General features: G+C 40.5%; 2 protein-coding genes across 4 annotated transcripts; one reads left to right on the forward strand and one right to left on the reverse strand.

Annotated features, from left to right (window-relative positions):
- Nucleotides 1-6,755: 6,755 nt before the first annotated feature.
- Nucleotides 6,756-62,033, reverse strand: KLHDC10 (kelch domain containing 10). 2 transcript variants are annotated; one of them, XM_082661862.1, is made up of 10 exons: nt 61,773-62,033; nt 33,784-33,870; nt 18,360-18,581; nt 16,825-16,979; nt 15,477-15,625; nt 13,814-13,898; nt 12,885-12,951; nt 11,786-11,833; nt 9,850-9,989; nt 6,756-9,218 (listed from the first exon to the last, which is right to left on the reverse strand). In XM_082661862.1, the coding sequence occupies exons 1-10, from the start codon at nt 61,948-61,950 to the stop codon at nt 9,009-9,011; spliced, it is 1,341 nt and encodes a 446-aa protein (XP_082517988.1). In that variant the 5' UTR covers nt 61,951-62,033; the 3' UTR covers nt 6,756-9,008. The 2 variants fall into 2 exon arrangements, with proteins under 2 accessions (XP_082517988.1, XP_082517989.1); XM_082661863.1 differs by lacking the exon at nt 33,784-33,870.
- Nucleotides 62,034-74,370: 12,337 nt separating this feature from the next.
- On the forward strand, nt 74,371-93,053 carry ZC3HC1 (zinc finger C3HC-type containing 1). Of its 2 annotated transcripts, none has more exons than XM_082662184.1 (10): nt 74,371-74,626; nt 76,111-76,222; nt 78,323-78,473; nt 79,315-79,398; nt 85,907-86,034; nt 87,038-87,195; nt 87,957-88,200; nt 88,998-89,240; nt 89,704-89,910; nt 92,155-93,053. In XM_082662184.1, exons 1-10 carry the CDS (start codon nt 74,481-74,483, stop codon nt 92,221-92,223), a joined length of 1,542 nt encoding a protein of 513 aa, XP_082518310.1. In that variant the 5' UTR covers nt 74,371-74,480; the 3' UTR covers nt 92,224-93,053. The 2 variants fall into 2 exon arrangements, with proteins under 2 accessions (XP_082518310.1, XP_082518311.1); XM_082662185.1 differs by having other exon boundaries at nt 89,028-89,240; nt 92,155-93,052.
- Nucleotides 93,054-124,989: the final 31,936 nt, after the last annotated feature.

A 124,989-nucleotide genomic window follows, 5' to 3' on the forward strand; every position in this document is an offset into this window, starting at 1 on the left:
AAACAAACAAACAAAAACCAAGAACACACTTGAAAAAACAGCAGCCCCTGCTGCAGCTCTTCTTACCTTCCAACCTGTCTTACAACTGTTAGCTCTTTTGTCTTTCTCTGGATACCTTTACATCTCTAATTAACGTGTTTCCTGGTTATTTGAGACATTCTGTATTTTTCCTTCCTCGTATGGAAGATGAGGATTTATCTCACTTCCATCACTCCACCTCTCCTGTCTCATCCTCTCATATTTAGTTTCTTTATTGGTTATTTTTTATAATTTTAGTAAGTAAAAGTACTTCACCTTTACTTCTTATTCCTTCAACTCCAGAGAGCAACCTAATAATGCTTACTATGTGCCAAACATCGTTCTGAGTACTTTACATGTATCTGCTCATTTAAGGCACACAATAATGTCAAGAGACAGGTTATTGTTATTAGCCCCATTTTAGGGAAAAGAAAACTAAGGCCATTTTACTATCATTACTAGTGGTTTTCCAAGGGGGAGAGGAGGAGAATGTGGGTGGCCAGTCTGCCATCTTCACACTGAGTTCTAACAGAGCAAGTTTTGGGAAGCACTTATTCTGACCTTTGCTCTAGTTCCCTGTTGGGCAATGAAGTGTGACAGTGACAAGTAAGGTAGGGAGGTCTCCTGGTCATCTCAGCCAGTACCAGACAGTTAGCTCAGCTGTGGGACAAGGATTCCCAAATGTTGTAAACCAGCTAAATTGTAATCAACTGAGGAGTATGTTAAAATAACCCACCTACAAGAACAGAATCCTTGGGATTTGGGCCCGGGAATCTGTTTTTAACAAGCAGGCCTCGTGCTTGGAAACCAGTGGGTCATAGGTGAGTCTGGCAGCTGGCCTTGTTCTATTCCATACTCCATTTTCAGCACTCTTCCTCGGAGCCTGCAATGAGCAAGTGGGTACCCTTTACTGTGTCACTCACTAAGGAACTACCTGGCTTTTGCAGTAGACCTCCTATCAAAGTAGGATCAACGATTTTAATATGAAGATCAAGGTGAAGAGCTAATGCAAGTCCAGTCCTAGTGTGGATTCTCACGTATGATGTTCACCATTATGCTCCAGGCCTTTGGTCATAATCACAGAATGTTAGATCTGAAAGGGACCTTGGAGATTATCTAGCCAAACTCCTCACTTGACAGATGAGTAAACCAAGGCCCAAAGGAAAGCAAATTGCATACAGAACTATTATGGACTGAGCCAAGAGCCAAGCCCTGGTCTCCCAATTCTCCAGGATGTCTTTTTCTAGAACTGTACTGTCTAGGTAGCCACTAGCCACGTGTGACTATTTACATTTAAATAAATTTAAATCAAAAATTTTTAAAAAAAGTTTTTTTTAGATTTGTTTTATTTTTTTATTTTATTTCTGGCTGCATTGCGTCTTTGTTGCTGCGCGCGGGCTTTCTCTAGTTGTGGCGAGCAGGGGCTACTCTTTGTTGTGGTGCGTGGGCTTCTTATTGCAGTGGCTTCTCTTGTTGCGGAGCACGGGCTCTAGGCAGACAGCCTTCAGTAGTTGCAGCACGTGGGCTCAGTAGTTGTGGCTCGCGGGCTCTAGAGTGCAGGCTCAGTAGTTGTGGTGCACGGGCTTAGTTGCTCCGCGGCATGTGGGATCTTCCCGGACCAGGGCTCGAACCCGTGTCCCCTGCATTGGCAGGCAGATTCTCAACCACTGCGCCACCAGGGATGCCCTAAATCAAATTTAAAATTTAGTTTCTCAGTCACAAAAACCACATTTGAAGTGCTCAAGAGCCAGCAGCTAGTGGCTACTACATATTGGACAGTGCAAACACAGAACATTTCCATCATCATGGAAAATTCTATAGTCTAGGGCTGGTCTGGAACCTGGGCCTTTCATCTGAAGGTAGTATGGGAACTGGATAGTTTTATCAATGTCTTCTCCCCTCAAACAATTACTGCAGAAGAGTAACTCAAGAGAATGTGGTTGTACTATTCAGTTAACAGTAGTTTAGTGATAGCATTTTGACAAACTAGAATTTTATGCATGAAACTGGCAGAACAAACCCACCCGAACCAACTAAGCCACTGAAAACTCCTCCTAAGCTACAATGGGTCTCATCTAAGAACCAAATCAGATACTAACATGAGTTCATTTTGAAGCTCTGGCTGGTTTAAAAGGTGTAAGGTCCATTTCTTATTCCTGGGAGGTCTGAGGGGAGTATACTTTTGAAGAGACAGGAAAAATAAACCAAAGGAAATAAAATTGCTCTGCATAATAACTGTAAAATGTTAACTGTAAGGTGGGCTGGGAAGGTTTATGAATTAATTAAGGGGCAGAAATTATATCTTTTCCTCCTTGTGGATTTATAATATCTAAGATTATTCATCCCGGGAAGGCGTATTTGATCCAAAAGTTTGTCAATGGAAACACTGGAAAACGAAAGGTGCATGTGCAATTCTGGATGGGAGGCCTTAAAAGTGACCAGACTTGCGAGTGTCCACCCTACTTCACACTTAAAGAGACATGAAGAAAAGTACTACTGGGAGAGGGGATCTCATTAGAAGTGAAACTACACAAAGCAGAGGTCTTGGAGAAGGAAGCATCTGGAAGACCAGTTCCAGAACTAGGAACTGTGGTTTCATTCCCAAAGGACCTTGGCGAAGGGCTCAGATCCTCCTGGGGCTTTTCCCTTGAATCATACAGATAGTCGTGACTCTGTATGTAAAGGTTCACATTCTTCCTCTGAATTCCCTGTAGCTCCTCCAACCCTTCAGAAGTCTTGATACATCCATATAAACTTGTGTGGAGGTGGTCTGGGGAATATATGGGAGGGGGCAGTAAAAGGGAGTATGCCTTGCCCCACAGTTACTCCCTTGCTGATGTCCTGGAGGGAGCCACGTTGCGTTGAGTGGATTACGTGTGTCCAGGAGTTGCAGAGGGGGAGCAGAGAGAAGGCGCCCACAGTGGGTGGGTGTGAAAGGTAGACGACACAGAGAGAAAACTGGACCCTGTGGGGTGGTAAAGGGAGTGGCGGAGGTAGGTTGGACTGACGCTTGGGTCATAGAGGTGAGCTCACATACACAAGTTACTGTCAGACAATCAAGGTGGCCTTGAACCAAATAGATCTGGATAAGATTTATTGATCAGATTGTTTTAGAAAACCAACAGCAAAACACTGACAAGATACATAAATACAGACTGGACATTTTAGGGTAAATTCACTATATTTCCTACCTGCTTGTAGGAAACCAGGTAAGGTGGGAAAAGCTGTCCTGATCATATGGCATGCACACCAGACTGCAAAAGGACTTCCACACTATTTAACAGGACTGTGGCAAACAGCTTTAAAGTAAGGCAAGCATCGTGTGTGGCCTAAGCATACCCTGTACCAAGAGCCAAGCCCAGGCTCGCCTCAGAGACTGCATGTGAGTGAGGTTTCTCTTTCTTGCCTAGTTCTTCCAGAAATATCCTCATTGGCAGGTGCCTTTACAGGGAGATGCCTGGCGCTGTCCCTGCTCAGACTCTGTGTACAAGGAAGTGGCTTTAGAGAAAATCAGTGTGTTTCTGATGCCTCCTTTGTATTCTAAATGTGCAACTAGTAAAACAGCAATTACTACAGCTTGGTGAAACTGCCTCTGACTCACCCTGTACAGTGACTAAGCAGGGCCTTTTAAAAACTTCTAAAAAGTGAAAAAAATAAAAGATAAAAACATGAAAGTTATGTTAAAAAGATGGTACCACTTTTGAAGCACAACTCAAAACTTCTTTCCATAACACCAGATGAGGGAAGAGGTCACTTTCCACCAAATCTAACAACCTTAGAAGGGAAACGCCACTGCTGGGCATGATCTGGTGGCGATGCACACAGAGGTTACAGAACTCTACCAAGCCTACCTCAGGCCCTGCCAACGCTCCTAGAGCCCCGAGGCATTTGGGGAACCTAAGCAATTTAAGCGAATGGTGACCAGTTTTGGAAGCTTATGATCATAGGACCATAAACCCTCATCCATCCTGGAGCTCAATGCTAGAACAATGAAGAATGAGGAAATTGACTTTTTGTGCTATATCAGAGTGCTGGCAGGTGGACAATTCAGTAACCTATGCCACCTTCTAAACATCTTTAAGACCACATAAAAACAAACTGGTTTTACAGAATTAAGACCAACATAGTCTTAGAGGATAATTCAACCTTTCCTATAAGCCAAGCTATGGGTTGTAGGAAAGGTTGAGGCTCCTTCAAGAATAGTGGAAAAGCAAGTATTTGCAAAGATCCAAAGAAATGTATTCAAATGATGGGATTTCCTCTGCATCATACACAGCTTTTTTCTTCCAATATGTGCTAAGAGTTCTTTGGTGGTTATAGGAGAGACAGCCTAGAACTCAGGGCAGGAGACTATGCCAAAGCAGAAGAGTGAAGAGTGACATCTAAACTCACCATTAACCACTGTCATCAGGTTGACCACCTACAGCTAACTGGGCTGCCTATATGTTTGCTGGTTTCTAGCCCCTCCGTGATTCCTGCTTTTCAATTTCTGACTACACATTAGCCCCACTCCACTGAAAAGGAGATGCTTGTGGGAAAGGGTAGGGAGAAGGAAGAACTATAAATCAATCAATTGTTTGATAGAAAAGTTGAAACACTGATTATCTATGGATTTCAATTATCTGTGCTTTACTCTGGGTAATGAAAGGTCACTGTTAATATACCTTTTGCTTAGAAATGTTAATGTTTATTATTATATTTTTAAATCTAGCTATGTAATGGACACGAATAGCTTAGAGCAAATTTTTACATCATGTCACCAGGGCCCTGAAAAAAGAAGATTTGCCAGTAGAAAGGGTTTCAGTTTGGCCCCTGAACAGTTAAAATTTCAATCTATTCTATATTGGTTTATAGATTTTCCAGAATATGGAAAATACCTTATTAAATGAAGAAAGCATCATTTTCTTCATTTAATAAAGTATTACTTTCACAGATAAATTAGTATATACATGGGAGAACTCATAGTATTAAATATTAGGTTTTAATTCTCCATTTAGAAAACTCCTTACAGGTAGACTTCCTTGTTCCTAGGCAAAGAAATGTAAGAAGATATGCAAACATGAGATAGTACAAATATGACTGGGGAAAAGTCTCAATTCTAACAAACCCGAGAAACAACAAGTCTCTAAAGAGTTGGAGTAAGGAGGTACTGGACTTGAAAGTCCAGCTTTACCAAGAGTTGGCCTAAGCCAGCCAATCACATCTCAAATTTTTGGTATAATTTGACTCTGAAGTAATGAGCTGGCTTCCCCAAGACAGATACAAAATAGTAGTCTACCTGCTTTATAGTCACACCTTATATATAATCTGTATATATCCATATGTGTTTCTATATATTGCACTTAAACTTACAGGACTGCAGTAAGATAGCTGGGAGTACCTCAAAGAGGCAGAGAAGCAGCAGGCATAAACTTTCCTAAGTCAAGTAACAGTGTCAGGAATTCAGAGTGCTGGTTTTGGATATACTAAAATGCCTGGTGACTCCCTATATAAAATTCTAGTCATCTACATTTAAGTCATCATACACACAGTCTCATTTGGCATTCAGAACACGTGCACATGTGTGGTTCTATAGCACTCAGAGCTGATCATACTACATCATTTTCACTAGTGTTATATTAAAAGAAGACACTTTAGACCAAAGATATGTACTTTTATGAAAACGTCACACACAAGGTCTTGGATGTCAGGCCTCCAAAGTCTACCTCAAAGAATACCGCCTTCAAAAGGTTTTAAAAAGGATGCTAGGGGCTTCCCTGGTGGCGCAGTGGTTGAGAGTCCGCCTGCCGATGCAGGGGACAGGGGTTTGTGCCCCGGTCCAGGAAGATCCCACATGCCACGGAGCGGTTGGGCCCTGAGCTATGGCCGCTGAGCCTGCGCATCCGGAGCCTGTGCTCCGCAGCGGGAGGGGCCACAGCGGTGAGAGGCCCCCGCACCGCAAAAAAAAAAAAAAAAAAAAAAAAAAGATGCTAGCAAGTGTGGATTGAACCAGTCTCTCTTTCAGCTCTCTGTGTCACAGAATTAGAGACCTGCTTATATCCCAAGGACTATGGAAGGATAAGCACAGAGGCTGAACATTCAGTCTTTGATCCCTATAAATCCAGGGCATTGTAAATAGAGCTGCAATGAACATTTTGGTACATAACTCTTTTTGCATTATGGTTTTCTCAGGGTATATGCCCAGTAGTAGGATTGCTGGGACATGGAAGCAACCTAAGTGTCCATCAACAGACGAATGGATAAAGAAGATGTGGCACATATATACAATGGAATATTACTCAGCCATAAAAAGAAACGAAATTGAGTTATTTGTAGTGAGGTGGATGGACCTAGAGTCTGTCATACAGAGTGAAGTTAAGTCAGAAAAAGAAAAACAAATACCATATGCTAACACATATATATGGAATCTAAGAAAAAAAAAAGTCATGGAGAACCTAGGGGTAAGACGGGAATAAAGACATAGACCTACTAGAGAATGGACTTGAGGATATGGGGAGGGGGAAGGGTAAGCTGTGACAAAGTGAGAGAGTGGCATGGACATATATACACTACCAAACGTAAAATAGATAGCTAGTAGGAAGCAGCCGCATAGCACAGGGAGATCAGCTCGGTGCTTTGTGACCACCTAGAGGCGTGGGATAGGGAGGGTGGGAGGGAGGGAGACACAAGAGGGAAGAGATATGGGAACATATGTATATGTATAACTGATTCACTTTGTTATAAAGCAGAAACTAACACACCATTGTAAAGCAATTATACTCCAATAAAGATGTTAAAAAAAAAAAAATCCAGGACAAAGATCCTTTTGCCACCCTGGGTAGTGTGACTTGTTTAATTATGGATAGTTTCTGCCCAAACATCCAGAGACTAGATTGGAGTCATGCAGCAAAGCTTTGTTTTGAACTAATGGAGCTGCTCAGACTGACCTGCTCTGGAGAGAGCTCCTCATTGGAACAAGCCTAGCAGTGGGTGGCAAGAAGTTAAAGGCCAGACTGGTCATGGCAAGAGGGGGATGGGGCCTCTGGAGGAGTTGCTGCTTTCCCTGCTTCCCCCCTACCCCCTCATTCCCCCAAAAGGACCCAAACTCACAGATGAAACGTTGTTACAAGACCTTGCAGAACACAGGCTCTATGAACTCAACCCCACATGGATGGGAGGTTATAATAAGGCCTGGAGGTTAGGAGTCCAAGTCTAGAGGCCACATTCTTCTCTTCCCCAGAATTGAACACTAGATGGTAACTTTTTAGCCATAACTCAAAGGTGATTTTCAATCCACACATGAGCCTAAGAGATTCCCTTCTGGGACGAAGGGAGAAGAATAATTTTAAAAGCTAAGCGAAAAAGAGGCACTTAAAGCAAAAACATGTCCCTAGTCTCCCATCTGAGTCTCCTGTTATGACGTAACCAACGGAATGATCAGCACTGTGCCCTCCTGCACACCCTTAGCACCTTTCATACACCGAAGGACTTCCAACTGCTCATGTCTCAGTGACCACTCTAGCAGCCTGATGGCAAAGCAAGTAAAAACTTAGGTCATTTCTTTTTTAGAATTAAAATACAACACAAAACAAACCAGAACTAAAATTTCACACCAAAAAGTGAATGATCCTCAGTTTCATTCCTTCCTCATGCTAGTTTTAAAAATGATACTTAGTTCTTCAGGAAGAATGACCTGTGGCTTTTCCCCAAGACCTTTTATCCAGTTACTAGGTAATTACTCACAGCACCATGCACATTAAAGCAGACAGAAAATGAGGCAAAAAGCTAAGAGAAAAATCAAGGGCCAACTGGTTTTCTAGAGATAAAACCCATTGCCTGAGAATACGGCAGGTGCACGGCCCAGAGTGAGAAAAGAAAACAGTTCTGGAAGAGATATGGGAACATATGTATATGTATAACTGATTCATTTTGTTATAAAGCAGAAACTAACACACCATTGTAAAGCAATTATACTCCAATAAAGAAAGAAAAAAAAGAAACAGTTCTGAAAGGAAATGGCCGATATGACAGTCAAAGTTCACAGCCCAGAGCAGAAGCCCTCCCTGCCCTGCTCTATTCAGGCCTCTCACGAACTTACATTTATGTCCCACAGCATTTATGCCACACACTTAGGGTCTGCAATTCCCCACAGTGAAGTCAAAAAGATACTTGAAACCATTAATAAGCATAGGAGAATTTCAAAACTGCCCAGAACGAAGAACTGTGACCACCATAAATTTCTTGATTTGACATGTTCTTGGTGCCATAATTTCTAAGAGCAACGACAAACAGCACAATTACAACACACAGTAAAGTCTTTAGACAAGTCAACTCTAATCACTGCTGGCACCATAAGGATGAGAAAAGAAATCACTAATCAAGAGCTGCTGAGCTGCTTAACTTTTCTCCAAAGTCAAAGGATCGGTTTGGGTACCTAGGCAGCAAGACATCAACCACCGCTGCCATTAGATCCAGCTACTCAGTTAGATGTACCTTTGAAAACAGGAAGTTAAACATCTAGCTTTCCCTATAATATGCAAGAGTCTCAAGGTTAGCCTTCTTGTTCTATCCCCAAAACTTCTTGTTGTTGTTGCTGGATTTAATTTTTTAAATTTTATTTTTGTTTTTATCGATGACGTTGCTTTAATTTATAGAGCACTGCCTGACAGGGTCATATCCTTAGAGTTCCTCTAAAATTTTCTTTATCTTATCTTAATTCATAACATTATTAAGGTACTTTCAGACTTTCCCTCAACTCCATCAAGGAAGAGGGAGTATGTGAGTATGTGTGTGTGTACTGGGGCAGAAGGGAGAGAAGCAAAGAAAAAAGCACGAGGGAAAGTGAGATTCCATAAACTTAAAACAATTTACAGAAAGGCATCTGATGTATTTTCTGAATAAGGCCTTGATCAGGGTAACCAATCCTCTCTGTAGCACATTCTACACTGCCCATAAATAAAGGAGTCTCTTTAAATTAACATTTCCAGTATCAATGAACAGTCCAGAAATCCTCATTTCAAGCGCTCGATGAGTCCCTGTGTGAGTCCAAGGTGCAGAAGCTGTGTCCGGGAGAGGTTTGCTAGGTTGGGGAAGGCCGCAAGCAGCTTCTCCCACGCCAGTTCCAGCAGGCTAGGAACCACCAGCCAGATCTTAAACAACGACCCAGTCCGTTTATTTTCGTGGATGTTCACCACTCCTCCATGAATGTACATGCAACCAGCCTATGAACAAATGGCAGTCAAAAGAGGATAAATTCACATGGGAGAGAAACAGGTACTTACGCTGAAGATTCAGCCAAAAAGTTCATAGTAGGCTGAATTAGACAACAGGAAACAGAAAAGTTTCTCACTGATCCCAACACAGTGCAGAGATCAAGAAAGGCTTAGATACTGAAGGAGTTACTAAGGGAAAAGCAAGAGGCTGGTTTTACTTCAACAACAACTCCAACAACGGTAAACTAAGACTATATTAGGCATCCCCTGTGCCCAGTACTAGGGTACAAGGTGAAAATAAAGGTCTTTGCATTCAAGAAACTAGTAGAATCTTCAATAACATGGCATCTTGGGGGTAAAACTGTTCTGCCTTCCCAGGAAACACCTTTGATGTCACTGTCAGGGCCTGAATGCCACATGTAGCATTGCTTTTACATTTATGTTGCTCTTTTAAGCTTGTATTATGATGGTTTTTCTCCCCTTTTCTCAGAGGAAGAGCTAGCTTTGGAAGAAAGGTTTTAAAAACACATTCTTAATCCAAGCTTTGCTAATATCAGAATCTTCTTTTCTTGCTATATCTCTAAAAATATCTCCTTATCATCTGCAACTACATAAAAAAGATACGAAAATGAAAGCTTACTGGTGTAACAGCTGCACAGTGAAAATAAACTGGCTCTGGCATGGTAGCTGGGAGCTTTACCCATTGAAAAGTCTGCAGATTCAGCTTCCAGATATCTCCCAGGATCACTTCTCCATTATAGCCCCCGCAAATGAACACATCTATCAGGAAAAGAGAAAGCCAAAATCACACAAAGGAAAAGGGCCACGGTGACAGCATGTCCTGTAGTAGCTCTCACGGCTAGGGGACCAGTTCAGTCCCCATACCATACAGGACTCCAGCTGGCGGGCCGCTCATGCTGCTGTCCTGTCCCTCACTAAAGTTCGGACACTATGTTGGGATCTTTGCTAGGGCTAAGAATGCAAGCCTCTGAGGAAGCTTCATGTCTAGGTTCTCAACTACAGGTGCCAGGCATAGGAAGTGAATGAGCAAGAAGGTTCAGGGAAAATAAACAAATAGGTCCAGGGAACAAACAGGAGTGCACATGCTCTAACGAGGAAGATGGCGATGCAGCTCCAGCTCATCGATGCCATGCAGGACTTAGGGTCAGCAACTGCCAGATCTTCCAATTTTTTAAAAGACGCTGGAAATCCAGATTTTTTGAAAAGTGAAACATTTTGATTTTTAAATATTGGCCACTAATTCAAAAACTGTAATACACACATGAGCCAAAGAGAACACATCTGCAGGCCACCAGGCTGCAAACTCTCCTTTTAAATAACATCCTGAAAAGGATAGACATTTTTCTGCCCATAGAGACAAACATTCTCTACTTAGACAATTAACCTGCAATGTTCAGTTTGGGGGCACAAAAGAGGTTTTTCCAAGCTTTCTTCAGCCCAAAGAGGACAGTTTGAAGTCCCATTTGACCTGTACCAGTTATTTATGTCAGGAACAAAACCTTCCCAAAATCAAAGGTTTTTTTTTAATTATTGTTCTTGTTGTTCTTTTTGTTTTTATAAAGTCAGTTAGTTATAACTAAGTAGACAACATGTAACAAAGGCTATGTGAACCTTCAAGCTAAATGCCCACAACTATAGCTGAATTCCATTTGTATGGTGCCTGGACTCAAAGAACCAAATGAATACACGTGTTAACTCAAATCTAGATCAAGTTTAAGTCAATACAATTAAACTATAAAATACACTGGAAACTTTTCTGGCTAGGATTTAAAAAAAGTATGGATCCGTTCTTAGAGAGGCAAAGCTGAACAACGCCACTATCTATAAATCTTGTACAAAGAGCAGAAGCATAATAAAAAGCGCCTCTGTACTAGAGACGGCAGCATAATCCTAGTAAAATCTGAACTAAGCTGCTGAAAGGATACAGGCTATCAAACTCATTTACACACACCTTCCTCCCCTCCAAAAATTTAAGGTGGTATATCCAACTATAAAATAAGCTGTAAATTAAAAGACAGGACGGTTGTCCAAAGAGGAGTCATTTATCACACTCAGATAAAGTAGCTGCAGCTGCTTTCTGAAGCCATACAATGCTTGTGTTGTAATATGGCCAAAGAATGCGCTAAGAGTTCTATCTGGTATCAGATAGAGAAGAGAATAAACTTAATGAAATAACACTCTGAAGGAGCCATTACAATTTTAATACAATGTCTACCAAGGTTTCTACTGTATGTCAGGATTATTAGTGTTACCCACCAAAACCAGAGACATCTGTTGAGGTGGGGTGCTGAACGATTAGGTGGTAGAGTAAAAGCTTATTTATCACTTATTTTTGAGTTCTGTGATAACTGAGGGAACCCAAACAATACATTCGTTTACTTTATGAAAATTGCTGAGAGACGCAGAACTTTATGGATTTCCCTTTAAGTCTAAACTAAAAGAAATAGACTCTCCCCAAAGTTATGCCTCTTTTAAAGAGTTATCATTAAGAAATAAAATAATCTCAGTATGTACAATTACAAAAACGGAACCAGCCTGTTATTTAAAATCCTTACCATTTTTTATCTGAACACAACTGTGACACCTTCGGGCTGCAGGAAAACCTGCCAAACACATAAATACAGAAATTCCATTATTCACAGAAAGACTGGGAGTAATGGTGATCCGACACAGCAAAAGACATACTATGAACAACTTGCTTAAAACAATCCCTTTGTTGCATTAAAGCAAACATTGACTAGTCCTTCCAATCCTGCCTTATTTCACACTAAAATAAAGCCATCATAAGTTTCATCATAATGATATAATGTTAAGGTGTCAGGAAAACAAAGTGAGGTGGCAGTGGGCAGGGGTTACTAGTGGCTTTCCCAAGCCCTTTTACCCACAAAGAGACAGGTAGATCTTGATTTAAGGGCCTACTTTTATCCTACCCAGATTTCCCCTCTTCCACAGAATTCACCAATCCCCATTAAAAGTCTGTGCTCATGGGCTTCACTGGCGGTACAGTGGTTAAGAATCCGCCTGCCAATGCAGGGGACACGGGTTCAAGCCCTGGTCCGGGAAGATCCCACATGCCGAGGAGCAACTAAGCCTGTGCGCCACAACTACTGAGCCTGCGCTCTAGAACCCGTGAGCCACAACTACTGAGCCCACGTGCCTAGAGCCTGTGCTCCGCAACAAAAGAAGCCACTGCAATGAGAAGCCCGCACACCGCAACGAAGAGTAGCCCCCGCTCACTGCAACTAGAGAAAGCCTGTGCCCAGCAATGAAGACCCAATGCAGCCAAAAATAAATAAATAAATAAAATTTAAAAAAATGAAATAAAAAAAATAAAAGTCTCTGCTCAGTTGCTGAGGAAGAATAGTAATTGGGCTAAGGAATACAAGTAATTTCTTTTCTTTTTTTCTTGGCCACGCCGCACAGCATGCGGGGTCCTAGTTCCCAGACCAGGGATCGAACCTGTGTGCCCTGCAGTGGAAGCTTGGAGTCTTAACCACTGGATCGCCAGAGAAGTCCCACAAGTAATTTCTAATACCAATTTAACAGATATTTTTCTTCTCATATAATGCAATAAAATTCCTTTTTCTCTTTCAGAACAAGTAAAACTATAAAATACATTTATTAAAGATAAATGAATCAATATTTTAAATTTACCTATTTTTTCATGGGGTTTTGTTGCAATTTCCTCCCATGCATTCGTTTCAAGGTTATATGCATGAATCTTGGAGAGAAAAGAAAAAAACAGGATACACAAAAAATTTTAGCTAGCCTGAAAACTGGATTTTTCATAACAGCCTGTACAAACATATTCTTGGTTGAAAAGCCTTCTTTTCCTTTGCTATTCTCTGATCTTTCCTAATTCTAATATAAGGCAAAACATTAAATGAAGCAATTGAAAATTAAGCACATACATAATTTTATTATTTTTAAATCATAGAAAAGAATGAAGAAAAAAGTTGGAATTCTGCAACTTGCACATTTTCTACAATGAACATGTATCATTTTTATAACAGAAGAAAGCAAGTGTTGGTAAGAAAACACGGAACTGCAGTTTTGACAAAACTTGAAAAAGACCATTAAGGTTCCCAATCAGGAGCTCTGAGGCCTACAGATTTCCCCTGGGACATATGGATTTAGAAATGCCACAGAGACAGATGAATCAAAGCCCTTCAGAACGCAGCTTTCTAAAGGTAGTGATGTGCAGTCCTAAACATGCCTGTTCTTTTTAGATACACAGCACTGACAATGAGAGGGATGTGACATTCTGAGAATCCTGGTTCCAAATCTAATTAGTTGCTCCATTTAACCTACTATTATCTTTCTTTTAATGTCTTTTCTCATCTAGCATAAAGAGATAATTCTAATAAAGTATTTTCAGTGCGTAATTATGCAACTGTCAACTGGAAAGCATATCAGGGGCACAGAGTTCAACCTTATAAAGAGCGTCTAACACAAAATAGGTGTTGATGAAGAAACTGCTTGAAAATTACAATATCTACAGTAACAGAATTGTTACTTATTATGCTTAGTATAACACATGCCTCTCTCTAGCCTTCTTCCTCTCTCTCTCTTTTTTAATATACCTTGTTTAAGGAATAAGCTGTCCAAGAAGTACCACCTCCCAAGATGTAAATCCTCTGCCCATCATGTGCAATCTCATGTCTGTATCTGAAAATATACAATAAAATACATTTATAATTATGGGAAAAATGATCTACCTAAGATTTGGCTGCAAGACTTTTTATTGCATCATTATTTATAATAATAAATTATTGGAAATAACCCAAATGTTTAATAATAGTGAATTGATTAAATAAATTATACAATATATAAAAAATGGATTAGCATGCAACCAATAAGAATGTAGGAACAGAGGATGGTTAATATACTGAGAACTTCTTTTCATGTCATTAACTGAAAAAAAAAATCAGTTATATAAGAGCAGATAGGCTATAATCCTACTAAGAATTTATAGATATACAAATATGCACAGAAAATGACTATAAGGATACATGCAAAATGTTAACCCTGGTTATCCCTGAGTTTAGATTTTGCTTTTTATTTTCTTCATTTTGCTTATTGGTATTTTCTAGATTTTCTATAATCTTTTTGTGATAACTTTGTATAAGGGGGGAAATTATTACAGTTTTAAAAAGTGATTTGCCTACATTTAATTAGAAAGCTTAGACTATGGGCTTTCAAATTAAGACACTTATTTAACAGATATAAAAATATCAGAAAAATTATGCTACATAAAACTGTGAATATAATATGAAACACCTACCAGAACTTTTATCCAAGCAGTCTAGCTAAAAGCTGAAACAAGTTATAATATGTCCATAAGATGATTCAAAGAAGGCAACCATGTGAAAATGCTTTGAAAACAATCTATTTCCTCCTTTCCCTGGAGGCCCTGGTGCTGATAAAATAAATTACATCAAAATTGCTCCCCATACGAAGCCAGCTCCCAAGTCCTCTCATGGTAGTTCTGCAATAATCAGCCCACTAAGATACTACAATAGAAATAAGTCTTCCTTGGCACCCATATGTCGTTTTTTTAAAGGCAACAAAGACATAATAGTCTAAACAGTGAATAAAAAATTATTTACTGTCTTTGCTTTTAAACTAGAGGGCAAAAAAACCTCTTTAAGTTTTCCAGTGAGTTTAATTCTAAGAAGAGGCAACTGCTATTAGGAAAAAAAAAAAGTGAAAGATCTACGACTGCTACTAGAAGGCAACTAAAGAGAATCATGTGATGTTTGAGTGTTTAACAGAGCACTTAAAATAAATGACCTTCCCTTCCTTTCTTCCATCCATCCAACCAACACTCACTGAGTACCACTATGGGCAAGGCACTGTGTTCTTACTGGGGATACGGTTGTAAGCAAATAAGCCAAAGAATCCTAATATGCAAGTTAAGAAGGGAAATCAGAAAGTAACTAGCATGTAATTATTTTGCCTGTAATATGAAATTTAGTTACAATTGTTACCATTGGTTTCACTATTTTCCTAATGCAGGAAAACTGAAGTACAAGAGGAAATAACAGGAAAAAAATTCTTTAATTCAGAGGGAGATATCATTCCCTCACCAGAAGATCCTTCTTTAATGCTGAACTGGGATCTAACAGCCAGTTAGCTATTTTAACCAGGCCAAAGGGTCTTCTTCAAACCATACTGCCAATATTCTGAAAAAAAAGTAAAATCTTAGCAAGAAAGAATAAATATGCTTTAATCCTAGAATCTCACCTCTCTTCTGGTAGATCACAGGATAGGTTGTTTGGTTTCAGTTGTGTCCACTCTCTGGTATTGAGATCTAATTTGTGCAGGTCTGTGCTGTAAATATAGCCAGTTGTCCCTCCAAAGACATAAAGGGAGCCATTGATGATAGCCATGGCCTGGATAATGAGGAAAGGTGAACGAGACTTCCTCGTTAACACTTGATTGAAGAAGAATGTAACCTTATTAGATATCCCCAAATCAGCTTTTATGAAATTTTCTTGTATTTTTTAACTTTCTAAAAATCAGACCCTTAAAAAGGACTAAAGATCTTAGAGAAACAGAGATTATTTTTAGAAAAGTTACCTTTGCTCAACTGGAAAGAAAGTTCTATCTAGATAGGCAAAGGGCGTCAGATGATCCTTAGGGGTCCTAGCCAACCAAAGAATTTATAGGTCATGGACATGAGCATTTCCACTGAAAGCTGCTTCACTTTCTAAGCAGTCTGAAGAAAAATGCCCTTAAGGAGAAGGAGCAAATATGAAAATAAGGCACCAGAATCCCTTAAGTAAGAAGTCTAGAGGTGGCAGTCCCCCAAACTTGACATTTTCCACCAGACTCTTCTCAGTGTAAGTTTTGCTATTGTTATGGTAATTTCTTAGAGTTTAAATGCCTCCTGTGGTGGGATATGGTCATCCAGTATGTGCCTCACACATAGTTCAGAAGCTATGTATCAGCACCAGTGCCAGCCAGTGCTAGTTGAGAAAGAAGCCACAGCTTTGGTTGTTTTAAGCTTAGCCCATTACTCTCAAAGGGTCCCTGAAGTATGGTGAGTTGTTTTCCTACCTTTTTAGATACAACTTTTCAAACCTAAGGTTTGAAGCACTAGAACCTAACTGGAAACTAATTTCTACATAATCTGTGTTTTAGCTCAGATCTGTATAAAAGTCTCTTAACATCACTGCCTTAGCAAAGACCCAGTGGGACTCAGTAGATAGGGATCATCTACCCTATTACTTAGGTTAGAAAGCTCTTCAAAGCATCATAACACTCTAAAGAGGATAGGACCTGGGCCATAAATAGCCAAATCTCTCATTGGGGGTGGGTGAGGTCCTGACATTTACAGAAACCTCCATACAGGTCTAGATCATTGATCTTAATCAGAAACAAAGAGTAAGGGGAAAAAAAGGAAAGAAGAAGGCAAGCAACCAGATTTACAAACTACAATTTCACATCAGAACTGAAATATCAAATAGTAACCACAATGAATTTATTCTCCGTTAACAAAAATTGGTGGCAATATAAATATTCTGACATTGTTCCTGGAACTAGAAAATCTGAACAAATACATCCACAATGACTGGCTATAGATTGGTACCTGTCCATATATACGACTGGGTTTCTTCCCCCGACAGCTGAGTAAAGCCCATCTCTTATACTTCACGTTACAGACATGGACGTCATTGCCGTTGCTCTCACCAAATGGGATGCCTGTTCCTCCAAACACCAACAGGTTGTTTCCATGCAGCACAACTGGGAAAGGAGAAGCACAAATTTCATTTTTGTACTGGCTACCTGCAATGTGTTCCCAAATTAACTCAGAAAATCTGAGAAACTCAAAAATGTCCGCTTTAATACTTTCAGAAGATAGCTCAAACCACTGACATACAACTACTACAAAGTTTTACAGAAAAAGATCTAATTCACACTATTTCACATAGCTCACTGTCTGATATGTGACATGTATTGTGAAATGCATGAAACACTGTATATAACAATACAGAATGATATGAACTACAATCCACCACTGCTGCTTAACACAGTTCAAGTACACAGTAAAGCAAAAGAAAATGAAGGATCATCGCTGCCTTAGCAAAGACCCAGTGGGACTCAGGATGAAGGGATAAAAGGACCATTCGGTTTTTGCCAGGGGAATGATCTCTACATTTTAAATTATAGTTTCTGTCATCTTAATCCTCCACCAGATAAAAAGAACACGAATATCCTGCTAGTAACTTTCTGCTCCTGTCATCACACACACTTGTATATACTTTTTCTCTCTCTGATGGCAAACATTCTGAAAATACTGCTACTGTATTATTTCAGTGACTTTTTTTTTTTAAACCAATTATTCAATTGATGTAGTGTAAGAGTCAACAGCATGAGCTCTGGTGCCCGTGAGAGCTGGGTTTAAAGTCTCGTGTGACCTCAGGAAAGTTATTTAATCTCTCTAAATTAATCTTCCCAACAACCCTATGAGGTAGGAACTATTATTATCTTTTCCATTTTTATAGATGATAAAATAGAAGTGGTGAGAGGTTTAAATAATTTGTTGAAGGTTTCCTAAAAAGAACCTTGCCAAGCTAGGGTTCAATCCCAGGCAGTCTGGCTCCAGAGCTTGCACTCACAGCCACTGCCCCTCGGGCCTCTCTAAAGCCTCAGTTTCCTCATCTGTACAATGACGATAATTCCAGTGTTGGCATCATAGAGATGTTGTGAGGATTAAACAGATACCACATGTGAAGTACTTTGCTCAAGAGCTGCAAACCCCATTTGTTGATCTTCTACTACATTTTGCCTAGCATATATATGATACTTTATGTTGAACCCTCTGAGATATTATTAATTCCATTTTATAGGTAAGGAACTAGAAGCTAAAAATCATCTGTCAAGTAAATGACATACAGCTAAGTTCAAACTCAGGACTATCCAGCTCACAATTGATTCTGAATCACCATGCTATAGTACTGACACAGTATTATCACAGGAAGAGTCTATCCATTAACAGGGTTTAATTATATTACTATTATGATTTAGTATTATTAAACATTATTAACAAGGAAAACATGTGACACTGAGCCAGACCTCTCAGACATTTCATAAAGTCAAAAGTTCAGAACTGCTGGCACTCACGTGACATAGATGCCAACTCTCGGGGCATGTAGCCATCTGTGCCCATCTGGTGCCATACTCCTGTAGCAAAATGATACCTCCAAAGCTCCCTGAAGAGAGGATAGTCTTCATTATCTGGCCCTCCTGATTCATCATAATCTGGGTTATAACCTCCAAACACATACAGGTTGGTATTATCTGCCACACAACGATGTCCGCTTCGTGCTGGTGGAGGTCTGTGGCCTAGGAGAGAAGAGGACAGCTTTCCGCAGATGACCCAGCACATTAAAAGCACAAACAAAATTTGGCAACAAACATTTCATCTTTAAAAGGAAATCAGGGAAAATTTATAATGTGGATGTACTTTTTATTTACTTAGGTTATTTTATACATTCACACATACTACTTAGGATTTTAAGGAGCTAGTCTCCATTTCTATTTCATAGGACTATTTTCAGATTTTGATAACTGTAAAAAGATTTTTCCCAAGGGAGGCAAAATAGCATCATAAACTTGAGAAAATGGCTGGTAACTTGGAGTTTTCAAGAAAAGAAGGCGGAGGGGTTTAATAATCCAAAAGCTAAAAGGACAGATTTTCTATTTTCTTAGAGGAGAAGAAAACACAGGCCAACGAAATTAAACTGAAAATATTAGAGAACTACATAAATATAATCACAAATGTGAATGAGTCATGTATAAATAAAAATACACATACATAAAACCTGTGATTTTTCCACAATATATAATTACACACTTAAAAAGAAAACTGGCTTTCAAAGAGTTATAGCAATGTCTGGAATTTAAATACCACTCCAGACATTATGGTAGTTAACAAAGAATATCCCTGTATTTATCTCAAAGAGCATCTTTCATCCTATTAAGAACTTTACTGAGAAAAGCTATTTCAGGGAATTTCCTGGTGGTCCAGTGGTTAGGACTCGGTGCTTCCAATGCTGGGGCCCCGGGTTCAATCCCTGGTCGGGGAACTAAACATCCCACAAGCTGCACAGCCAAAAGAAAGGAAAAAAAAAAAGCTATTTCTACAATTTGTATTTGTAAGCTTTCTGAAGTTTAAATTATGTCAACTAGTTTACTAAAAGTTACTTCAAGATTATTTTAGAGTAAAAAACCCCGGAATTTATATTACTTCTATTATCCTTACAATTTTTACACCAGTCTACACAAACCCTTATATAGCTACAAACCAAAGATGCTTAAATACACACTAGATGGAATAAGCTACTATGGTCATCTGTTATCCTACAGATTTATCTACTTTCATATATTAGGAATAGATACTAGTATAATATTAATATTTATGACAATGCTGGACACCTAATAAACATTTGTTATATAAACATTTATTACCAGCCTAATATAGGCCTCACATATTTATACTTTAAATCAAAATCCCACTTCCTACGGTATGCTTTTAAACAAGAACTGAAAAGAAATTGCACAGAGCTAGAAAAACTAAAAACCAAACGAACAAACCACGAATCACCCAATCACTTAATTCCAACCTGTTGGTCCTGAGAATCTTTGATGGCTCCTTACTGCTCAAGCTTGAAGTCTTCAAACAACAATTCAGAGCCTTTCCTGATCCTGATCCCTGCCTGTTTACGTCTGTCTCTCTGCTTAGAAAGTCGAGTCCTTCCCTTAGCTCTTGGCCTGGTCTACCTAGCCTTCAATGCCTGGAAGTTCCCTGGTGGCCTAGTGGTTAGGACTCTAGGCTTTAACTGCCATGGCCTGGGTTCAATCCCTGGTCGGGAAACTGAGATCCTGTAAGCCGCGCAGTGCGGCCAAAAAAAGAAAAAACCTACAGCCCTTACAATTCAGTACCATACCACTCAAATAATAAGACAGACATGGACAATTAATAAGACGATTACACCATAACTATGTAAATACATAATAAATATAATTTTAGGCAAACTATAATCACTGAGGAAATTTACTCACAAGCTGTGATTTACCTCAAGTGAACTCAATTTCTCTTTCTAAAAATCTTGAAACACAGAAAACGTTGTGTGGAAGAAAGAGCAATAACTTCTACAAATATCTAGATTTGAATCCAGGTTCTTTCTAACTGCTTCCTTGAGCAAGTCACTGACCCTCACTGAGTCTCAGCTTCTTCATTTGTATGAATGGATTATTATTCCTGTACTTTACAGATTTATTATACTTGCTATTATGTTAAAATGTTTATTGGTTAATAATATATGTATCTTCCCAGGAGGCTATAAGCTATTTGAGGGAAGAGGAAGTATTTGCATTCACCTTTCTATTACCAAACCTAAGGCACACAGAAAACACTGAACAAATTTACAAATTTAATTTTTCTCTACTCATTTAGTTAATATTTATTTTTCTTCTCCAAATAATTCTAAGTTTCTAAAGGGCAAAAATCATGTATAGCAATTAGCCTGTATCACCCACAACACCTAAAACAGGGATATATAACAGACACCAGAAGTTTCACTGATACTAACTTCAGGTCAAAGTTAACAGTAACAGGGATGATCAAAACAGTGTAGAGCTCTCAGTGGACTTTGATATTGTGCTTAAGAGAGATACAATTTTGGGGATAGGGGTTGGATTATGCAATGGTCTTCTCAAAACACAAATGTTTCTAAGAATTAGCAAGACAAATTTTAAGAAAAAAAACAGAGTTGCTATGGTCAACAGACAGGAACTCTAAGAATCTCTATAATGTCATTTGCTTTATTACCTGGAGACAAAAGATACTTTTTGAAACTGCTTTTGGGCAAATATGAAAAGACATACAGTATATTCCAGGATTTTCTCTAATCGACTGTACAACGGAGAAGACATTCCATTCTAAGTTTACTGCCAACTATTTTTGAGACAAATGTAACTCACATGGATTAAAGGTTGAGGAGTCAATGAAAGATGATTTTATATTTACCCACTCATTCATTCATTCATTAAGCCAAAAATATTACTGGACGCCTCTACATACCAGGTACTGTACTAGTTGCTGAGGATACAATGGTGAGACCATTACTCTTTCTGTCCTCTGCAGCTTACAGTCTAGTCCTGCACTGTCCAACACAGTGGCCACTAGCCACATATGACTCCTAAGCATCTGAACTAAGGCTGGTTCAAACTGAGCTATGCTTTAAATGTAAAATATCCCCTGGATTTCAAACACTTAGTATCCAAAAATAAATGTAAAGTTACTGATTTTTATATCTGAATATAGGTTGAAATGACATTTTTGATCTCTTGAGTCAAATAAAAATTAAGATTAATGTCACCTATTTTTTACTTTTTTCATGTGGCTACTAGAAAATTTAAAGTTTTGTGGCTCACATAATATGTCTATCAAAAGTGCCTGTCTAGGGCTTCCCTGGTGGCGCAGTGGTTGAGAGTCTGCCTGCCGATGCAGGGGACATGGGTTCGTGCCCCGGTCCGGGAAGATCCCATATGCCGCGGAGCGGCTGGGCCCGTGAGCCATGGCTGCTGAGCCTGCACGTCCGGAGCCTCTGCTCCGCAATGGGAGAGGCCACAACAGTGAGAGGCCCGCGTACCGCAAAAAAAAAAAAAAAAAAAAAAAAAAAAAAGTGCCTGTCTAGCTCAATTGCTGGCTTCTGTAAATAATGCCATTATCTATGCAAATTAAACTGCTGGGTAAAGAGCATCTGATCAACGTATGATAAATATTATACATCCTGTCAAGAAGTCTTATAGCTAGGAGTAAAGAGGTAACTATTCTTTCTCTTTAGTCAGTAACTAAAGATTTCTTTGTACATATTTATAGTCCAAGAGTGACTAACATATTAGAAAGCCATATTTTATTTTGAATAAATCATGGGGATTTATCAGGGTCAATGTCACGGAGACTACACATTAATTTTCATTATAAAGAATATAGCATAGGCTCCTCAACCTTGACCAAAACTTAACTGGGTTTTAGATTCTTAAAGTAGTTCTCTGAATCTTGTCCCAAATTCTCCATGTGCAAACCCCACTTTCCTAAAAAGTACTTGCTACTAATAAAATCAGCCACAGAATTAGGTTACCTGATTGAGGAACTCCAATTAGAAAATCCAGAAGTCAAAAATTAAAACTGAACCTGTGGGCTTGCCTGGTGGCGCAGTGGTTGAGAGTCCACCTGCCGATGCAGGGGACACGGGTTCGTGCCCCAGTCCGGGAAGATCCCACATGCCGTGGAGCGGCTAGGCCCATGAGCCAGGGCCGCTGAGCCTGTGCGTCCGGAGCCTGTGCTCCGCAATGGGAGAGGCCACAACAGTGAGAGGCCCGTGTACCGCAAACAAAACAAAACAAAACAAAAACTGAACCTGTATGCAGAGGTGAACTCAATACCCAGAAGGGAACATGCAGCTGAGGGAGTATGTACCTGTGGTAACTGAGCCATCTTTTTGCTTCAGTGTGCTCATCATGTGACAATGATGAGCACACTTGCTCTTTACCCCAGGGAGTAAGCCAGAGTTTACTGTAACCAGGGACATGGGCTTTAGTTTGCAGCCCAAAGGAAGAAGCTGTCCGAGATAAGGCAATGATGAGGTCGCGCCGATGTTAATACTGTTACAAATAATTTTGTAACAAAGCTTTCTTTATGTAGATTTATATGCAAATGTCTAAAAATTTCTGGAAACATAATTTCTGGGGTCAAAGGAATATACACTTAAAATTGACACAGATAGGGGACTTCCCCGGTGGCGCAGTGGTTAAGAATCTGCCTGCCAATGCCGGGGACACGGGTTCGATCCCTGGTCCAGGAAGATCCCACATGCCGTGGAGCAACTAAGCCCGTGCGCCACAACGACTAAGCCTGCGCTCTAGGGCCCACGTGCTGCAACTACTGAGCCCGCGCACCTAGAGCTCGTGCTCCACAACAAGAGAAGCCACCGCAATGAGAAACCTGTGTACCACAAGGAAGAGTAGCCCCCGCTCACCGCAACTAGAGAAAGCTCACGCACAGCAATGAAGACCCAACGCAGCCCCCTCCAAAAATTGTTACAGATATAATATTGTTATAGAGCCATATTGCTTTCCAAAAAGACTTCAACAATTTATACCCCCAGCAATAGTGTATGGTAGTGCCTATTCCTTTATGCCCTCTTCAACCTTTTTAGTTTGTGCCAATCTGATGGGTGTCAGGTTACTTTGTATTTCCCTGATTTTTACTAGTTCACATGTTTATTGGCCCATTTGTATTTCTTCTTTGGGGAATTGCCTGATCATATCCCCTGTTCACTTTCCTATCTATTGTGTTGCCTTCTCACAGATTTGTAGAAATTATTTATTTATTCTATTTCTTTCTTCCAGCCTGCTATTGGGCTTTTAATTTTGTTTATGGTACCCTTTACTACATGGAAGTTTTTGTGTAATTGAATCTCTCAATCTTTTCTTTTAAGGCTCCTTTGCAACAACAACAAAAGGCTCATTTGCTTTACATCTCATTTAGCTCTGCATCATTATAAAATTACTATTCTTATTTATTTCTAACAATTTTTTAGTTTTGATTTTTAATATTCAGAACCTGAATACATTCAGAACATATTTTTGTGTATTTTATGAGGTAGTAGGGCTCTAATATTTCCTGCAAAATGGATAGGCTATTGTCCCTAAACCCCTTATGGAAAGTCATCCCTTCTACACCGAAATGAAATGCCATCTTTATTGTGTACTAAATTGACATGTTTTAGAGTAGAATTAATAAAATCCCAATATCCAGGTCTAATCACCTTGGACACAAAATCTATTGCTCTTTAAGAAGACACACAATTAAGACACATCACACAATCTTAAATGCGAAAGCTTGCAAATAAAGTAGCATATAACATTTTTGCTTAATAAGCCTATCACAAGATGTAGCCACCTCTAGATGTGCTATCAAACATTTGTGATAAAGCCATTGTAAAAAAAAAAATTAAAACCTTTATTGCTAAAAGTATTAACTAGTTATATATATCATACAGCCTAAATGATAAATTCAGTTTAACTTAACTGGTCCCTTCTTTCCAAATATAAAGCCCAGCATTACCTCTACCTGAGAAGACAGGTCTTCTATTGTACACCTGGAAGCCTGGACAGGAAAGCCGGGGAAGACTGGGCCAGCTGGTTCCTATCCCTGACTGGTACGTAGACCGTTTTACCACTCCCAGAGTCCAAGCTGCTCAGGCAAAGGCCATCCATCCACAGCAGCACACAATATTCTTGGTTATGTAAGCATCTCCTGCCACAGAGACTCCATACACTGTATGAGATTCATATATAAAGATCTGGCTTCTTAGGGCAGAGTCATCTTAAGTCTAAGTTGGCAGCAGTAAAAGAAACTTGCTTTGACAGACTTTGGTGTTACCATGAGTTAGTTTCAAGTGCTGAGCAAAGCATACTGGAGACAGCTGTCACTACATATCAGCCTGGGCTTCTGGGCTCTGTTCAGTCCCACTGTTTATTTATTGATTCCTGTACCATTACCACACCGTTTTAATTACGAAAGCTCTGAAGTATCTATCAACATCTAGTAGGACAAATTCCCCTTTGTTACTCTTTTACAAAAACTTCTTAGCTATTTTCCCCTATTTACTCTTGCATTAGGTTTTAGAATCAGTTTGTTAAAATCTGTAAGAGGCCCCTTGGGCAGACACCATCTTATCCAGGTGATCAAAGTTAACATCACCAGTAAAGGGACAAATCAACATCATGTGCAGTGAAATGAACACAGCATTACTTCCGTAGTATTCCAGCCAAAAATGTATAAGTTGAACGTAAACATGAAAAAACACAAGACAAGCCCAAACTAAAAGAAATTCTACAATATGACTAAGTCCCTACTGTTCAAAAATATTAAGGCTAAAGATACATGAGAACTGAATGCAACACATGATTCTGGGACTTTATTTTACTATAAAGGACATTATTGGAATAATTGGCAAAATCTGAAATGAGGTCTGTAAATCTGATAATAATGTTAATTTAATCCATTATTTATAGTGTTAATAGTGTTAATTTCCCAATTTTGGTACTTGCTCTGCAGTTACATAAGAGAATATCTGTTTTCCAGGAACAAACACCAAAATATTTAGGGGTAAAGGAGCATAGTGTCTGCAGCTTAATCTCAAGTGGTTCAAACAGAAAAACAATATGTATATGCATATGTATTACAGATAGCGAGGGGAGAAAGGGAAGAGGACAGGAGAGAGAGAGGGAGCAGGATAAAGCAAATGTGATCAAATGTTAACATCTGGGGGACCTGGGTGAATACAGGACAATTTTTTTACCATTCTTGTAACTTCTCTGTAAGTCTGAAATTATGTCAGACTAAAATTTAAAACTAAATTTTAAGCACGTCCCTTGAGGATTTTACTTGAGATGACCCATGAAGAAATATAGTCTCTAGCCATTTATCCTCATCTTTTTGATATCATCAGTATAGTTTCATTGTTTTCTTCTTGTTTTTTATTCCTAAGTACCTCATAATTTTCTATATAATTGTGAATAGATATCTCTTTTATTTTTTAATTTCTTGTTGTTAATATACAGGAAAGTAATTTATCTTTGCAAGTTTAAATTTTATCCAGCCAATTTTCTAAACTCTAATATTAGTTATCATTAGTTAATTATCTTGAATTTTACATCAGACAATCATATCATCCTGTTATTAAAGACAACTTTCAGTTATTTCTTTCCAATATATGTACCTTTTAATTTTTTCTTCATTGTATTGGCTGAAACCTCCAGAACAAGGTTGAATAGTGGAGATGATAATGGGCATTTTTGTCTTGTTTTTTACATTTTTAATGACGATACTGGTAATGTTTCACTATTATACATGATATTTGCTATTGGTTTCTTGTAGATAGTCTATCAGTAAAATAAAATTTCTTTCATTTCTGGATGCAAATTTTTTTCTTAACCAGGAATGGTTTAAAATAAAGTCTTTATTAAAATATATGTATAGAAAAGTACATATATCATAAGAGTATAGCTTGATGCATTTTAATAAAATGAACACACTGAGTATCAAATTTTATTAAATGCTTTTGATAACGGAAAAATCAAACTGTTTCTTTTAACCTTTTAAAGTACTAAATACATTCCACAGATAAACCCAATTTGATCTTTATTTTTATTTAGATTTATCCCTGCCATCATATATATATATATATTTTTAACCATTCTTTCTTATGATTTCATTTTCCCACTTTTCTAATTTTACTGAAATAATCAAGCTTTCTTTTTTCCTTTCCTTTTTCCCTAGAGAGATCTACATAGTATTACCCCTAATATTTTTTAAAAACCCATAAATTGGTATTTCTCTAACAACAGAGTAAACCACGTCTGGAAAGAACTTTGGCTATTAACAGTGGTTACTTCTGGATAAGGGAATAAGGTGAGGAGTAAAGATGTGAAATGGGACCTTGCTTTTTTAATTTAACCTCTTTCATTGTGAAATACAACACATGTATAGGAACATAATTATAAATGTATAGTTTAACAAATTATCAGAAAAGTAACATGTTGTCATCATCCAGGTCAAAACATAGAATACTGCCAGCACACAGATGCCCTCTTACCTGCCCCTTTTGATCACAACCCTCTCCAACCCACCTCCTTCACTTCCAGAGGAAACCTATTTCCTCATTTTTATGGCAATCATAAAACCTGCTTTCTTTTAATAGCTTTATTATACCTAAGTATGCATCCCTAAACAATATTGTTTATTTGGGCCTAGTTTTGAAGTGTATTTGTATAGAATGGTATAGTATGTTTCCTTTATGGGATCTTTCATTCAAAATCATGTTTCTGAGATTCATCCACATTGCTGGGGTTAGAGGTAGTCTGTTCATTTCCATTGCCAAATAGTATTTCTTTGTATGAATATATACCACAATTTATCCAGTCTATGTTGCGTGAATGGACATTTGGGTTGTTTAGATCGGTGGCTCTTAATGCTGCTATAAACATTTTTGTACATGTTTTCAGGTGTACAGGGGCCCATATTTGTTGGCTATAAATGTAGAAATGGAATTTCTGAGTCATAATGTATGGAAATCTTTACCAGATAAAGGCCAAACTGGTTACAAAATATTTAGTATTAGTATCATCATTCTTTTTAGTTTAGCAATTCCTGTGAGTTTGTAGACCTAGCTCACTGTGGTTTTAACATGCATCTAGTGAGGTTGAGCACATTCTCACGCTTGTTGGCCAACTGGATTGATCCTTTTGGGAAGTGGCTGCTCAAGCCTTTTATACATTCTTGTACTGAGATGTCTTTTTCTTATTGATTTATACAAATTTGTTATATATGCTTGAGATAAGGACATTCATTTTTCACCCTATATATTTCCATATTATTTGAATTTTAATAAGCATATATTACACCTAGAAATTCTAAAATGAAAAATTATAAGATCCTTAGCAGAGTTTTACTTTCTTCCTATCCCCAGTTTGTTTAAATCATCTAAAATGTTAGTTACAGAATGTTATATATATATATACATACACATACATACACATATACTAGATTTACATTATTCTTCTATATATTTAGAAAACTTTTCTTATCAATTATACCAGGCTTCACAGTCCCTGTATTTAGACACAACTCTTAAGTTTTTCTGCTTTTTTTATACACTACTGCTTCTTATGCCCAAACCTTCCTCTTTCTTGGATTTGTTTTTCATTTTACTGGGAACACCTCTTCAAGTAATTTTCTCAAAAAGGGTGTGTTCATAAACTTTCAGAGTTCTTATTTATTTTGACCTCCATTTAGACATTTAAATATTAGTGAGGCTGGGTACAGTTCTGTGTTCAAAATAATTTTCCCTCAGAACACTGAAGGCACTTATCTTCTAGCAAACTATGTTGCAGGTGAGAAATCTCAGTCTTGAGTCTTTCTATGTAGCCTGTTTTCTATCTCTGGAATCATAAGTAGTTCAGTAATGTACAGATAGATGCTTTTTGCTTTTATATTTTTCTAGCTTGTTCCTTGGTGGGCCCTTTATACTTGAAAACTCGAGAGTCTTTCTTCAGCATAGGGAAATATTCTTTATTTCTTTATTTTCTCTTTTCCACTGTCTTTCCTTATGTAACATTATAAAATGGATACTGGATCACTTAGATCTATCCTCAAAGTATAATTTTCCTCATGTACTTTCTCTTTTTGTCCTCTTGCTTTACGGTCTGTAAATTTCCTCTACTTTATTTTTGTAAAAATTGGTCTTAAGCCTGTGTATTATTTAATCCTCCAACTGCATCTTTATTTCAGCAAGTTTCAATATGGAACTAATTCCTTAACCATTCCTTTTTTTTGCATGGCAGTTGTCTTTTTATTTGTGGACCCAATTCTCTCTTGACTCTGAGGAAACCTGCTGTGATCAGAACAAGTTTTAGTTTCCCTAAAATGTCTGGTAAGCCTTGATCACTGATTCATATTAATAAGTGAAGGACTACATTGATTAGTATTCTAAGAGATAATGAATTTCCTCCACAGTTGTATTACTCTGTCTCCAAACCTCCAAATGGGAGATGTGTTTGATTATGGGTGTCTTCAGGTAAGTGGTACATTCACAGACAGGTTTCTCTTTAGAAGTGGAGAAAAAGCAGTTTTTCTAAAATAAGGAAGGCTGCATTTTGCTAGCATGGTCGTTTAATGTACATCAGTCCTTGGTGGAGTTTGCTTTCTTCTCCTCCCCCTATTCCACCCTCCTCATCCAATCTATTGTGGAGGTCCATTACCTAAAGCTCTGCTTTGTGCGCACACTCTTTCCAATCCCAGTCCATGAAAGCACTGCCTGTTCAACCCTCCCCTAAACAAATCCCCTACTTTGCTTGAAGAACTGTTCTTAGAGCTTTATCTTAGAACTAATGCCATTGCCAGGGAGGGAGGGAGAGAAGTAGGAGAAATAACAGTTCTGAAGGCAGTCCCTTAATTACTTGCCCTGCTGTTCCATCTTACCCCTACCTGCTCCCTCCTCCTACACTTGCTGATTCTAGGCTTGAGTTTCAGGAAAGGAGCTCTTTAGGAAATTATCTGATTTCCAGCGTGCAGCAGGAGTACCTATTTGGGGTTGCATTTTATTCTGTTCTGGTTTCTCAATCACTAGAATTCCAACTGCTTTCTGTTACCCTGAAATTCCTCAAATTTGCTGGTATTATAACAATAGCAAGAATGACAGCAGCTAACATTAAGTCAACGTTGGCTAAACAGACTGTCAGTATAAATATTTGTTATCCTGGTCTTTAGCTAGTTGACAAGCTAGAGTTAAGGCAATTAATTTGGCTTGTTACGCTGACTTTGTTTCTGATAAATAAATGTTTTCAATTATGGAAAAAAAAAATTGGCTAAATGTAAAAACTCTTCTTAGTGCTTTGCACATATTACCTCTCTTGATACAACAAACTTAGGAGGTTGATACTATTATCATCATCCTAATTTTACAGATGAGGAAACTGAGGCAAAAAAAAAAAAGAATAAGCAACTTGTCTAAAGTCACACAGTTGGTAAATGGCAGAGCCTGGATTCAGACATAGGTAATCTGGCGTCAAAGCCTCCCTTTTCTGTTTTTCAATATAGTTATGATTCATTCTTTTTTGTAGGTCTGCTTTGTCATTTTCAGTAATAAGTGAGAAGTATGGGAGGGTAAATGGGTGTAATCGGTCTATCATTTTGTAATGAAAACACACTGTTTTCACTACACTGATACTGTTTTCACACCACTTATAATGGGTAGCAACATCTTTTAGAGAATATGCAGGATCTAGTGAAGGAATCTAGCGACAGAAAATGAGCCCTATGAAACTGTTTAATCAGAATCAAAAGAAATAATGTGTAGTAGGAGTCCCAAAACGAAAGGCTTGAAAAAGTGGCAATATCAAAAGTATAGATAAGTTGTTTTAAAAATCTAAGGAAACACTAAGTAGCATTTTCGTATTCTCAGCAACTTATTAGTTTACTGTCACCACCACCAGAGAGAAGTTGAGAATGTACTAAAATTTTAGTCCCATCCTATTCCCTGACAGCAGCCTTACAAATAATTCAGTTCAACTCAAATACATATGATATACCTACTACATGCACTGAGCTACAAACTGGAGATAAAGAAATGAAAGGCACTGTCCCACTGTCCCTGCCCTTACAGAGCTTACAGTCTATGGCAGGCAGGAACAAGTAAACAAATGACTATAATTCAGTGTGGTAAGTGTTATGATACAGGCAGATACACAGAGGGTGCAATCAAAACAAAGAGACAAGCCTTCCAAGGAGGTTTCTCTAGAAATAACTCATAGACTGAGTGTTCAAGGATATGATATTATTGGCTTGGGGAGATTAAACTGAATTTATCATCTTTTCTCTCAATCTGCTCTTCCATCCATCTATATAATACCTGGTAAAGAGAAAATGGTCCACACAGAAAGCTGGAAGCTTTCTTGACTTTTCCCTCCTCCTCTTGAATTGGTCATCAAGTCTCATCTAATTCCACTTCCTTATATTTCAAATCAATTAGCTACTCTCTATTCCTACTAAATATAACTACCTTAGTTGCAGCCTCTTATCATTTCTCACCTTGATAACTCTAATAACCCTAACTGGTCTTCCAATTAAATCTCTTCATTAATTAAATAAACTGATCCTGAAAACTCCCCTTGGGTGGTGCTCCACTTGATATGGGCCCTCTCCAGCTTCTTCTTTCGACACTCTTTCCCACTCTGCCAAACTTCCTACAGTTCTCTGAAAGACCGTGCTCTGTTTTGCCTAACTGCCTTTATTTAAGCTGTTTGGTCCTTGTTTTGGTCCTTGTTTGAGATGTTCCAACCTTCCCCTGTTAACACATACTCAGACTACTCAATACATCTCTTCTGAGAAGTCATCCTGATGGCTACTTATCTTCCCCTGTCCTTCCCACATGCTGAGTCAGGTACCTCTTCTGTGTGCTCCCATATCACACTAACTCGTCAGGACACTTATCACAAAGAATTACACTCAAATTATTCTGTAATTGTTTCTTTACTTGATTCTCTATAATCTAGATGATTGAACTAGCACAAAGCCTGTTACACAGGAGGCAATCAAAAAATACTGAAAGAATGAAAGCATGAACAAACGAACGAACGAGGTTAGTTAAGTCTGTGAAATCTGATGAGATAACCAAAGGAGATAATGGAGAGGACAGAACGTTGGAGCAATACCCATCTCTAGTGAGTAGGAAGAAAGAAGCCAGTAAAGGAAACAGAATGAACAATCAAAGAGGCAGGAAGAAAACATCTCAGATTGTACAGCAAAGTATAACCCAAAAGAAGAGAAAACGTTAAGAAGGTACAGGTGGTCAACAGATCAAACACTACAAACAGGTCAAAGAAGGTGAGGACTAAGACAAGGCCACTGATTTAGAAGCGGTCACTGGTGATCTTGCTGTTGCTAATGCTGAGTTTACTCCCGCCTCACTCTTCTCAGCACTGTCAGAGACCATCTTCCTCAGAAATTTTTTGAGGCAATTTAGGGCTTACGAAAATAACCAAAGATATGAAACTTACCTGTGCTAATCTCTTTTTTCCATGATTAAAATATTGAAAAACAGAGAATATAAAGAAAATAAAATCCCACCATCCAAATATAATGTTATTTCACTATTTCCTTTGTTTTTTATGTTTATATTTGTATAAAACTGATATTATATTGAATTTTACATCCTAATTAAACAATTTCTTAATTATACTTAAATTTAGTCAGCCCCCAAGTTAGCCTTCTCATTGTAAATCAAAAAATTAGTATTCTAATTTTTAAATAGAAAAAAGAAAAATTTTATCAAATTAGATGTACTGCTTGGCTACGTGTGCACAATGGTTTTTTTGGTCACATAACACTAAAATTACCTATTAGTTTCTATCAATAAAATTATTTATGCTAAAAGGTAGCATAGCAGGAATTCCATGGCGGTCCAGTGGTTAGTACTTGGTCTCTTCACTTCCATGGCCCGGGTTCAATCCCTGGTCAGGGAACTAAGATCCCACAAGCCACACGGCGCGGCCAAATGATAAAATAAAACAAAATAAAAGGTAGCATAGCACCCTAAGTATGTTATCTTGACCCATTTAGGCTAGATTTTTTTTTTTTCATGATCTGGACCTTGGCCACTAAAAATAGGTTAGGCACTAGATATAGAAACATCTTTAGCTGCTGCAGGTCTTTTTTCTAGTCTTTTTGTTTTTTTTTTAAATAATCTCTTCAGTCAAAATTAGATACACTGGGGGCCTTCCCTGGTGGCGCAGTGGTTGAGAGTCCGCCTGCCGATGCAGGGGACATGGGTTCGTGCCCCGGTCCGGGAGGATCCTACATGCCGTGGAGCGGCTGGGCCCGTGAGCCATGGCCCCTGAGCCTGCGCATCCGGAGCCTGTGCTCCGCAACGGGAGAGGCCACAACAGTGAGAGGCCCGCGTACCACAAAAAAAAAAAAAAAAAAAAAAATTAGATACACTGGCTTATAAATAATAAGGTCTAAACTATAACAATAAAAACGCTTGTCTGACAATTTATTATATCTAGAAAAACAGTATGAACCAGAGTTTTCAACCCTCTTCTGAGATTTTCTTTTTTCAGTAGGGAGTATGTTTTACTAGAAGAAGTAAAAATAGAAAGAATGAAACATTTCTAAAAGTAAGAATTACTAGGTCAAAGGATGTGAACATTTTCAAGGCTTTTGATACATATTGCCAAATTAAATCCAGAAAGGCTGTGTCAAATTTACACTTCCTTCAATATATGAGCTTCATTTCCCCATACCCTTGCAACACTGAGTATTCTTATTTTTAGTCTTGCCAATCTAATAGGTAAAAATGATAACCTTATTATTTTAATTATGTTTATAACAATAGTGAAAATAAACATTTGTTCATATTTATTGAGCTTTCTTTTTTACAAATTGATTATTCATGTTCTTTTACCTATTTTTCTAGTGGGTATTTGCTTTTAAACTATTGATTTATAAGAGCTCTTTATATATTCATGATATTAACCATTTGTTACAAATATTTCCCCCTTTTATCTTTTTATTTATGGTTTCTGACATAAGAGGTTTTTAGTTTTATAGTCACATAAATTTTATTTCTTTCTTAAAATCATATTTAGAAAATTATTTCCCATACCCCATATTTTATAAATTATTCAAAGTTCTTTTTAATATGTTTACAGTGGAATAATACTGACATCAATGAGATGATTTATTTCTACGACCTAATACACATTAAGTGATTCTAACTTCCTAAAACTTATAATTACAATTCCAACAGTGGTCACTATGAAACACAGGTTTAAAATTAAATTCTAGATTTTCTTTCATCCAATTTTAGCTGTTTAGACAATTTTTTAAAACCAGAGTTTTGAGTTTAGAAAATTCATTCAAAGTTCCCTTTAACCCATACGAAGCACAGTTCTCTTGCTAGTTATCACCCACCTCTCAAAAACCTGTTAGGGATCCTTATGATGGGACAGGACTGAATGAAGCGCCTCCTAACTGGGTCCCATCGTATTTTCTTCTTACCTGTTACCACAATTATCAGCAATAAGTCAGACACATACAACACATGGCAAATAATACATAGTAACTGTAGTTATAAAGACAGAAAAACAGGAAACAAAACAATACTTGAATACAGAAAGAAGTGATGTAAAGTAGCATTTAACCCTGTTTCGGAAGTCAAAACAAAATTTAATTAATACATAAGCAGTGATGAAGGTTTTCAACTCATCCCCAAAAGAATAAGAACAATTGTGTGCACCATTTTTCAGAATTCTGGTTCAACAGACATGCATTCAATAATCACCAATGCCATCTTGTGGCAAAAATTCACCAGGAGCTTTATAAACAGATTAGAAACGATGACATTTTTACAAGTCAGTGAATGTTAAAAAGAGAGCTCTGACTAAAATTATTTTGGCATAACGTAGGCTCCTGTTCTCTTCCAGGGTTGGTATTCTTTTATCAGTTATATGGTTAAGAGGATAAAGCAATGGGCACCATTCTTTAAATATGAAATAAGCTGATCTTGCTATAATTAAAATTGTGTGGTAGCAACCAAATAAAACAAACATTTAATATCGTGACACTTCCACTGTGGGGGGAGAAAAAAAAGGAAATTCCTCTGCCTTCACAGGAAGCAAATTAACTGCACATTAACCCCAATTAAAACTTGTTTTCTTATAACATAGAAGAAAAGTGCAAAGCATGGTAGAAGTGTTAAATGGAATAATTTTGTCTCTTCCCAAAGGTTTGATAGCTCCCAAAGACAGCTCTTACAAGCAATAAAAACAATTAACACTGGTATAGAATTTAAAGTTTAAAACAGCTTCTACAAGTGTTATCTCATTTGATCCTCACAACAACCCTGTATGGATTCAATAGTCATTTCATTAAGCACCTGCTATGCCTTGAGCCCTGCTAGGCTCCACGGTAGCCAAAGGAGGCTATGACTCCTAGCCTCAAGAACTCATGTGAGGAAGGCAGATGCCTAAACTAATAATTACATTACAGTGAAGTAATTGCTATAACAGGGGCTATAAAAACACTTTGAGGAAGATATTATCATCTTAATTTTACAAGTAAGGAAGCTAAAAAAAATTAAGTGACTTAATGCCAAAGCCAGGAGTCAAGCCTGGGCAGTTTGACTCTAACACCTGCCTTCTTTCTACTATACCACACTTAACCTGTCTCAAATTCCTTGGAAAGCATATAGTTTTTGGTTTTGGCAATTGGAAATATCTGAGATGTTCATCAGCAAGGTCTGGTCTGTTTACTAGAGCACTTGTACATAGAGATACATAAATTCAGTGTAATGAAATAGCATTACCTGCACATGTATACTTAATATTGTGGTGGAGACAGACTCGTGAGCAAGGGAAAGAATTATTTTGCAAAAGAGTTGCAAACAGGTTTATCTATTAATCCTCCAAGTCTTTTAAATCAGTAGTTCCCAAATGCTGGTCTACAGACCACTGGTGGGCTAAGGTGAAGATTCACCAGTCCAACACAAAATGAGAAAAATATGGACAAGGCAATGAGTTTTTAAAAATGCTAAAATGTTCCATTTAAAAGTCTGTCCTTTTTTCAGAAATTAGAAACTTTTTATTAAATATTCTTTTATTTTAAGAGATGAAGAAGATAGAAAATGGTACTTGATTTTGTTTTTTAATATTCTTTCTCGGAAAAATAAAAAACTTGCAAGCCTATATGTATCCCCAAAATATACATATATTTAAATTTATAGGTTTATGACATCCAAAGACTGGAGAAGCACAGCTTTAAATCAATACAATATTTGTTGATCACTCATAAGTCCAACATTGTCAATCACACTATCAAAGGATACATAAGATGTATAAGAAACTTCCCTTGCCCTCAAGAAGTTTATATTCTAATTAGGGAGACAAGACAAACACATAAAACAATTAGATAGCAATACAAGACAGAATATAACAAGTGATTAGCTTAAAATTTGACATTTTTATGTATCAAAAGCATTAAAATGTACATACCCTTTGACCCAGCTATTCCACTTCTAGGAATTTATTCCTAAAGAAATAATCATAGATGCATGGAAAGATGTATGGACAAAGATACACACTACGATATTATTTATAATAGTAAAAAATTAGAAACACTTTCAGTGTCCAATGATAGGGAGATGGTTAAGTATGCTAAATAAACATATTTAAATATATTCATATTCTATGTACCACTAAAAAAAGTACATACAAGAATATTTACTAACATGAGAAAACATTCACAATATATTGCAAATGAAAGGTGCAAGGTACAAAATAGTAGCAGTGCATGATACCATATCAACAAAGAAAAAAGTATATATTCATGAAAAATACAGGCAGGATATACATCAAATTTTAATTGTGGTTATCTTTGGGCAGTTATTATGAGTGATTTTGGTTTTTTCTCCTTAGTGCTGGTGTTTATTTTCCAAGCTTTCTCATTGAGTAGGCATTACTTTTGGACTGGAAAAAAAAAACAATACCATATTACTTTAATTTTTTTTTGAAGCTATGATAAGAAAATACTATAAAGAAACATACCAAAGTATTAACAGTGGTTATGATTCAGGTTGAGGATTATCACCCCTTTTATATTATCCAAAAATTCTAAGACATATTGTTTTATAATGGAAAAATATAAAACAAATTTAGATAACAGTGAGGGAGTAATACTGAAAATTATTGAACCAAAGTTGTAATCAAAAATCCTTTTTGATGTTTTCTCAGAGCTCTGTCAGACATCTTTGGCCTGCTTTTCTCTCAGCAACCAACATAAGTCTGTCACAGGCACAGGCTAATGTTGACTCTACAGAGGTTATTCACCCAAAGTAGGCACTAAGTTCAGAATCCATATTTTCTTCCTTCAGCCAAAGAGCAGAAAACAAGAGAAACCAGCAACATAGCATACATATGCCTCTCCAATTTCATGTAAATATATTCCTGAAAACTATATTTGTTCTTGAAGCTTTAATTTTTATATATTTGAATGCCAATGTTCATTTGTGATTGCTTATACTCTTCAAAACAAAAACCATAATTTTTTCAATCATTTCATCAATATTTTATTTTTTGCTAGCTTTTCAATTTTTCCTTTTTATTTCACTATAAATATGACATAGTCATTGACAGTCAAGATGGTAGGCTGAGCACACTGCAAGCAAGCTCCCCTCTCCCCAAAGCCCCACAAGTAACACAAAAGCCATTTTAAAAAAAAAAACACCTAGGGCTTCCCTGGTGGCGCAGTGGTTGAGAGTCCGCCTGCCGATGCAGGGGACGCGGGTTCGTGCCCCGGTTCAGGAAGATCCTACATGCCGCGGAGCGGCTGGTCCCGTGAGCCATGGCCGCTGAGCCTGCACGTCCAGAGCCTGTGCTCCGCAACGGGACAGGCCACAACAGTGAGAGGCCCGTGTACCGCAAAAAAAAAAAAAACAAAAAAAAACCCCAAAAAAACTATAATCAAAAGAAAGCAAAAAATTGGTCTTAGTCAATCACTGAAAGATGTAAGGCTGACAGAATCAGCTTAAAGAAGGAAACCACAGTGCTATACACCCAGAGTAGAGGGCTACTGCAAGTGATCTGAACAGCCCTCAGAGTAAACTAAGCCCAGAGGTGGAAGACAGCAGAAAGAACTGAAATAATTTATAGAATTTACAGCATAACTGGTTAGGGAGTGGCATGGAAGTTACAAAGCAGGTCAACCTCTCCCACCATTTACCATTTTGGTTCAAGCATTATAGAATAGAGGTACATAATTTGCTCCTAGATGGGAACAGTGGCATCAAACAAGAAAGGTGTCACTCCCCAGGTAGGAACAATGAGTATAAACCCTTGGATCAGAAAGACAGGACAGAGCCCTGGGTGGATATTAAATCCCAGGAAAAAGAGGGGACAGACACTAAAGAAGTCTGGCAATTGGTACGCTCTATCTCATTGCACATTCCATCTCTACCCACAGTCAGTGGAGACCTGCTGCAATAAACATATGTAACATTCACAGGAAGGCTAACAAGGGCTCTCAAATAAAGGTGAATGAGCACAAAACCAAGACCCAAACATGAAAAAGTTATTAATGTGACAAGCAGAACTCGTACCCAAAGAAAGAGAGTTGACAAATTAAATAGAATAAAACCTTAGACTAGGTACAATTACCGCCCTGAGATATGCAAGATGATAATACATTTATTTTAAAAGAAATAAATTGGAACTCTTAGAAGTTAAATTTTGATCATTTAAATTAAAAAACTAATTAAGGACTGAAAAAAATAAAGAACAAATTAAATTAGTAATCTAAAAAATGGAGCCAAGAAATGCACCAGAATATGGTATAGAAGGAAAAAGAGGTGGGAAGCATTTTAAGAAGTTAAGATATAAAAGGGGATTGAGCAACTACTATGAAAATGCCACCTGCCTTTTTTGTAGAAACGGACAAGCTAATCTGAAACTTCATACAGAAACACAAGGAAACCAGAAAACCAAAACAATCTTGAAAAAGAACTAAATTGGAAGACTCACATTTCCTGGTGTCAAAACTTACTAAAAAGATATAGTATTCAAAACTGTAGTCCTGACATAAGGATAGACATGTATATTAATGGGACAGAAATTGAAGGGTCTACAAGTAAACCCACGTATCTATGGTCAATTGATTTTTTTTAACATCTTTATTGGAGTATAATTGCTTTACAATGGTGTGTTAGCTTCTGCTTTAAAACAAAGTGAATCAGCTATACATATACATATACCCCATAGAATAGACTTATGGTCAATTGATTTTTGACAAGGGTGACAAGATTACTCAACGGGGAAAGCACAGTCTTCAACAGATGGCCCTGGGACAACTAGATATACTTTAAAACCTAGAATTCTGTATCTACTCAAACTCTCAGTCAATTGTGGGAGTGAAATTAAGAATTTTTTTTTTTGGCTGTGCTACATGGCTTGCAGGATCTTAGTTCCCCGACCAGGGATCAAATCTGTGCCCCCTGCAGTGGACGTGCACAGTCCTAATCAGTGGACGGCCAGGGAATTCCCAAGACATTTTTGAATGTACAAGGACACAAAATTTTTGCTTCCCTCAGAGTTCTAGTGAACGAATTACTCAAAGATATACACCTGGAATTTAAAAAAATAATCCAAGAATAATAATCAAGGTATAAGAAAAGAGTAAGCAGAGAAATCAGTAAAGTAAGTTTAAATAAGTGCTGACTGCAAAACAAAACAAAACACAAAAGCTTACTAACATTCAAAACCGTAATCTCAGTGATACCGACAGGAGTAATTATGAGGGTAAGAACAAGGGCTGGAGAAGGGAAACCAGGTGAATGGTAAAGTCCTTGTCTTGTTCAGAAGAAAGATCCAGAAAGTGATTAATACAGATACTGATAGAAAATATAAATTTAAGTATTATGTAAAAAATTTAAGATGGCTTCACTCCAAACATTTAAAGAAGACACAAATTCTTTCAGAGAATAGAGAAACTCATTTATGAAACTAGTAGAACCCTGATAGCAAAGTCTGATAAAGACATTAAAGATCATTACAGGTCAACATCCTTTATAAACACAGGCACAGAAATTCTAAACAAAATATTATCAAATCAAAGTTACATAAAAAGAATAATACATCATGGCCAAGTGAAATTTGTTCCAAAATTGTGAGGCTGTTATAACGTTCAAAAATCAGTATAATTCACCACAAAAACAGAATAAAGAGAAAAACTATTCAATCATCTCAATAAATGCAGAAAAAGCATTTGATAAAATTCAACACCAAGCCAACTGGGGGAAAAAAGAAATTTATGCTTACACAAAACCTTGTACGTAAATGTTCATAGAGGGACTTCCCTGGTGGCGCAGTGGTTAAGAATCCGCCTGCCAATGCAGGGGACACAGGTTCGAGCCCTGGTCCAGGAAGATCCCACATGCCGCAGAGCACCTAAGCCCGTGCGCCACAACTACTGAGCCCACATGCATACAGCCCATGCTCCACAACAAGAGAAGCCACAGCAATGAGAAGCCTACGCACCGCAACAAAGAGTAGCCCCCGCTCACTGCAACTAGAGAAAGACCACGTGCAGCAACGAAGACACAACACACCCAAAAATAAATTAATTTTTTTAAAAAGATAAATAAATAAATAAATGTTCATAGAAAGTTCATTCATAATAGCCAAAACCTGGCAACAACCTTCCAATGAATCAGAATGGGTAAATGAACTGTGGTTCATCCATACCATGGCAGACTACTCAGTTACCAATGAACTAACAATTGATGGGGGCAATAACTTGAATGGCTCTCAAGGGAATTATGCTGAATAAAGAAAGCCAATGTCAAAAGGTTACATGATTCCACTTATATAACATTATTGAAATCACAAAATTATAGAGACGGAGAACAGATTAGTGGTTCCCAGGGGCTTGCCAGGGGGAGGTGGCTATGCCTAAACAAGGGCACATGAGGGGCCCTTGTAAATGGGTCTGTTCCATATCTTGTCTAGGTGGCCATGCAAATCTATACATGTGATAAAATTACACAGAACTCAATACAAACACATGCACAGACACACACACAAATTAATGCACGTAAAACTAATGAAATCTGAGTAAAGTAAGTTGATGGTATCAATGTCAATTTCCTGATTGTGTTACTGTGCAGTAGTAACAAGATATCATCTGGGAAACTGGATGAAGGGTGTATGAATCTCTCTGTATTATTTCTTACAATTGCATTATAAATCTACAATACCTCAAAGTAAAAAGTATGAAAAATTAAATAAATAAAAACCAAAATGCAGAGGAAAAAAACCTGACTATGTTGATATGGGGCAGATTGCATTCAAAATGATATATCTGAAACAATTATGAATATTTTAACAATTAGAACTATTGATAGAGAACATGATCTAAGAATTCTGGTTTAGGTGATATGGTCCTACTGCATTATACAATTCAGTATCTATAAAGAATTTCAAAAGAGAAGCAAATTAACACTGTATTCAGAATCACTGCACAGTTGTACAGACTGCTTACTGCACGAGAGCTCCATGCCAAGTGGCTAAATTGGGACTAAAATCCAGGCTGCACTTTGCTGCCCAATGTACTCACAGAACTATGTCTACATGCACCATGGCACACTTTGCGCTGGCAGTGACCAACTTGTTAAGTGAATGACTTTCTTTTAAACATAAGAGAAATAACATTTATTGAGTATCTATTCCTAGCACTTATATACACTCATTTTTAAATTTCTGCCTTTGCCTTTCAAAATAAGATCTGAACCCATATCTGAGTTCTTCTGTGCTGCTCGGGTATAGAGTATTCCTCAGGAGGCTTCGGTTCTGTCTCAAATCCTTTTTGAAACAAAGTGGTGTATAAATTAATACAAACCAAAATATGAATTACAGTACAATATTGTACTGTTATGGCTTAATTAGTCATGGCATTATATATATGTATGTTTATGTGTGTGAAAACAGCTGCATTCCTTAATAAAAATACTGTTCCAAGAACTCATTTAAATCCTCACCACAACTCTTAGATAAAATTATGATCCCCAATTTACAGATGAGAAAACTAAGACATAGAGAGATTAAGTAATTTGACCAAGGTCACTTCGCTAAGTAAGCAAGTAAAAACTCTGGGATTCAAACCCATGCAGTTTGGTTCCAAATCACTCTTAACCACTCACAATAATGCTCATAGTCACAATTCAATTTGGCACCTGAAAAAGTATGTCTGACAGAGGCACTTGATAAATACTTATTAAATGAATGAATGAATGAATACTATGGCAGTAATTCTCAACCAAAGGTACACTCTCCCAACTCCCTAAAGAAGTTGCTCTCCTCTCCCAGGATTCTGGTATTATTCTCCATTATACAGTCATCCCTTGGTATCCACTGGGGATTGTTTCCAGGACCCCCGAGGATACCAAAATCCTAGGATGCTCAAGTCCCTTCTTCTATAACATAGCTAAGTGTTTCCACACAACCTACTCGCACATTCTCCAGTATACTTTAAATCCTCTCTAGATTACTTATAATACCTAATACAATGTAAATGCTATGTAAGTAGTTGTAAATACAATGTAAATGATCTGTAAATAGCTGCTGGAGTGCAGCAAATTCAATTTTTGCTATTTGGAACTTTTATTTTCCCCAAATATTTTTGATCCGAGGTTGGCTGAATCCATGAATATGGAACCCGCGGATACAAAGAGCCAACGGTATCATTATACTGCCACTTAATTAAGAATAAAAACCTGGGACTTCCCTGGTGGCACAGTGGATAGGACTCCACGCTCCCAATGCAGGGGCCCCAGGTTCGATCCCTGGTCAGGGAACTAGATCCCACATGCATGCCACAACTAAGAGTTTGCATGCTACAACTAAGGAGCCTGTGTGCTACGACTAAGGAGCTGGCAAGCCGCAGCTAAGGAGCTGACAAGCCTCAACTAAGGAGCCCATGTGCCACAACTAAGGAGCCCGTAAGCCACAACTAAGACCTGGTGCAACCAAATAAATATTTTTTAAAAAAGGAATAAAAACCATAGTAAGTCATAGCCTATCACAGACTTCTTTCCTCCTATAAAAATGAAGTAATCACAGCACACTGAGAGACATCTTCAAACCTTAAGATATTCTTTGTCATTTTGGTTTATATCATTAGTTATTAAAGTATGACTTTACTGAAAAAACAGCCTTGTAGGGTGAGTAGTTTTGTCTTTGGGGGAGGGAGAGAGCACAGGAGGAGTTGTATCAGGCTCAAACTGTTCCAAAAGGCAGATGTGATACTGAAACCACTGTTCATAAATGACTGAATTCTAAGTTATACTATCCTTCCTTAGAAATAGTAAAAACGCAAGAGGCTAAAAATTTTACAGATTAAAAATTAATCAAAAAGTATTATAATTCATAAACCTATGTTAGATTAAAATATTAAATAGGGACTAACAAACAAAAATTCTAGGAATACTCCTGACTTAAAATAGCGCCATCACATTCCTAATGTTTATGAATGGCTGCCAAGACTTTGAAATGAAGTTTTAAATAAAAACCCCACCCTTTGGGACCAGTTTCATCTTTTGATAGGAAGAATTAACTATAAGCACACCACAAACTATATGTATACTAGATGGTCTCTAAAGCTCTAAAAATTCTACAATTTTCAGTGGAATCAAAAATGCTCTAAGAATCTTAGAACTTACCCAGTGCAATGGTTCCTGAGATGCTGACTAGACGGCTCGTTGCAAGCTTATTAAAAAATATAAAAACAAAAACAAAAAAAGCAGATTACCAGGTCCATCCCAGGTCTGGTATATTAACTTTGGTAGGGAATCAGGTTCTATTGAGACTAATAAGAATTATTGGCTCTCTTCCCAGAAAAATGCACATATATGCTCACAATTTTACATACGATATAATCCTCTGAAGACTATTCACAGACTTGTGAATTGAGGGACTCCAAGTTAAAAAATTAAAAGAATTTAACCCAGAATGTTACAATTGTTTTCAAAGGGTAGTTAAATGGAAGAAGGAATAAACATATTCCATATTCTAGCAGAAGACACAACTGGGAGAAACTCATAAAGTTGCAGCTGAATTTAAGGCAACAATTAGAGCCAACAAATAATCTGACAGCTCTCTCCACAAATAGGCAGCCCATTAATTTAAGAGGTCAAAATAAGTAGACCTCTTTAAAATAGAGGTTAAAAAGATTAGAGGTATTGTGGAAAGGATTCCCACACTGGGTAGAAGATAAGGCAAGATGACTTCCAATGTCTTTTTCAATTTTATGATTCTAAGGAATTTTAGAAGAGGGGAAAAGGGAAAAATAAAAAGTCAATCTTAAAACTTTTTTTTTTACTCCTTATAGGTTGTTTTCCACATTTAAGATTAAAAGAAAAAGTCTGCATTTGCGCTCTATGTTACCTGTGTCGATGTGCCTGTCTTCTTTATTTTTTAACTGAAGTATAGTTGATTCACAATGTTGTGTTAATGTGTGCCTGTCTTGAAATGTAAACCACAGCCAAAGGATCTGTTTTTCTTAATTCAATATTGCCTCCTTCCTTTTTATCTCAAGCAGAACTTCATTAACAAGCAAACAAAAAAAGCCTATAGAATATATCCTACAACCCTAGAAAATAACCCAATCAGTTTCTTTACTAACAACTATGTATTTGAATCTTAATTATACTGAAATAAAAATTTATAGTAATAATTCACTCAAAGAGCCAGACTACATTATTTGATCTTTTCTTGTTCCTGGATTTCTTGTACTCTATAACTTGAGTTTCCAGAGAATAACCCCTCTCCCCAAAAACATCCCTGAGAGACAGAGAAAAAAAAAAGACTATATACTGGGTGAGTATAGATGTAGGAGATTAAATATGAAAAATAGATTTTTAAATCAATACATTTTGGCAAAGCCTACTGATCTAAAATTTTGCAACCTCCCTCCTTTAAGGAGCACCAAAGATGGGTAGCTCTTTAGAGGTACAGAGTCCACGCTCTTTCTGCAAGTGAAACTGAGAAACTAGAGAGAAGGAAATCCACAAATTCTAATAGTTAAATGAACGTATTCAGAAATGTCATTTATTACTTTTACTATGCATTCTGTTCCTTGATTAAGACTAGAAAAGTGATCCGTTTTGAAAGTGAAGACACAGCTGTTCTATATGAACTCACTTTGCCTTCTCTCAGGTAGCCATTTTCTGTTGGCAATTGCAGTGTCTTCCTAAAAAAATACCTAGACTTGACCAAAGGCAATGAGAACTTGTGTTGGACTAAATCTGGCAAAAAGCAACAAAACATTCACTAAATAACAAAATTTTAATACCAGATATTTTTAAGAACTGTTTTTAAAAGTCCAATATTTAGAAACAAGCTATCCTGAGAAACTGATAATAATCCTGTTATGTAAAAAGCAGAGGAGCCAATAAGAACATCTTAAATGCAAAACTAAAAGATGCCAGATATGAATACAGCCAAAGTACACATGATTTCTAGTAAGACATTTGCATGAAGCATTATATTCAGAAATAACAGCTATTCTTTTTTTTTTTTTTTGTGGTACACGGGCCTCTCACTGTTGTGGCCTCTCCCATTGCGGAGCACAGGCTCCAGACGCACAGGCTCAGCAGCCATGGCTCAAGGGCCTAGCTGCTCCGCGGCATGGGGGATCTTCCCAGACCAGGGCACAAACCCATGTCCCCTGTATTGGCAGGCGGACTCTCAACCACTGCGCCACCAGGGAAGCCCCTGGAAATAACAACTATTCTTTACTCAGAAACAAAAATTTCAAAAGATAACATTTCACAAGAACATTTACATTGAAGCATTTTTTCTATAAGTGCACAGATCAGTTTTGGACTTAAAATCATAATTGAAAAGATTTTGATGTAGCTTTAAGAAGTTATTTCTCTCCCTGAATGGTTTTCTCAGTGTTTTCTTTTTATATGCACGTTATTAAAGCTAAATACATTACCTGTTTCTAAGGTACACAGTTCACATTATAAAATTCATATTCCTGCATCAAGTTTGTGTGTTTGTGTGTGTTTTAAGGAATTTATTTTATGTGACACCCAGATACTTGCGGTTGGCTTTGGTTTGATCAATTACACATCTGATTCAAATTAACTGAGTTGACAGTTTGCTGATGAAACCATATAGCAAGAACTACTGTGGGTAAAAAGGGAAACAACTTTTTCAAAAAGTACCTTTCAACTCCAATGACTATCTACCTCATTTTTTTTTTGGCTTAATTACTTCTAATTTCACTATCTAGTCTTATAGACAAACTCAATGATCACACTTTAGATAAAGCTTGGAGCAAGTTCACTGACAGTATAGCATATATAAAAAGGAAGAGTATTAGATCGAGCTGAATTCTAAATGCAACAGGAAGCCACTAAGGATTCTGATCTTGGAAGCAATAATAGTTATGCTTTGGGGAGATTAATCTTGTTTCCGTATATAGAATGAAATAGGAAGACTGAGAATGACAAAAACATTACAGGTTTCCCCTGTTATTCTAAAGTAGAGTGTTCCTAATGAAACATTTCCTAAGTCGAAATGGTGTAATGCACAGAAGCAATTACCTTAATTACCTTTGTGCTAACCGATGCACAAAATAAACCCTGAAAAAGCACAGATGCTCGCAAACACAGTGCAAAGCTATACGGCTCGATGCTGAGATGATGAGTACAGTTCCCAGGGAAGGAGCTTGGCAAGGCCACTCATGCTGCTTGGGGTGCACCCTGCCTCTATAACAGCTAGCTGCAAAACAAATGCTGAACCAAGTTTTGCTTTTCACCTTTTTTTTATAAAAGTGAAAACCCTCTTCAGATTTCTTTCAGTTAGTGAAAACAGATACTCTCTTAAAAATGAAGTGGCGTGGGCTTCCCTGGTGGTGCAGTGGTTGAGAGTCCACCTGCCGATGCAGGGGACGTGGGTTCGTGCCCCGGTCCGGGAAGATCCCACATGCGGCGGAGCGGCTGGGCCTGTGAGCCATGGCCACTGAGCCTGTGCTCCGCAACGGGAGAGGCCACAACAGTGAGAAGCCCGCGTACCAACAAAAAAAAAAAAGAAAGAAAGAAAGAAATGAAGTGGCATAAAGCAAACTTTGTAAAAGCAGGGGATACCTGTATTAATATAGTCCTATTTGAGGCACTGAAGGCCTGAACTACAGCAGAACTGGGAAAGACAGGCAACAGAGACGAGGATGGCACAGTGGTTAAAAGCATGGACTTTGGAACCATCCTGCTGTATCCAAATCCTGTATCCAAATCCTGGCTCTGTCCCTTGCTAGCTATATGGCCTTGGACAATGTCTTATCCTCTGGGTCTCAGCTTCTTTCTCCATGAAAAGGGGACGATAACATTACCTACTCCTCATTAGGTTATGAATAAATGTTTATAAAAGTGCTTAGCTAAGAATATTATTTGGGGATAAAGCACAAGGACTTAAAGACTAGCTGGATGGGAAAGCTGAGTAACATAAAGAGATAAACTATAAGTGTGAGTTTTTTAATTCTGTAACTTAAAGAAAAATTTAAAAACACAGATACTATGGGCCTCCCCAGTGGCGCAATGGTTCAGAGTCCGCCTGCCAATGCAGGGGACACGGGTTCATGCCCCGGTCCGGGAAGATCCCACATGCTGCAGAGCGGCTAGGCCCGTGAGCGATGGCCACTGAGCCTGCGCGTCTGGAGCCTGTGCTCCGCAACAGGAGAGGCCACAACAGTGAGAAGCCCACGTACGGCAAAAAAAAAAAAACAAAAAAACCAGAAAACACAGATACTAAAGGGTAAGTTGGCAATATTTATCACTATGCATTGCACAATGCTTTTAAAGAGTAAAAGACCAGAGACAATTTAAATATCTATCAATTGTGTGGCTGGCACCTTGCTGTACACCTGAAACTAACACATCATTGTGAATCAACTATACACCAATAAATTTTTTTTTTTTAATTTGTGTGGCTGGTAAATTAGTGTACATCCATACAATGCAATACTTTCAGCCATTAAGAAGAATCAGATCAATCTAAATGCGCTAATATAGAACAGTTCCCAGAATATATTTTCAGTAAAAAGAAAAAAAAGAGGAAAAAAGGGCAGGTGCAGAAAGAATACTTTATGTTCTACTCTAATTCGTTTAAAAATAAAGTTAACATACACCTATATGCATGTATATGCGAATTCTAATTCTGGCAAGATACACCAGAAACTAACAGATGATACCTCTGGGGAGAGACTAGAGAATCAAGGATCTAGGGAGAAAAGAGATTTTTGTCTCCCTTGTATACTATTTGATTTTATCATGTGTATGCAGTGTTTTTTAGTTTAAAAAATATTAATGAAAAAACAATGACAGGCAGGGAAGGTTGAGTTCAATAGTAAGAAATCATATTTACATATTTAAGTGAACATAATTTTATGTGTTCTACAAGTTTGCCCAGTATAGATTCTGGTAACAGTCTAATGATCTGGGGGTTCAAAGACACTAAAGGCTTTTTTTAAAAAAGATGGTCTTAAAAATAGCTCAGGGAGAATAAACAAAATGAACCTTAAAAAGTATACAGGCTGGGGCTTCCCTGGTGGCGCAGTGGTTGAGAGTCTGCCTGCCGATGCAGGGGACACGGGTTCGTGCCCCGGTCCGGGAGGATCCCACATGCCGCAGAGCGGCTGGGCCCGTGAGCCATGGCCGCTGGGCCTGCGCGTCCGGAACCTGTGCTCCGCAACGGTAGAGGCCGCAACAGTGAGAGGCCCACGTACCGCAAAAAAAAAAAAAAAAAGTATACAGGCTATTAAAAACTAGGCTGCATTTCAAAATTCTAAATTTTTATGTCAGTTTGTGATTTGAAATTCTGAATATCGTTTCCCATGTTACATATAGTTAGTAAGTCTCTAGGCCACCCCACAAAAGCCTACTATACCGACAATGATAACTACAGTACTGCAGTAATAGCAGTACAGAGTTCACCATTTTAAAACCTTATTTTACTCAAGTTCTCAGGCACATCTGACAAGGTGAGCTCTCCCTCCTTGGAACAATTTCTTCTCTTGGCCTTTGTGAAACCAAGCATCCCTGCTTTTCCTCCTATTTTACTGACCTTCCTCACTTGCTTCTCCTTTCCTTCTCACCTTCAAGAGTTATAGTCTTCTGCCGCTATTTCTATTTAATCTTTCTTGGTGATCTCACCTAATTCAGTGACTTTAAATACCATCTGTATGCTAAGAATTCCAAACTTTATATCCTGAGCCTCCACCTCTCCCTTGAGTTTGATTTATATATGAAGACTGCCTCCCTATATCCTCTACTTGGAGGTCAAACAGGCATCTCAAGCTTAACACAGCCAAAACAGAACTCTCGATTGACCCCTCACAATCCTGCTTCTCTCAGTCTGCTCCATCATATTTAATGACACCATCATCCATCAAGTTGCTCAAGACAAAAACTTCGGAGTCATCCTGATTCCTCTCTTTCCTTCATATTTCACAGTAAATCCTGTTAATGCTACTTTCAAAATATATCTCATACTCAATGACTTCTCACCACCTATACCACTGTACCCTACTCCAAACCACCATCATCTTTTTAGGAGGCTACTGCAATACTTTTCTAAATGGCCTTGATGCTTCACTTTTACCAATTCCCACAATCCATTCTCCACCCGGCAATCAGAGAGAGCTTTAAAAAATGTAAATCACATCACATACTCCCCTGCTTAAAACTGTCCAATAGCTCTCCTTCTTAGAATAAAGAAAGGTCACAAATTCAGTTTTAGACATGATAAACTTGAGGGGTAAAAGCCATATAAGCGCAGACATGGAGAAAGCAAGTATTTGGCCCTCAAGAGAGATCCGGGCAGAAGTTACAAAGTGACCCTACTTATTAGCATATGAATGAAAAAATGAAAACCATGGATTTGGAAGAGAATACCTAAAATAAGTTGAAAAAAGAAGGGCAGAGGCAAGGGACCAAGACTTGAGAACTCCAATAACTTAAAGGTCTGGTAAAAGAAAAGGGATCAACAAAGAAGACTAAGTATGAGAGGCCAGACACGTAAAAAGAAAACCAGACCTGATGCCAAGGAAGCCAAGGAAAAAGGACGTTTCAAAATGAAGAGAGATCAGGTAAGATGGAGACTGAAAATCAACCACTTTACTTGACAACATATAAGTCATTTGTGACTTTAGCAAGAGCTACTTCAAAGACAATGGGGAGATATGGCAATGAAGACAGCAACTCTCAGTCAATGCTGTCACGAACTTGGTTATGAAAGAAAAGGGAGAGACCAGAGATATAAAGCTTGAGAAAGCTCAAATTCTATAGGGATGATTTGATGGAGAGAATGAAGTTGAAGACACAGGTAAGTGATAAAAATGTAAATTTTCTGAAAAGGCAGGAAGGGATGGAATCAAGGCACAGATGGAAGGATGCAACAACTATTCTGATAATACTAAACATAAAATTGTACTTGGAAAAAAAGTATGTGGAAAAACCATACAAAAATTGTATGTGCTAAATTCCTAGATTAAAAAAGTGTATTAGACTTATGTAATGTAATGTAAAATAATCTAAACTCAACTCTTTTGCATGAATAACTATAGACATTGACAATTACTAACTCATTCAATAAACATTTAGTAAAAGTCTGCTATAAGTGGGGCAGTGTTCTAGTCTCTGTGGAAGGTGACAGAGAATAAGACATTATTTTTGTCTTTAAGAAGCCCATTGTTAGTAAGCAGATAAGTGTGAAAACAAATACTTGCAATTCAGTATAATTACTGTAATCTTTTGTATATAGAAAGGAAGGTGGTGACACAAAGAAGAGGCACAATAGCATGGACTGTGAAGTCCAACAGACTGGGTCTGAATCCTAACTCTGACATTTATTAGCTGTATAAACTTTGTGCAAGTTGTGTAGCTTCTCTCTAAGCCTCAGTTCCTCATCACAGAAGGGGATGAGAAAGTTAATTACCTCATAAAGTTATGAGAATTAAATAAATTAATATCTGCAAAACACCTTGAACAGAGGCAGATACACAGTAACTACTCAGTACAAGTAACTTATTTGTATTAAAAGAGAGAATAGAAAAAAAGCTGTATAAAGTATACTTGGGTGGGTCTTAGAAGACAGTAGGAGAATGGCAATCTAGGAAGAAAAAACGTTATGTGCAGAATCATGACACAGTGTGGTACTGCAGGAAACTGCAACTCAAAATCTCTCCCAACCTAACTTCTTCCAAGAATTTATGGCAACTAACGGCAAATAGATCTATAGCTGAAATATAAAATGAAAGACATAAATGGCGAGGCTGGAGAGGTAGAAAAGGACAGACAGAAAAGTTAGAGGAAAAATTGACACGACTTTATGACCAATTGGATAAGGAGTGAACAAAAGAAAGGAATCTAATGTGATTCTCAGATTTCTGGCTTGATTCACTAAATTGATGAGGTAGCCATTAAATTAGAATAAGGAGCATAAAGGGAAGAACAGGTTTGGCAGGAAAGATAATGAAATTGTTTTCAGACATGCTGAATTCAAGGCACTCATCAGTCACTTGGGTGGCAATGGCAAACAGGCTAGGAAAAGAGGTCTGGATTGGAGACAGATTTGGATGTTGTCAGGATAGTAATGATATCACCCAGGGGAAAACGTAAGAATAAGGAGGGAAACAAACAAACTAACATATACTCTTGGATGTCAATACTAAAGGACAGATAAAGAAAAACTAATGAGAAATTCAAGCAATAAAAAGGATAACTAAGAGCTCTTTAGTAACTAAGAGGAATACAGACATGTCTGGTTATGTATTCCCAGGCTTTAGTACAGGAGGTAGTCAAAATCAAAATCTAGAGAAACTGGGTAGGATGAAGACTAAGAGATACTAATGGATTTGTCAGTTAGGAAGTTATTACCTTACCAAGAGCAGTTGAGTAGAATGATGCAGGTAGAAGTGAGACTGCAATAGACTGAAAAGGAAAAAAAGAAATTAAACAAGAGAGTCTATTCTTTCTGAAAGCTTGGCTGTGAAGGAAAGAAGTAAAACAGCACATCAACTAGAAAAAAGCCTAAAAGGTTATTAATATGATAAATTGAGAAGAAACAGATTCTACTTGATAAAATAACAGAAAACATAAATGTTTATGAGTAAAACATTTAAATATAGAACAGCTTTAGGAGAATCCCAAGTTGCTACTAGTAATATGTACTTATTTATATTGTATTAAATAAAACACAATTCACTGATAAAGAACTAAAAGGAAAGCAAAATATCAAAATGTTGACACAGTTGTCTTTATGTGGAATTGCTATAGATAATTTTCCCCTTGTTTCAAGTTTTCAATATTTTCCAAATTTTAATAATGAGCTTGTATTCCTTTTTTTAATCAAAGTATAGTTGATATACAATATTATATATTTTACAGATGTACAATATAGGGACTCACAATTTTTAAAGATTATAATCCATTTATAATTATTATAAAACATTTGCTATATTCCCCATGTTGTACTATATATCCTTGTAGCTTATTTTCTACCTAATAGTTTCTTAATCTCCTACCCCTATATTGCCCTTCCCCACTTACTTCTCCCCACTGGTACCCACTAGTTTGTTCTCTGTATCTGCTTCTTTTTTTGCTTTATTCACTAGTTTGAGGTGTTTTTTTAGATTCCACATATAAGTGATATCATACAGTATTTGCCTTTCTCTGTCTGACTTATTTCACCTAGCACAGTGCCCTCCAAGTCCATGCATGTTGCTGCAAATGGCCAAATTTCATTCTTTTTTATGGCTGAGTAGTAATCCATTGTATATATAAGCCACAACTTCTTTATCCATTCATCTGTTGATGGACACTTGGGTTGTTTCCTTATCTTGGGTATTGTAAATAGTGCTGCTATGAGAGCTTGTATTCCTTTTATAGTGGTGGTGGTAGGAGGTGGAAGACAATAAGCTTTACCAAAATTAATGATACTTCAGGGGCAGAAAAGACTTAAGTGATTCTAACTTGAGGAAGATAGATAATAGAGAAAGATGAAATATTAGCAGGCAGAGAGCAGAAAAGAAATGGAAGGAAAAAAATAAAACCAATGCAGAAATGAAATCTTCATTGTAAGTAGCACAAAGGAGTACAAATACTGTTGAAAACACAGTAAAGGACCTGGACAACAGGACTGAGAAAGGCAAGCAAGATATAACCTAAATGGGAAGGAAATCCAAAAAAGAGGGGATATATGTATAAGTATAGCCAATTCTCTTTGCTGTACAGTAGAAACTAACACAACATTGTAAAACAACTATACTCCAATAAAAATTTTTCTTTAAATACTGTTTTCACCCCCCCAAAAAAAGATATAAACAAACTCTGAAAACCATAAAATATTGTTGAAAGAATTAAAGAAGATCCAAATAAATGGGAAAACATCCCATGTTCAGGGATTAGAGGACTTAACATTATTAAGATGGTGGTATCTCCAAACTGATGTACAGATTCAACACAATTCCTATGAGAACGCCAGCTGAGTTCTTCATACAAATTGACAAGCTGATTCTCAAATTTATATGGAATTGCAAGGGACCCAAAATAGCCAAAACAAACCTGAAAAAGAATAAAGTAGGAGAGGGACTTCCCTGGTGGCGCAATGGATAAGACTCTGTGCTCCCAATGCAGGGGGCTGGGGCTCAATCCCTGGCCAGGGAACTAGATCCCACATGCATGTTGCAACTAAGAATTCACATGCCACAACTAAGGAGCCCTGGAGCCACAACTAAGGAGCCAGCGAGCCGCAACTAAGACCCGGTGCAACCAAATAAAAAATAAATATTAAAAAAACAAAAAGAATAAAGTAGGAGAACTCACATTTTCTGGTTTCAAAACTTGTTCCAAAGCAACAGTAACAGAAGCAGTGTGGTACTGGCACATGGACAGATATTATAGATTAATGGAATCAAGAATCCAGAAATAAACATGTTTAAAGTCAACTGATTTTCAACAAGAATGCCAAGACCATTCAATGGGGAAAAGAACAATCTTTTCAACAATGGTGCTGGCACAACAGGACAGTCAGTTAGGATAACCTTTACCACAAACCAAACATAAAAACTAACTCAAAATGAATCAAAACATAAGTGTTAGCGCAAAACTATAAAACTCTTAGAAAAAAACAAAGGGGTGAGTTCTTCATGACCTTGGATTTGGCAAAGGATTCTTAGATATAACACCAAAAGCAAGAGCAACAAAAGAAAAAAAATAAGATAAATTGGACTTCATCAAAATTTAAAACTTTCATGCTTCAAAGAACACAATTAAGAAAGTGAAAAGACAACCACAGAACAGGAAAAATATTTGCAAATCATATACCTGATAAGGGACTCGTACCTAAAATATACAAAGAGCTCTTACAATTCAATAATAAAGACAAATAATCCAATTAAAAATTGAGCAAAGGATCTAATAGACATTTCTCCAAAGACATACAATTAGTCAACAAGCACATGAAAAGATACTCAATGTCAACCATACCTCAAAAAAAAAAAAAAACAGAAAGAAAGGAAGAAAGCAGGAAAGGAAAGGAAAGGAAAGAAAAAGAAAAAGTGCTTGACATCATTAGACATCAGGGAAATGCAAATCAAAAACTACAATGGGATGCCACTTCATTCCCACTAGGATGACTGAAATCAAAAAGTCAGATAACAACAAGTGTTGACAAAGATGTGAAGAAACTGGAACCCTCTTATACCACTGGTAGGGATGTAAAATTCCAGCCCCTTTGGAAAACAGTTTGACAGTCCCTGAAATGATTAAACATATAGCACAGAGTTACTAAATGACCCAACAATTCTATACCTCGGTATATACCTAAGAGAAACGAAAACGTTATCTCCACACACAGATCTGTACACAAATGTTTACAGCAGCATTATTCATAATAGACAAAAAGCGAAAACAATCTATATTTCCATCAATGGATAAACAAAATGTGGTATATATCCATACAATGGAATATTATTTAACCAGAAAAAGGAATGAAGTACTGATACCTGCATCAAATGAATAAACTTTGAAAATAGTATGGAAAGTGAAAGAAGGCAGTCACAAAAGACTCTATGATTCCATTTATATGAAAAAGTCCCTAATAAGGAAATCTATAGAGACAGTAGACTATGGTTGCTTAGAGCTGGGATAGTGGGTAGGGGAGGATGGGACAGGAGGATAAGGGAGTGACAGCTTAAAGGACATGGGGCTTCTTCTTGAAGTGATGAAAATGTTCTAAAATTGACTGTGGTAATAATTCCACAAATCTGAATATACTAAAACCCACTGAATTGAACACTTTAAATGGTGAATTGTATAGTATGTGAAGTGCATCTCAATAAAGCTACTAAAACCACAGGAATGAAAATGTTAAAGTTTAAAAGGATTAACCACTATTGTGCCAAAGAAAATAAATAAATAATTGAACTGCAAAATATTTAGAAAATAACTACAAGAAGCCTACAACCTACAAGACACAACTCAAGTAGTATTCAGGAAAAAACTCATAATTTAAACACTTAGAAAGAATGAAAAGAACATTAAGCAACTAACATAAGAAGACAGAAAAACAACCACAAAATAAACCGAAGGAAACCTAAAGGAAGGATTTAAAACATGAAAGAAAAAATAAATAAATAAGAAAAGAGAGAAAAATAATAGAACTAATTTTTTTAAAAATCCAAGAGTGGGGCTTCCCTGGTGGCGCAGTGGATGAGCGTCCGCCTGCCGATGCAGGGGACGCGGGTTCGAGCCCCGGTCCGGGAAGATCCCACATGCCATGGAGCAACTAAGCCCATGCACCAGAACTACTGAGCCTGTGCTCTAGAGCCCACAAGCCACAACTACTGAGCCCGCAAGCCACAGCTACTGAAGCCTGCGTGCCTAAAGCCCGTGCTCCGCAACAAGAGAAGCCCCTGCACCACAACCAAGAGTAGCCCCCACTCACTGCAACTAGAGAAAGCCCGTGCACAGCAACGAAGACCCAACACAGCCAAAAGTAAATAAATAAATAAATTTATTAAAAAAAAAAATCCAAGAGCTGGTTCTAAACAAAAACAAACCAAAAAAAGGGCAAGGCCTCACATGTACAAAATAAGAAGTGATAATGAGTAAAGTGATAATGTAGTCACAGACACAGGAAATTTTTTTTTAATCGTTAAAGAGTATCTTGCCTACTTCACACAAATAATTTTGAAAACTTAGATGAAACGGATTATTTTCTAGGATAATATAAGCTAGCAAATCTTCCTCTCAAAGATATAAACTATAAGCAGTCGAATTATCATAGAAGTAAGGAGATAATTGTCAAAGAGCAATTCTCCCCCCAAAATATTCAAGGTCCAAGTAATTTCACAGGCAATTCAACCAAATCTTTAACTTCAATGCCATTTAACTGGACAGGGAAAGACAAAAGCATAGAAAAAGAAAGAAAAGTTTGAAATTACTTTTATGAAAGTGGCATAATCTAACAAAGATAAAATACATAAAAGAAAACTACAAAGCAATTTAGCTTAAGAAGAATGATGCAAAATTTCTAGATAAAGTTTAGCAAATAGAACCCAGCAGCACATTTTAAAATAATAATACACAATAACAAAGTGAATTGATTCAGGAAAGCAAGGATGGTCCAGTAATAGTAAATCTACTAGTACAATTCACCACAATAGTAACCAAAGGAAAAAAATTACATAATTCCCACAGAGGCTAAATTTTCCTTCCATATTTTAAAAAATCTTAATAAAATGGTAAGAGCTGACTACTTTAACATAATATGTGTACTTCAACCTAAAGTCAGGTCTAATCTTAACAGGAAAGCCGATGCAGGGGACACGGGTTCGTGCCCCGGTCCGGGCAGATCCCACGTGCCGCGGAGCGTATGGGCCCGTGAGCCATGGCCACTAGGCCTGCGCGTCCGGAGCCTGTGCTCCGCAACGGGAGAGGCCACATCAGTGAGAGGCCCGCATACCTCAAAAAAAAAAAAAAAAAAAACTCGAATTGATGTCAGGAATAAGGCAAAGATCCACTACTATCTTATTGTTTAATATTTTTGGAAAGTACTAGCCAAATCAATTTGACAAAAGAAAGAAATAAGTATAAAAGCTGGAAAGGAGGAGATAAAATTATCTTTACTTGGTAATGATATGATTATTTAGCTGCAAAACCCTAGAAAAACAACTGGGAAACCATTACAGATAGTATGAGAATTCCAAAGGTGGCCAGGTACAAAATTAATACTCAGAAATTAATAGCATTACCATATTCAAACAACAAGATAAAAGACATAATAGCAATAGAAACCCCATTTACAATAGCAACAAAAAAGATAAAACACCAGGAATAAACATAAAAGAAATGTGAAAGGTCTACATGAAAAAAACTTTAAAATGTTATCAGGGCTACAAAAGAACTCTTGAACAACAAGAAATGAATGTACACCCTGTTCCTGAACAGGAGACTGAACCTCAAAAAGATGTCAATGATCTCTAAATCAGTCTACAAATATAATGCAGTATCAATAAAAATACCAAAAGATGGGGGAGGGGAGCTCGATAAACTAATTCTAAGTTTTACAGAACAAGCAAAGAATATTCAGGAAAACTCCAAGAAGTAGAATGAGAGAGGACTATAATCAAAGAATGGGGTCACTAGGTATAAATAGGTAAACTGATCAATGAAACACAATAAAAAGTCCAGTAAGAGTGCCAAATTATATGTAGGAACTAAGTACACCTATAGATAATATTTCAATACTGTGATAACTGGGTAGCCACCTAGAAGAATAGTAAATTCCTACCTGAATACTTTACATAACTTAAATTTTGTATGAATAACTTAACTTAAAAATAAATTATAAAATTACCAGGAAAAACACAAGAATTTTAATTAGAAATAATATTGAAATAGGAAAGGCCTTTCTTATGACAAAAAACCCTAAAATCCAAAAAAAGATTAATAATTACAACTACAAAAAAACTTTAATTTCTGCTGAAAAAATATACCATAAACAAGGTTAAAAGCTAAATGAAACTGTGACAAATATCTGCAACACATAACCAAGGCAACTAATTTCCGTAAAACAGAGCTCCTATAAACAATATTAAACATCCCAGTAGAAAAATGAACAAAAAATATAACCAGATGAATAAGAATGATAAGCAGATGTTATAAATAAAGGAAACAAATATGGCTGTATGGTTCTTATACAAAAGATGAAGAAAAATATACCTTTTAAATTGGCAATGTAAAAAAAGTTTAATAACCCACACCGTTACCAAAGGTATGGAAAGCCAGAACTCCAGCACCAATAGTGGAACACAAACTGGTACAACGTCTCTGAAGGGCAATTTGACAATATCTATCAAAATTTAAATAGCACATATCCTTTGACCCAGCAATTGTACGTCTAGCAATTTACTCTAAAGGGATATTAACTGTATCATCCTTTGGATTAGCAAGACTGTAAACGTTTTAAATGCCCATCCAAACAAAGAAATGCTACCATTTTTCTCCCCTCCTACACTCACACACACACACACACACACACACACACACACACACACACAAGCCAATTAGCTTGGGTCAAAGGAAGAAGGAAAATCTGCCTTTTACCATTTGTACCATTTGTATCTTATATCATGAACATATATCACATTGAAAATTTTTAAGTTAAGATTTTCAGTATTATTTTTACCCAGCTTTACCAATTGTTACATTTTTCCTCCTCTTTGTCAGTTTTCCAGTTCCTACATTAGCAACAATGTTTAACTGTTTCCCCAAGAAACACATGGCATTTACTCAAATTCACACAGTTAAATCACAATAGTAATGTGGGTTCATTGTCCCCATGATCTCCTTGCCCCTGAGCTCTACACCTGCATACTTATTCTACAGAGAGCACTGTCCCTGTGCTTTACTGTGTATATGGAGATTATGAGTTAGGAGAAATCCAGGACTAAGAAGCTATGAATTTCTTGGCCTATGGGGCAAACACATAATCACTACTGTATTTTAGGAGACAGAAAAAAAGTAAGAAGCTGCTCAAACAAGGTTTCACAAAACATTATTTGTGCTGTCACCGTGGATGCAGAGTCTAGTCCACTATTTTTATGTTTAAGAAATTGATTGTATCCATTTGTCCAGAGTCAATGGGGCTACAGGGAATTGAACCACACTAACCAATCACATTCACAAGAACTTAGTTGCTTACACATAATGCCAATGTATTAATTTAGAATTTAAGAATATATATGTGTGTGTATGTATACATGTATATATACATATATATTTGATGTATATGTGTATATGTATATATAAAGAGTAGCAAATCATGCATATCAAGGAATCACACACAAATGGTAATACATGCCCAAGGAGAACCACATGATAGCATGAGTGTGTATAGGGAGAAAAGAACAAATAGAAGGTCAGAGAAGACTTCCCTGAAAAACAGTGTGATCAAGCTGAGATCCAACGGAAAATAAGTTTAAAAAAAGAACAGGAGAGGGCTTCCCTGGTGGCACAGTGGTTGAGAGTCCGCCTGCCGATGCAGGGGACACGGGTTCGTGCCCTGGTCCGGGAAGATCCCACATGCCGCGGAGCGGCTGGGCCCGTGAGCCATGGCCGCTGAGCCTGCGCGTCCGGAGCCTGTCCTCTGCAACGGGAGAGGCCACAACAGTGAGAGGCCAGCGTACCGCAAAAAAAAAAAAAAAAAGAACAGGAGGAGTAAGAGGGTTGCTGGATGATGGAATAGTAAGTACAATGGCACTGTGGCAGAAGGGAGCATGATCTAAGGAGGCAGAAAAAGATCAAAGAGCAAGACAACATGATGTAGGGTTATCTGGAGAGCTAGAGAGGGGCCAGACCATGCGGTGGCTTTTGGGCCATGTTAAGGACTTTTGCCTCATCTTAAGAGCGATGAAAAGCTAGTAAAGGGTTGTAAGCTGAGATGAGAACAGACTTGTGCTTGCAAAAGATTAGTGTGCTGTACACACTGCAGGGTAAGAGTAGAAGCAGGAAGACTGCTTAGAAAGCTGGTGCAGGAGACCTAAATCAGGGATGATGGCAGCATGGACTGCCACAAATAAAATAAATAGGACTTGGTGACTGATTACACCTGAAATGCAAGGAAGAGGAAACCCTTAAGGAGGATGCCCAAGTTTCAGGTGTGTATAACTGCAGGAATAAAGATGCTATCACTGAAAGAGAGAACACTCCAAGACCAGGTTGTTTTGATTTTATTGTTTTGTTTCTTTGGGGGCTAGAGAGAGGGTAGATGTGCAAAAAAGTAAGAAAGGGTTCTGAGTGCCCAGTATCTGAAAATCTTGCTAGAGAAAGATGAAAAATGGAAAATGGGATTAGAATTCAAAGGCGGGAGAAAGTTAGTTCAAAAACTTATTATTTTTTAACCTCCATGGTCAACCATAAAACAGGCCTAGAGATTTCTACCCCTCCCCATCACCTAAAATCTTTTTAAACATATCAAAATAAAATCTTTCAATCAAGGGGAGAGGTAAGGCTTAAACTGCAATACTTGTAAAAATAAAGAATTGGTGTGAAAAAATTTCAAAGTATATACTGAAACATCAGATGTTCTTAATTCTGAGAGTGAAGAGAAGACAGAGGCTTCCTACTTGGGAAAGGAAGAATTAAGTGCCAGTCAAGGAGAAAAGAAAGCAGAAAAGAAGAGCTGATGGTTCCACTGCATGAATTTTCACAGTTTAAACACATTTATCTTTACCTCTGGGCAAATGGGTGTTCTTGGCCTTGTGTGCTAAGAGAATGCAGAGATAGCTCCACACCTAACCCCCTTTTCAGAAATTATGGCCTCCACTGCCATCAGGTGGTGGCAGTGAGGAAGTGCACCAACCAGTTTCTTCGAGCCTATATGAATGCCTATATGAAGCCTATGGTATAATTAATCTAAGATCAAAGACCTAAGATTGCAGTAGTAGAGGACAAACTGGTTATAGTCTTTGGTAACAGATTTATCTTCTAACCTGTCAATACACAAAAATGAAACTTTTTGCTATTAATTTGGGGTAAGAAAAAAAGATTTCTCCTTTTTTTCATGTTAAAGAGCATATATTTAGCAATTTTAAGAATACCCAGTCTGATACTATCATCTCAAATCCAACTTTTGGTGTATTATATATTTGACTAAAACTGCTTCACTGTTAATTTTAATGGCACATATAAATGGTGCATTTCTAGCATACATCAATAACCTTATCACAAACACAAGCAATTGTCTCATTGAATATGCAAAATTCCCTTTATCTTCAAATTAATCAAATAATAATTTTTTACTACTTGGAAGTACAAGGCATGGTAGTAAACACAATTCAAAAACCCTCATATTCTCAAAACTCATCAGCTAAACAAATATATCACTGGTAAAATCAACTTCAATCTTATTCACAAAAAACATGGTGAAAGATTAACACACATTCTTGATAGTTCCCGTCATGGTAAAAATAAGCTTGCCCAATATAATACCTGACATTCTGGGCAGTACACCTTTATTCTACTATACTGAATATTCACTTACAAATGTAGTTCTTTAAATTTGCTGCACACACACATCGATTTGATTTGTCTGTCTTTCAAGTCATTTGAACACAAGGACACAAGGATAGGAAATCGTAGGCAAAAACGTGAAATAATCACACTGGGTACATTTTTCCAGTTCTCAATCAGCTGTTTTCATATGGTAGACACTGCATAATTTTGTCACTGAGTATATTCCTGATCTTCATTTTCTCCCATTAAAATCCATACACACTATCTATTCTGTCTCTGTACCTTCCAAAATATTAATAATTCAACTAGTTTTCCCTAATTCTCTTGGTTCTGTTTCCCACCCACCTCCCACCCACCTCACTTCCTCCTCCTTTCTTGTTTCAGAATGCCTAACTCTTACACACTCGAGGTGGTTTTTTTTTACAAAAATCACTCTTTGGGATGCTCTTCCCTTTTCTCTCCTTAAAAATATTTCCCACAGCTAGGCGCCAATGTCTTTCTTTTACAAGATCAAACTGCGGAAGAGGACGAGACTGGGAATCGAGTAAGCGAAACATCTGAGAATGTCAATGAGACAGCGGCCTCTCCTTTGAAAAGAAAACACAACTCTCAGCACAGACCTTTCAACAGAGCAAAAATACTTTTTATTTTCCGCTGTGTTCCTGTTCCCTCCCCGACCTCAAAGACACCTTTCCTTTTCTCTAAGCCCCAGTCGCTTTGCTATGCGTGGGGCCTGCCTTTCCTCCTCCCAAGGAAAAGACAGGGAGAAAAGGAAAGGTAGCAATCACCTTCCCGCCGCGCCCGCGAGCTGTCAGGATCGTGCCCTACGACTCACCTGGCAGGTGCGGCCGCCCGGAGAGTTGCACGAAGCGGTTGAGCTGGCCGGTCCCCCGACCCCCGCTGCCCCCACTGCCCCCGCCGGCCCCGCTACCTCCGCCGCCGCCGCCGCCGCCACCGCCTGCGGCGCCTCCTCCCCTCCGGCGGTTCCTGTCCCAGCCCTGGGCGGCCGACATGACCCGCTAACGACGGCTGCAATCCGATCGCGGCAGCCCGTGGCCCGGCGGCACTAGCTGAGGCTCCTTCCTGGGCTCCTCAAGAGACCCGGGAGACAGGGGAAGGGGGAGCGCCCTGTCTCACCAGCGGCCAATGACTGACGGACTTGGTGACAGAGAACCAATGGCCAGTCGTCTTCTTGGTAGGTGGAGGGAGGCGGGGAGAGACGTGGTAACCATAGCTATGGCTAAAAAAAAAAAGTGGGGGGAGAGAAAGGCAGAAGCAGCCACTCATCACTCGCATCCACCGCGCTAAGCAAGACCGCGTCGTGGTGACTCCTGCGGGATCAGGCGAGCCAATCGAAGGCCGAGTGAGAGAGGCCACGCCTGCAGAGAGTCCCAGTGGCGACTCCAGGCGTGTCAGGATTCAGGAACGGGACGCGCACATAATACAGATATTTTGAGGCAGTACTGTGTTCTGCCAGCTTTACAGGCTGAGATCCCTTTCCCACACTACACAAAGAGCTCTCTTCGAGGGGAAAAAAACAGGGGGCGGAGTCAAAGCTTAACTGTAAGAATGAGGTTTCATTTGTCTTGTCTTTCAGTCGACTGGCGGAACTCCTCCCTAATTCAATATAAGCCACGTCCCAGGCAAACAGTTTTAAACCTGGTTAACAAACATGGGAAGATGTTCAAGCTCACCAGTAATCATAGAATACAAATTAAGACCCCAATGAGAAGCCGTTTCAGGCTTATTACGTTAGAAGGATTGTTAAAATAACACCCAGCAGTGAATTAAGAGTCCCAAGAAAAATGTTCTTTCATAGATGACTGATGGCTATGTAAATGTTTTTGTTCAAATTCCTTTTTGCTCATAGAAAATTTGAATCAGCTGGAAGACAGGAACAGGTACGGAGGATCAAGATCAAAGAAAAATGTAGATGTACAGATCAGGAATTCCTATTGTTCCAAAATTAAACAGAAAATTTGGCTTTGAACTTACTGGGCACAGTGCAAAGTGGGAAAATAGATTGTTCACTGACGTTTATGAGTGGTAAGGGAAAACCATATTAATTCCTCAAGGGAAACAAAACTTTTCAAGATTCTTAGATCTGGTGGATTTTTTTTTTTTTTTTTTTTTTGCGTGACGTTTCATGTAGGAGAACCTTACGTGATGAAAAGAAAAAAGAAAATCTGCTGGAGCTGAGGATGCGTATCCTCTTGGTGCAAATTTCATGTCCCACTGGCCCCGCCTCCTTATTTTGCTACTTTCAGGCCCTGTGGGCAGGTATTTTACCCATGAAGCATTAGAAAGCACTGCTTACAAAAATGTTTGAGACCTGAAAAAAAAAGTCTATGGCTCTAAAATATGAAAATCAAAATTAATCAATATTAATTTTTATAAAGAAACTGTAGCATTAACCAAATAATAGATGAAGAAAATTTTCTTTTTATAGGAGTATTCCAAGTAATAAATAATGAGTGATAGACTATCACCATTTTGCAATCTCTAATGAATTCAGAGATCAACCCACTGAGCATCAACCAGTGCTGTTATCACAAAAAGAAAGTTGAAACATACATGCCTCTAGAATGTAAACATGACTATGAAGTAGTCTTGTAGGAAAAAATTGAACCTGAATCCCATCAGAGGTCTATATCTAACCACCAATTTATAGGAAATATGGAGGACAGAGGAACATTAAAAAATACTACAGAGATGCAAAAAGCAAAATCCAGACTATGGATATTCTACAGGATAAACAAGCAAATTTCTTCAACAAAAATTCCAGAGGAAAAAGATTTGAAGGGAAATAAAATCTATAGATTAAAAAGAGACTTGTGATGATTGTATAACTCTGTGAATATATTAAAAATCTTGACTGGCATTAGTTACACAACTTTGTTAACATATTAAAAACCACTGAATTGTACACTTGAAAAGGGAGAATTTTATGTTATGTGAATTATATCTCAAAAAAAAATTAAATAACATGGGAGGAGTGGATGGTGAGATAGACGAAACAACACTGACTTCATCTTAAATCAGTAAATTATATGTTATGTGAATTATATCTCAATAAAGCTGTTTTAAAAGAGAGCAACTTAAGAGGTATACCAACGAATTGCAATAACATTCACCCTTTAGTAGCATTACCAAACCAAACTTGGGTCCACTCACCCATGCACAGTAAAGCCAAGGAAGGAATGTGCAGCGTTTACTGCAGATGCCGAACAAGGAGTAGGGGCAGCTAATGCTCAAAAGACCTGAACTCCCAGACGGATTTTAGATAAGGGTTTTTAAAGGCAAGGTGAGGGAGAGTCACAGGGTGTGTGATCAGCTTGTGCATAATTCTCTGATTGGTTGATGGTGAGGTAACAGGGGGATGTCACAGGGGTTAACATCATCAGTCTTCAGGCTCCAGCCTGTCTGGGGGCTAAGTGTTCATGGTCATCATGCAGTTAGCTTCTTCCATCTGGTGGGGTTTACAGTATCTGTAAAACAACTCAGGAATGCACATCAGACACTGTCGTCTATGTCCTTCAGGGAGGAACTAAAGGTTCTGTGACTACACTATATGGCTGATCTATTGTTTAAGTTGTCACCAGTGCTCCTGGCCCAACTGCTATCTTTTGTTACATGTTCACATTCTTCCAGACATTAACTCTTGAGCCAGCCTTTTGTGACTTAGGGGAGGCCTGAGAGACTAAAGCTTTTCTACAAACAAGCAGCAGGCAGAGGACATGGTGTGGGGGTCAGGGGGGGTCTGTCCTGGGAAGACCCCTAGGGTGCAATAGTAAGCCTTATGTGAATACTGATTCATAAAAACTGGGGCAAAAAGCATGGGTGAGACCACTAGAAATCTGAACACTGAATATTTTATGACATAAAGAATTGTTAATTTTTAGGTGGAATAATATTATTGTGGCTATGTTAACAAGAATCCTTTTCTTTTTTTTTTTGTGCCACATGGCTTGTGAAATTTTAGTTCCCCGACCAGGGATTGAACCCCAGCCATGACAGTGAAAGCACCAAGTCCTAACCACTGGACCACCAGGGAACTCCCCAAGAGTCCTTATCTTTTAGATATACATACTGAAATATGTGTGGATAAAATTATATAAGTCATTTATTTGCTTCAAAATAATATAGGAACCAGCAATTCCACTCCTAAGTGTATACCCAAGAGAAATGAAAACATACGTCCACACAAAGATGTGTACATTGCTGCTTATAGCAGTATTATTCACAACAGCCCAAAAATAGAAAAAACCCAAATGTCCATGGACTGACAAGTAAACAAAATATGGTATATCCATACAACGGAATATTATTTGGCAATAAAAAAGTGGAATACTGATACATGGATAAATGTTGAAAGATTATGCTACGTGAAGGAAGCCAATCACAAAAAACCACATATTATATGATTCTGTTTATTCAAAAATGTCCAGAATAGGCAAATCCATAGAGAAGGAGATTGGTGGTTGCCAGGAGCTGGGGGAGAGAAGAAGGAGTACAGGGATTCTTTTTTTGTGTGTGTGCGGTACGTGGGTCTCTCACTGCTGTGGCCTCTCCCGCTGCAGAGCACAGGCTCCGGATGCGCAGGCTCAGCGGCCATGGCTCACGGGCCCAGCCGCTCCGCCGCATGTGGGATCTTCCCGGACCGGGGCACGAACCCGTGTCCCCTGCATCAGCAGGCGGACCCTCAACCACTGCACCACCAGGGAAGCCCAGGGATTCTTTTTAGGGTGACGAAAATGTTCCGAAATTAGATAGTGGTGATGGTTACACAATTTTGTGAATATATTAAAAACCACTGAATTGTACACTTGGAAAAGTGAATTTTACGGTACATGAATTATATCTCATTAAAAACAATTTTTGATAACACAATCTTTATCAATCCTTTTGATAAGGCGGGAGAAGTGGATGGGGAGCTAGCCCACCTTTGTATATGTTAAAAATTCTTCATAATAAGAAGGAAGAAAATCTACAAAAATAAAATGATATTAACCAATCAACTGAAAACCATCTCATATAGTTACATAAATATATAACCATTTTAAATTCCAAGAACAAAATGAAAGATTTATTCTGAACTAAATTTAAAATTATTAAATTATTTTAAAAGCCTTTTAGGACTTCCTGGTGGCTCAGTGGTTAAGAATCTGTCTGCCAATGCAGGGGACACGGGTTCGAGCCCTGGTCCAGGAAGATTCCACATGCTGCGGAGCAACTAAGCCCATGCGCCACAACTACTGAACCTGCACTCTAGAGCCCGCAAGCCACAACTATTGAAGCCCGCGTGCCTAAAGGCCGTGCTCCACAACAAGAGAAGCCACTGCAATGAGAAGACTGCACACCACAACGAAGAGTAGCCCCCGCTTGACGCAACTAGAGAAAGCCCTTGCGCAGCAATGAAGACCCAATGCAGCCAAAAGTAAATAAATAAATAAATTTATTATTTTAAAAAAAAAAAAGCCTTTTAAAAAGGTTACAGCTGATTTTTAACATGGAGTGTGGGTACACTGATGAGTATCAACATGCTTTGGAGAGGGGCCTTCAAAATAAGTGCATGCAGACAATATATACCCACTAACATGATATAATATGAAGTACACAATATCACCTATGGAGTAATTATGCCAAAAACATTAACTTGAATTAATGAAGATATAAGTGCTAATGTCCAGTTTATAGGAACTTTCAGGGGACAAAGGAACAAGTTAAATGGCATGTGAAATGATCTAACAAATCCAGAGGGACAGTCTCCATAATAGCTAGACTGATCTTGCCAATAAGTCAGTCATAAAAAACAAAATGAAATAACACAAAAACAAAATGCGAGGGTGGTAACCCCTAATGACATAATAGATCTAAGCAATGATAATCAATGGCTGCTAGCACAGCAAAAAGAAACCAGCAGACATTATGTCGATGAAGTATTCTTACAAAAAAAAAAAAAAACCCAGAATCTGAATAAAGTCAAAGTTTTAGCTCTAACTACCAGTTCACAGGAAATAAAAGGACAGAGAATATGTTAAATGATATCTTAGGGATGTAACCTGGAAAATATATAATGTGGAAAACTCTACAGAACAAATAGCCTGTTTTCTTCACCATTACATTTCAAGGAGAAGGAGAAAAACGAAACCCACAGATTAACAGAGTTTTAAGAGACATATCAACCAAACGTAGTGTTTGAGCCTTGTTTGCATTTTGATTAGAATAAGCCAATTTTTTTTTTTATTGGAGTATAGTTGCTTTATAATGTTGTGTTAGTTTCTGCTGTACAATGAAGTGAATCAGCTATATGTATACTATATCCCCTCCCTCTTGGACCTCCCTCCTACCCGCTCCACCCCACCCATCTAGGTCCTCACAGAGCACCGAGCTGAGCTCCCTGTGCTTTATAGCATGCCAACTTTTTTTTTTTTTTTTTTTCGGTACGCGGGCCTCTCACTGCTGTGGCCTCTCGCGTTGCAGAGCACAGGCTCCTGACGCGCAGGCCCAGCGGCCATGGCTCACGGGCCCAGCCGCTCCGCGGAATGTGGGATCCTCCCGGACCGGGGCACGAACCTGTGTCCCCTGCATCGGCAGGTGGACTCTCAACCACTGCGCCACCGGGGAAGCCCTGGCCAATGAACTTTTGACATGTGTGTCAAGTACATTGAATGGGGAAATAATCTCTTCAACAAATGGTGCTGCAATAACTGGATTTCCAGAATAAAGCTAGACCCCTAACTCACACCATATATAAAAATTAATCCTCAGTGTATCAATGACCTACATATAACTGCTAAAACCATAAAACTATTAGAAGAAAACATAGAGATGAATCTTCATTATCTTGGATTTGGCAATAGATTCTCAGATATGACACCAAAAGCATGAGCAACAAAAGAAAAAATAGATAAATAGGATTTCATCAAAATTATAAAATTTTATGAATCAAAGGACATTATCAGAAAAGTGAAAAGACAACCTACAGAATAGAAGAACATATTTGCAAATCATACATTTGATAAGGGTTTAATATCAAGAATACATAAAGAACTCCGAAAACTCAGCAACAACAACAAAAAAACCCCAATTTAAAAATGGGCAAAGGATTTGAATAGACATTTCTCCAAAGGAGGTATACAAATGGCCAATAAGCACATGAAAAGACGTTCAACATCATTAGTCATTAGGGAAATGCACATCAAAACCACCTGAGGGGCTTCCCTGGTGGCACAGTGGTTAAGAATCCGTCTGCCAATGCAGGGGACATGGGTTCGAGCCCTGGTCCGGGAAGATCCCACATGCCGCGGAGCTACGAAGCCCATGCACCATAACTACTGAGCCTGTGCTCTAGAACCCGCACACCACAACAACTGAAGCCCGCGCGCCTAGAGCCCGTGTTCTGCAACAAGAGAAGCCACCTCAATGAGAAGCCCGCGCACAACAAGGAAGAGGAGCCCACACTCGACGCAACTAGAGAAAGCCCACGGGCAGCAACAAAGACCCAACACAGCCAAAAATAAATAAATTAAAAAAAAAAAAAACACCTGCGATACCACTCCACATTCCCTAGGATATCTAAAATCAGAAAGATAGACAATAATAAATATCAGTGAGGATGCAGAGAGTTTAGAACACTCATACATTGCTAATGGGATTGTAAAATGGTACAGCCACTTTGGAAAATAGTTTGAGAGTTAAACATAGAGTTACTGGGCTTCCCTGGTGGTCCAGTGGTTAAGACTCCACACCTCCAATGCAGGGGGCGTGGGTTCAACCCCTGGCCTGGGAACTATGATCCCACATGCCACGCAGCACGGTCAAAAAAAACCCAAAAAACAAAAAACAACATGGTTACTATATGACCCAGAAATTTTACTCCTTGATTTATATGTAAGAGAACTGAAAACATATGTCTGCACAAAAAACTTGTACACATTCATAGCAGCATTATTCACAATAGCCCAAAAGTGTAAACAACCCAAATGTCCATCAACAGATGAAAAGATAAACAAAATATGATATATCCATACAATGTGATATTATTCAGTCATGAAAAAGAATGAAGTACAAATACATGCTACAACATAGATGAACCTTGAAAACATCATGCTCAGTGAAAGCAGCCAGACACAAAAAGCCACATATTGTATGACTCCATTTATATGAAATGTTCAGAACAGGCAAATCCATAGTGATTAAAAGATTAGTGGTTGCCAAGGGCTGGGGGAAGGGAGGAATGGAGAGGGTTTCTTTTTGAAGTGATGAAATGTCCTGGAATCGGATAGTGATAATGGTCGCACAAACCTGTGAATATCCTAAAAGTCACTGACAGGTACACTTGATTAAAGGGTGAATTTTATGTTATTTTAGTTATATATCAATAAAAAGTAGCCCATAAGAATTCAAAATGTTTGATAAATGTGTGCCCAATTAAAAGCCTATTAAGTATCATGTTTTATAGAAACTAAATTTTCACTACAAATATAAATTTTGCTGTTTGATAATTTTTCTACTTCATGAAGGGATTATACTAGCAAACATCGTATGTTTGACTTAAGAGGAGAGGTCCTACATAGCATAAAAAGCTTATCCACATACATTTTTTGTATATTCTCACCTGAAAAAAAACACAATAAAGACAGTCTGACAACTGGAGCTATCAGCAGAGCTGTCTGCTTCACAGGGACAAACAAAATGGATAAGGTGACCCTGAGAGGGCGATTAACATGATGAAAGTTTTGGGGGAGGGCACATGGGACCAAGACCATGGAAAGGAGGGGAAGGAAGCAGGATTGGGCAGGTGGAGAGGCTGGACTGTGATGCAGTCTCAAGGAAGGCCCCAGGAGACCCTACTGGAAACTCTAAAGCTAATGGCCCTTTAGCATTGTCCAGAGTTGGGGCAAGGGGCTAGGCCTTTTATACCTCTGTCTTGATCAATCACTGGATGAAGGATATCCTTGAGAAAGCGGGGTGGCGACCTCAGGCAAAATGGCCCTCTCCAGTCAATAACTCCTAAGGGAACTGACAGCCAAGGGTTTCCTGTTGGTGGTACTCCCAGTGGCTGGAGGAAATAGTTCCTCATTCCTGAAGGGGGATCTGGGTGGTGCATCACTGCCTCCACCACCTATACTAAAATGCTTGGGAAGAAAACTAGGACTTACCAAGAACCTACTGATATGTGCCAACCACTTTCATAGACGTTATCCCATTTAATCTCATAACCACAGGTCCCTCAAACACAAGGTCACAAGGTGAGTGATGGAAGTGGGAGGAGGGGCCATCTCTGATTCTAAAACTCTTTCTTCCACATCACATTTTCCAAGTGACTCTTTGACAATTGTAAGTTTCAAAAGTATTTATTGACTCATGACTTAAAATTGGCATTTTCTGAGCATCTATTATGTCCAGGCACTGGGAAATTATAGAAAAAAGACAAAATGTCTGCCATACACAAACATGCACACAAATATACATATATATGTATGTGTGGAAATACACATGTAAATATGTAAACATATATGTGTGTGTATATATATATACATACATATATATATGCGTGTATATATATATGTATATATATACACACATACTTGTTCAGGCCAAAATCTTGGAGTCCTCCTTGAAATCTATTTCCTCATATGCTATGTATAACCCATCACCACGTCCTGTTGTTTCTAGCTCCAAAATGTACCTTGAATCTGCCCACTTTCAGCTATCTTTGCCCATCATCATCTTTTGCTGGGGTTTCTTTAGCAACCCCCTAATGGTCATTCTGTATCCTCTCTTGGCTCCAATCCATTCATCACCTAGTCTTCAGAGTGATTTTTCCCAAAATGCACAACTGTGCATGCTACTGTGTTGCTTAAAGTCTTTCAATGGCTACATTTGGCTTTTAGGATAAAGTCTAAATCCTTTAGAAGGTTAACATACATTTACTTAACAATTATTAATTGAGTACTCTGGTCCAGGCACTGTTGTAAACAATGGGAATATAGCAATGAACAACAACAACCCACAAAAACTCCTACTCTTGTGAAAATTATAAAGATTATACTCTAGTGGGGTTGGGGAGAGACAGAAGTAAACATAATAAGAAAATTACATATGCTATAAGAAGATAAGCACTATAGAGAAGAACAGAGCAGGGTAAGTGGAAGAGGAATTCCAGGTGTCTGTTTGGGGAGGGGAGGAGTTGCAAGTGTCTATAGAGTGATGTGGGTAGGTCTCACTGAGAAGGTGACATTTGAATAAAGAAGTCACAAAGAATTGAAGGAGGTAAGGAAGAAAGTCACGTGGGTGTCTGGAAGAGCCTTCCAGGCAGAGGGAACAGGGAGTGCAAATGTCTCAAGGCAGGACTACATCTGGTAAGTTCAAGGCCTAGTAAGGAGGCCAGTGTAGCTGAAGCAGAGGGAATGAGGGGGAGAATGGAAGATATTGGAATCAGTGAGAATAGGTAATTTTTTTCAAGGAGTTTTGCTGTAAAGAAGAGCAGAACAATGGAGTGGTATCTGGACGAGGAACTGCAATCAGAGGTTTTTGTTTTGTCTCATTTTGAAGACGGGAGAAATAATATCTTAATGCTGACGTGAATGTTCAGTAGAGGGGAGAATCACTGGGCAATGTCCTTGAGTAGGCAAGAGGGGACTAGGCCGAGTGTACAAGGTTGGCCTTATGTAGGAGCACAGACTACAGCAAGTTTTCTCAATCTCTACACGTTTGACATTTTTGGGTGAGCTAATTCTTTGTTGTGAGGGGCTGTCCTGTGTACTGTAAGATGTTTAGCAGCAACATCAGCCTCTACCATCACCCCATCTGTAATAACCAAAAATGTCTCTAGAAATTGCCAAATGTCCCCTGGGAGGCAAAACTGCACCCATTTGAGAGCCACTGATCTATAGTAACAGGAGGAAAGGTAAAGTACTATCAGAGGATAAGACAACCACTCAATATATGAAATGAAAAGACAAAGCTGCATTTATTGCTTACTATAGGCAGTGAGAGTCATACTTGTCAGGCACATGTTTAGAGAAGACCAAACTGCTAATCTTATATTGGATTTAGAGAAAGTGGGGAGTTCAGGGATTGGTGACCTTTCAGAGGTCTAAGTGTGTTGACATTCTCTGCAGAAGTGATAACTTGCATGAGAATATTGTTGATTGGTTGGCACTTGGAGGTGTGTGTACTGAAATGAGTCTGTGATTGGCTGATTTTCAGAATCAATGGGTTGTCTCTGGGCTTGCAAAGGCATGTTCACTGGGGTGGGTTATCAATAGACTGAACTTAAAACTGGCTCTGATTTCTGGCTACTACCATGGGAATGTGGGAACTTAAAAAATTCTCAGTATTCCACATGCTAGTGGGTAGATGCGGTGGTGTTAATTTGTGGAAGTTTTCTTCTGATTGCTTAAATTTTTTAAGTGAAATAGGAAACAAGGACATCAGCAGACAGGGAGGATGGATTCGAAGAGACACTGAAGATTTGAGGAGAGAAATATGAAAGTCATCTATGAAAGTAGGAGAGGAGGTACACTAGGGAAATGTAGTATGATTACTGGGCAGAATTAAGGGCCCACTTGAGGTCGACAGTACAAAGAGAGACAAGTCAGAATGCCATGCATTTTTTCTTTAACCGTATTCAGCTGACAGGGTGCAGGAGCAGAGTGGTGGAACGCTGAACTCTACTGTGATTGAGGTTTTGCCAAACGAGTACTACAAAGCAAGAAAGGTCCAAAGAAATTGAGAGTACATTCTAGAGGATGTATTATTTTCAGCTATATATTTTGCTTTTTTATGACATTGTCAAAAATACTCAGTAATAGAAAGAATAATATAATGAACCCCCATGAGTCTATCACCCAAAACCAACAATTAAAAACATTTTTCATCATGGGATTTCCCCTGTGGTCCAATGGTTAAGATTCCACGTTCCCAATGCAGGGGGCACAGGTTGGATCCCCGTTCAGGGAACTAGATCCTGCATGCATGCCGCAAGTAAAGATCCCGAGTGCTGCAACTAAGACCTGGAGCAGCCAAATAAGTAAATAAATAAACATTAAAAAAATTTTTTTTTCATCTATTCTCCTCACATTTTCTTTTCCTCCAGAACTTTAAAGCAAATCCCAGACGTCATACTAGTTCACCCATAAACACCTCAAGACGTATCTCTTATAAGTAAGGATTTTTTTTGGCCACGACACGAGGCTTGTGGGATCTTAGTCACACAACCAGGGATGGAACCTGGGTCCTCAGCAGTAACAGTACCGAGTCCTACCCCCTAAACCACCAGGGAATTCCCAGTAAGGACTTTTAAAAACCATAATCACAGTGCCATTATCACATATAACAAAACTAAATAAGTCTTTAATATTAACTAATTCTCTGTCCATATGCAAATTTTGCAAAGGAATGATGATAATGATTGGCATCGAACTGAAGCTGGCTAAGGAGGGAAGAAATAAGGTGGTATTGTTCGGAACAATGGAAAGGCTGAGATCAATAGGCTGAAAGTCCTGGTGGGCGGGAATAACTACTGAAGTTAGGAGCCCACAGAGAGTGAGCTGGCGGGGGATGGGAGGGGTTGGGGGGTGGCCCCACTTTTACCTTTGCCCATTGCTCAGTCACATCAGTCTCTTTTTTCTGTTTATTATATGAGGAAAACTCCTTCCAGTTTGGGATGCTGTTAGAGTCTGTGTAGATCTCTTTCCCACAATCTCATCTATTTTAACTCCAGCACAGATGCTCTCAGGAGAATCTGTAGACTGAATTAGGTCCTCCTTTACCCTAACCCTAACCCTTGGGATTTCTTTGGAGCACTTGTAATTTCAGAAGTTCAGGAAAACGTATTTTTTTAATGTCTAACTTCACTAAAAATTACGTCTCCTTTATTCACTGCTGTCATTGCCAGCGCCGAGGACAGCGTCAGTAGGACACCCTCAATAGATAATTTTTGGACAAAGCAGGGAAGAAGTGTTCGATAACGGCAAACGCCAGACTTCTAAACCCACCCATAACACGGTTTCTAAGGATTCTAAATTATTTACTCTCAAGTGACTGTCGCCATTCCCTCACATGTAAAAAGATAAACTTAGCAAAGTCTTGTCAGTTAATTATCTTAAGACTAAATTGGGCCCCTCAATCCTGCTGAACTCGGAGAGACAGCGCTCTAAAAACCTCTTATCAAGCCAAGTATGCTCGTACATAAAGGAAACGACTAATCTTGGTGTTTAACCAGAGCCCTCCTGCAAGGGTCCACCTCGGTTTTGTTTGTTTGGGCCACGCCGCGGGGCATGCGGGATCTAAGCTCCCCGACCAGGGGATGGAACCCACACTCCCTGCAATGCAAGCGCGTAGTCTTAATCACTGGACCGCCAGGGAAGTCCCTACCTCGTTCTAAAATGACCAAGAAGGGCTGGGCCCGGCGGTGTCGCCCGGCAGGTTGCTTGGGCCAACGCGTGGGAAGCCAAAAGAGGATCCTAACAGCTCAGAACGGAAGTTCCTGAGCCTTCATACGCGCCGGGAAGCAACTCGGAAACGGACCAAGATGGCGGCGCCCACTGAGGGGCTAACGTTTGCCGCGGGGGTCGAAAAGAATTGTAGTGCGGTTGTTCGCTCCCCAGAAGAGACTCCCCAGAAAGTCCGACAGCTGATAGATGAGGGGATTGCCCCGGAAGAGGGAGGCGCCGAAGTGTGAGTCCGCGAGTCCACCCTGGGTCTGGCGACGGCGGATTGGAGAGGGTTTGGGGGACTCAGGCCAGGGTAGGATACCCTGGGTCTGTAACTCGGGCGATGGGAATGGCTGCGACTCGGGATCTTGAAGAGACTGGGGTTCCAGTCGCTCAGTCGGCTTTAATCTTCTGCTCGGGAGGTACTGGGCGCAATTTTGCCTTAAGACAGGTTTTGGAAGGAAGGAAAAAGACAGGACCGCGAACTGAATATGCGCACCTGATTTCTCTTAGACTTCTTAACCTTTTTAAGTCCTAGACACCTTTGGCAGCCTGGTAAAGTTTGTGAACACCTTCTGAGAATTATATTTTTAAATGCATAAAGTAAATTACATAGGATTATAAAGGATACCAATTACGTTGGAATGCAGTTATCAAGAAGTAAAAGAAAAAAAGTGATGCAGTAAAACGCTTCATTATTTAAGAGTTAAATAATATCTAGTAATAGGTCTGTTATCTACCATAATTTTGAAGTAGCGAGAGCATAAACGGTATTTCAAAACATGTGCAACAACCATAATGTGGTGACAAAATACCTGTGATTTCCATTGATGACAAATTTACAGATACTGCTGATGCTACTGTGGTTTTTTAAATTATCTTCATTCATAATGGAGGGAAATGCTACATTTCAGTTAGAGGTTACCAAAATAAATGTCATTTTTTTCTATCCAAGTTTATGGAGGCTCTGAATTTTTTCCAAGATCCACACCTCCCTGAGGCTGTCACTCTCAGAAGGATTCTTAGAATAAATTACTTTATTTTGAGTTATAATACTTGGTGTAATCTTACTTTTATTAAAATTACTTTTGTCTTCAGCAGTTCCTCCCTCTAAACTTCCCAGGTGCTGTTGAAATGCCTTTCACTGAATATAAAAGAATTGTTTTGCTGGTTTTTTTCTCCTTGAATTTTTTCATGAAATAGCTAAAATTCTTTACTTTGATTTAAATTTTCAAATTAGTTCCTTTGGGGAAAAAGTGCATAGCAAGGATCAATCCAGGTAGAAATATCAAAATTGTCATTTTCTGCTGTTAAAATAGTTAAATTTCTAAGATGGTTCAAATTGGATAATGCACAGAAGCTTTGAGTCTTATTTTGTGTTTACAAAAATTATGCAAAATACTGTTGGGGAGCAATGAGTGAGGTAGCATAGTTTGCCAGTATAGGATTAGTGGAGCATGGTCAAGGTAGAAATTGCTTGAAACTTAGTTATGGCCAAACTGTAGAGATTTGAATGCCAGTCTGAAGAATTTGGATTCTGCTTAGTAAGTATTGTGAAACTATTGACAGTGTTAAACAGAAAAATTACCTGACTGAAATGATATTTAGAAAGGTTAAAATCCAGAGTGGCGTGATTGATGATACAATGTGCAGAGAAGCTAGATAAAAAACGTTTAGGCAAAGTGATACCTTGAAAGGATTACCAATAGTTCTGCCACTTTATTTTAGGAAGGACACATCTGCCACACTCCAGTCAGTTAATGGATCACCGCGAGCAGAAGAACCTCCATTGGAATCTAGAAGCAAAGAAGCCTTCTTTAGCAGAGTGGAAACCTTTTCTATATCCTTTTTGGTTTGAGTGAGTTGCACTTTCTGCCTGCTTCTGGAATTATTCTCCTAGGAGTAACACCACTTTCTCTGATGTTTTTAATTTTTAGAATTAAACTTGGTAAGAAATTTGGCTGGAGTTCCATGGGCTCTTCACAGGGATAGTTCACAACATGGCAGCGGGCTTCAGTCAGAGTGAGCAAGCAAGAGAGAGCAAGATAGAAGCTAGGTCTCAACTGACATCACATCACTTTTGCCATTTTCTATTTGCTAGAGTGTTTTTAATTTAAAGCAATTACAGACTTATAGAAAGATTGCACAGGTTACAAAGAACTTCCATGTGAGTACTTGAAAGTAAGTTGCCAAAGTGACACCTCATTACCCCCAAATATTTCCCACAAACAAGGACTTTCTCTTACATAACCACAATGAAACCATCAAAATTGGGAAATTCACATAATAAATTACTGCCATATAACCCTTACATCATAATCATTCCATCAATTGTAGTAATAATGTTCTTTATAGCAAAAGGATCCAGTTGAGAATCCTCAGTTTTTCCTTGAATTTCATGACCTTGATACTTTTGAAGATTATAGGCCAGTTATTTTATAGAGTGTATCTCAACTTGCATTTGTCTGATGTTTCATTATGATTAGATTCAGGTTATGTAGGAATATCACAGAAGTAACGCTGTGTTCTCATTGCATCCTGTCAGGTGGCACATGATTTTGATCTGTCCCTTTACCCTCGATCATCATTTTGATCAATTGATTAAGGGAGTGTCTGTCCTGTTTTCCATTGTAAAGTAGCGTTTTCCTCCTTTGTAATTAAACTTTTGTGGGGATGTGCTTTGAAACCATGTAAATATCACATTCCTCATCAAACTTTATGTAACTTATTGTAGCAGCATGGGCTCATGATTTCCTTTTTTATTCAATGGGTCATAATCCATTACTATTACATATTTTGAGATTCCAGTTGCCCTTGATTTGGTGAGTGGGAGCCCCATGTAGATGCTCTTTACACCCCACTTGGCTACAGCACCCCAAGGTAGACCCCCCTCTGTATGGACTCCCTCTTTACCCGACTTGGCTTTTTTTTTTTGGCTTTTGACACCATGCGATGAGCTGTCTTCCCACCTCCTGGCTTAATCCTCTGCCTTGCTCACCACCTGGTGGCTTTAGGACTGAATTGTTCAGGAAGGGGAAAGTATTTTAACCATGCTTCTACTCCTGTTCCTTGGATTAATTCCTGATATTGACAAAGCATTTAAAATCATTTTCTTTTGTTGTTTTTTTGTTCCCATTGGATATAAATTGATTGCCACTTGGATATGATAATTATTTATTTAACTTAAGCTAGTTAAGTGATTCTATTACTTTTATTCTACATAATCCAAACTCCTTTAACATTTATATTTAGATTCTGTTTCTAGCCTTCAGTCCTCCTTTTGCTGCTATTAGAATGTTTTCAAGTTCCTATATCCCTTGTAAAAATACAGAACTTTCCTGCATCTTTTATGTTTTATCCTTTTTTTTTTCCTGTGCTCTGTAAAACAAGAGCTCTATAGGTAAAATAGAAAAAGCTGAGTGTTGAATATTAAAGATCAATAAATATTTTAGGACATATTTCCCATGCACATACTTACAGATGCTCTTGATGCTCTCAGCTTACTTAAAACACACATACCACACACACGTTAGTATATAACAATCAAATTTGGGGTAGGGAGGAATAAGGAATATTATTAATTTTACTGACTTTATTCTTCAGAAGGCAAAAGTGGATGTGATACAATAGGAGAGCAGAGATGAGTGATAAAATATTTCAGCTTGTTTGACCTTCACCATCCCTTACTGCTTAGGCAAATCCCAGTGCTTTCACTAGTGTTTTCAAATCCCTAGTATTTCATATTAAGCAAAAGCGAATGGCTTTTCTACTGTACCCCACAACCAATAATAAAATAAACATTTTAAACATATAAAATGCATAGGGCTTCCTGTTGCTTTTCCTCTTAATGTGTTTATTCCTATAAACATTGAGTTAAAGTTTTCATTTCTGACTTGTTCATTTTAAGGTACATGCATGTTGTTTTTCTTAATGTGAATACTCTTTGAAATGGGCAGGAAAGCCCCCTGAGCTGTCTCCACTGGTCTGTGCAAAATATGGCTGGGTCACAGTTGAATGTGATATGCTGAAGTGCTCCAGCTGTCAAGCTTTTCTCTGTGCCACTTTACAACCAGCTTTTGATTTTGACAGATGTAAGTATAAAGTACAAATTACATTTTTCTCCATATTCAAAAGACATCTATACTAGGTTTTTTGTTTTTTTTTTTTGCGGTATGCGGGCCTCTCACTGTTGTGGCCTCTCACTGTTGTGGCCTCTCCCGTTGCGGAGCACAGGCTCCGGACGCGCAGGCTCAGCGGCCATGGCTCACAGGCCCAGCCGGTCTGCGGCATGTGGGATCTTCCTGGACTGGGGCACGAACCCGTGTCCCCTGCATCGGCAGGCGGACTCTCAACCACTGCGCCACCAGGGAAGCCCTATACTAGTTTTTCTGAAACGACCAGTCACTTGTGTTTGATCAAAGAATGTGTACTTCTGTATATAACAAGGTGAATTTGTGATTGTCTTCACCCTAATTACTAGCTTTAGTCATTACTTTTTTTTTTTTTTTTTTTTTTAAAGCTCAGCTACTTTAGAGTGAACCTGACTTTGTGTATTCTGGGAAACTAACAGCAGTATGTTTATTTTATAGTTCCGAAATTTATACTTAGGCTAAGAGACACAGGACTTTTATGAAGGCTCACATTTTGGAATGCCTGCCTTATAAGATACATGATATCTCCTTTGTTATTGCTTTCAGAATCTTGATTTAGAACTTGTTTTGTGAAAAATATTAAGATGATTCAGTTGCTAATATTTCATATCTTTAAAATTTTTCTGAGTTATTTTAATTCTTAGTTGTATCTATACTCTTAAAGGCTTTTGGTCATTGGATTTTGAATCTATATAAGACATTGTTTTTTTTTTTGTTTTTTTTTTTGTTTTTTTTTTTTAAGACATTGTTTTTAAGGCATTGTTATCTATTCGGGTTTCAGATAAGGAACGATGTGCTGAGCTGAAGAAAGCCTTGTGTACTGCCCATGAGAAGTTCTGTTTCTGGCCAGACAGCCCCTCTCCAGGTACTTATTTACAAAATTTCCCATTTACCATCTCTTCTTGGTCAATGCGGGGTTCTTTTGTTTTGTTTTTTTGCTTGTTTGTTTATTTGTTTTTAATTGGGGTATAGTTGCTTTACAATGTTGTGTTAGTTTCTGCTGTACAGCGAAGTGAATCAGCTATATGTATACATATATCCCCTCTTTTGGATTTCCTTCCCATTTAGGTAACCACAGAGCATTGGGTAGAGTTCCCTGTGCTATACAGCAGGTTCTCATTGGTTATCTATTTTATACATATTAATCTATATATGTCAATCCCAATCTCCCAGTTCATCCCCACCCCTGGTCATTGCGTTTCTCATATTGTCTATTTCTTTGAGAAAATCTAGCCTTTGAAGTTTCTTTTTCCTCCTGTCTATTTGTGCTTTACAAGAGAACTAATATTCATTCACTTATTGTGTTATTTATTAAGTGCATTTGACATGCCAAAGGTTTAATCGTACATACATTATCCAATTTAATCCTCTCAGGGGCCCTGGGAGGTAGATATCAACCTGATTTTTAGGTGAGGAAACTGAGAATCAGAAATCTTTCTTTTTTTACTATTTTATTTATTTGTTTGTTTGCTTGCTTATTGCTGCATTGGGTCTTAGTTGCTGCGCGCGGGCTTTCTCTAGTTGTGGCAAGCAGGGGCTACTCTGTGTTGTGGTACGCAGTCTTCTCATTGCGGTGGCTTCTCTTGTTGTGGAGCACGGGTTCTAGGCGCGCAGGCTCAGTAGTTGTGGCTCGCAGGTTCTAGAGCACAGGCTCAGTAGCTGTGGCGCACGGGCTTAGTTGCTCCACGGCATGTGGGATCTTCCCGGACCAGGGCTCAAACCCGTGTCCCCTGCATTGACTGGCAGATTCTTAACCACTGTGCCACCAGGGAAGTCCCAAGAATCAGAAGTCTTAAAACCAGCTAGTGAGGAGCCATGACCATGGTTTTATCTGATCTCAGACTCTCTGCTTTTCCCACCAGAGCAAACAGCCCCATGTTCTACCCAGGCTTCCTGGTACACTAATGGCACTAACGGTGGCAGTTAAATATGGTTCAGTTGCTAAAGAAGACTCACAGGACCCCACATGAGAGTGATTACAAATCTACAGTTTATTACAGTAAAACAGCACAATATATCAGTAGCACTGAAGTAAGGATATCATCACAGCCAAAGACTGCCCCATGGTAAGGGGTCTGGAGAGGCCAGGTGCAGGCTCCTCTTGTCCTTCTCGTGTAAGGGCTGTGACAGTACGCACTCTCTCTCGAATCAGAAACCACTGATGTGTGCACAAAATGCTTCAGAACAAGGGAGCCCAAGACGTAGTCTCAAGTGGGATTTGCTTTTATTTTGCTGGCCGTGTTGGCATATTCCTGCTGAGTAACCAGCTTCAACAGCCGAGCCCGCCAGGGGGCTCACCAAGACCAGGGACAAAACTCTTTGGACCCATGTTTACAGTGCAGCACTATTAATTCATATATTTCATGCTTGACAGGACCAGCTCCATGTAGGTATGTTTTTTATTTCAGTAGGACAGCTCAGGCTAATTCCAGGGTCACTGATGCCCAGGAATATTCCATGAGTGACCACTAAGAGGAAAAAATAGTTGGAAAGTGACCGTAGAGTGCCATCTACTGATATATGAAGAGGTGATAGAAAAGGAATTATTAAGAAATAAAATTTTTAAAGTGAAAATGACTGTATAACAAGGATTTCCTGCTGTTGGCCTAGCTGTTTCACGGTGTAGTATAACAAAACTCAGTCCTATGCGTATTTGAATCTTCTCTGTCCAGTGCACCCAGGGCAGAGATAGATTCTCTATCTGCTAAGGCCTATGTTGGTGGTTGCGAACTCTTGCTACCATGCACTCTACTTTCTTTTTTTTTTTGCATTTTAATTTTTTTGTACAATTTTTAAAGGTTACTTTCCATTTATAGTTATTACAAAATATTGGCTGTATTTCCCATGTTGTACAATACACTCTACTTTCTTGGTCCCATTTGTGACTTCAGCTACCACCTACTTGAAGACTTCTGACTTCTATTCAGATCTCTCTTTAGAACTTGACTCATATTTTCAACTACCTTCTAAACATTTCCACTTAAAATCTTACAGGTACCTAGAACTCAAAATATACAAAACTGATTTCTTCATCTTATGCTTAAAACTTTATTCACTTCTTATGTTGTCTCCATCTTGGTAGATGTTACTTACTTCTCCCTCCAGTTATGCTACCCAAAAACCTGAAAGTCACCTTAGATGCCCCTCCTTATCATCACCAGGTGGTCCTATCCATTCTACCTCCTAAATAGATCTCAAATATGACCTTCCAATTATATCATCCCTTGATTTGTTTTTTGTTTTTTTTTTTGCGGTACGCGGGCCTCTCACTGCTGTGGCCTCTTCTGTTGCGGAGCACAGGCTCCGGATGCGCAGGCTCAGCGGCCATGGCTCACAGGCCTAGCCGCTCCGCGGCATGTGGGATCTTCCCGAACTGGGGCACGAACCCGTGTCCCCTGCATCAGCAGGTGGACTCTCAACTGCGCCACCAGGGAAGCCCCCTTGATTTGTTTTTTTAACATTCAAGAGACTTTTGTGTGGAGAAAAGAAAACCTCAACTATTTATACTTTAATGCTTGCATTTATTAAGCATATCTAATAAAATTGTGAAGGTAATTTTTTTCTAACATTTACCAATAATTACAAACTAAATTAAATCACTGTAAACATTTTAAATTGCAATTACTAATTTATTAGGACTGATTATTTTGAGCATATCATATACTTTAAAGTAGACAAAATACACACATACATTAATTGTAAAACACATATTTAAACTTATGTGAAGACATTTTCATGATGGGATTAATTTCTTCTCTGTTCACTCTTTTCCCTTCATAGGTTTTTAGTGGTACTTTCTTAGGGTTGTAACAATCAGACCAAATCCTGAATTAGAAGATGATCAGATAGGTTTTGGGACCTGGTTTCTTCTCCCAAGTTTTGTTAAACCAAAGCCACTGGTCATCAGGACGTGTTTCCGTTTTATTATTAAACCTCACTTTTTTAAAGTCCACACCTTTCTCATTGATTTCAGTTTTTTATTACGTGACTTTCCTAGTAAAATGATGCATCTTTTAAAATTAATGACTTTTTTGACCTATTTGGTTGCTTGCAACAACTTTAAATAATTTTTTAAAATTTATTTGTTTATTTTTGTCTGTGTTTGGTCTTCATTGCTGTGCGCAAGCGTTCTCTAGTTGCGGCGAGCGGGGGCTACTCTTTGTTGTGGTGCGCGGGCTTCTCATCACGGTGTCTTGTCTTGTTGCAGAGCACGGGCTCTAGGCACGCGGGCTTCAGTAGTTGTGGCACGAGGGCTCAGTAGTTGTGGCTCACGGGCTCTAAAGCGCAGGTTCAGTAGTTGTGGCACACGGTCTTAGTTGCTCTGCGGCATGTGGGATCTTCCCAGACCAGGAATCGAACCTGTGTCCCCTGCATTGGGAGGCGGATTCTTAACCACTGCACCACCAGGGAAGTCCCAACTTTAAATAATTTGATAAACTCTTAAGGAATATTTTGTTACCCTTGAATATAGAAAGTGTCTCTGTTTTATTTTTAACTTCTTGAGTAATTTCTAAGATTGTGGAGTGTTTCAAGTATAGAAAAAATTGTAGATAATAATAAGAAACATCTCTGTATCTACCACCCAACCCCACCTAATACTAACATTTTGCTATCCTTGCAAAACCACCCCCCCCTGCTTTCTTTCTGTTAATCAGGAAGAATTACAGATACAGCTGTGTAGTCTTCCCCAATCTCATTCCCTGCCTCCCTGTCCTGTAATAACTACTATCCTGAATTTGGTGTCCATGATTTGCTTACATGGTTTCTATGTCTACAACATTTACATGTATCTAGAAGCAATATATATGGCACTATTTATTTGTTTTAAAATTTTCATTGAATGTTATCATTCTATATATATTCTGCAACCTACTTTTGTAGGGGGAGTCAACTTTTTTTTAATTAATCCATGTTGTCACATGTAGCATGTTTGAAGCTTTATAAGTAGGGCCATCTAAAATTTTAGTCTTCTAGGAGATGAGGGATAGTGTTTATCTAGTTAACTTTCCATTTGGGAAAACTAGCTTATTCATTTTAGAACCTCCTGTCAAACCATCTTTGTACATGATTGTTGTGTGTGACTGTAACTCGAACACCCTTTTCCCCAAGTTATGTGTCATCACAAGTGCTAATCAATCCTTCCTGTACTTGGTACACTTCCTACCTACTCTGATTCTATTTAGCATATTCGCTCTTCCCTTCTCTGCTTACACAGATTTTGAGCTTTTAGATGTATAGATTACTGTTTTTCATAAAATTTGGGAAGTTTTCAGTTAGTATGTCTTCAAATACTCTTTCTGCCCCTTTCCCTGCCCTTCTTCTGTGTCTCCCATTATGCAGATGTTGGTGTGCTTGATAGTGTTCCTTCATTCAAAATTGATGCTCCTTCTCTCCATCCTTATGCCATTCATATCTTAGAGGGATTACTATTTTAAATCACCTTCATGTCTGCTAAGCTTATTTCTTTGCATCCAGACTGACCCCTTAGTCTCTGCTCTAAACTAATACATATTGTCTATAATATCACTTTCACTTCTTCCTTTTAAAAAAATCTTCCAGTAGTTTCTCATCACATACATTAATAAAATCATGGTCTGGCTGCTGTCTATACTTTAACCTTCTCTCCGACTAGTCTCCCCACAGGAATACTGTGTTCCAACCCTGTGAGACTATTTAGAATTCCCCACATGTGCTATCCTCTAGGGCTTTACTTTTACACACTGTTGTTGGTCTTTCCAATTCAGCTTAGACCTGACTTCTTCTGAGAAACCTTTCCTGAGACTCTGCTTTTTAAACATAATCACAGGGACTTCCCTGGTGGTCCAGTGATTAAGACTCCATGCTCCCAATGCAGGGGCACGGGTTTGATCCCTGGTCTGGGAACTAAGATCCCGCATGCTGCACAGTGTGGCCAAAAAATAAACATAATCACAAAAGTACTATCACAGCTCTATCCAAAAAAATCAGTAATTTCTTTTTCTTTTATTGTTTATTTTTCCAGCTTTATTGAAGTATAATTGACAAAATTGTAAGATATTTAAAGTATGCAGGGGGCTTCCCTGGTAGCACAGCGGTTAAGAATCTGCCTGCCAATGCAGGGGACACGGGTTCGAGCCCTGGTTGGGAAAGATCCCACATGCCGCGGAGCAACTAAGCCCGTGCGCCACAACTGCTGAAGCCCGTGTGCCACAACTACTGAAGCCTGTGCGCCTAGAGCCTATGCTCTGCAACAACAGAAGCCACTGCAATGAGAAGCTCGCACGGCACAACGAAGAGTAGCCCCCGCTTGCCGCAACTAAAGAAAGCCCACGCGCAGCAGCAAAGACCCAACGCAGCCAAAAATTAATTAATTAATTAATTAATTTATTAAAAAGTATGCAATGTGGTGATCTGATATACATATACACTGTGAAAGAATTTCCCTGCCCCCATCAAGTAAATTAATTCTTTTTTGAAAATTGCATTATGGGGCTTCTAGGAACCAAAGTGTAGTATTAGAGTGAGATGATAAGGATTTTAAATATTAGGGCATTTGATTCTGGGACCCAAGAAATTGTAATCATTTTAAGACCAAAAGTACTAGAAGTTTAGCTCTATCAAATGATGTTAAAAACCATACTGTAATCATTTTGTTGTTGAGAAATAAAAATCAGTACTCTGATAACTGATCTTTTAGCATCAGAAAATTAATATTATTTAATAATAGCAAATATCTGTTGGGTGCTTCCGTGGTGGCACAGTGGTTGAGAGTCTGCCTGCCAATGCAGGGGACACGGGTTTGAGCCCTGGTCTGGGAGGATCCCACATGCCGCGGAGCAACTAGGCCTGTGAGCCACAACTACTGAGCCTGCGCATCTGGAGCTTGTGCTCCACAACAAGAGAGGCCGCGACAGTGAGAGGCCCCACGCACCGCAATGAAGAGTGGCCCCCGTTCGCCGCAACTAGAGAAAGCCGTCGCACAGAAACGAAGACCCAACACAGCCAAAAAGAATAAATAAATTTAAATATATATATATATATCTATTGGTAGGAGTAATGAGAAATCTGTAAATTATGTGAGATATTGTCTCTGCCCTTAAGGAAAATAAAACATTACTGAGATTAAACCTAAAAACAATACCTAAAACAATCCTAAAAAACAAGTGATTAATAATGATGAAGTAACTGTGATACATAGCACTTACTGTACACTGGGAACTATTTTTAGCACTTCAGTTACATTATTTTAATTGATTATCACAAGTCTAGGTGTTATTGTTAATTTCTTAATATCATTGAATATCATCAATTTACATTTCCCCTGTTGTTCTATACATGCTTTTTATTTTTTATAATTTGTACCAATATAATCTCCCAGTTTACTTTTTCCACAGATCGATTTGGGATGTTGCCATTGGATGAACCTGCGGTTCTTGTTAGTGAATTCCTAGATCGTTTTCAAAGCCTTTGTCACTTGGATTTCCAGCTTCCTTCCCTGAGGCCAGAGGACTTAAAAACTATGGTGAGTTTTTCTTGGCTAGCATACAGTGGCCTTCAGTTGTCGCCAGCATGAAGCATTTCTTTTAATGACAAGAGGCTACAGATAGCTAAGACGAGAACTACTTGTTTGTCTCTTAACTGACCTTTTTCAATCTCTACCGTAAAGAGGACTTGAGGGTTTAAATAAGTGAGTTCCATTTAAACTTTTAGATATGATTCTTTAAGTGGCGTAAATTCAATTTTATCTCAATTTGTTACTGAAACATTTAACAGAAGATACTGAAATGTGGCTTCATATGGTTTATCGCATACTATTTTCCAAAAGAAAGCGCTGGAGAAGTTATAAACTCCCTTTTCCCTTGTAAATAGAAATTTTGAAATGCTCTGTCCTATCTGCACTTTGAAACTGAATATTTACTGTCCCATTTCATCATCCTGTGGGTATTCTGTCAAGACAGACTTTACTGTAAGAAATAGAAGCTATTATTTTGCTTCTTCAAGTTGAGAAGCTATTATGGATTTTAGCACCAAACTGTTAGCCTCTGATGCCTATTATAAATGTCCTCCTGTCTCTAGTCAATGAAAGTTTTTTCACCCTGTCATAATGCTTTCTTATTCTTAGAACAAAAGTAAAGACTGTGGCAAGGTCTTTTGTGGTGTCAAAAGTAAATTCATTGCCAGGCCAAGAAATTAGTAGTAGTCTGTTGTGATTATTTGGGTTTGAAGTTTACAGGTTTCAGGGAAAATATGCAATTGGTAATTTGAAAACAAGTTAGTACTAAGAGAAGATGTGGTAGTTCCAGAAACACTGCTCCCTTTCTCAATCAGCAGATCCAGGGCAGTTCAGAAAGCTCCTGTGTGATACCTTAGCCTGTGCTGGAAGTAAGTCTTCTCCAATGAAGAGAATTGTCTTCGTGTTTGTCATTTTTTTCATGATTTTTGCCTTGTATCACCTAGGTACATCATTATCTATGACTTTTCATGGTGGTTGAAACTTTAAGTCATTTCTCTTGATTCCTTTGTAGTGCTTGACAGAAGACAAGATCAGTCTTCTCCTGAACCTGCTTGAAGATGAACTTGATCACGGAACTGATGAGAGAAAAACTGCAACCAAACTAGGTTCAGACATCATCCAAATCCATGTCACTGCCTGTATTCTCTCCATGTGTGGCTGGGCGTGTAGGTTAGTGAATTTGCCTGGGGACATAAACTGTGACAACATTATATACCCACACACAGCAGTTACTCCTAGCATTTGGAGATCACATGGTGTTTCCTGTGAGAAAAACAGTGACAAAGAAAAACTAAGGGGGTGGAGGAGGGATAGAAAGAATTAGCAACAAAACCAGAATTAGAACTCAGGAATTCTTGAACACGCCTGAACTTTGTTTCTTTTACTATCACTTCCCAGCTGGGAATTCGTGTTCCTATAAACAGTGAAGCTCCTTTCTAGTTTTAGAAAGGAAAAATCAGTTTAATTGATAGGAAGTACGGAAGGAAGCACCAGCTGGAATCCTCTAGACCCCAAGTTGGTGTCTGCATTCCAGCTGCTCAGTTCAGCAGACTCCCTCTGAGACAGAAGACTGTCAGACCAATTTTGATTTACTTTAAATATGCTTTCTTTGGTAGATTAAGCAATACTTTTCATTTACACAGAAAAACTTTAAAAGGGACATGAGAAATTTATAAAACTTACCTTTAAAATAGGCTTGCCATAGAGAGCATGCTAAGACCCCTAGATCTTTCTGTAGGAAATACGTGAGAGATGATGAAGCTGGGTCCTAGGATCGGAGGACGGGGCCCTGAGAGGAGGTGGTTCCCAGTCCCCTGGCCTGTTTCAGAGATTTGTTTGATGAGATGAAGCATACTCACAGATCATTATGCTTAGTCCCTTGAAAATGTTATCCTCTGAGAAAACGCACTTTTTTTTCTATTCCTACCTAGTTCTTCGCTGGAACCCATGCAGCTCTCCCTGATAACATGTTCACAGTGTATGAGGAAGGTGGGGCTCTGGGGCTTCCAGCAGATCGAGTCATCCATGACCGACCTGGATGCGTCCTTTGGTCTGACCAGCTCCCCCATCCCAGGCTCTGAGTGCCGGCCAGAGCGCTTCTCTCTGGTGCCTGAGTCTCCTCGGAGGATGATGACTCGGAGCCAAGATGCCACGTTTTCCCCAGGATCAGAGCAGGTATAGACTTAGTTGGGTTGTTTGGGGGGGACTTTTTATTTATTTTTTCAAATTTTATTCTGTTTTTTAAAAAATATTTATTTATTTGGCTGTGCCGGGTCTTAGTTGCAGCACATGGGATCTTTGTTGAGGTGTGTGGGATCTTTTAGTTGCGGCATGCGGGCTCTTAGTTGCAGCATGTGGGATCTAATTCCCTAACCAGGGAGCAAACCCGGGCCCCCTGCATTGGGAACGTGGAGTCTTAAGCACTACCACTGGACCACCAGGGAAGTCCTAGGGTGGACTTTTTTTTTTTTTCAGTACACGGGCCTTTCACTGTTGTGGCCTCTCCCATTGCGGAGCACAGGCTCCGGACGCGCAGGCTCAGCGGCCTCACGGGCCTAACCACTCCATGGCATGTGGGATCTTCCCGAACCGGGGCACGAACCCATGTGACCTGCGTCGGCAGGCAGACTTTCAACCACCGCGCCACTAGGGAAGCGCTCAGGGTGGACTTTTTAAAAACAGCATTCTTACCAAAAGTGTTGTTGGCAGAAAAGTTGGAAATTAACTTAGGTTGTATAATTAACTTAGGTTAAACTTCACTTATAACCGCATTGACAAGAATATTACAGAGTGGCTTTATCACCAGTTGCAATGGAGATGCTAAATTCATTATTTTGTATAGAAATCTAATATTCTTTGAAGAGTTTAGTTATGTAAACAGTTCAGAAACTAAATTCTTATAGTTTTAAAAATATTAGCTTTCACATGCTTCCAGAAATATTTCTCCTGACCATAGTCATTAATGTCATTAGGGTACTTCCATCATCTCCCCTTTCCTTCAGGCTGAAAGGAGCCCAGGTCCCATTGTCTCTAGAACTCGAAGCTTGGACTCTTCCAGTCCTGTTGACCGTCCTGAGCCAGAGGCCGCTAGCCCCACCCCCAGAACCCGCCCAGTGACACGAAGCATGGGAACAGGAGACGCCACTGGCCTAGAAGTGCCATCTAGTCCTCTTCGGAGAGCCAAGCGGGCTCGCCTCTGCTCTTCCAGCAGCTCGGTGAGTTTGCCTGCATGTGTGGAGGCCCCTGAGCACAGCAGCACCCAAGCCCTCACCATGCAGCACAGAGAAGCAGGCATGAGCTGAGACTGGTCCTGTGGCTATAAGGAGGCCATGAGAATAAGTTTAAAGGTGGGACAGTTGGGTGACCAGAGGGAAAAAAAATTTAATGGTTTTGCCATTTGTTTCTTTGGGACATCTTCTGGCAATGTAATAAATTTGTCTTGCCCAAGGGACAGTAGTGAGAAAAGAGGATAGACCTGATAAGGGATGGTTTAACACAAAGGGAGTAAAAGAATTTTAAAAGTGAGAGGGAAATACATAGGCGAAGTTTAAAGGAGAACGTAAAACTAGAAACGTGGGCATTGTGAGATTCTAGAGTTGACAATTTATAGCAATGCCTCCCTGAACTTACATAGTATCTGCCCTTCATTAACACGGATTCCTCTTCCTCCTCTCTCAGGACACATCTTCCCGAAGCTTCTTTGATCCCACTTCTCAGCATAGAGACTGGTGTCCTTGGGTGAATATCACATTTGGAAAAGAAACCAGGGAGAATGGTGGAACTGAGGTAGATGCCAGCACCCCGGCAGAGCCAGGCTGGAAGGCAGTGCTGAACATCCTCTTGGCCCACAAAGAGTCTAACCAGCCAACTGAAACCGACTCCATGGTGAGATAAGCCATTGCCCTGACCATGTGCAGCACTTCCTGTTTATGGGATGAGGAGAGGAGGCTGGTCCTATAATTAGCACCCTGCCTGCCCACAGCTTTCATAAGTCAAGGTAGACACAGTCTGGGTTCATCCTAGAGAACAGGCATGGGACTGGTTCATTCTTTCTGCAGTTTAGCATATGGCATTCCACCGAATTCTGATAAATTCTTTGTCTTCTCCACTCAAATGACTCGAAGTAGAAAAGGAATACAGAAACAGAAAGGGATAACAGGCTGCTGCTAGTGTTGCAGAGCAGCTGCTTTTTCCATCTGAGTTACTGTCACTTGCACTTGGAGCCTGGCCAGTTAACTTAGCTGTCAGGATGGAGCACTGTGCTCCGCCACCACGACCTTGATTTCATTCCTTATGGTGGGCACGTTACTTTGCTGTGTTCCGCGGCCCCCTGTGCACTGACCCTCAGCTGCCATCACAGTAATGACTGCTGCTGGTGACACTTGTGGGTAAATGCAAACCCGTCATGACAGCTGAGAAAACAACTCAAGTGTTTGCTCTGTGCAAAGGACGGAAGTGAGAGGAGGGTGGGCATTAAGGAATCACAAAAACTGCATTCTCTTTCCTTTACTGGCTCATTCCCAAACTTGCCATGTAACTTGCTTAGTGTAAATATAATAATTTCTGACCTCTGTTCCCTCCAAGGACAAAGTAAAATAATACTTGCCAGCAGATGTTTATCAGAAGCATTCCCAGATTCATGGTTTTGTAGGGTCACAGAATTCCACTGGAGGGAGCTATAGTGATGCTAGACGCCCAAGAATGTGCATTCAGGGGCTTCCCTGGTGGCTCAGTGGTTAAGAATTTGCCTGCCAATGCAGGGGACATGGGTTCAAGCCCTGGTCTGGGAAGATCCCACATGCTGCAGAGCAACTAAGGCCGTGCGCCACAACTACTGAGCCTGCGGTCTAGAGCCTGCAAGCCACAACTACTGAAGCCCGCATGCCTAGAGCCCATGCGCTGCAACAAGAGAAGCCCGCAATGAGAAGCCCACACACCGCAACGAAGAGTAGCCCCCACTCGCCGCAATTAGAGAAAGCCCACATGCAGCAACGAAGACCCATTGCAGCCAAAGATAAATTAATTAATTTAATTTTATTTATTTATTTATTTATTTATTTATTTTTTTGGCCGTACTGCGTGGCACGCGGGACCTTTGAAGGTCCATTTTAACAACTTGTCTTTTAAGATTCCCCACAGCTGCTGTGACTGGGAAGTACAAAACTTAGAAGCTCTGCAGTAAAGGATCTTGAAGTTAGAAAAAAGTTTATACTATTTTTCAACTTAAATCTCTCAATTGTGTCACTGTATTAACTAACTAAATTGCCCTCAGTCACAAGTAAGAGTTCAAACTTCCCTCCTGGAACTTTATTTTATTGAGACATTCAGCCACAAAGAGTATAAGAAAACAGTGAAAATGTTGTCTTCTGTCAGAAATTAGAGTGAACTTTATGGATTATCTTGCTAGATATGTTTGTGCTCTCACTGAGACCCTGTGCTTTTCACTATGACTCTCAAAGGCAGAGAGAACCACATGTTCTGCTTCACTGAGAACTTTTATCTTTTAGTGAACTGTTTTGTCTCCCTGTAACACCATTTCTCAGAATCTCAGGTCACTTCACAGACGTGATCAAGTGGCAGTGAGATTCTTCCTATTATTAGCTCTGCTGGCTAAGTCATGAGTCTGAGAAGGCCAAGGTCATAGTTTAAACTCTTAAGGGTCATTTGACTTTGTTTCATTCCTTGGCCTTAGATTATACTATTAGCACCAGCTCGGCATCTTGTAAATATGAATCCTTGTTCACAAGAGATGATGAATAGGGCCAATTCAGCATCACGGACGCGAAATCAGTGCAAAATGTGTGCTGCACTGATGCTGGGTCACAAGTGTCATCCTCACATTCAAAGATTAGGACACATAGGGATGCTTGGAAGAGGACATAAGCCGTATTTTAGAGGCTCCAGAGTATGTTAGCAGTAATCTAACAGTAGACTCAAGCTTCTTGATTTTTAGTCTGGCTTTAGGTGTATATTATATGTAGCACAATATAAGATTAACTGGTTTTACTCACTCCTAGACATATGTAGATCATTGTGGGAGAAATTTACAGACCACACCTTAAAGCTATTACCCATCCTTTGTCTCTATAAAATAATTTAATCTCTAATAATGAGCTTTTCTATTTATAGAGTCTCTCTGAGAAATCAAGGAAGGTGTTCCGAATATTCCGGCAGTGGGAATCTTTATCCTCATCCTGAAGATATTCCAGCCCTTCCTGCAGAGAAGTGGAATGAGTGGCTTTGAAAAATGAAGCCTGAATTCCCTTTTGAGCAGCTGATGCTAAGTTTTTCTCCATTCTGGTTTAATCATAAGGAGCCCCTGCCCTTGCAAAGGCATGTATGTCATCATCTGCATCTGACTGAGGGGAAAACCTGTTTGCAACACAGGGATGTGGGCTGGGAGAGGTAGGGCGACCCTGGCTCTGTTCAAGGAGTGCGTGGTTCCAAAACTCAACTGAGGACCCAGGACTTGAGCATTTTTAGTGTCTTTAGTGGGGGCAGTGTTTTGAGGACTCTTATATCCCAGGAATACATCAGTATGTGTTAATAAAATATTTGTTAAGATTCTCACAGCTGGAGAACTGTTTTCCTCCTTGTCTAATGGGCTGACATAAAGGAAGCTGAGACTGAGAAAACTACAGTGGAGCAGTAAACAAAGGCAAAATTTCAGTTTTCAGATTGGCTGCAAAGCCTGGAATTTATTTGTGATTCTAGTCGAAGAAGTATTCCTAAACCAGAGGCAAGACGTTGTTCATTATATCACCAGGAGATCTCTTGATGTGTTATAGTGAATGGTAAGCTGATAATTTTCTCTCTTCACTTTGATAATAACAGAATAAGAGACTCTTCAGAAGAGACCCCTCTCCATGTGCCTTCTAATGCAAGGCTCCCCTGAGTGGGGCTCCCCAAGGCTCTTTCACTGCTGGTGGAGAGCATTGGTGTCCATGGTGGAGAAGCTGACCCTGACCTGCCCCAACTGAATAGACTACCCATTGAGAAAGTGAGCATGAAGGAAACTAGCTATTCTCCAGAATGTTGTACTTTCTTTTAGTGACTGTGGTTGGTTGGTTTTATAACTTCTTTTATACTGAAGTATTTTAAAGAACATAGATAATATAATATTCCACCCATGCTAAACTTTAGGTTATATCTCTAAAAAACAGACCATTTTTTCTATGTACTACAGCCAACAAAAATTAATAATCCCTTAATATCATCTAATACCCAGTCCATATACAAAATTCCCAATTGTTCCAAAAATAGCCTTTACATTTTTTTTTTTTTTTTTTTTTTTTTGTGGTACGCGGGCCTCTCCTGTTGCGGAGCACAGGCTCCGGACACGCAGGCTCAGCGGCCATGGCTCGTGGGCCCAGCCGCTCCGCGGCATGTGGGATCTTCCCAAACCAGGGCACGAACCTGTGTCCCCTGCATCGGCAGGTGGACTCTCAACCACTGCACCACCAGGGAAGCCCCTGTCCTTTACATTTGATTTGTCCAAACCAGGATCCAACTCAAGATCATGGGTTGCATAAATCTCTTTAGTCTAAAGGACAGTCCCTTTTTCTCATATATGTCAGATTTTAAATTTGTCATTTTTCAATCCTGACTTTTTAAAAGGGTAAATAGTGTTGATATCTTTCCTAAATCAAGCCTTCCTCCGTGGATAAGCCTGTTAGAGGCTGCTTCCAAGTTATTTTTCTAGGGGTGCTCTTTTGCCTTTGGCACTAATGAAAGGCTTGACTGTTCATTCTCCAGTCTCCATGGTCCCCTTAGAGGCTGGTTAATGGGCAGCTCTCTAATGTTACAGGAATGAGACTTCTGGCCCAGGGTGGGAAGCCATTTGCTGACAAGTGACTATGTAGAAGTCTGCTCACTAGAAGCTCATAGCCTCTAGATCACGATTTCTTAAGGAGTAGTGTAAAATCATTAACACAAGGTATTCAAATGGACTACAAGCCTAAGTTTCAGTTTATAATAATGTGGGGTTGTTTCTTTTGTCTTTCCATTACAATTTTTGATTTTGACCTCCCTCCAAAAGATGTTTTTACTTTTCTTTAAAATAGGCAAAGTTCCACACTTTTTTTGGTTTTGTGTTTTTTCAATCACAAATGGAAGCAGATTGGGATAGACTTGATGTGACTCAAGAAACATTAAGTTTCTTCCATGTGTGTGGCACTGTCCAAGCCCTTATATAATGCAAAGTTGAGTGACCACCTGGTTTTCACCCTCAAGAAGTATATAGTCCAGGGGTTTCCCTGGTGGCGCAGTGGTTAAGAATCCGCCTGCCAATGCAGGGGACATGGGTTTGACCCCTGGTCCGGGAAGATCCCACATGCCGCAGAGCAGCTAAGCCCGCATTCCACAGCTAGTGAAGCCTAGAGGCTGTGCTCCGCATTGAGAAGCCCATGCACCGCAACAAAGAGTAGCCGCCGCTCGCCACAACTAGAGAAAGCCCACACGCAGCAACGAAGACCCAACACAGCCAAAAGTAAGTTAAAAAAAAAAAGAAAGTGTTTATAGTCCAGGCTGGAAGATATGTTTGTACATAAATGTTACACAAGACAAACAGTGCTAAATACTCCAGGAGTATAAAAGAATTCTCATCTTTTGAATATAAGGAATTGTAGAGAACTGGGGGGGAAGGTGTGGATTTGGCCTGGGCCTTGGAGATGAGCTGGAGATATATGCTCCATGAGGACAGGGACCTTGTCTGTCTTGTTCATCATCTCAACACTTAAAACTGCCCTGCACATGGTAGACACTAAATACAAGGATATTTGAGGCTGAAGGAACATTGAGCAAATGAGCAGAATTTCATATGTTCTTTAAAGAGCAGGTATTCTGCTGTGGCTAGAGCTTTCCATTGAGTAGAAGAGAAAGGATAAAAGAATACAAGTTGGGCGACTTTGGAGTCTGAGGACTTTGGTCTTGAATCTGTGGGAAAAGGGAAGCCGTTGAAGAATTTTTGAGCAGGGAAATGACATTCAGGCTCAGGAAGATACTCCTGGTGTCTATATAGCATGCAGTAGGGGAGACAGGAGTCTGAGTGAGGTGTGATGGCAGGAAAAATGGATGCCTTGATAGAAATGTCAGTGGTGACTTCAACGTCAGTTTGGGCGTGAGGAAGAAGGGAGGAGTCATAGATGGTCTTGAGGTTTGTGGCCTGCCCAATCAAGATAGAGAACTCAGGGCTTCCCTGGTGGCGCAGTGGTTGAGAGTCCGCCTGCCGATGCAGGGGATGGGGGTTCGTGCCCCGGTCCGGGAGGATCCCGCGTGCCGCGGAGCGGCTGGGCCCGTGAGCCATGGCCGCTGAGCCTGTGCGTCCGGAGCCTGTGCTCCACAGTGGGAGAGGCCACAGCAGTGAGAGGCCCGCGTACTGCAAAAAAAAAAAATTGAGAACTCAGGTGGGGAGGGAAGATAGTAGTTTTATTTTTAACATTTTGAGTTCAGTTATGTAAAAATATCTGTCTAGAAATGGTGTTTTAGAGGTCAGGAGAGGAGGGTTCATTGCATTAAAGTCAAGGATCATTGTTTCAAATGCTCAGAACCTATAGAATCTAAAGCCTCAGAGAGTGATGCTGTCAACCTCATCATCTCGCAAGGATCTTAATGCCAGCCTGTTTAACAGTGTACCTGAGGGCTCCACACTACCTGTCAAGTTTATGGTGAATATACTACGAGGCTGGACTGAGTATACTTTCAAATAGCAATGGGTGGTCTCAGATGGGGTGATGATTAACTTTGTGTATCAGTTTAACTGGGTTAAATATGACCAGATAGCTGGTAAAACATTATTTCTGGATATGTCTGTGAGCATGTTTCCAGAAGAGATTAGCATTTGAGTTGGTAAACTTAGTAAAGAAGATCACCCTTGGACTTCCCTGGTTGCACAGTGGTTAAGAACCCGCCTGTCAATGCAGGAGACGTGGGTTCAAGCCCTGATCCAGGAAGATCCCACATGCTGTGGAGCAACTAAGCACATGTGCCACAACTACTGAGCCTGCACTCTAGAGCCCGTGAGCCACAACTACTGAGCCTATGCACCACAGCTACTGAAGCCTCCGTGCATAGAGCCTGTGCTCCGCAAGGAGAGAAGCCACCAAAATGAGGAGCCCTCGCAGTGCAATGAAGAGCAGCCCCCACTCGCCGCAACTAGAGAAAGCCCGTGTGCAGCAACGAAGACCCAATGCAGACAAAAAAAAAAAAAAGATCACCCTCAACAATGCAAGTGGGCGTGATCCAACCCACTGCGAGCCTGAATAGAACAGAAAGGCTGAGGAAGGGCAAATTTGCTCTCTTCTTGAGCTGGGACCTTCATCTTCTCCTGCTCTGGGACATCGGAGCTCCTGTTTTGGGCCTTTGGAGTTGGACTGGGACTGAACCGTTGGTTTCCTGGGCCTCCAAGCTTGCATATGGTGGATAATGGGACTTCTCAGCCTCTGTAATCACTTGAGCCAATTCATATAATACACGTTTCTTTATATGTATCCTACTGGTTCTATTTCTCTGGAGAATCCTGACTAATACAGATGGGATTGAGCTCATGAGCTTCATTTCCCAAAGTGTTTGTTCTCTTCCACACACTAGGACATCACTTCAACCCCAGGCTGTTATTCATTCTTCTTGTGGGTTGTTCCTCTAGAAGTGTTTGGTTTGACCTTTCTGGTAACCCACTTTTCCTGATTTGATTATTTGAAAAATAATTTTTTTCTTTTGGCAGACTCTTTTAAAGAAGGAAATTGCCTAAAATTTTTATTTTGCTACTTTACTATCTTAAAGATAGCATTATAAATCATCATTATAAGGAATTTTCCCACTTGTACCTAGCCAGACCAGGTAGCTTATGGGGATACTGTGTAATCTGTCTCCTGCTGGCTCTCTTGCTGGTAAATAGAATTTCCAATGCCTTCCTTTCTACCTCCCAGGTCAGAACCTCCTTTTGCAGTCTTGGTCCCAGGGATCAAGGCAGGTGGTGCCTTGAAGACCCCCAGCTGTTCAAGGCTATCCAGTCCTGCCAACCTTCAGATTCTCCAAGTATTATTTTTCTTTACTGAGACCTCTTGGATTCTATGTTTTGTTTTCACAAAAGTTGCATTTCCCATCCAAGTAGACTATGTTTTCTCAGAGGTTAAGACTGGAGCTCAAAGACATTTAATAACAAGCTCTGTCATACAGCTAGAATGTGGCAGAGCCACACTTAAACCCATGTTCCCCAGCCTTCTGTTGCTTCCATTATAATACAGCTTGGAATACCTTTCAGCACAGTGAGTCTAAGATTTTCCTTTCCTGAACATAAAGTCGAGATCTGCCTCTCACAGCGGAAAGGAATCTCTTACAACCATTCATAGGACACCAGTAACCAGAATGAGTTTCTTATCTGGCTCTTTTTAGATTTTAGCCAACTTGAATAGACTTTCCAGGGGGAACATTCTCTTTGGGGGCTTTCTTCATTTACTCATCAAACTCCTAGACCAGCTGTGGCTGCTTCAGAGCCAGCTTTTAAATCCCTTGCACGCTTTTCCATCTTTGGAACAGAAACAGCTGCCTGTACAGCTTGACCAAGGGCAAAAGTACAAACACTTCTTCCTCCTCAGTTTTCCTTGCTATTTTTAGTTTTATTCCTATTCTGGGTTTTCTTTGGCTTTATATAGCTGTTATCTGGGTCGAGTGACCCATGCCCTTGGAAGTGAATGCATGACCCGAGCCCTTTAATTAGAGACCATCAGTCTATCTTTATCCCACGCTCTCTTTTCTCTCATTGCTTCGTGGCTGAAGTGTTGGTGGTGGTTACTATTTTTCTCTCCACAGAGCCTCTCTGGTTGACTCGACTGTCGTGTCGCTGAAGCCAGTTAGGAAGAGAGGGAAAGGGGAACATGTATGAAGGCCTCTGGGGAGGACTGGTAGGCCATGGAGATTGGTCGTGTATCCGAAGATTATCCAAAGATTCAGACCACCTTAGTATACTTTTCAGCTTTTTGTCCTTACTTCTGTCAGGTACCTAGCAATATCCTAGGATGAGATATGGGGAAAAGATGGACTATTTCCCAGGTAGGTCAATAAAAGCCCTCAAAAGAGTTAAAGTAAGGACATAAAATGTTAGACCTGGAAGGAATTCTAGGTTTACCTCCAGGTCCCTCACTGTTCTCATGAGGAAGCCAAGGTCACAAAGGCAAAATCATTTTTAGCCTCCCCATCCATTTCCTAGCTGGTCTTGTCCAGCTTAACAAAACCAAAGGAGGAGAAAGAAATCTTGGGTGGCAGGATGGATTTTGAGCCATTTTGAAGTGATAGGCAAATACTGCAGGTGGAGTCTGCATCTTAGACCTGAGAGAGGAGAGAGGAACAGTCTAGAACAGGAGAACCTCTGAAAATTGATTTCACTACTACGACAAAAAGCTGTCACTCCAAGTATATATTAAACACTGCTTAGTGTTTAACCAAGCACTGTTCTAACACTGCCTCTAAAGCCTGTGTTCCCAACACTGTACTGTCTGTCTCCTAACCAGGAACCTAGTTCAAAAGAGGGAAAGTTGGACTTCCCTGGTGGCATAGTGTTTAAGAATCCGCCTGCCAATGCAGGGGACACGGGTTCGATCCCTGGTCCGGGAAGATCCCACATGCTGCGGAGCAGCTAAGCCCATGCACCACAACTACTGAGCCCACGTGCTGCAACTGCTGAAGCCTGCACGCCTAGAGCCCGTGCTCCACAACAAGAGAAGCCACCGCAATGAGAAGCCTGTGCCCTGCAATGTAGTGTAGCCCCCGCTCACCACAACTAGAGAAAGCCTGCAGGCAGCAACGAAGACCCAACACAGCCAAAAAAAAAAGTTACATACATGAAAGATGTTCGATACATAGTTACTTATAATAAGAAGTTGACAATAACCTAAACATCTAACAATTGGAGGGTGATTAACTACATAGAGTTTAAATTGGTGGAATATAATTTAAGCTATTAAAATGGTGATTGTAATGATTCCGTTGGTGTGGAAAGTTGTTTGCAATACACATGAAAAACAATGCCGGAGCATATATCTCCACTGTGATTTATATACACATGACTAGAAGACAACTTGAGAAAATGAAAAGCCAAATTATTAAAATGGGATTATGTAATTTTCTTTGGATTTTTTGGTCATACATACTTTAGTGCAATGAAAAATTTTTTGTGTCCTTAAACTTTTTAATTCTATAACCAGTAGTCTGTGGCCTAGCAAAGATTTCTGGTAAAGTTTTTGTTCCCTCCTTAATCCAAATCTAGAAGTTTTTATATTTTGTTTCACCTGTACTTTTTTTTTTTTTTTGTGATACGCGGGCCTCTCACTGTTGTGACCTCTCCCGTTGCGGAGCCCAGGCTTCGGACGCGCAGGCTCAGCGGCCATGGCTCACGGGCCCAGCCATTCTGCGGCATGTGGGATCTTCCCAAGCCGGTGCACGAACCCATGTCCCCTGCAACAGCAGGTGGACTCTCAACAACTGCGCCACCAGGGGAGCTCTCTTCTGTACTTTTTGTATGCATTTGATATAGGATAGGTGAGAAACAATAGAAGTAACTAATAGCTTGAATTTAGCTTGAAAGCTGCCAAATATATTGCCTATTTTTGGTAAATGTTTTTATGCAAACAAGTAAAAAAAAAAACCATTCTCGGTAACTTATTAGCTCATACTGGATATCATTTTACACAGTTTATAGACTGGGCAGGAAAGCTACCTGTTCTATATCATATAGAGTAAGTCCCCTACATATGAACGAGTTCAGTTCTGAGAGCACGTTCGTAAGTCCAATTTGTTCATACGTCCAACAAAGTTAGCCTAGGTACCCAACTAACACAATTGGCTATATAGTACTGTACTGTCATAGGTTTATAATACTTTTCACACAAATAATACATAAAAAACAAACACAAAAAATAAACACATTTTTAATCTTACAGTACAGTACCTTGAAAAGTACAGTCGTACAGTACAACAGCTGGCATACAGGGACTGGCATCGAGTGAACAGCAAGAAGAGTTACTGACGAGGAGGGAGAGAAGGCGGGAGATGGTAGAGCTGAAGGACCGTCAGCAATAGGAGACGGAGGGCGAGCTGCAATTTCAATCACGCCTGACTTTGATGGCACAGGTTCTGGTTCCTTTCTAGATTCGATTCTATCTACCCTCTCGAAAAGAACGATCCAATGATATCTGGGTAGTAGCTCTTTTTTTCTCACCATAGATGACACGGTAGCACTGTATCGCATTCTGAATGGCTGCTGCAACCTTCGTGTTCCATTCTACGTTCTGGTCCTGTGCCTCAAAAACTAACATTGCCTCCTCAAAAGAAGAAAATCCTCTTGCCACTTCCTGCATCATGAATCTCTTTGGCTCTTCAGTTACTTCTTCTTCCTTTTGTCTCTCTTTGTCCTTTCTCTGGGCCTCCGATTCCATTTTTTTGCTTCGATCCACTCTCTCAATTATTTTCACTTATGTTTCCATCGTTATTGCTTGGCGCTCCTTAGCAGTACCAGCGACATCACTGCTGCTTTTACACTTGCTTCTGGACATCCTGGGCTTGAAATAAAGAAGGGTATTTCTGTTCTCTATACAGTACTGTACAGTAAAGTACACAAAAGCACAACCACTTGTAGAGGATGCACGCATGTGACAATGTACGCGGGACACGTGAACTAACTTGTGTGATTGGACAGGCGAATGCACATTCGCATCTTTGAAAGTTTGCAGCTTGAAGGTTTGTATGTAGGGGACTTACTGTAGTAATAGAGGAGACATGCCCTCCTTTCCTCCCTTCCTCTATTCACCTTCAATCCACCTTCTCTCGAGTGCAGAATCTAGTTAATCCTTTCTGAGCTGAGTATCTTCATAGCTGTTAAAAAAGAAATGGGGGCACACCCATGTTCAATGCAGCATTATTCACCATAGCAAAGAGATGGAAGCCTAAGTGTCCATGGAGGGTGAGTCGATAAAGAAAATGTGGGGCTTCCCTGGTGGCACCGTGGATAAGATCCGCCTGCCAATGCAGGGGACACGGGTTCGAGCCCTGGTCCGGGAAGATCCCACATGCCACGGAGCAACTAAGCCCGTGTGCCACAACTACTGAGCCTGTGCTCTAGAGCTCGCGAGCCACAACTACTGAGCCACGTGCCACAACTATTGAAGCCCACGTACCTAGAGCCCGTGCTCTGCAACGAGAAGCCACCACAATGAGAAGTCCAAGCACCACAATGAAGAGCAGCCCCAGCTCGCCACAACTAGAGAAAGCCGCGTGCAGCAACAAAGACCCAATGCAGCCAAAAATAAATAAATAAAGTTATAAAAAATGAAAGAAAGAAAATATAGGAAATATGTAATGGAACATTCAGCATGAATAAAAATTTAAAAGAAGAAAATCCTGTCATACTCTACAGCATGGATGAGCCTTGAGGACATTCTCCTAAGTGAAATAAGCCAGTCGAGAAAAGATGAATACTGCAAGGTTCCACTTACATCTAAAAGAGGTATCTAAAGGAGTCAGACTCCTAGAAACACAAAGTGGAATGTGGTTACCAGGTGCTGGGAGGGAGGGGGAAAGGGAGAGTTGTCCATTGGGTTTAGAGTTTTAGTTTTGCAAGAAAAAGTTCTAAAGATCTGTACACAACAATATGCATGTAGTTAACACTACTTACTCTCAAAAATGGTTCAGATGGTAAATTTTGTTATGTGTTTTTTTAACCACATTAAAAAGAAATGGCCACTTCTACTGCCACCAACCTTTTATATGTACAGAGCAGGATCACAACTTGAACTCTGTCCCTTTCATCCTCCCAGTCTAAGTTTGGGCAGCATCGTTCATCATCCCTTTTCCTTCTGTTGACATGTTTGGGTATGTCTTTGCTTTGAGGCTCTCCAGCTGTGCCATGGTCCTGGTTTTCCATGAGCTTGAAGTTGCTCTTTCTCTAATATGGGAAGAAAATGGATGTGAAACCAGATGTGAGAGCTTTCTTCTGTAGATCCAAAGAAATGAGATGTGACTAGGAGCCATCTCCCCTCCCTAATTATCATGCCACATAAGGAAGAGTAAGTCGCACAAAGTAGCTACACAGAGTCAAGATCAGGTATGCTGAGCAGTAACGCAGCAGTACCTACCAGAGCCACTAGGTGGCTGCCGTGCTCCACACCTGACTTCCCTACTGAGTGACATTGCAGAGACGGGATACCTGGCCTCCGCACTTCATTGCTAATCACTAGCAGATCAACAGTGGGGGACAGTACAGCACTTACTTTTTCAAATGACTTATTCTCATTTTCAGCATCATTCCTACTTTGTCCTTATTTGGTTACAGGTCTTCTCCTAACCAAACTTCTTTGAAGGCTGAAGCTGCCTTGTTTCTACCGTAGGCTTATATAGTGGAGCGAGAGAGACAGACTGAAAGCACTGAGATGGGTGGGACAGAGATAAAGGGAGAAAATGGAGCCACAGAAGGAAAAAAGTTCCAAGGTCAGGGTTAGGACCCTGTGTCCAGGATTAGGGGAACAAGTAGCAAGGACAAGAAGCTGATTGAATGAGAATTCAACAGCAAGAGGAAACCCAGGGCAAGATAAGCCATTGGCGGGGCACATTGGCACACATGAGGCAGCCCTTCTGAGGTGGCATCTTTGTGTCCCATCTCAGCACTGGGACTACAGGCTGGGTCACCCCAGGGCCAACCCACAAAGTTAGGCAAGCCACTAATGAAGCTTTGAGGACATGTTCTTCGAAGCACGGGCCAGAGTGGTGTGTCACCAAGGCTACAGAGCAGCTGGACTCAGGAGATGACCCTTGTGAGGATTCCAAAGGCTGTGACTCTGCTAATTAACCCTGGCTCGCTGTAGCACTGAGCACAACGAGGTCATTGTCTCCACTGAATTGAGTGGGGAAACTGAGGTGTGGAGTGGGGAAGCAGCTTTGCTCCATTAGTGGCACCAGGCCCTGATCAAATGCCCATGAAGCTGCCCTTGAAAATCAGGAGCAAATACTTCCCAGAGGGCGGTACAGAGGAGGAGGAGGAGAGAGGGACATTTTCTTCGAGCTACTTCCACGTGGAGCAGAGCCATACAACTCGACAGTGTTATGTAAAACAACAAGGAGCCTCACCTGCTGCTTCTACAGTGGGGAATTTGAAGGCCAGAGTTGGGGGGTGAGGGCCAAGGTCGCACACTGGGTGTTGTGGCTGCACCAGGCCTGGAATCCTGAGGATCCATGCTCAGTCCTCTTGCACTACAGCCCCACTGTCAGCAGAAGAGGCAGTAACATGGAGTGTAAGAGCACTGGCTCCAGATCCAGTAGGCTGTGTTCAAATCCTGGATCCCCCAGGTTACCTGTGTGCTTCTGCGCCAGTGACTCCGTGCTTCAGTTTCTTCATCTGTAAAAAGGTAATAATGCTAGTTGCTATGTCATAGGGATGTTTGAGAATTAAGTGAGATATGTGAAGTGTTTAGAATAGTGTCTGGCATGTGGTAAGTGCTCAGTAAATACTAGCTTTTTAAAAAAATATTATTTCGATAAGGCAGGCATGACAATCCTTAGCTGCACACCTAGCCACTCAGCCACCCTACTGGCTTCAGCTCAATGCTCTCTCTGGCGAAGCTTCTCCAGTTCGCCTGGTCTCTTGGGTCTCCTGAGGGCAGAGAGCACTGAAACAACAGGTGTTGGGGTCAAGAAGATGAGACATACCAGAGCCTCTGCACCACACAGTCCTTGCTCTGAGTAGGGCTCTTAGCCCAGCAGCCTCTGTGACATCATCAGACAATGCAGGTGCTGGTGAGTCAGCTCCAAGCCCCGCTCTAGACGCATCAGGAAGCATCTTGGGCAAGAAGACACAGACCAAGAAAACCACATTCCTGCCAGTCTCCTCGGGTCCTAGCTCTGGGCCTGGCAAGCCCACCCTCAGAAAGTGGTGGTGCAGTGATGACAGGAGAGCTAATTACAGTCATCACCGTGCTGGGGTAAGAATACTAGCTTGTTGGTCCAGCGCAGCTTACCTGAGTCATCCATCCTGTAGCCTGTAGCCACCTGGGCCTGGAGCTGGACCAGCCGGCTGCTGGGAGGCTGGAACACCTTCTGCCTCCTGCGCTGGCGAGTGCCAGCACTTTCTGCTTGTTCTCCCTTCAGAAAGCAAGTCAAGGCAATTTGGCCTCAGAGACACAGCTTCAAACTGAGCGAAGAGCCTAGAGGGTCCTTGACAACATGCCAAAGGCCCCAGGACCCATCCTGGGATGAGCAGAACCAGACCTGAGGCCTCAGAGCCTTCGGAAAATCACTTCCAGGGACCAGAGATGAAACCAAAAAGTAGAAAACGGATGGGGCGGCAGCTTCCTCCTCCCTCCATGCCACCCTTTACACCACTGAGCCACTTCTGTGCTCCACTGGCCCTGGGCGGGGAGTGGGGCGGGCAGGCACTCTTGCCAAGCCCCAGCACTCCCCAGGCCAACCCCACAGATCCGCAGTGATCTGAGTCACCTCCCACTAGCTCAGTCTGGGGTTTTTGCAAAGTAAAATGAGGAAGAAAATAGGAGCTATATTTCACACACACACACATTTAATTACAATAGAATCAGATAATACTTTTTCAGAAGGTATGATAAATGAGAATGAAAGTCCCCTGTTCTCTCTCTGACTCAGTGGGTGGGGGAGACAAGAAGGACATGACAGAGGAGAAAAGGTGTGGGCCCCTTCTGTGGGACCAGGAGGAAGAAGTTTACAGCCTTGAGGTGATTTCCATAGTGGGGACCATCTGTGGCACAGCTGGTGAAGGGAAACCTGAAACGGCCTAGTGAAGACACCTATGGATGGGACAGGAGTCACAGGAAGTAATGCGTGAAGGCAGTAATCCCGTGGGCCTAGGTATGCGGCTCTCCTCCAGGAAGGAGAGCTAAAAACCCCATAAAACAAAGCACTGGTCAAGAGGCCAGCTTCCCTGGGCCCTGGGGGACCTGAGGTGGGGATTGCGTCAGGCTCACTCCCCACAGCTGTGGCTATTGCTGGGCTCCTTCTCCCCAAGAAACTGGAGGCTTGGTGGTGGCGCCCCCTGCTGTGCAATCCGTGAGAACTTAAAGCCTCCGCATTTCCATTGCTACCCATTGCCCCTCAGCTTTCTAGTTTGGCAGGAAGGGAGGCTGACTGACTGTCCCCTGAGGGAAGGGAGAGGCAGGAGGGAGGGGGAAGACCTAGTTCTGACCTGGCGGCCTAGAACATGACCTCAGTCTCCTAATAACTGGCTTTCTGGTTAACCTGCCAACCTAGGGTGACTCCCAGCCCTGACCTTTTCGACACCCTTATAAAGAATATTGAGGCCTTCCCCAGAGCAAGCTTGCCATGAACACCAAGTGAAAGCTGCATGGTCTTTTCGGAACCAGCCCCAGAAATCACATAGAATCACTTCCTCTGTATTGTATTGGCTACAAGCAAGTCATGAAGGTCAACTCAAATCCAAAGACAAGGATCCCCACCTTTCAAAGAGAGAAATGTCACACAATTTGAGGATATCTTTTAAAACACTACACTTCCCTTGTCAACTTCTCTGGGATGAAAACCTTAAAGGTTAAGGATGTAAGTGAATCCTTCAATTAGAACAAAGGTATGAGAGAGAGAGGCCAACTTCCTGAAGGTAAAGGGATATGCGAAGTCTTGGAATGCAGTGGGATCATCTATGTGAGTTCAAACAGGACATCTAAGGAGCTCAAGGATAGAACTCAGGCTTGAATACCATCAACTTAGTCAAGATTCATCCAAGGCAACCTACTGAATGGGAGAGAATATTTGCAAATCATATATCTGATAAGGGATTAATATTTAAAACATATAAAGAACCTATACAACTCAATAGCAAAAAACCAAATAATCCAATTAAAAAATAGGCAATAGGGTTTCCCTGGTGGCACAGTAGTTGAGAGTCCGCCTGCCGATGCAGGGGACACGGGTTTGTGCCCCGGTCCGGGAAGATCCCACATGCCATGGAGCGGCTGGGCCCGTGAGCCATGGCCGCTGAGCCTGCGCGTCCGGAGACTGTGCTCAGCAACGCGAGAGGCCACAGTAGTGAGAGGTCCGCGTACCACAATAAATAAATAAATAAATAAAAATAGGCAGTAGATCTGAATAGACATTTTTCCAAAGAAGACATACAGATGGCCAACAAGTACATGAAAAGATGCTCAACATCCTTAATCATCAGGGAAATGCAAATCAAAACCACAGTGAGGTATCACCTCACACCTGTCAGAAGGGCCATCATCAAAAAGACAAGAAACAGCAAGTGATGGCAAGGGTGTGGAGAAAAGGGAACCCTTGTTCACTGTTGGTGGGAGTGTAAATTGGTGCAACCACTATGGAAAATATGGAAATTAGTATGGAGGTTTCTCAAAAAATAAAAACTAGGACTACTATATTATCCAGCAATTCCACTTCTGGGTATTTATCCAAAGAAAACAAACACTAATTTGAAAAGGTATATGCACCCCCATGTTCATTGCAGCATTATTTACAATAGTCAAGATATGGAGACAACCTGTGTCCATAGAGGGATGAATCGATATATATAAAATAGAATCTTATTCAGCCATTAAAAATAATGAAATCTTGCCATTTGTGACAACATGGATGGATCTTGAGGGCCTTATGCTAAGTGAAATAAGTCAGACAGTGAAAGACAAATACCATATTATCACTCTTACATGTGGAATATAAATAAATAAAACTTAAAAAACGAAGTTCATAGACACAGAGAACAGATTGGTGGTTGCCAGAGGTGGGGCTTGGGGGATGGGAGAAACAGGTGAACTGTTTCTGTTTTGTTTTTTATTTCAAATAGAATTTTTTTTAAAAAAAAGCAGATGAGTCTCTTATTCTACATATCTCACCATAAAACAAGCACTGAACTCATGGCTCACTCACGAGCTTTTTTTTTTTTTTTTTTTTTTTGCAGTACACGGGCCTCTCACTGTTGTGGCCTCTCCCGTTGCGAAGCACAGGCTCCGGACGCGCAGGCTCAGCGGCCATGGCTCACAGGCCCAGCCGCTCCGTGGCATGTGGGAGCTTCCCGGACCGGGGCACGAACCCGTGTCCCCTGCGTCGGCAGGCAGACTCTCAACCACTGCGCCACCAGGGAAGTCCACTCACGAGCTTTTTAAAGATCAGATGCCAAACAGGACGTCTATGATTTAAGAAACTGGGTCTGGAGTTGTCTACTCAAAATTAGAGTTGGAGCCAATAACAGTTTATGTCCAAAGGAAACAAAATTGAGTCAACAACTAAAAATAAAAATTGTTCCCAGAGACTTTGGCCTCAGGACGTTGGGAAAGGTAATACATCTGGGTCAGAATAATGTACACAAAGGAATTTTCTAGCCATGATATGACATTCTTACCATTTCTTTCATAGTTCCATGTCTTTGGGGGATGGGTTACATTGTCAATTGACTTAAATTTATTTAGTACTCTTTGTGCTGTTGTGGTTATCCTGTTATATTTCCCGAATCTTGAGAAAAGTTCATACATGTTTGTGCATGTTAAAAGAAGTGTCGCTATAGCTATATATGGGGCCCCAGATGCATCAGGTCATTGTACCCTTTCCCATAAATAAATATATACATATACATATAGATAGAGAGATAGATAGATAAATACCAAACCAACACCAACCTCCACTTCTTTTTCTTTCTTTTTTAGCTTCAAACGATAGCCATTTTTTTAAATTAACAATTCAACTTGCAATCTCAGAATACACTTCAATTTAACAAAGGTATGCAGAGAGATTTTATTCCAAGGTGTCCTCCCCAAAAAATTAAATCAGTAGCACATAGTACTGCAGCAATTATCTCCAGCAGATTTAAATTGGGGAATATACATTGACATGTCTTTTGATATTTTAAATTTTTTGTAATATTATTTTTATTATAGCTTTTTAGATAATTAAAACTATATAAAAATTAAAAACTGTAATTAAACATTTGAAATGCTAAGAGCTGTGTAGAATATACCTTAAACTCCTCCTCTCCCCATTCTATGTGTGGGTGTGTCTGCAGTGTGTGTGCACATTCCACTTCTTTTTCAAATTGAGACTTGTATCCTACACTGAAACCCACTTCTCTTGTCCAACTCAGGTTCAAATATTGTTATTTTGTTGTTCAAAACTATCTCCTCCACATAGATCCTTGATTTCCTCTGATATCTCGTTAAATAACTTTTCTATTTCTTCTCTCTGATATGTCCAAAATTTTAATCTATATTGACTCTTCTAAAGAATTATGAATTTTTTAAAATAAATTTATTTATTTTATTTATTTATTTTTGGCTGCATTGGGTCTTTGTTGCTGTGTGCGGGTTTTCCCTAGTTGAGACGAGTGGGGGCTACTCTTTGTTGCGGTGCGCGGGCTTCTCATTGCGGTGGCTTCTCTTGCTGCGGAGCATGGGCTCTAGGAGTGTGGGCTTCAGTAGTTGTGGCACATGGACTCTAGAGCGCAGGCTCAGTAGTTGTGGTGCACGGGCTTAGTTGCTCCGCAGCATGTGGGATCTTCCCGGACCAGGGCTCGAACCCATGTCCCCTGCATTGGCAGGCGGATTCTTAACCGCTGAGTCACCAGGGAAGCCACATGAATTCTTAAGAATGAAAGAATTAGAGAATTATGAAATATTTCTTAATCCTCAGAAAAATTTGATCTATATATTTTTTCTTTTCTTCATACTATATATTTCCACCAATTCTTAGTCAATAATTATCAACTTTATCAAAACCAATGTACTTTTTTTTTCTTTTTTTTTTTAGATGTTGAGGGTAGGAGTTTATTAATTAATTTATTTATTTTTGCTGTGTTAGGTCTTCGTTTCTATGCGAGGGCTTTCTCTAGTTGTGGCAAGCGGGGGCCACTCATCGCAGTGCGCGGGCCTCTCACTATTGCGGCCTCTCTTGTTGCGGAGCACAGGCTCCAGGCGCGCAGGTTCAGTAGTTGTGGCTCAGGGGCCTAGTTGCTCCGCAGCATGTGGGATCCTCCCAGACCAGGGCTCGAACCCGTGTCCCCTGCATTAGCAGGCAGATTCTCAACCACTGCGCCACCAGGGAAGCCCCAAACCAAAGTACTTTTAAAATTGATATATAATTGACATAACACTGTGTAAGTTTAAGCAGTAGAATGTGTTGATTTGATACATTTATATATTGCAATACAATTACCACCTTTGAGTTTGCTAACACCTCGATCACTTCACGTAATTATCTAATTATTATTACTTTGCACTTTTTTTGTGGTGAGAATAATTAAGATCTAGTCTCTCAGCAATTTTGAAGAATATAATACATTATTGTTGACTATAATCATTACACTGTGCATTAGATCTCCAGAATTTTTATATCTACTAGTTGCAAGTTTGTTAAAAAATAAGGACTTAATTTGGGCATGGGAAGTGCTACCATGGGAGGGGGTAGGGGACAGCAGCTGGGGGACAGCTGTGTCAAGAACAGGAAAAGAGCAGAAGTGAGAGATGGTGGTGGAAAGTCAAGGACCAGGGAGAAAAAGCCCTGAGAAACGAGACCGAGCAGCCCTGGGGCTATGGGTTGAAAGAAAGAAGTGAATGAGGTGGTGGCCTGGGCAGAGGACATTCTTTCCTGCACCTTCTGGGGTGCCTGCAGGCCTGCAGTCAGGGCCCCGCCTGCCAACTGAGGAACAAGATATTTGGGGTCCCAGGCCGTGCGGGCCTCAGAGTTGCTGCCTGCTGAGCCAGAAGCAAGCAGCAGAGGCCAACAGACTGCCGTGAATGCCAGAACTGACACCACCTCTGCGGAACAGCTCACAAAGCCCAGGTTTTGGGCCCATCCTAGACAAGTAAGACAAGCCTTTGAGAAAATTCTGATTTTTGCCCCCTCGACTGCCCAAGCCGGAAATTAGTGCCACCCAGGATCCTCAGATCTTTTGGGGAGTCCCGAAGGGGTGCTTCACACGTGTCCACAAGCCAGTCTGTCACGGGGCATCTTCCGTCAAGATCTTTGTCTCTGGCTTCGGCTCCCACTGGCCAACCTCACAGACCCCTAAGCCACTTGAGGGAGCCAAAGCTGCCATGCTTCGGGCACCCCAAGAAGTTGAGTTCCCTGTCTTTGTGGGGACGATAACCCCCTCCCCAATTCAGCGCCAACATTGTCAGTGCACCCCAAAGCTGCAGTGCACGGTCCAATCTCAAAGCCCTTTGTTATCGGTTTGGTTAGCTTCTGGCTCTTAGCCCTCAAACATGAGGGCCTAATCCGAGACCAAGGGTCTGACGGGGAGGGGACACCTACCTGGTCAGCCCTCCTTCTCTCCACCGAGATCCTCCCTCTGCCCTCTTCCTCTGGCACCCCAAGACTGTTGTTGCTTCTTAGAGCCAGGACACAAAAACAGCTCCATTTCAGAAGAAGCTGTTCTTTATGTTTCTATATCTACAAGATTGATTTTAGTGCTTTTTCCTGAAACAAAAAACTGGGTGCCCTCAATGTATACAAGAACAGCTTTCCAATGAGAAATTGGTTTGGATTGTTCCCCTGGGCTCTGAAAATCTCAGGACTGAGTTTCAGCAGGGCACAACATTACATAATGGTAGGAGGAACAAACAAGACGAGGCACACATTGAGTGTTGAAAGATGTGAAACCATGTGTAAGATCATGCTGATCTCTCAGAAATTCTCAGCTGTTTCATCCACCCTCTGCCACGTGGATCTTCCCCAGTGCTATCTTCCCAGTGATTGGCACAGAGAAAGTGCTCAGGAAGGATTTTTTGCATAAATGAACGTTTATAGTTGGTGTAGGTATTTGAAGGCAGAACTTTGTATTGCAACCCTGGTGTGGGTTGAGGGGTCCCATTCTGGTCCCTCGAAGAAGCTACTTTGAAAGGGGTCTGGAAGACATGATTTGCCCTCCTCCTGATGAGAAGAAGTCAGACTGGTCTACGAAGTGGGAGGGGAAATTACCCAAGGGCTGGAAAGGGGAAATTCGGGGCTATGTTTAGGCTGAGAAATGAAGAGGGGAACCATGTGCACCACCAACTACGCAGCCTGACTTTGATAACATTAGGAAAAATTTGATGCAACGTGTACTTCTATAGCTCCTCACCGTCTCATTTAATAGGTTCAAAATGGCACAGGTAGATGAGAGAACTGACGTGGAAGTGCTTGGGTTTTTGTTTGTTTGTTTGTTTTAATTAAAATAAGGGTAACTAACCTTGCAATGAACTTTACCTTTCACAAAACCCTAACCCATACAATTGTCTCATCTGACCCTACAAAAACTTCATAGAATTAGGTAAACATATATTAGTCTCACCTTCCTTTTACAGATGAGAAGAGTGAGAATTGCAGAGTCAGTAAAGGGTCTATCCAACTCAGAGCCCTGTCCTCTTTCTACTATATGTATTTTACTTTGTACTGATTGCGTTACAACTCTACGAAAGGCAATTAAACAAAAAGATCTTTTTGAAAACTCCTTGTAAAACAAAGTTTTATGTATACACAAAGTGTTTTTTTAGTTGTAATACAGCATATTATCAGGGCTACTGCTGGTCCATATGAAGTCTTTCTAGCAGAGTATGAGCTGTTTGTATGGTGAACAACCTGCCCAGCAGTACATGGTGTATCTTTGGGATATGGGAGAAGGTAGTAACGGATGTGAAGTCGCAGACTCTGGGGGTTTAGCTCCAATTCTTCCCCTATTAGCTTTGCAACAGTAAACAGGTCATTTCGCCTCACTGAACTTCAGTTTCTACATCTATAAAACTTAGATATTAATTATGCTGTTACCTTTATCACAGTATTATGAGATTTAAGTGAGTTAAGATACTACAGGAATGTTGTTTTACAGATGAGGAAAGACTTGTCCCAGTCTGTATGTATATGTATGCATATATCTATATATCTATAGATATAGATAGATATAAAAACTACAACTGTTTTTTGCCTTTTGATCTTATTTTGTTTTATGGGGGAGGGGGTGCTGGGGATGTGCATATTTCCCCTTAGTATTCCAGGATAGTGGACTAGTCATCATCCACCCAGAACACATTTCCCTTTCTTCCTTCCTAAAAGGACTCAGCTTTTCTTGGATCCAGGGGTTGGCTTGTGTGTCTACCCCCCAGCATTGGAAGGTAAGGGCTCTACAGCCTCTTGTCTTTTAAGGGTGTGTACTTACCCTGTGGGCAGAGCTGAATGTGCAGACCTTGCTGGCTTCAGGGCTGGGATTTTGCAAGGTGGGTCTCTGAGGACCTTTATGGTCTGGGCCTTGCTTACCCTTCATTCAACAAAGATGACGATCAGAGTTTGGGTCTGAGCTCAGAGAGGAGAAGACTGAGAAACGAGCATATCTGAGGGGGAGTCAAGAGTTTTAATTTCAACATAGATTACTTTGAGATGCTCATTAGAAATCCATGGCAAGACAGCATGAGAGCACTTAGGACCATGGGGTTCACCATTCTGTTCTCCTTACTTTTCTATATATTTGCATTTTTCCATAACAATAAAAAAGAAAACAGTTCAGCATATGAGTCTGGAACTCCAGGAAGAGCTGGAAACTTCTTACAAGACGATGTAAACTTGGAGGTCATCTGAGTACACTTAGTATTTAATCATGGGCCTGCAGGAAGACACCTAGAAGAATTAAGGAATCAAGCCCTGGGAACTCTGATATTTAAAAGTCAAGAAGATAAGAGATGGATGGACACAGAAATGAAGAGGGTGTGTCCTGAAAGACAGGTGACGAAGGAGTCTTAAGGAGGGAATGATCAACAATATCGAATGCTCCTGACCATTTGAATAAGATGAGGACTGAGAATTGGCCATGACCTAGGCAAGCGGAGTGATGGGGACAAAGTCCTGACTGGAAAGTATTAGAAAGACCAATGGGGGGAGGTGAAAAAGGGAGACAGGTATAGGTAACACCATGATGGGGTTTTGCTGTAAAGAGAAGTGGAGCGGTAGCCAGAAGAGGACTCTGCTTGCTTTTTGTTGCAAGATTAAGACATTACCGAATGTCTTTATGCTGATAGGAATGATCCAGTAGGGGTGGAAAAACTGACGATGAAAAGTGCTGCTACAAAAGGGAGAGAGTTAAGTGCCGGAGCAAGGTGTCTGAGTAGAAAGGAGGGAACAGCGTCCAAGCAAAAGAGAGCAGCAGGGGGCAAGCGGCTCTCTCCTTCCTTCACGGAGCTTGGGTCTGCTTGTGAGCCCTAGAGCTGCTGGGACCATTTGCGGCTGCCTGAGGATGAAGTCTGTGCTGAAGGCTGGAGACCAGAGAGATAAAAAGAACCGAAATGCTCTCATGTGGAGGGGTCCCTGGACCACTAATCTGCAGCTTGCCCTGCCCCAGGACCTGCTGTCACATGAGATGGTAAACGACCTCATTGTTTAAGCGGGCTCAAGTCAGGTGGTGGTTGTTGTTTTAACTTTATTTTGTGATAATATTACTTAGAGAAAAGTTGCGATATTAGTAAAGAAAACACCCATATACTTTCCCCAGAGTCACCAATTTTTTTTTTTTTTTTTTTTGCGGTACGCGGGCCTCTCACTGTTGTGGCCTCTCCCGTTGCTGAGCACAGGCTCCGGACGCGCAGCCTCAGCGGCCATGGCTCACGGGCCCAGCTGCTCCGCAGCATGTGGGATCTTCCCGGACCCGGGCACGAACCCATGTCCCCTGCATCGGCAGGCGGACTCTCAACCACTGCGCCACCAGGGAAGCCCAGAGTCACCAATTTTTAATATTGTGTGTGTGAGTGTACACACACACTTGTTTTCTGAACTATACTAGAGTGAACTACATGTCTTGTGTCCCTTTATACATTAGACCTGTACTTCTTCAGTGTATTTCCTAAGAACAAGGAGATTCCCCTACATAGCTACGGTCCAGTTATCAAATTCAGAAAAGTTTACATTGATGCAATACTTTTATTTAAGCTACAGTCCATATCCTAATTTTGTCAGTAGTCTCAATGATGTCCTTTATTTATTTCTTTTTATAAATTTATTTTATTTATTCATTTTTGGCTGCATCGGGTCTTTGTTGCTGCGCGTGGGCTTTCTCTAGTTGCGGCGAGCAGGGGCTACTCTTCATTGCGGTGTGCGGGCTTCTCATCGTCGTGGCTTCTCTTGTTGCGGGGCACGGGATCTAGGTGCGTGGGCTTCAGTAGCTGTGGTTTGCGGGCTCTAGAGCGCAGGCTCAGTAGTTGTGGTGCTCGGGCTTAGTTGCTCCATGGCATGTGGGATCTTCCCGGACCAGGGCTCGAACCCACGTCCCCCTGCACTGGCAGATGGATTCTTAACCACTGCGCCACCAGGGAAGTCCCAGAAAATTTTATGTTATGCATATTTTACCACAATTTAACCCCCACACACAAAGTGCTTAGAACAATACTTGGCATATATAAATGTTTAATAGTTGTAAGCTATTATTATCATCTCTCATATTACTGCCTTTGTTAAAGCTTAATAGATGTCAAAGAGAGTGGTTTGGAGATCACAGTCGTCCAAGGCTGGACCACACAGATCCAAAAGTATGACATTGTCAGTGCATCTGGGGTTGATCAGGCTCAGGAAAATTGACTCGTTAAGTCAATTCCCTAGAAACTGATCAACTAGATCTTCAGAGGCACATTCTAGGAAAGCCTCCTAGAAAAACAATCTGTTGTCTAAAAATTCCTTACCATGTGGAATCAGAGATCAGGGGTCAGGAGCATTTAACCACTGGTGGCATTAGGGACTGGTCGCTTAGGGTTCCATCACCCTCTGCAGGGATGGCTTTTGCTGCCAGTTATATTGCTCAGGGCACCCTCTCCCTGGGACCTGTCACTAGAGATCACAACAACTAGTGTTTTTGCCCTTCAACTTCCTTTTTTCCAAACTGCAGGTAGATTTCCCCACACCTATACCCTGATAGGACAGTCTGTCTTTAGTCAAGTTTACAAAACCATTAACTCACTTACAAGCCCTTTTAGTTCTAGATCTGACACCTTTGAATGGCCTTGAGGGTTTCCCAAGTCTTCATCAGCAACACAACCCATTTTGAAGGGAAATACTTTTGCATCTGGGGAATGTGTTCATTTTCATTTCTCTGGGCAGGTAACCATCTCCAAATTCTGAGGATACCCCACAGACATACACTGCCTACAATCTTCCTTTACTCGTTACAGCTCCTATTATTACTTGGTGTATCATTTCATTCACTCATTTAACAAGCATTTATTGAGCATCTACTATGCATCAGGCACTGTGCTAGGTGCTGGAAATACAATAGTTGGCAAAACAGACATGTGCCCTCCAGAGCAGACAACCTACTGGACAAAAGATGACCATAAGGCTGTGAGATTGACTTTCTAACCAACATGCAGGATTGAGACATTGGCTCTCTTCCAACTGCCCCAGCAGGAGATGAGCCCCCTCCTGCCCACCTCTAACAAAGCTACCGCTGCTCAGAAGGGTTGGTTGGTTTTGTTTTGTTTGGTTTTGTCTAGCTTTTCCCATGAAATAGCTTTTAGAGCCTCTGGTGTATTCTTTTGAATAACCTCAGTGGTGGCAAAGACCTAAATGGTTTACAGCAGATCTGACTTTCAGAAATAGTTAAAAGGCATGAATAGTTAAGTCTGGCAAATAATTTGTGTGATAAAGTAGGTAATAACATTGTGGGTAGAAAACAAATTTGTTTTAAATGTAACTCTCTGGTGACTGATTCTTGTCATGCTCAAAAACTGCCTCTGGAAGCATCTCCAAAGCTGGAAAGCCAAGCATGTTTGGAGCCACAATGGCATCACTGTTCGGCCCTCCAAAGGTGAAAAGGGCGACAGTTATTTGTATGTGAAGTTCCAGAGAATGGCTGGGTTGTTCACTCCACAACCTTTGAGTTCTTTTTAAAGTTGAGTGCCTATGGCTCTATTTTTGTATCAAAAACAATCTCATTATTTTGTTGTTATGAACTCCCAGGAGGAGGAAGGGGCCTTAAGCAGCATCTTCCCAGCCCCGTCTGTGCCAAGCACATTGAGGACAGTTTAGTGCCAGGGTGATGGCCCAGGCTCAGGTGCCAGATTCAAATCTCAGCTCAGTCCCTTGCTAGTTGCGACTTAAGGCAAATAGCTTAGCCTCTCTCTGCCCCAGTGTCATCTTTAGAATAGGAATAATAATAATTGGGACCGGGTTTCCCTGGTGGCTCAGTGGTTAAGAATCTGCCTGCCAATGCAGGGGACACGGGTTCAACCCCTGGTCAGGGACGATCCCACATGTCACGGAGCAACTAAGCCCATGGGTCACAACTACTGAGCCGGCGCTCTAGAGCCTGCGAGCCACAACTACTGAACCCACGTGCCACAACTACTGAAGTCCGTGTGCCGCAACTACTGAAGCCCGTGCACCGCAACTACTGAAGCCCCCGTGCCACAACTACTGAAGCCCACGCACCCTAGAGCCCGTGCTCCACACTAAGAGAAGTCACCGCAGTGAGAAGCCTGTGCACTGCAACGAAGAGTAGCCCCTGCTCACCTCAACTAGAGAAAGCCCATGCACAGCAACGAAGACCCAGCACAGCCAAAAATAAATAAAATTTTAAAAAAATTTGGGACTGCCTTGTAACAATTGCATAAGATAGTTGTGAAAATGAAATGAGTTAGGACATTGTAAGGCATTGAGAACAGTGCCTGGCACACGGTCAGGCTCAGTAAGTGAATGAATGATTTCCAATGACATTAGTTCTTTGGGAGCAGGGACCAGGCATGCTCTTTGGGTCTCACTGTTCCTAGCATGGAGCTATCAATATGGTACATGTTCAGTAAAAACTTATTCCAGGATAAAGTGCACACACACACACACACACACACACACTTCCAAGAGCTCTGTGTCCTGACATACACATCTGTTTAAGCTCCCTTCATCTTGGGTACTTTCCCTCTGATGTTTCCCCTTCTGCCTAGGTGCAGTCAGTTGTCTGCTCCCTGGCAGGTGGACAGCAGTGGGGGGCTGGAAGCAGGGTGAGCCAGGGGTGGGGTGGGAGCAGGAAACAGGGCCCTCTATTTTAAGCACTTGCTTCAGCTGTTCCAAGGGGACCATCCCATCACAATTTAAAATAGGGCCCTCCAGGTGGCCAGGGTAGGCTCTCAAGGCCCACTGGGGCCCAACTGACCCATCATGGCAGTGAGGCGGAACCCTGCCTCCTGCCGGCCTGACTAGCTGCTCCGGAGAAGAGTGGCTTTGTTTTGGGGTCAGGTGGTAGAGCTACCTGCCACGGTGGGAGCTGCCAGGGGCAGAGCTAGAAAGAAGGCTGTGGCTCCCAGAGAGCTGCAATGGCTCAGAGGCCTCTCCATCACCCCGGTGGGCCTCCAGATCCCTAACCAGCTGGCTTCTCACTGGCTTGGTTCTATTTTTAGACACTTACAGTAGGTTGGATTATCTCCAGTCCTGAACAGACTCCCAAGGCACAGCAGAACTTACCGCAACTCAGGCCATGTCTGTCTCTTCCCCAGAAATGACCAGAAATCAAAAAACATAAAGATCACAGTACAGGGTGGAAGGTCAAATGTCCAGCTGCCTCTTGGAGGGCACAGGTCTTGACTTGTGGTGACTGCTTGCTCTTCATGCTTGATCTGGCCCAGCTATACCCAAACAGAGAAGTGGCCACAGTCTCCCAAGCCTCTGCCCCTCACAGGTCCAGGCCTCAGAGCAGCTGAGTCTGGCCCTTCCCGGCCTTCCTCAATTCAGATTCCTCCTGCAGGTCCTGGTCACACCGTTCTCAAAACACAGGTGGCTTGTTAAAATCAATCACCTGGGCAGCTTGTTAACAATCCAGATGCCTGGGCCCCATGTTAAACCCATTAAATCAGAGTCTCTGTGGTGGAGGCAGGTGTCTGAATTACTTAAACAAAGTTCCAGGTGATTCTGATTCACACCAGACTCAGAGTCAGTGCCCTCATCAGTCAGGTTCTCTTTGATCCTTGCTTCCTTGTTTGATTGAAACTGGAAACCCCTGAGGCTCGGACTGGAGCCACATGTAATTTCTGCCTCTCTAAAAAGTGAAGTTTTCTGTTGAAATTATGCAGACACCAGATCCCCAACATGAAGAACTTCCTAACTGCCTAGGATTGGCTTTTTCTGAATATCAGACTCTGCTTTTTAAATATAAAACGTGAGGGTTATTAGCAAGAGTAACAGAGTCAGGAGAGGTGGCCTGATCTGGTTCATTTATACAAGAAGTGTTGCTTGAGCAGTTATTGTAAGCCAGATATGATTCTAGGCACTAGGGGTTCAGCATTGAACAGGCCAGACCAGGTCCCTACCCTCATGAAGCTGACATCCTAGTGAGAGAGACAGTCAATAAATGAGCAAATAAGTAAATAAGATAATGTCAGGCTGCGGTTGAATCAGGTTGATCTCCAGCACAAGTAACAGAAGATCCCAACTAACCAGGCTTAAATGATAAGGGTGATTTCTTACCTTACATTATGGACTGAATTGGCCCCTGCCCCAAATCCTTATGTTGAGGTCCTAACACCCAGTACCTCAGAATATGACTATATTTGGAGACAGGGCCTTTAAAGAGGTGACTGAGTTAAAGTGAGGTCTTCAGGGTGGGCCCTGATCCAATGTGACTGGGGTCCCTATCAGAAGAGGAGGTTATGACACAGACAAGTGCAGGGGGAAGACCATGTGAGGACACAGGGAGAAGACATCATCTGCACGTCAAGGAGAGAGGCCTAAGAAGGAAGCAACCCTGACACTTTGATCTCAGGCTTCAAGTCTCCAGAAGCGTGAACAAATAAATTTCTGTTGTTTAAGCCATCCAATCTGTGCTACTTTGTAATGGCAGCCCTGACAGACTAATACACCTGCTGAGGTCAGACGGCTCCCGGCTTGAGAAATTCAGGGGCTCAGGGGCTTCATCCCTTTCATTCCTTCCACCCTTCTGCTCTGCCATCCTCTGCCTGGCCCTCAGCTCCTCACTTGGCTATAAGTTGTCTGGTAAAGTTCCAGGCATCAAACTCAGACAGGACAACACTCTCCCTGGAAGGAAAGAGGCACCGTTCCATGCCATGTATCTCCTCTGCAGAAAAATAAAGCCTTTTCCAGCAGGCCCCCAATAGATTCCCCTTATATTTCATTTGCCAGAATGTCATCCTGTGTTTAGTCCCAAACCAAGCACTGGCAATGGGACTGGAAGCACGTTAGATGAATTAGGATTCACTCCTGAGATGAATGGGGGTGTAGGAAACATCACCTGAACAAAATTAGAGTTCTGTGGGCAAGGCAGAAGGGGAAACAGGCTTTGGGGAGGCAGCTAACTGTGTCTGCTATGAAGTGTTCTGCAGAAAATAAATGCAGGCTGATGTGATAAAGAGCGATAGAGGCGGGGTGAAGTTGACAGGGTTAGACCAGGAGGTCGGGCAAGGCCTCTCTGAGATGATGTTTCAGCTGATCCCCGATTGACAGGAAGGAGCCAGCAAGCAAAAACTGGGGCTCAAAACATTCCAGGCAGTGGAACTGTAAAGGCCTGGAGGTAGAAACAAGCTGGCTGTATTCCAGCATCAGAAAGAAGTAGAACTATACTACCTCCAACAAGACCTTCCCTTCCCTCCTCTCCTCCCTCTCTGCCTCAGTCTACCTACCTGAAAGGGGGGTTTAGTGAAGGTTGTCAGGCATCTCCATGTGCCTGAGTCATCACCAGGGTGGACACCAGTCTGGCTGCTTCCACAACAATGTCACAAGAGCAGAAAGCCCTGGAACAACCAAGCAGGTGTTCTCTTCCAAGAAGGATGGGAAAACTCCAAATGGAAGCCAGTCCAAGGGTCCTGGTGAGCAAGTACCTGGAGCTTTGAGCTTTCCTTCAGGGGCAGAATTTGCAGTTTGATGAAGAAAAAGACATATACTTTGAGAAACGTGTGTGCAGGTCCTCCGAGAAAGTAAATTTCACATGCCAACTGTCCACATCCCCCTCCAACTCATTCACATCATTTCTGCCTGGGCAGGGAGAGGCGGGGAGAGTGTAGAGAGCAGATCCCAGTCTCTCAGAACTCAGGAGTGTGCATCCAGCATCAGGGAAAATGTATGGTCTCACCGGATGTCAGGCTGGAAGGGATGTCCGGGATTATCTGTCTGCCTGCTTCATCTACTATTTTTCTTTTTTCACTTAATAATATGTTTTTGTATTCTCATTCTTAAACAGTGAGCAGAAAGCAGTCATAAATAGAGTCAAAAAGGTAAAGTCCCACTGGCACATCAATACAGCCACTTTGGAATTAACCTTACCTCGTCAAGTTGGGCAGGCCCATACCCCGTGGCCCAGCAATCTCACTCCTAGGTACATACCCAGAGAAACTCATGTGCTTGCACCAGAAGATGGGTGCAAGGATGCTCGTGGTGGCATTGTTGGTAGGAGTGCAAAACCGGCAACCATGCAAAGGCCATCCAAAACAGAATACCTCTGTGAATGGTGGTATATCCAAGTTTACAATACCTCAGTAAAATGAATGAATGATAGCTGCACTCATCAACATGGGTGAAACTTACAACACTATTGAGTGATAAAACTAGTCCGAAAATACAGCATGATTCCAATGGTTCTAATTATATAAAGTTTAAAAACAATCAGGTAGGGCTTCCCTGGTGGCGCAGTGGTTGAGAGTCCGCCTGCCGATGCAGGGGACACGGGTTCATGCCCCGGTACGGGAAGATCCCACGTGCCGCGGAGCGGCTGGGCCCGTGGGCCATGGCCGCTGAGCCTGCGTGTCTGGAGCCTGTGCTCTGCAACGGGAGAGGCCACAACAGTGAGAGGCCCGCGTACTGCAAAAAAAAAAAAAAAAAATCAAGTAATGTTTAAGCATACATACATATATGGGAAACTAAAGAAAGTGGAGGGAAGAGGTTCCCATTGGTTGGAGGAAAAGGAGCACAAAGACATTGGTGGTGTGCCCTTCATTAGGTGGGATGGAAGGTGCATTGGTGGTCATTTTGTAAAATTGTTCTTTAAGAAACTTCTGCTTCTGTAAAGATGGAGTAGACAAACTTTTCCCTATCCTCCCACCGCTATAACTAAAAGGCCTGGACATTAAATAAAGAGAAATATAAGAAGACTTTGAAAGGTGGAGGGAAGAAGCCCAGCCAGTTGGGGACATCAGACCTCCAAGAAGGACATGCTCGTGTGCTCCCTGGATTTTCTGTTGCCTCCTATACCCCAGAGGTGGAGGTAAAGGAGCCAGCAACCAGAATCGTGAATGGGCACAGACAAAAAAAGCCCCAGCACACCGTGCTCTCCCTATCCAAAAGACCAGGAAAGGGACAGCCCAGCAAGACAGAAAACTCGCCAGATAATAACTGCTACTCCAGTGCAGTGCTGCAGAAAAAACTGATGCTCTCACAGTCTGCAGGAGGAGAATGTTCCAGGTTCTTTTGGTTACAAGAGACAGAGATTCTTTCAAGAGAGAGGAAAGGTGGGGTGTTGCTGAAAGAGGAACCCAGGAGAAACTGGACCAGGCCAGAAACTGACGGAGCCCTCTTTTTTTCTCCTAGATCTCATGGCATCCCTGTGTCTCGGCCAGCCTGCTCTTTCTTGCCGCACCCGCAGTCCAGTGCCCTGCACCTTTGCACAGTCCCAGCTTGAACATGACCTCAGTGGCCCTCCCACTCCACAGCTGCTCTACGTGACAGCAGTTCTTGGCACAATCTTCATGTCTCATCTCTGTCCCTGCCGCTAACTGCCTCAGTCTCTCAATTTTCCAACTTCCAACAAAGAAATCAGAGTGGCTCAGTTTACCTTTTTGAGGCAGCTGCCAGTGACAAGTTGCTGGGCAGCTTATGGATTGTTCAGTATGCAGCTCCAGTCCAATTAATTGTGGGCACGGGTAGCAGAGTCCTGTCCGAAATATGGCTTCTTAGAAACTCTAATTCAAATAGATACATGCACCCCAAAGTTCACAGCAGCACTATTTTTTTTAACATCTTTATTGGGGTATAATTGCTTTAAATGGTGTGTTAATTTCTGCTTTATAACAAAGTGAATCAGTTATACATATACATATGTTCCCATATCTCTTCCCTCTTGCGTCTCCCTCCCTCCCACCCTCCCTATCCCACCCCTCCAGGCGGTCACAAAGCACCGAGCCGATATCCCTGTGCCATGAGGCACAGCAGCACTATTTACAATAGCTAAGACATGGAAGCAACCTAAATGTCCATCGACAGATGAATGGATAAAGAACATGTGGCACATGTGTGTATATATATATATATATATATATATATATATATACCATATATATGTATGCAAATAATGCCATTTGCAGCAACATGGATGGACCTAGAGATTATCATACCACGTGAAGTTAGAAAGACAAATATCATATGATATCACTTACATCTGGAATCTAAAATATGATACAAATGAACTCATTTACAAAACAGAAACCAGCTCACAGACATAGAAAACAAACTTATGGTTACCAAAGGGGAAAAGGGTAGGGGGAGGGATAAATTAAGAGTTTGGGATTAGGGGTTTCCCTGGTGGTGCAGTGGTTAAGAATCTGCCTGCCAATGCAGGGGACATGGGTTCAAGCCCTGGTCTGGGAAGATCCCACATGCAGTGGAGCACCTAAGCCCAGGAGCCACAACTACTGAGTCTGCGTGCCACAACTACTGAAGCCTGTGTGCCTAGAGCCCATGCTCCACAACAAGAGAAGCCACTGCAATGAGAAGCCCATGCACTGAAACGAAGACTAGCCCCCGCTTGCCGCAGCTAGAGAAAGCCTGCACACAGCAACAAAGACCCAATGTAGCCAAAGATAAATAAATAAAATAAATAATTTTTTAAAAAAAGAGTTTGGGATTAGCGGATACCAACTATTAAATATAGAATGGATAAACAACAAGGTCCTACTGTAAAGCACAGGGAACTATATTCAATATCCTGTAATAAACCATAAGGAAAAAAGAATATATACATATAATTGAATCACTTTGTTGTACACAAGAAACTAACACAACATTGTAAATCAACTATACTTCAATTAAAAAAAAAGAACGAATTATGGCCCCTTCAGTGCCTATGAGAATAGGCTTCTTCCCAGACCCACATGGAAGGGTGGGTCCGTCAAATATACCAAGTGTAGACGTAAACGAGTAAACACATAAATTATAGTAGACTATAGTTGGTGCCAAACAATGAGCCGAGGCCTAGGTGAACCCGGGCCTGAGAGTCAGGGAAAGCTTTGCAGAGGAAAAGATCACGTGAAGGAGGAGCAGGGGTTTGCCAGAGAAATATGGAAAGGAGGGCGTTCCAGATGGAGGAATGTATGGGCAAATGGAAGCTGTTGTCAAAGGTCGTGACCTGTTCAGAGCACGGAGGCAAGTGCAGGGAGACTGGAGCGAGAGTGGGTGGCAAAAATGGGAGCGAAGCTGGGAAGACAGGTGGGATCAGACTGCAAATGACTTTGTATGTACACTGAGCTAGGGAGTTGGGGTTTTATCCCATAGACAATGGGAGCCAGTATATGTTTATTAAGCAGGGAGGTAACATGACCCATTGTTTTCTGGAAGTAGGTTCCAGGTTGCTCATAGGATCACCACTTCCTGCCATGGTTGGGCTCTGATACAACATCAAGGCTACTGCATTGGGCTCCTTATCCCATGGGGGAATGGTCTTTCTTTTGTGATGGGGGCTTTCTGTCCCCCCACTCCCAAACCCACCAGAAATATCTATACATGTCTCCAATTGTGAATGGGGTTCTAGTAGATATCCAGGGGTTTCATGGGGTTTTTGACCCAAGGGATGGGCACCCCATATTTAAGAAGACAGTAAGCTCGGTAGCAGTGTAAAGGCTTAGATTAGAGGGGAGCTTGGAAGAAGAGGGGTCAGTTAGGCAGCTGCTCTAATCGGCGAGATCCAACCAATAGGTAAGGAAGACCTAACCCAGGCTAGCAGGAGAGGGAGTGTGGCATGAGAGACATTCTCCAGGTGGGACCCATGGCACTTGATAACTGCTGAGGTGAGGGTGAGGCAGAGAGAAGAGGCATCTAACCTGGGTGAGTGGGAACAGAAGGGTGCTAGAACACACACAGGGGACCCTGGAGAACGAGCAGGCTTGGGAGGAAGATGTTGTATGAGGTTTTGAGCATGTTGTCCGGAGATTTCTAACAGGCAGTTGAAAATGTGGACCTGGAGTTCAAGAGAACAGTCTTCACCTTTGCACACTCCCTCCCCACTTCAATCTATTCTACGTGTTCAGTAAACATGTTAAAGTTATGTGCTCCATCAATATAACCACAGCTGGTTTTGATGTCCTTCAGATCCTTCACTCAAGCTGATGTCTGGATCTGGAACTGTGGTCTCTGCCCAGGAGGGATTGTGATTCTGTATCTTATCCTTCAAAATCTACCCCAACATTTGAGTTTTTTCTGTTCAGTCAACTCATAGCACTTCCTCTTATCCTTCCAAGTTACCTGAGTGCCTCTCCTTTCTGTGACCCTTTTCTTCAGTAACAGTCCTGCAGCCTGGGTGAAGAGCCCAAAGGGTGAGTTTCTCTCAGCCCTCTGGAGAAAGGAAAGGAAGGAGCAGGTGTAGAGGGTAGCAGTGGGAGTGGCCGCGGCTTTAATTTACTCTCCCTCTAGCTGGTCTTGAAACCTGTATGTGGATTCCCTTGCCCTCCTTAGGCCCATAGTGGGGATGTCTCTGATGCTTGGGTAGAAGTTCCACCTTGGAAAGCTTTACTCTACCACCTCCCCTGCCCCCAAGAATTTCACGCACACACACACACACACACACACACACACACACACACAGGACCTGGAAAGAGGTTATAGCAGCACTTAGATCAGGTTCTCCCGTCAAGTTTGGGAGATGGAAACAAGCATTGCTCTCACCCGCCCCCCCCCCCCCAGCTAACTATTAAGTCTCTGCTTCTATTGCTTCTACCTTTGGTGCCTCCCTGTGGCAGATACCGCCCCTCCTCCCATCACCTCCCTAATCCTCCCCTCTTTCCA

The sequence above is a fragment of the Grampus griseus genome, assembly GCF_964374135.1.
Source record: "Grampus griseus genome assembly, chromosome: 9".
Taxonomy (NCBI): domain Eukaryota; kingdom Metazoa; phylum Chordata; class Mammalia; order Artiodactyla; family Delphinidae; genus Grampus; species Grampus griseus.

Coding starts and splice junctions, on each gene's coding strand:
- KLHDC10 (XM_082661862.1), bottom strand. CDS start 61,950: ATGTCGGCCGCCCAGGGCTGGGACAGGAACCGCCGGAGGGGAGGAGGC. Junction 12,952..13,813: donor CAGCTTATTCCTTAAACAAG/GTATATTAAAAA, acceptor TTTCTCTCCAAG/ATTCATGCATATAACCTTGA. Junction 9,990..11,785: donor TTGTGTTCAGATAAAAAATG/GTAAGGATTTTA, acceptor TTTTCCTGATAG/ATGTGTTCATTTGCGGGGGC.
- ZC3HC1 (XM_082662184.1), top strand. CDS start 74,481: ATGGCGGCGCCCACTGAGGGGCTAACGTTTGCCGCGGGGGTCGAAAAG. Junction 79,399..85,906: donor GCCAGACAGCCCCTCTCCAG/GTACTTATTTAC, acceptor CTTTTTCCACAG/ATCGATTTGGGATGTTGCCA. Junction 86,035..87,037: donor CAGAGGACTTAAAAACTATG/GTGAGTTTTTCT, acceptor ATTCCTTTGTAG/TGCTTGACAGAAGACAAGAT.